The sequence below is a fragment of the Bos grunniens genome, chromosome X, assembly GCF_055505025.1.
Source record: "Bos grunniens cultivar Pamir isolate PY7600 chromosome X, Bosgru_T2T1.0, whole genome shotgun sequence".
Classification (NCBI taxonomy): Eukaryota; Metazoa; Chordata; class Mammalia; order Artiodactyla; family Bovidae; genus Bos; species Bos grunniens.
Window position 1 is genome coordinate 124,937,774 of NC_141194.1, and position 135,157 is coordinate 125,072,930.

The window sequence follows — 135,157 nt, forward strand, 5'->3', positions numbered from 1 at the left end:
GTGGACTTAGGTTTTCCATGTGTTTTGTTAACTAAAGAATAAGAGATCTCCAGGCTAACAAATCATGATAGATACTCTAAATGCATCTACTTATGCTTTATTGACTATGCCAAATCTTTGAATATGTTCGGTTCAGTTCAGTTCGGTTGCTCAGTCATGTCTGACTCTTTGCCATCCCATGGACTGCAGCATGCCAGGCCTCCCAGTCCATCATCAACTCCTGGAATTTACTCAAACTCATGTCCATTGAGTCGGTGACGCCGTCCAACCATCTCATCCTCTGTCGTCCCCTTCTCCAACTGCCTTCAATCTTTCCCAGCATCAGGGTCTTTTCAAGTGACTCAGTTCTTCACATCAGGTGGCCAAAGTATTGGAGTTTCAGCTTCAACATCAGTCCTTCCAATGAATATTCGGAACTGATTTCCTTTAGGATAGACTTATTGGACCTCCTTGCAGTCCAAGGGACTCTCAAGAGTCTTCTCCAACACCACACTTCAAAAGCATCAATTCTTCAGCACTCAGCTTTCTTTATGGTCCAACTCTCACATCCATACAGGACTATCGGAAAAACCATAGCCTTATCTAGAGGGACCTTTGTTGGCAAAGTAATGTCTCTGCTATTTAATATACTATCTAGGTTGGCCATAACTTTTCCCCAAGGAGTAAGGATCTTTTAATTCCATGGTTGCAGTCACCATCTGCAGTGATTTTGGAGCCCAAAAAAATAAAGTCAGCCACTGTTTCCACTGTTTCCCCATATATTTCCCATGAAGTGATGGGCCCAGATGCCATGATCTTTGTTTTCTGAATGTTGAGTTTTAAGCCAACGTTTTCACTCTCCTCTTTCACTTTCATCAAGAGGCTCTTTAGTTCTTCCCTTTCTGCCATAAGGGTGGTGTCATCTGCATATCTGAGGTGATTGATATTTCTCCCAGCAATCTTGATTCCAGCTTGTGCTTCCTCCAGCCAAGCGTTTCTCATGATGTACTCTGCATGTAAGTTAAATAAGCAGGGTGACAATATACAGCCTTGATGTACTCCTTTTCCTATTTGGAACCAGTCTGTTGTTCCATGTCCAGTTCTAACTGTTGCTTCCTGACATGCATACAGATTTCTCAAGAGGCAGGTCAGGTGGTCTGGTATTCCCATCTCTTTCAGAATTTTCCACAGTTTATTGTGATCCACCCAGTCAAAGGTTTTGGCATAGTCAATAAAGCAGAAATAGATATTTTTCTGGAACTCTCTTGCTTTTTCAATTATCCAACAGGTGTTGGCAATTTGATCTCTGGTTCCTCTGCCTTTTCTAAATCCAGCTTGAATATCTGGAAGTTCACAGTTCACGTATTGTTGAAGTTTGGCTTGGAGAATTTGGAGCGTTACTTTACTAGCGTGTGAGATGAATGCAATTGTGCAGTAGTTTGAGCATTCTTTGGCATTGCCTTTCTTTTGGATTGGAATGAAAACTGACCTCTTCCAGCCCTGTGGCCACTGCTGAAGTTTCCAAATTTGCTGGCATATTGAGTGCAGCACTTTCACAGCATCATCTTTGAAATAGCTCAACTGAAATTCCATCACCTCCACTAGCTTTGTTCATAGTGATGCTTCCTAAGGCCTGCTTGACTTTTCACTCCAGGATGTCTGGCTCTAGGTGAGTGATCACACCATCGTGATTATCTGGGTCGTGAAGATTATTTTTATATAGGTCCTCTGTGTATTCTTGCCACCTCTTCTTAGTATCTTCTGCTTCTGTTAGGTCCATACCATTTCTGTCCTTTATCGAGCCCATCTTCGCATGAAATGTTCCCTTGGTATCTTTAATTTCCTTGAAGAGATCTCTAGTCATTCCCATTGTATTGTTTTCCTCTGTTTCTTTGCATTGATCGCTGAGGAAGGTTTTCTTATATCTCCTGGCTAGTCTTTGGAACTCTGCATGCAGATGGGTATATCTTTCCTTTTATCCTTTGCTTTTTGCTTCTCTTCTTTTCACAGCTGTTCATAAGGCCTCCTCAGACAGCCATTTTGCTTTATTGCATTTCTTTTTCTTCAGGATGGTCTTGATCCTTGTCTCCTGTACAGTGTCATGAACCTCTGTCCATAGTTCATCAGGCACTCTGTCTATCAGATCTAGTCCCTTAAATCTATTTCTCACTTTCACTTTATAATCGTTAGGGATTCGATTTAGGTCATACCTGAATGGTGTAGTGGTTTTCCCTACTTTCTTCAATTTAAGTCTGAATTTGGCAATAAAGAGTTCCTGAAGTGAGCCACAGTCAGCTCCCAGCCTCGTTTTTGCTGACTGTATAGAGCTCCTCCATCTTTGGCTACAAAGAATATAATCAATCTGATTTCGGTGTTGACCATCTGGTGATGTCCATATGTAGAGTCTTCTCTTGTGTTGTTGGAAGAGGGTGTTTGCTATGACCAGTGCATTCTCTTGGCAAAACTCTATTAGCCTTTGCCCTGCTTCATTCTATACTCCAAGGCCAAATTTGCCTGTTACTCCAGGTATTTCTTGACTTTTTAATTTTACATTCCAGTCCTCTATAATGAAAAGGACATCTTTTTTGGGTGTTAGTTCTAGAAGGTTTTGTAGGTCTTCACAGAACCATTCAACTTCAGCTTCTTCAGCATTACTGGTCAGGGCATAGACTTGGATTACCATGGTATTGAATGGTTTGCCTTGGAAACGAACAGAGATCATTCTGTCGTTCTTGAGACTGCATCCAAGTACTGCATTTCAGACTTTTTTGTTGCCTATGATGGCTACTCTATTTCTTCTAAGGGATTCTTACCCACAGTAGTAGATATAATGGTCACCTGAGTTAAATTCACCCATTCCAGGCCATCTTAGTTCACTGATTCCTAGAATGTCGACATTCACTCTTGCCATCTCCTGTTTGACCACTTCCAATTTACCTTGATTCATGGACCTAACATTCCAGGTTCCTATGCAATATTGCTCTTTACAGCATCGGACCTTGCTTCCATCACCAGTCACATCCACAACTGGGCATTGTTTTTGCTTTGGCTCTGTCTCTTCATTCTTTCTGGAGTTATTTCTCCACTGATCTCCAGTAGCATATTGGGCACCTACCAACCTGGGGAGTTCCTCTTTGAGTGTCCTATCTTTTTGCCTTTTCATACTGTTCATGGGGTTCTCAAGACAAGAATACTGAAGTGGTTTGCTATTCCCTTCTCCAGTGGACCACATATTGTCAGAAATCTCTACCATGACCTGTCTGTGTGGATCACAAGAAACTGTGGAAAATTCTTAAAGAGATGGGAATACCAGACCACCTGATCCGCTCTTGAGAAATCTATATGCAGGTCAAGAAGCAACAGTTAGAACTGGTCATGGAACAACAGATCGCTTGCAAATCGGGAAAGGAGTAGGTCAAGGCTGTATATCGTCATCCTGCTTATTTAACTTATATGCAGATTACATCATGAGAAACGCTGGACTGGATGAAGCACAAGCTGAAATGAAGATTTCCAGGAGAAATTTCAATAACCTCAGATATGCCGATGACACCACCCTTATGGCAGAAAGGGAAGAACTAAAGAGCCTCTTGATGAAAGTGAAAGAGGAGAGTAAAAAAGTTGGCTTAAAGTTCAACATTCAGAAAACTAAGATCATGCCATCTGGTCCCATCACTTCATGGGAAATATATGGGGAACAGTGGAAACAGTGGCAGACTTTATTTTTTGGGGCTCCAAAATCACTGCAGATGGTGATTGCAGTCATGAAATAAAAAGACACTTACTCCTTGGAAGAAAAGTTATGACCAAACTAGATAGTATATTAAATAGCAGAGACATTACTTTGCCAACAAAGGTCCCTCTAGTCAAGGCTATGGTTTTTCCGATAGTCATGTATGGATGTGAGAGTTGGACCATAAAGAAAGCTGAGTGCTGAACAATTGATGCTTTTGAAGTGTGGTGTTGGAGAAGACTCTTGAGAGTCCCTTGGACTGCAAAGAGGTCCAACCAGTCAATCCTAAAGGAAATCAGTCCCAAATATTCATTGGAAGGACTGATATTGAAGCTGAATCTCCAATACTTTGGCCACCTGATGCAAAGAACTGAGTCACTTGAAAAGACCCTGATGCTGGGAAAGATTGAAGGCAGTTGGAGAAGGGGATGACAGAGGATGAGATGGTTGGATGGCATCACCGACTCAATGGACATGAGTTTGAGTAAATTCCAGGAGTTGGTGATGGACTGGGAGGCCTGGTGTGCTGCAGTCCATGGGGTCACAAAGAAATGAAAACAACTGAGCAACTGAACTGAACTTTACCCTGTAATTCACCCACAAAGCATAACCATGTCTAGTTAATTGTTTGTAGTTCAAGTTGCAAGGCACTTAGCCTGTACAAGATGATTAAGTCCCTTTTTGTTTGTTTTTAGTATACAATAGGTCAATCTTATCATCCAAGATTTTCAAAATCAACTTCTTGGTTGTAGATTTGTTGCATAGTCACTCAGTTGTGTCTGACACTTTGCAACCCCGTGGACTGTAGCCCACCAGGCTCTTCTGTCCATTGGATTCTCCTGGCAAGAATACTGGAGTGGGTTGCCATTTACACATTGAACAAATAAATTACTGATCTTCTAAAGTTAGCTTTCATGGTTTCACACCAATTCAGTTAATGTTAGCAAAATCTTAAAAAAATCTCCATGGAACTGGGAATCTAAGGGTGCTGAAGAGATCTACTCCACCTCTAAAGTGGCAGCGAGAGGGATTAGAAGACAGTTGCTCAAGAGAGGCTGCAAATTTGACTCTAATGTCCTCAGCCATCGGTTAAACAGGAAAGGGGCTCTCACATTTTGGTCTGCCTCAGAATCGCCATTACTGCTACTGCTGCTACTGCTAAGTTGCTTCAGTTGTGTCCGACTCTGTGCGACCCCATAGACGGCCTCCTACCAGGCCCCCCGGTCCCTGGGATTCTCCAGGCAAGAACACTGGAGTGGGTTGCCATTTCCTTCTCCAATGCATGAAAGTGAAAAGTGAAAGTGAAGTTGCTCAGTCGTGTCCGACTCTTAGCGACCCCATGGACTGCAGCCTACCAGGCTCCTCCGTCCATGGGATTTTCCAGGCAAGAGTACTGGAGTGGGGTACCATTGCCTTCTCGCCATTAAGGCATGTCAAAACACAAATTGCTGGGTCTCATGTCCAGAATTTCTAATTTGATTGATCTGGGGTGGAGCCTGAGCATCTGTGTTTCTAACAGGTTCCTTGGTGATAACTGATTCTGCTGGTAGGAGACCACACTCTGAGAATTACTTAATACGATAGAAATTAAAATAATCCAGTTGTCCAGCTGAGACCAAAAAGAGATTTCTGTGGGTCTTCATTAAAGAAAGAGGAATTCTGGACTTCCCTGGTGGTTCGGTGTATAAGAAGCTGCCTGACAATACAGGGGACACGGGTTCAAATCACTGGTCCGGGAAGATCCCACATGCCCCGAGGCAACCAAGCCCGTGTGCCACAACTACTGGGCCCACTCGCTGCAACTACTGAAGCCCGTGGGCCTAGAACCTGTGCTCTGCAACAAGCGAAGCCCCGCTCGGCACCACTAGAGAAAGCCTGCACAAAGCAGCTAAGACCTAGCATGGCCAAAAATACAGAAAAATCCATGTGCCACAATGAAAAGGTCCTGCTTCACGCACGGAAGATCCCATGTGCCACAACTAAGACCTGACATAGCCAAATAATTTTTTTTAATGGATAACAAACAAGGACCTACTGTAGAGTACAAGGAAGTGTGCTCAATATTATATAACAACCTAAATGGGAAAAGAATTTGAAAAAGGATACGTATATATGTATAACTGAATCACTTTGCTGTGCACCTGAAAACTAACATTAACACTACATTGTTAATCAACTATATTCCAATATAAAATAAAAAGTTAAAGAAAGGTAAAAAAAAATAAATTTTATAAAAATAAAAAGGAATTCTGTGATGTGACGGATACTTCAAAAATCCTCCCTATGGGAGGGAACATATGTATACCTATGGCTGATTCTTGTTGATGTTTGACAGAAAACAACAAAATTCTGGAAAGCAATTATCCTTCAATTAAAAAATAAATAAATGAAAAAAAAGTCAAAGTGAAGTCGCTCAGTCATGTCTGACTCTTTGTGACCCCATGAACTGCAGCATGCCAGGCCTCCCTGTCCATTACCAACTCCCGGAGTTCATTCAAACTCACGCCCATCGAGTCGGTGATGCCATCCAGCCATCTCATCCTCTGTCGTCCCCTTCTCCTCCTGCCCTCAATCTCTCCCAGCATCAGAGTCTTTTGCAGTGAATCAACTCTTTGCATGAGGTGGCCAAAGTACTGGAGTTTCAGCTTTAGCATCAGTCCTTCCAAAGAACACCCAGGACTGATCTCCTTCAGAATGGACTGGTTGGATCTCCTTGAAGTCCAAGGGACTCTCAAGAGTCTTCTCCAACACCACAGTTCAAAAGCATCGATTCTTTGGCGCTCAGCTTTCTTCACAGTCCAACTCTCACATCCATACATGACCACTGGAAAAACCATAGCCTTGACTAGACGGACCTTTGTTGGCAACGTAATGTCTCTGCTTTTCAATATGCTATCTAGGTCGCTCATAACTTTCCTTCCAAAGAGTAAGTTTCTTTTAATTTCCTGGCTGCAGTCACCATCTGCAGTGATTTTGGAGCCCCCAAAAATAAAGTCTGACACTGTTTCCACTGTTTCCCCGTCTATTTCCCATGAAGTGATGGAACCAGATGCCATGATCTTCGTTTTCCGAATGTTGAGCTTTAAGCCAACTTTTTCACTCTCCTCTTTCACTTTCATCAAGAGGCTTTTTAGTTCCTCTTCAGTTTCTGCCCTAAGGATGGTGTCATCTGCATATCTGAGGATACTGATATTTCTCCCGGCTATCTTGAGTCCAGCTTGTGCTTCTTCCAACCCAGCGTTTCTCATGATGTACTCTGCGTATAAGTTAAATAAGCAGGATGACAATATACAGCCTTGACGTACTCCTTTTCCTATTTGGAACCAGTCTGTTGTTCCATGTCCAGTTCTAACTGTTGCTTCCTGACCTGCATATAAGTTTCTCAAGAGGCAGGTCAGGTGGTCTGGTATTCCCATCTCTTTCAGAATTTTCCACAGTTTATTGTGATCCACACTGTCAAAGGCTTTGGCATAGTCAATAAAGCAGAAATAGATGTGTCTCAGCCCCAGGTAAACCACATCTAGTGAACCATTGGGTACCTGTGCTTAAATTTCTCAGGATTCTAGGGGTGATCTTCCTATGGGAGAAAGATGAAATGATTTAGCTTTTGGCCTATGACTCAAGCTCAAATTCTATCTACATATTTGACAAGTGAAAAATGAATAACTAGAATTCTCAATCTGTAAGTCCCAACAAGAGGTTCTCCTCTCCACTTTTTTAAAGCTCTTTGGCTGGGAAACAGGATGGATTTCTTTGTTATTAATTAACTGGGTTAGATCAACTTAAAGAGGACAAATTTGACTTGTGGGTGTATTTGGATCTACGTAATAGGGATTCCTGTCATCACAGAGTTCTCTGATGTCCTTCATAATTTCTTGCTCCAAAACATAATCACTCTAATTTCATATTTCAAGGGGAGACTACTATTCAGAGTGGCCTCTTCAGAGACAAGGTTAAAAAAAATGCAAATTATGCAACAGTAGGCTCTACAAAGAGCAGAAATTCCACCCGAATCTTTAAGTGGAATTTTTTGTTAAAGCAAATTCTTGTCATGGTTAAACATAATGGCTCCTGAAAACTGAACAACCATGTAGGCTATTCTGATTTTGATACCTTTCTTTGCCCTGATCACAATACTTGTCCACTGAGTCAGTTCAGTCGCTCAGTCATGTCTGACTCTTTGTGACCCCATGGACTGCAGCAAGCCAGGCTTCCCTGTCCATCATCAACTCCTGGAGCTTGCTCACATTCATGTCCATCAAATTGGTGATGCCATCTAACCATCTCATCCACTGTCATCTCCTTCTCCTCCTGCCTTCAATCTTTCCCAGCATCATGGTCTTTTAAAATGAATTCTTCACATCAGGTGGCCAAAGTATTGGAACTTCAACCTCAGCATCAGTCCTTCCAATGAAAATTCAGGACTAATTTCCTTTAGGATGGACTGATTTGATCTCCTTGCAGTCCAAGGGACTCTCAAGAGTCTTCAACACCACACTTCAAAAGCATCAATTCTTCAGTGCTCAGCTTTCTTTATAGTCCAACTCTCACATCCATACCTGATTATGGGAAAAACCATAGCCTTGACTCTATAGACCTTTGTCGGCAGAGTAATGTTTCTGCTTTTTAATATGCTGTCTAGGTTGGTCATAGCTTTTCTTCCAAGGAGCAAGCGTCTTTTAATTTTCTGGCTGCAGTCACCATCTGCAGTGATTTTAGAGCCCAAGAAAATAAAGTCTGTCATGGTTTCCATTGTTTCCCCATCTATTTGCCATGAGGTGATGGGACCAGATGCCATGATCTTCGTTTTCTGAATGTAGAGTTTTATGCCAGCTTTTTCCACTCTGCTTTTTCACTTTCATCAAGAGGCTCTTTAGTTCCTCTTTGATATCTGTCATAAGGGTGGTGTCATCTGCATATCTGAGGTTATTGTTATTTCTCCTGGCAATCTTGATTCCAGACTTGCCTGAGAGTGTCTAGGAGTCTCCGGTGGAGACGTGATTCCACAGTGGCCTGCTGTGGGATCAGGGGCACTGAATACAACAGTGTGGGCATAAGTCCTTTTGAAGGAGGTTGCCATTACTGCCATTAACCCTACCATTTGGAGCCCAAAATCACTGCACATGGTGACTGCAGCCATGACATTAAAAGATGCTTACTCTTTGGGAGAAAAGTTATGACCAACCTAGACAGCATATTAAAAAGCAGAAACATTACTTTGCCAACAAAGGTCTGTCTTATCAAGGCTATGGTTTTTCCAGTAGTCATGTATGGATGTGAGTTGGACTATAAAGAAAACTGATGCATCAACCGAAGAATTGATGCTTTTGAGCTATGGTGTTGGAGAAGACTCTTGAGAGTCCCTCAGACTGCAAGGAGATCCAACCAGTCCATCCTAAAGGAAATCAGTCCTGAATATTCATTGGAAGGACTGATGCTGAAGCTGAAGCTCCAATACTTTGGCCACCTGATGCGAAGAACTGACTCATTTGAAAAGACCCTGATGCTGGGAATGACTGAAGGCAGGAGGAGACAGGGATGGCAGAGGATGAGATGGTTGGATGGCGTCAGTGACTCAATGGACATGAGTTTGAGTAAACTCCGGGAGTTGGTGATGGATAGGGAGGCCTGGCGTGCTGCAGTCCATGGGGTCGTAAATAGTCAGACATGACTGAGAGACTGAACTGAACTGAACCCCTACTATAGTTTGGCCTCAGGCCAAACAACAGGAGGGAACAAAGCCCCGCCCATCAACAGAAAATTGGATTAAAGATTTACTGAGCATGGCCCCACCTATGAGAACAAGACCCAGATTCCTCCACAATCAATCTCTCCCATCAGGAAACTTCCACAAGCCTCTTATCCATCAGAGGGCAGACAGAATGAAAACCACAATCACAGAAAGCTAATCAAACTGATCACATGGGCCACAGCCTTGTCTAACTCAATGAAACTATGAGTCATGCCATGTAGGGCCACCCAAGATGGATGGGTATGGTGGAGATTTCTGACAAAAAGTGGTCCACTGGAGAAGGGAATGACAGACCACTTCAGTATTCTTGCCTTGAGAACCCCATGGACAGTCTGAAAAGGCAAAAGGATATGACACTTGTCCTCCCACACATGCCTCATATTCTTTGCTGTGGTCAGTGTGAAATTCTCCAATTGTAATAGATGGAGGCAGTTTTGCATCATACAAAATGTTTAGGCTTCATATATATATATATATATACACACACACACACACACAGATATATATACACACACACACACACACAGATATATATATATATCAATCATATGTGTGTGCTAAGTCACTTCAGTCATGTCTGACTCTTTGTGACCCTATAGACTGTAGCCTGCCAGGCTCCTCTGTCCATGGGATTCTCCAGGCAAGAATACTGGAGTGGATTGCCATGACCTCCTCCAGGGGATCTTCCTGACCCAGGGATTGGACTCCCATTTCTTAAATCTCCTAAATTGACAGGTGGGTTCTTTACCACTGGCGCCACCTTGGGAAGCCCTATATATATACATATATACACACACACACACATATATACATATACACACACATATATATGTATATACATATACATATATATGCACATATGCATATACATACATACACACACACACACACACACATAATTTTATTCACACTGCACAGCACGTGGAATCTTAATTCCCTGATCAGGGATCGAATCCGTGCCCCTTGCATTGGAAGCACAATCTTAACCACTAGACTGCCAGGGAAGTCCTAGGCTTACTAAATATTGAGGTACAAATTATGAAGTAATGAATTTATTTCTTAGTGCATTTCTGCCTCTCAGTAACCTTCTCCTTTTTCCTAGAATTCTCTCACATACCCTTAATCACGTGTCAAGTCAATAAAGGCCAGACTTTTACCATATGGCCCCACAATTCCACTCCTAGGTATATCTACCCAAGTAAATGAAAACATATGTCCACACAAAGACTTGAATGCAAATGTACATGGAAGCATTTTTCATAAAATCAAACTGGAAGCATCAGTTTCCAGTCCATCAGTTGGAATCAACTAAATGTCCATCAGTTAGCAATCAGGTAAACATAATGTGACTTATCCATATCATGGAATACTAATCAGAAAATTTAAAAGAACAATATTATTTTAAAATCCAATGTACTGATTATCAATTTTACTTTTTTATGAGACAGAAATTACCATTTTGTAGCTATTTAGTTAGCAACACGAAACCTTTCATGATCTATTATCTGTAGTGGGAATTGTCCCACATAAAAATCGTGACTCTTACAAATTGGAAATTGTATATTAAATGCATTTGACCATTCCCTCCTTGACCTTTACTGTAGGATTGGAATAACTTGGGAGAGTTAGTTTTCTTACAAATTAGCACCTAACTTTCACGAGTTCAGAGTGGCTACTGATCCCAAATAAGAATAAACTATTAACATATGTGACAACAGAGATGAATCTCAAACATACTCAATAAAAGACACTAGATATCCTGTGTGTGTGTGTGTGTTAAGTCACTTCAGTCGTGTCCTACTCTTTGTGACCGCATGGACTGGAGCCCACCAGGCTCCTCTGTCCGTGGGATTCTCCAGGCAAGAATACCGGAGTGGGTTGCCAGTCTTCCTGACCCAGGGATTGAACCCGTGTCTCTTAGGTCTCCTGCATAATCAGGCAGATTCTTTACCACTACTGCCACTGGGGAAGAACAGATATTCTGTATGAATCTTTAATATGAAATTTTTAGAGAAGGCAAAGTTATGATGAGAAAAGGCACATCAGTGTTTGCCTGGGTCTGGAGGCTGGGGCAAGGATGATTGCTAAGGAGTCCAACGAAAAAATTGAGGCTAATGGAAGTGTTTGTAATGATGTGGTGTGATGATGTTTGTGTAATGGCATACCGTTATTAGGGCTTCTCAGGTGGCGCTAAGTGGTAAAGAACCTGCTTGTCAATGCAGGTTAGACTTAAGAGATGTGGGTTTGATCCCTGGGTAGGGAAGATCCCCTGGAGAAGGGAATGGCAGCCCACTGCAGTATTCTTGCCTGGAGAATCCCATGGACAGAGGAGCCTGGCGGGCAGCAGTCCATAGGTTTACACAGAGTCAGACACAACTGAAGCAACTTAGCACGCACACACACATCTTTATTAAAACTCAAATTGTACACTTGAAATAAGTGAGTTCATGGTATGTAAATTGTACCTCAAGAAAGCTGAAAAATGAGAAAAAAATAGGAAGTCCCAGGCTGGGTGCTGTTGGGGGATAGAAATGAGTATGCCATTTCCTGCCCGGGGGATGGTGATGCAAAGGATTCGAGGTTGCTCTGGTTAGTACTGCTGTGGCTACACCCAGTACCAGACTCTGCTCTGCAGACTTCTGCCAGGACTAGGGCTCCTGTTTGAGGAGACACAGAAATGAGTGGAACAAACCGCTTGTCCTCAAAGAACATGATGAGAGAGAGGAGGTAAGGACACCACCAGGACACCTGAATTTCTCGGGCATGTATAGACACTTGTCATACAGGATGTTTAGCTTCTTGCAAAGTCTTGCACCTCAAGTATTTCCTGCAGCCCCTAAGGATGGGGGTCTTAGCTATAGTTTGGGATTTAGGTTGCCCTAGAGTCGGTGGCAATTTTTTAACCCTTCAAGGTCTTTTCTAGTGTCTTCCCTGTGCTCACGAACAAGTATGATTAATATATTGCCATCAGTCCTGTGGCTGCTCCTTTGGGTGCCCCACCCTCTGCCCTACCGAGCACAGCAGTCCGTCTCCAAGGAGCACAACTGATCTGTGAGTTGCTGCCAGAATCACAGGGTAGGATAAGCATGCATGCTAAAAATAAGGTCTTCTTAAATCTTCTCATTACAAGAAAAAAATGTATGCATAGTGATAGACATTAACTCAAGTTATTGTGGTGATCATTTTACAATATATCCAAATACCAAACCATTATGTTATATACTTGAAGCTAACATAATGTTGTAGATCAATGATACCTCAATAAAAAATGTCTCTCATCTTCCAATATCCAGATTACAATGGCACTGACACCCCCTCCCCTCCATGCACACTCATGTTTTTCTAGAAAGGATTCTAATAGTTTCTTAAATCTACCCAAGAATCTCTAGGGTTGTCTCCCTATATACATGAATCAGTCCTCTCTTTATTTGTTTGATCTGGTCCCCTAAATTTTTGGCAATCTACTCTTGACTCTTGAAATGGACTTCACGACTATTCACATCAAGGTGGTCCCACTTGCTGCTCTCGGTTGACTGATTAAATTCTCCCTCATTTACATATGAAGAGGTTGCTGAATCCAGGGAGCTGGTTCTAGAGTCCTTGAAAGTGAAAAAGGTAGCTTGAAGCTGAGCCCCCAACACCTGGCTCGAGCTCCATACATAAGGGGTATGAACTGAGAGTTGGAACTGAATACACAGGTGAGAATCCTATGGTCCCAGGAATGGAGGTAGGAGGATGTCACGGTCTGAGAATGTGACAGGATCTGCACTGCCCCTCTCACAGGCCAGAGGAAGTGCTTTAAGGTCCGGTACAAGAGTATAGGGACTTTCCTGGGCAGGGCTTACCCCGAGAACATCCGTCTCCTGGGACCAGGTCCATGTCATTTTTAGTACTGAGCAGTAAAGTGCAGAGAACTTGCATAACAGAATGTCCCATGTCATAAGACAAAGCAAATATCAATTCTAGAAACATAAACATAAAAAGGAGCTACTAGTTGTGAGTAATAATGATAATTTGAAGCTCTGGAGATGCACATAAATAATAATAAAAGGTAGACCCTGAACTCCTGACAAGCAAGACAGACCACCATGGCTTTGTAAATACAGGACGGTGCTTCAGTTCACATTTTCTTTCTTTTGTTGCTTCTGAGATGTTCTTCCTCTTTTCCACACTATCCACTTTCTTTCCAGCAGAGCACTGTGCAAAATAGCTCCCTGCCTCACTTGGCAAGAGGAAAAGCAAGGGGATCAGACCCTGCCATCCTGGGGGAAGGGAGAGCATGTGACCCTGGTACCAGCAGGGGCAGCGAGGACTTTGGGAGCTCCTGGCACATCTGGCCTTTCCTCTCCAGAGCCCACCTCAGCCAGGAGCTGAATTTCCCATGCAGTTTGTTAGACAGACCAAAGTTCTCATTCTTCCTCCCTGTTTGGAATTCAGACACACCTGACAGATCCTCAGAGGCACTGGGCAGGCCCGCTTTTTCAAGTGGTGTGAGGTGGGGAGAAGGTTCTGTGTTCCAGGCTGCCTATTCAGGTGAGGGTTTGGACTTAGATACCAAATCTCTGGGTCTCATAGCCCTTAGCTAAGTAGGGGTTCATGGTGGATATGAGGTTGGGGAGTAAACATCCCCAGATTAACCTGAGGCTGGTTAAGCGAAGCAAGACAACAAAAATGCTGCCGAAGCAAGACTCCGCACAACACCTCCATGTTTCCTGTCTTTAAGAGTATGTAACAAGCCTGTCTTAGTAATATTTACACCAGGGTAATGAAATGAACTGTTTTATACTTCTCTCTCTCACACACACACACCACATGTTTGAGTGCACATCAATAAGCAAAATTACTTACATACTCTCAAAGCTGATCTCTTGGAAGACTTACAAAAGATTTTCTGGTAACAATAGTCCCAAGTATGGAAGGGGGAAAAGTTGAAGAGCCTGAAACAAGATTTGCCCACACAGCCACTCTAGGGTCCTTTAGAGTCCAGACTCCACTTCTCACAGGCTGGCGTATGGAGCTGTCTGCCTCACCTCATTGCTTGTGTGTGTGCAGGCACTCAGTCGTGTCTGACTCTGTGACCCCATGGACTATAGCCCGCGAGGCTCCTCTGTCCATGGGATTTCCCAGGTGAGAATATTGAAGTGGGTTGCCATTTCCTCCTTCAGGGGACCTTCCGCACCCAGGGATCAAACTCAAGTCTCTTGTGTCTCCTGCATTGGTAGGTGGATTCTTTACCACTACACCACCTAAGAAATGAGCTGAGGGCTCTCATTTCTTAGCTCCCTTGTAAATAAAACAAGTGTGTTAGAGCCTTTACAGGCCTGGAGTAAGGGATTTAGCTAATGCTTTCCTCTTTCGGCTGAATTTACTATGGACAAGAGGACACTATCTTATTTCTAAAACTAATAAACCAAGACTAATCCTTGAATCTTTGGCAGTGACTCAACAGAGTATAAAGATGAAGGATTTGTGAACACAGCTTTCAGGAGGTTAAAAGCAGAAGTCAGAAAACAAGGATTCAAACTTTTCCAAAACTGACTGATCTTTACCCAAGGATTAGTACCCTCTCGACACACCCTCTCCTCCATTCTCCTTTCTGCCCTGTTGAATCTAGACTGTGGGCTCTGCCGCCCTCTCCTCTCTGTCAGTTAGACTGAGATGGGGCAGCTGGATTTGTGCCTTTACAGAGCCTGGAGCCAGGAAACACCTTCAGCTTTTCCATTTTCCCAGCGTCGGATCTCTTTCCAATAGAAGCAGGTGGGCACTGATCATTAGGGGGATAGGTCAACAGTCAGCTTCCCCTTACTTGTTGGGTGGAAGACAGCCCCAGGGGAGAATTAAAGGGAGCTCTGGTCCAGAGAAAGAAAGTTAACAGTGGAGGAAATGTTGGTACCCTATAAGGTCTTGGAGCTTCACTCACAAGCCTCTGAAGCCATGTGCCTGTGGTCTCTGAAGACCCCTGTCCTCTGAGATTGAACGGAACTGGAAAGAGCTTCAGCTTTTCAGCTTTTCCATAGTCTGATCTATTTCCAACAGAAGCACTTGTGTACTGATGAAGGGCCACGGATCAAGAGACATCCTCCCCTTACTAGATGGTTGGGAGGAAGCCTGGAGGGAGATGTGGCTGGATGGCCCAGACTAGGAGATTTGGTGTTAGGCCAAAAAAAAAAAAATATATATATATATATATATATATATAGTGGCAACAGCAGGGCCAAATTTGCTGCCCTGTCCACGTTAGTGCCCCTTCCTAAGAGTTAACCCTATGAGAGGGAGGCTCAGTGTGAAGATGCAGCCTGGGAACTCTGATGTTGCTCCTCTAGAGTGTGGCAGAATCGGTGAGAACACATTTTGGCCTTGAACCAGCGAGTGTGGGAGATCCCTTTTCTAGACCACAGCAGCTGTGTTCCTGCCTGTACAGAGGCAGGTGCCTGGAATTATTCATAGCATTTCTATCATGTTTCAGCTTCAGCTATGTGGAAGGGAGCAGTATGGTGGTGATTTGTGGCAGAAAATTTTGCATCAGTAGTGATCCTTGCCTCATGTGCTGGGCTGGCAGACAGCTCAGGCTGGTTGGCCAGAGGCTGGCCATGTTTAGGGACTTGTGGAAGTATTTTGTGGGAAGGTGGGAACAGAAAGGGAAATACTGGTGCCCTGGTCCCACCTGCGCGACCTCTCTGGGCCTTTTCTTGGGCTTCCCTGATGGCTCAGATGGTAAAGAATCTGCCTGCAATGCGGGGGACCTGAGTTTGACCCCTGGGTCAGGAAGATCCCCTCTAGAAAGGGAATGGCAACTCACTCCAGTATTCTTGCCTGGAGAATTCCATGGACAGAGGAGCATGGCAGGCTACCATCCATGGGGTTGCAAAGAGTCAGACACGACTAAGCAACTAACCCTTTTATGTTCATATAATTATTTGGAGTTGCTATTCAGAAATATGATGGAGATGGGAAGAAAGCTAAAACTTTCCTTCCCTGGATATCCTTCAAGCCACCTCAAATACCTCATGAGGATAAAGCAAAATAATGTGTGTAAAGTGCTTAATACAGTACCTGGAACATAGTAAGTGGAACTTTAATAAAATATAAGTATACAATTTGATCTACAAAGACTGGACTTATACAACCATAACCAGCAGTTTGGGTTAGATTTACACTGATTCTTAGTTCTCCCTCTACCACAGCATCATCTCAAGAGCTGTTAAGAGATACCTGTGCCTAGACCTCAGGCCCAGAGGCTCTGAATCAGTTGGTCTGGTCTGGATCCCTAAAATCTGTACTGTTTTAAATTTTGGCTGCACCGCACTGCATCTTAGTTCCCTGACCAGGGACTGAACCTGTGCTCCCTGCATTGGCAGCACAGACTCTTAACCACTAGACTGCCAGAGAAATCCCTAAAACCTGTATTATAAAAATCTCGCAAGCTGATTCCTAATGTGTGGCAAGGGCTGAGACCAATATTAGGGCCTGGAGATGTTACTAAGTCTAGAACTTAAGGTCAAATTATCATTACCCGGCAAGAAGGGAGGCCTGAAGACCCTTGGAATGAGTTAGGGCCTTTAAAAGTAGGGTTGAGGGGAATGGTAAATGACCACATTGATCAAACTACAAGATGGGTGGCTGTTCTCTTTTCTTTTTGCTTTTAAAGATAGAGCATTATGACAATTGAACTATAACTACAATGTTCTTACTCATGCTTTTCTTAAAGGAAACGCCACATCATAAAACACTTTGGGACTCACTGGTTAATTGAGTGAATAATTCAATATTCAGGAAACTAGAAGCAGCATGTGAAAGTGAAAGTCGCTCAGTCGTATCCGACTCTTTGCGAGTCCATGAGATTCTCCAGGCCAGAATACTGGAGTGGGTCACCTTTCCTTTCTTCAGGGGATCTTCCCAACCCAAGGACTGAACCCAGGTCTCCTGCATTGCAGGCAGATTCTTTACCAGTTGAGTCAATAGGGGAGCCCAAGAATACTGGAGTGAGTAACCTATCCTTTCTCCAGCTGATCTTCCTGGCTCAGGAACTGAACCAGGCTCTCCTGCATTGCAGGCCGATTCTTTACCAGCTGAGGTACCAGGGAAGCAGAATAAACAGAAGCAGCATAAACATCGTTTCATAAAATTTCAACTTTGAGCTCAAGATGTTGCTTGGCAAAAACATTTGAGAATATATGTATCTTGTTTATTTCTGGGTTCATAGCATCTATTCCAGTGACTTTATGCAAAGTAGTGAAAGTGTTAGTCACTCAGTCGTGTCCAACTCTTTGACCCCATGGCCTGTAGCCCGCCAGGCTCCTCTGTCCGTGGAATTTCCCAGGCAAGGATACTAGAATGGGTTGCCATTTCCTTCTCCAAAGTAGCAACAAACATCTGGAAGGAAATTAACAATACAGCCATTTTTTAATCACTCCAAAGGAAACGTAACACTTAGGTATAAATCTAACAAAATGTGTATAGGATATCTGTGCTGAAAATTTTAAAATGAAGATGCAAGAAATCAAGGATTTAAATAAATGGAGAGACACACCTTGTTCATGGATTGGAAGACTCAACATAGTAAAGATGTCAGTTCTTCCCAAATTGATCTGTAGATTTAAACGCAATTCCTGTCAAAATCCCAGCAAGATGTTTTATACCTATAGACAAGATTATTCCAAAATATATATGGAAAGGCAAAGGAACTAGAATAGCTCAATCAGTTCTGAAAAAGGATAAAGTGGAATGGATTACCCTACCTAATGTTAAGACTTAACTACTCCTACAGTAATCAAGGCAGTATATCAGTAGTTCCTCCTTGAATATGTGCCACTAGATCTATGCAACCTTGAATCTTGACTATCAAAAACATAGTTGGGTCACAGTGTGTGAAAAATAGACTCATAGATCAATGGAATCGAATAAGGATCCTAGACTAGATGAATGCAAATAGGTTCAATTGATTTTTTATGAAGACCCAAAAGTGATCCAATAGAGAAAGAAAAGCATTTCCAATAAAGGATGCTAGAATAATTAGACATCCATATATAAAACCAAAATGACCCTCAACCTAAACCTTACACCATTTACAAAAATTAACTTCAAATGATAACAGATTTAAATAAAAACAAAATTAATTTTAAAAATTCAGAAGAAATCATAGGACAAAATCTTTGATATCTAGGGCTAGAGAAAGAGTTCTTAGGACATGATGCTAAAACCTTGATTCATAAAATTTTTTGAAATTAATAAATTAGACATTATAAAAATTAAAACTTTTCCCTAGCAAGATCCATTAAGAGAGTGAAAAGATCAGGTAGAGACTGGGAGAAATTATTTATAAGATGGATTCACTTCCTGAGGCTGCCATAACAAATCATCATAAATTTGGTGGTTTAAAACAGCAGAAAAGTGTTCCCTCACAGTTCTGCAGGCCAGAACTCAAATATCAGAGAAAGGTGTCAGCCTTTCTCTGAAGGCTGTAAGCAAAGAATTCTTCCTTGCCTCTTCCTAATTTCTCATGGCTGCTGGCAAATCCTTGTCATTCCTTGGCTGCAGATGCATTGCTCTAATTCCAGCTTCCTTTGCCACGTGGTGTTCTCCTTAAATGTCTGTGCCCAAATTTTCCTCTTTTTATGAGGACATCAGCCATTGGATTAGGGTCTGTCCTCCTCCAGTATGACTTCATTTTACCTTGATTATATCTGCAAAGATCCTATTTCCAAATAAGCTCACTGTCATAGGTACTGGAGTTTGGGGGGAACACAATTAAACCCACAACTTAAATCATATATTCAACAAAAGCTCTGCATTCATTATGTAAAAAGAACTCTGAAAACTCAAGAGTAAACACACAAATCCATCCAATCATAAAATAGGTAAAAAAAATCAGCAGATATTTCACCACAGAGAAGATGTGTGGCAAATAAGCATAGGAACAAATGTTAAATATCATTAGCTACTGGGGAAATGCAAATTAGAACCACCAAGAGTTGTTACTACACACTTATTAGAACAGTTAAAAATTAGTGATAATACTTGGTGAGGATGTGGAAAAACTATATCACTCATGTACCACTGGTGGGAATATAAAATGGTACAGACACTCTGGAAAAAAGTTTGGCAATTTCTTATCATTTTAAATGTATACTTACCATATGACCCAGCAATCACACTCTTGGGGATAAAGAAATGGAAACTTATGTCCACACAAAAAGTGTTCACTATTGTTCATAGCAGTTTTACTTGCAATAGCCAAACACTGGAAATAATTCAAATACTCTTCAGTGAGTGATGGTTGCACAAACTCTGGTATATGGTGGAATACAGTAAAAAAAAAAAAAAAAGAAATAAAGAAATGAGCTATTGACGCATGCAACAATTTGAATGGATCTCGATGGCATCATGCTTAGTGAAAAAAATTATTCTCAAAAGGTTATATACCGTATGACTCCATTTATACAATACTTTAAAATGACAAAACTTCAGAGATGCAGAACAGATTAGTGGTTGCCATTGGAGAGGGATGGGGGTTAGATGCAAATGCAAAGACACAGCACCAGGGAGTTACTTTGTGGTAATGGAAACAGTTCTGTGTCTTGATTGTGGTAGTGGTTATATAAACCTATACTTGGGATAAAATTACATAGAGCTATATACACATAAGTGAATGCAGTTTTAAAAATTGTGGAAAATGAATAAAGTCTTTAGTTAACAATATTATACCAATGTCAATTTTCTGATTTTGATATTGTATTACAGTTATATAAGAATGTTGCTGTTGGGGGAAGCTGAGGGCAGTGTGTGCAGATCTTTCTACTATTTTTGCAACTTCCTGTGTGTCTATGATTTCGAAGCTCTGTTAATCGTCTGAATGCCAGGTGTGTGGATTCCATTAAATTATTTTCATCATCTTTGCAGGATCATCAGAGTTATTATAAGCTCTGTGTAGTAATAATAACAATTTATCAAGCACTTAGTATGTGTGAGCTACTGTGCTAAGCATTTTACATTCATTATCTGATTTGATTCATGCTCTAGCCAGAAGAAATAGGTAGCATCATGTCACCTACCTTTTATAGATCAGGAAACTTAAAATTGGAGTTCTGTAATTTGCCCCACATCACAGGGTTTTAAGTGGCAGAACAAAGGCTTGAATATGGATCCATCTGACTCCAAAAGTGTGTGATGAAAAACACAATGCCATAATGACTCCAAAATGAGGCATATGTCAGTTGCCTTAGTGTCTGGAACACAACCGATATCCTGTGACCTGCGGGCTTTGACTATCATCATCTTCACCATCACAGATGACCCCCAACTTACAATGGTTCAACTTTAGGAAGGTGTAAAAGCGATATGCATTCAGTAGAAATCTTACTTCAAATTTGGAGTTCAATCTTTTCCCAGATTAGGGATATGTGGCAGGAGACTCTCTGATGCTGAGCAGGGGCAGCCACCACAACTCCTCTTCAGCCACATGATCAAGAGGGTAAACAACCAATATACTTACAGCCACTCTGTACCCAACCATTCTGTTTTTCACTTTCAGGATAGTATTCAATACATTTGAAAAAAATCATTTAATTATTTTTTAGGGGGCACCACTTCGAGTAGCTTATGGGATCTTAGTTCCCCAACCGGAAATTGAACCCGCACCCTCGGCTGTGGAAGTGTAGAGTTCCAACCGCTGGATACCAGGGAATTCCCAGAATTCAGTGAATTACAGGAACTACTCCAATTTTATTATCAAAGAGGCTTTGTGTTAGATGATTTTGCCCATCTGCAGGCTAACATAAATGTTCTGAGCATGTTTAAGGTAGTAGGCTATGGCGTTCTGTAGGTTAGGTGCATTAAATGCATTTGGACTTACTGATTTTTTTAAACTGATAATGTGCTTATTGGGATGCAACGCCATTGTAAATGGAGGAAAATACGTATTTACTAATTGTGGTCTTAACTTTAATATTGAGAAACATCTGGTCCTTATGCTTAGGGCAATGCGAATAGGGCCATAAGAAAGAAGTCAGATTCTCATCTGTAAAAATCATCAAAATAACGACCTCACACGGTTATTGTGAATTTTGTGTAAAATTAAAGGTGATAATATACATGAAGAGTGCTTTGTAAACAGCAAAGCTCCTCTGATGCTAGCTGCATTCTATTTTATTCTATTACTTTACCTAGAGATTGGCAGCTAAAAAGCTTTTTGCCTCTCAGCCATGCCACAATCCACAAGCTCATCACCCTGCTCTCTCGCTGTGTGTTTCTATGGCATCAATCACCATAGTTTCTAGACTCTCTTACAGAAATATTAGGTGAAAGGCAGTTTAACGGAAGGAATCGGTGAATTCGATTCAGAGAACTCCATCCTCTCCAGCTTGAAGCAGAGTTTAGCTGAGCAGCAGGTCACATATCCACTGTTTCTCCATTCATTGCTTCCAGATTCCTTTTGCAAAGCTTAAAGGGATGAACTTAGAGTTTTAAAAATTATTATTTTATTGAATTATAATTGGTGTACAACATTATCTAGGTTAGAGGTGTACACTATAGTGACTCACAATTTTTAACTGTTATACTCCATTTATAGTTAATATAAAATATTGGCTATATTCCTTGTGTTGTAAAATCTATCCTTGTAGCTTATATTATACCTTAAACTAATGCAAGCATGCATGCTAAGTCACTTCAGTCATGTCTGACTCTTTGTGTTCCTACGGACCATAGCCCACCAGGCTCCTCTGTCCATGGGATTCTCCAGGCAAGAATACTGCAGTGGGTTGCCATGCCCTCCTCCAGGGGATCTTCCCAACCCAGGGATTGAACACAGGTGTCTTTATGTCTTCTGCATTGGCAGGCGGGTTCTTTACCACTAGCACCATCTGGGAAACCTAATGGTTTATACCAAATAGTTATTTTTGAGGGTTTCAATAACTGATAGGTTTCCCCAAAATCATCTTTCCTCCTAGTATAGAATTTCACAGTTGTCCCTCTACATCAGGGGGTGTTTCACTATGACCAGTGAGTCGAATATGGCCTCCCATTCGTTTTTGTATGGTCCTTGAGCTAAGTGTTTTTGTCTTTACTTTTTTTAGGACTTCCCTGGTGGCTCAGACTGTAAAGCGTCAGCCTACAATGCGGGAGACCCGGGTTCAATCCCTGGGTCAGGAAGATCCTCTGGAGAAGGAAATGGCAACCCACTCCAGTACTCTTGCCTAGAGAATCCCACAGATGGAGGAGCCTGGTAGGCTATAGCCCATGGTGTCACAAGGAGTCGGACACGACTGAGCGACTTCACTCACTCACTTTACTTTTTTTATAGCTTGAATAAAAAGTAAAACATAATAGAATATTTCATAACATAAAAATTACATGAAATTCACACTTCAGTATCCATAAATAGACTTTCATTGGAACGTAGATACTCTCATGGTTCAGACAGAATTGAATAGTTGTAAACTGAAAATATTTCCTAGCTGGCCCTTCACAAATGAAGCTTACTGACCCCTGCTCTACATGATAAGAGTATCAATCATCTTTTCTTCGAAACAGAAGCAGACTCACAGACATAGGCAACAGACTTGTGGTTGCCAAGGGGCGGGTGGTGATGGAGGAGGCATAGATCGGGAGTTTGGGATTAGCAGATGCAAGCTATCACATGTACGACAGATAAACAACAAGGTCCTACTGTAGAGCACAGGGAACTATATTCAATATCCTGCGACGAATCATAATGGAGAGGAATATGAAAAAGAATGTATAACTAAATCACTTTGCTACACAGCAGAAATTAACACAGCATTGTGAAACAACTATACTTCAATAAAATAAATTCTAAAAAGAAGAACATTGATGATTCGTATTTCCAACCAAATCTATCTCCCACACTGTATCACAAGCCTTTTATAGGGAAAGACCCATTTTTTTTTTCTCTTTGTATCCCACAAGTTGCCTGGCGCCAGTGTTTTACTCATAATAGACGATTGATGAGTGTTTTTTTAAACAACAGAACTGGATCAGATTTCCATAGCATCTGGGTTTCTGAAGTGTCACCAGGCAGAATTCTTTATACTCAAGCCATTCCATTTCAGTGCCTGAGGTCAGTTGTAGAGATGCTACAGGTAAAATAATATTACAATCAATAGCAGGAAGAGTCGAGAATTATCGTTCTGTTTCAGTGTCTGTTGTTTTTTACTCTTGGAGAGGAGTTTATCAATATAGACGTTCTCAGAAAACCCCAAAACCATAAAAAAGATGGATACATTAGACTACACAATAATAAAGAATGTATGTATGGCAAAACCACGTAAACGAAGTTAAGAGATAAATGAACTGAGGAGAAGAATTAATATCAGATAAAGAACAAAGTTCCCCAAATGAATAGCTTTCACAAATCAATAGGAAAAAAGACCAACAAGCCTTAGAAAAATAGAGGAAGATGAGCACAGAGTTCACAGAAGAGCAAATAAAAATAGCTATTGACATATGAAAAGATGCTCAAAGGGGTCCTAAGAGCAACCCTGGGTCATGGCTAGTTCTTGCCCTTGGGAGGCAGTGGAACCTGTGAGAAGTCCAGCACGAATCCACCCTCGCCCATCATCATCGCTCAGGGCACTGGCATTTCATTCAGCAGTCCTTACCACGCACCTGCTACAAACCAGACTGTGCACAGTACTTAAGTGCTTATCTTTTTTTTTTCTAAATTGAAGTAGCATTCATACCCAGCACCTATCAAAATTAAGAATATTTTCATTGCCCTGGAAAAATATCTTATACTTCTTTCCAGTCTATCTCTGCCCCAGACCTTTATTTTGATTTCTATCATCATGGATTAGTTTCACCTCTTGGAGAACTTCATATAAATGGAATCATATAGAAAAAAAGAAGATGCTCAGCTTCAGTAATAATAAGAGAAATGCAAATGTAAACACCATGATATAATTTTTGCTGCCTGTAACACTGACAAAGCTTAATGACACAGTTCATTCTTGAAAGTGTGGGGAAGTAAGCGCTCTCATGCATTGCTGATAGAAGCATACATTTTCTCTGTATAAAAATACTCATGCCTTAAAAAACAGAAAATAAAATGTATATACCTTTTGACCAAACCGTTTCACTTCTAGGAATTTATTCTGCAGATATACTCATACATGTGTTAAATGATTTACACACAAGGTTAGTCATTACAGCATGTTAAAAATAAAAGCACCATATTAGAAACAAGCAAAATACAAATCAATAGGTGACTGGGTAAGTAAATGATATTACACCTATAAATAGAATACTCTGCAGTCATAAAAAGAATAAGAAAGGACTTTACATAAATGAAAATGATAAAATTGTCAATGTATGTATACCCTGTTGTAAATTTTGAATTTATAGCATGTAATGCATTACTTATACAAAGGAAAATTTAATTTTTTAAAATGTATCCATTTCTCGTTTCTTGACGGTGGATATTCGGGGTTTTGTTTCATTGTTATTCCTTAGACATATGCTAGACATTTCTATCTGTTCAGTAGTTAATAAAATTTATCAAAAATGAATGTTTATTTTGAAGGGTAAGGATTTGTCAATTTAGGGAAGACTTTTTAGGCCATTGGTCATGAATGGGAAAATTTGAGTCTGGGACTTTGTAATGAAAATCAAGGTTTGTGGAAATAAAAACACATTTTCATTTAGTCACAGGCACTGATGGTGATGACTATAGGCAAAACTTCTCACTTATAGTGAATCATTAATTTTGACAATAGAAGTGTAAATAGGAACATAAATAGAATTTCCGATTATTCTCCAATGCCAAATACGTCAGATAGGATTTAGTCATGACATATTTATAATGAGGGGTATTTCTTCCTTATTTTCTGTGCCCTGTTCTGTGCAGTCTAGTATTGATCATGAGACAATGAAGGACTCTGTCTTTCTTCAGGTCTGTTTTGGTTTGTTATCCTTCCAGACAAATGTCAAACAAATTGGGATTTTTTTAAATGGTTACTTCATAAACTAATCAAATGAGAAAAATTCTTTCTTCTCTGAGTGTATTGTTTCTAGGGATGAGATTTGATTGAAAGTTCATCCATATGCATATAAAATTACGTGTTATAATAGCAATTAATTTTGCTTATACTAACTACTGGGTATGAACGTCCTCAAAGTCCCATGTAAATCTTTAGTACCCAAATAACATACTATATGATTTTAAAACTCCGGAAGTAGTCAAGTCAATGCTTTCCAATGACACTAACAATATCACTCTCTAGTTCAAGTGTTACTGCTTATTGGCTGTTCTGTCTCCCCCACTGGCTTGGGAGCACTGTAAAGGCTGGAATCATCTATCTTTTCATCTTTTTAGCTTCCTTCTGTAGATTCTCATAATCATTGTCATAGAATAGATGTTCAATAGGTTGTCAAATGAATGAATAAGTCCCCTCTCCCTATTGTTATTGGCCACATTTAAAAAAGCTAGAGTAGAGACTTTGTTGTGCAAGTTTTGGAGTCGAAGTAACAGGAAGAGGATGAACAGGAGTCCCCAGTCATGCTTTACTATCCCTCTGAGCCCCTGACCAACCATGCTCTAAGTCATATAGTGACAACTACTGGCTCTCAAAAAGAATCAAGCATAAGAACCCCAAAGAATAGAAACCCCAACTTTGAATCACTGTACTCGTGTTGTTGTTGTTTACTCACTAAATCATGTCTGACTGTGACCCCAAGGACTGCAGCACGCTAGGCTTCCCCATCCTCCACTATCTCCCAGAGTTTGCTCAAGTTCACTCGTGGCCCCCATACTAATTTGTACCTTGTTAATTTTATTTTGATCTTTGCTAGTTGGTTCACTTACCAACATGGATAAAACAGGTCCAGACAACATCCAATAGAAAAGCTTAGAATTCAAATGAATTTGCTCATGGTTTAAACCTCTGTTCATTTGTTTAATGAAAATTAAATGCTTAAATTTTATATGAGTACATGCTTGTAACAGATTCATCACTTTTATCCATTTCGGTCTCTAAATCTCTTGCTACTCTAGAAACCAGGAGCTGGCTAACTACGGCCCAAGACCAGTCACTTGTTTTTGCAAATAATGTTTTATGAGAACACAGAGACACCTGTTTATTTGTCTCTGGCTGCTTTCGCAGCAAAGTTGAGTAGTTATGGCAGAGACTGTGTGGCATTCAAGCCCAAAATATTTACTATTTGGTCCTTTACAGAAAACTTCTCTGACTCCTGCTATTTCTGCATGATCATATGACAAAAGATCTAAAGGAGGGTACATTGCTTCAACATATACCTAATATTTAACCAAACTTGAATATGTGCCAGACACTAGGAATTAAAAGATGATGAAGACCCTGAATAATGTTTGTACAAGACACACTTTCAGCACCAAGAAAAGTACATATTCTCATTCCAGATGACAAGGTAAACAATGTCGCATTTGCAATCTAAATGTTACAGTGAAAAGCCACCAGACAGGATGAAGCTCTGAGGCAGGATAATCTGCTTTGCCTTTCACAGAAGCAATTATATACTTTCTAGAAACCTGGAGAAATTCATTCCAGCAGAGAAATACCTAACTGAACCAACCAATGTGTTAGGAAACTCCTTGGATTGAAAGTAGAAAGACTTCTAGCTCTACTGGGGAGCTAGGGGAAGCCTTACAAATAGCTGTGAAAAGAAGAGAAGTGAAAAGAAAAGGAGAAAAGGAAAGATATAAGCATCTGAAGGCAGAGATCCAAAGAATAGCAAGGAGAAATAGGAAAGCCTTCCTCAGAGATCAATGCAAAGAAATAGAGGAAAACAACAGAATGGGAAAGACTAGAGATCGCTTCAAGAAAATGAGAGATACCAAGGGAACATTTCATGCAAAGATGGGCTCGATGAAGGACAGAAATGGTATGGACCTAATAGAAGGAACCAGAAGATATTAAGAAGAGGTGTCAAGAATACACAGAAGAACTGTACAAAAAAGATCTTCAAGACTAAGATAATCACAATGATGTGATCACTGACCTAGAGCCAGACATCCTGGAATGTGAAGTCAAGTGGGCTTTAGAAAGCATCACTACGAACAGAGCTAGTGGAGGTGATGGAATTCCAGCTGAGCTATTTCAAATCCTGAAAGATGATGCTGTGAAAGTGCTGCACTCAGTATGCCAGCAAATTTGGAAAACTCAGCAGTGGTCATAGGACTGGAAAAGGTCAGTTTTCATTCCAATCCCAAAGATAGGCAATGCCAAAGAATGCTCAAACTATGTCACAATTGCACTCATCTCACATGCTAGTAAAGTAATGGTCAAAATTCTCCAAGCCAGGCTTCAGCCATACATGAACCGTGAATTTCCAGATGTTCAAGCTGATTTTAGAAAAGGCAGAGGAACCAGAGATCAAATTGCCAACATCCGCTGGATCATCGAAAAAACAAGAGAGTTCCAGAAAAATATCTATTTCTGCTTTATTGACTGTGCCAAAGCCTTTGACTGTGTGGATCACAATAAACTGTGGAAAATTCTGAAAGAGATGGGAATACCAGACCACCTGATCTGCCTTTTGAGAAACCCATATGCAGGTCAGGAAGCAACAGTTAGAACTGGACATGGAACAACAGACTGGTTCCAAATAGGAAAAGGAGTATGTCAAGGCTGTATATTGTCACCCTGCTCATTTAACTTATATGCAGAGTACATCATGAGAAACGGTGGGCTGGAGGAAGCACAAGCTGGAATCAAGATTGCTGGGAGAAATATCAATAACCTCAGATATGCAGATGACACCATCCTTATAGCAGAAAGTGAAGAGGAACTAAAAAGCCTCTTGATGAAGGTGAAAGAGGAGAGTGAAAAAGCTGGCTTAAAGCTCAACATTCAGAAAATGAAGATCATGGCATCTGGCCCCATCACTTCATGGGAAATAGATGGGGAAACAGTGGAAACAGTGTCAGACTTTATTTTGGGGGGCTCCAAAATCACTGCAGATGGTGATTGCAGCCATGAAATTAAAAGATGCTTACTCCTTGGAAGGAAAGTTATGACCAACCTAGACAGCATATTGAAAAGCAGAGACATTACTTTGCCAACAAAGGTCCGTCTAGTCAAGGCTATGGTTTTTCCCGTGGTCATGTATGGATGTGAGAGTTGGACTGTGAAGAAAGCTGAGCGCCAATGAATTGATGCTTTTGAACTGTGGTGTTGGAGAAGACTCTTGAGAGTCCTTGGACTGCAAGGAGATCCAACCAGTCCATCCTAAAGGAAATCAGTCCTGGGTGTTCTTTGGAAGGACTGATGCTAAAGCTGAAACTCCAATACTTTGGCCACCTCATGCGAAGAGTTGACTCATTGGAAAAGACTCTGATGCTAGGAGGGATTGGGGGCAGGAGGAGAAGGGGACAACTGAGAATGAGATGGCTGGATGGCATCACCAACTCGATGGGCGTGAGTTTGAGTGGACTCCAGGAGATGGTGATGGACAGGGAGGCCTGGAGTGCTGCAATTCCTGGGGTCACAAAGAGTCAGACACGACTGAGGAACTGAACTGAATTGAACTGAACTGAAACCCGCACTACAGGCTGTTCACCCTGCTAACCTAGAAAAAAAGAAAAGAAAGTGAAGAAAAACAACAATGGATAAATACAAACTATTACATGAAAATGCCTGAAGATATCAATAATGTTTCTCCAAACTTTCTCCCACCCCAAATAGAATTGAAAAACCCAGGAAAATAACTATATTTCAGGTGAAAATAAGGCCATCTTTACTTCCTCTCAATCACCCGTATTTTCCTTTTTTCTTTTCCACGCACCACTCACTGGTGCCACGCTGGTGTGATATTTGTCCTTATGTAAATTTAGAATGTTGAAGTTTCAAACCTCAGTTTCCTAAAATATCAAATGATTTGCAATCTTATTCTGTCTCTCAGGGTGATCTTTGGTGCAAGAACTCCCCAGCCCCCATCCCCCATCCCAGCATCTAGCTAGGCTGCGTAGGAAACTAGTCATCAGCTCACAGCCCCATGCTGTTAGATGAATTCCTATCTGATCACATTGCTCCCTGGCCCTACTTTTGAGTATAGGGAAATTTGGCCTGGGAGAGGGGAATTAACCAGAACAAAGGTGGTTGGATTTGGATTCCCAGGGCTGGAGGCTAAGACAGGGAATTCCCCGAAGCTTCCAAGAGTAGGAAGAGGCAGAAGCACCAGTGCAACTCGTGAGAACTGAGACTCAAGCTAGGGAAACTAGCAGAGTCACTATACTCACTATACTGCCATCAGCAGCAGTGGGGTGGAAAATGGGACACAGGGATGAGAGCAGAATGAAAAGAAGGTTGGGAGCAGGTTGAGAAGGCCCAGGAGTGCTGAGTGGTCATTCTGAGTGCTCCCACTTCCTTTCCAGGCTCCTCTGTCACCATCCTCCCCGCACCTAACAATATGAATCCCAGAAAGTTCTTCCATACCTCTGAGATTTCTCAGAGGTTGTTCCCTCAGCCTGGAATACCTTTCTTGTACACCTTGGCTCACAGAAATCAATTCATCTTTCAAGGATCTACTTAAAAGTCACCTCCTCCATGAAGCCTTCCTCATCCTCCTCAAGTTAAAATTAGTCGCTGCGTCCTCTATGCTCTCAAGTTTACTTGTACCCTTCATAGCACATAAATCCTGTGTTATATTGTAGTTATTTGTGAACATGTCTGCATTGCTCACTAATGTGTAGGCTCTATGAGAGCAGTTTTATTTCTTTCTTATACCTAGTTTCTTGAGGACAGGGAATTTTTAATCTTTGTCCTGTTTATCTTTGTGTCCTCAGGGCCTGGAAAAGGAGCTGGCACGAGTGTTTATCGAATGAATGAATGACTGATGAATGAGGAGTTAATGAATGAATACCAAAGACAAACCACAGCATATAAAATACTAAAACAGCTGGCAAGGCAAAAAAAAAGACGCCCTATTTTATCTATACGCCATCTTTTTCCCAAAAGGACTTGACATGGCTTGAAAGTCACATATATTTACATTAGGACAAATATAAAGTTAGAACATTGCTGAAGAGAACAGAAAGTGAGCAACTTTTGTGGTAGCAACTAGTCTCTTGGTTTAAAGCAGTAAGAAATAAAAATCCATCTTCAAAAATCCCATTTTCTGCTTTTTCACTCTTGACAGAAGCACACAACTTTCAGCAAAACAGTAACCCTCTTAGAAGAGCTCAAAGACATGGGATACTAACACACACGTCCTTTCTCATTAAATTTTTGTTATTCTTTTCTCAGCACTAACCGGTGAAGTACATAGGTGAGAAAACAAATGTCAAGGAGAGACAAAGAAGAAAAGTGTCAAAAAAAAAAAAAAACAAAACCCAAAAACCAAAACAAAACAAACAAACAAACAAAACACACAAAGATTTAAGGTAAAAGATGAAGTAAACTTTGCCCACTGGGATAAGCTGTTAAGTGAGTCAGCTGTCCTTAAATCTAACAGCCACCAACTTCTAAAGAAGATTTAAGGAGGCTTACTGTAAGAGAGAGAGAAAGACACAGAGAGACAGAGACAGAGAGAGAACATATTCCCAAGTAAGCTCAAGGAAAGATAAGGGGACGTCTCTGGTGGTCCAGTGGTTAAGACTCCATGCTACCAATGCACACAAGTTTGATCCCTGGTCAGGGAAGTAAGATCCCACATGACGCATGGTGTGGCTAAAAATAAATAAATTAAGGAAAGATAGGAAGGAAAATCAGCAACTCCATCAGGAAAGGAGGAACAGGAACGGACAGGGACCTAAAGGTAGAAAGTTACCTTTAGTTACTGTAGAATTAAAGGTACAGTAACTGGCCTTCTGGGCAGTCAAGGAAATAATACACAAGGGGCTACAAATCTCTCTTTGTCTAAAGAAAACATGGCCCCAAGAGTAAGTCATCAACTCTGTTTCTCCAGGAGTGAGAATGGCTCTGTTTGAAACCCTCCCACTCTCTTAGCCATTCCCTTTGTGAATGGTGACCCACAGTGGCAGGTTTGGCTATGACCTTGAGAAGGAGGGAAGGGAAGTTGAGGGGTCTACAAGGTTCTGAACACGTGGAATTGTTGGCTCTGTGCTCTGTGCTCTGTGCTCCTCCCACTGAGCCATCCAGTCATGGACTTTGACAAGTGATAGATAAGAAACCTTCCTCCAAAGAATCATGTTTTTAAAACAAATATTAACACTGAAAATATGATCATTTAGGTTATTTACCTTGAGCTCCTTTTTGAAAAGAAAACCATTGAAAATTACAGTGATGGTTTATTTAACTTCTCAATTTGGAAAACCTTCTCAGAAAATAGGGCAGTAATAACTAACATTTTCTATTTGTTAATTAACTTTTCCCATTGCCAACAGTTTAAACCTAGTCCCCTCCTCCCCAGAAAGACAAGTTACAGCTAACGTTTAAACATTCATCTCCCCCTTCTAATTGCTGTGTAGGAGTAATTCTGTGATTCTGGAAGGAAACTTCAGTGAATAAATGAACGACTCTCTCGTTGCTATTTGGAAGTTATAAAAATTACAAGACATCATTCCATTATATTCTCTCATTTCCTTGTCATTGGAAAAGGTTCCAACCTTTCATCATATTAAAAAGCAATTATCAAAATGTTTTATTCCATAATAAGTTTGACTACTAGGAGAGAAAGTATTCAGAAATCAAAATAAGGGGTTCTTTTTAGCATATAAACAAGTGAGTCAACCTTCCATATCTGAAAAAAAAATGATCACTGAAAGATTACGTTTAAAAGCAACTTTTTGGAATTTGGTGTCTTTATTTTGGTGTTTCTGTATTGACTAATTCTTGTGAAACCATTGTGATTGCATGAAAGATGTTATCTTCCTGCTGACTCTGCAAGTTGATGGACTTCAGTTACAGCGCCTTCCTAAGCTGGCCCACAGTGCATGAGCCAAGGTCGCTGGGCTTTTTAGGGAGAATCTGAAGAGTGCGCTCTTCTGGAGTCAGCTGGTCGACCAGTAGTAGGCTCTGACTCCAACACAGGGCAAGGCACTGTGCTTCTGAGCTGTGAATTACAAAGGGATTTAAAGATATGCCACCTAACCCCTTCATAATAATCCTTAACATTTGCACAGAACCTTACAATTTACAAAGGGCTTTCCTCTTGGTTATCACTTTTTATGCTCACAATAACTGATAGAACCCAGCACACTAGGTCTTACCAATCCTCGTTTGATAGATGATGAAACCCAGGCTCAGAAGATTTATGTGCCTTGTCTGAGGTGAGTAAAAAAGGATCCGGGGCTAGAGATGAAGTCCTGTGAGGAAGAGTACAGTGCTCTTTAACATCTTGTCACTTCTCACTTATCAACAAATGCAGGGCACCCACGAAAGGAGTAGAGCAAAATCAAATTGTATACAGAATCAGCAACCTGAATGATCAGTTAGAAAGGAGCAAAAGATACAGGGGTGAGGTGAGGTGGGCTGCGGTGTCACTCATGGCCGAGGCTGCTAGACCATAGGGCAGCTTTGTGTGAATTCGAAAAAAAAAAGTTTCTTTCTGATGGATGCAGTCTTGGAAGCACACGGAGCTTACAGAGCCTTTGTGGGAAGTAAAAAAAGGGAGAAAGTGGTGGAGAGTACCCCTTCCTGTCCACAAATGTGGCTAGTGCCAGGATGCAGGGTCTAATGAGCACGGTTTAGCTTTCAACCCTCATTATCCTCCTCCGCTGGATGCCTTATGCTGGGCGTTTCTACACAGCCATGTGGGGTGGTCCCATTTTAAGTAACTAGCAAGTCTAAGAATAGGGAAAGCTGTCTAGAGTCTTTGCTACTCAAAATCTGGTCCTTGGACCAGCAGCATGGGTTTCACCTGAGCTTGTTAGACATGCAAAGTCTCAGGCCCCTCTTCCAGACTTCCTGACTGAGAGTCTGCATTATCATAAGATGTCTAACTGATTTGGGTGGACATTTGAGTTTGAGAAACACCAGGCTACAAACAGGGGCCGGGCCAGGAACAGGATCCCTTGGAGCTGGAGACAGGACAATCAATGCTTATTCGTTGGACTGTAAAGCAGGTTTGTCTAGCTGCAGAAGAGGGCACTCAGAGTAAAGAAGATGGCACTCTGCTTGGAACTCAGTGTGGAGAAAACTTGAACTCTTCTTGTGCTACTTCCTTTGGCTTTATTTGAACCATCTCTGATACATTAAGCCCTACTCATCTAAAGCTCAGAATCCCTGTTCTCAAGGAGGTCACGGACTCGAGATAAAAGAAAATATCCAATCCATTGCAACAGGCACTGCCAGTGAAGATGTAAACAAAGTGCTGGGGGAAGTGCAGTGGAGCAGCAACCCGTCTGCCTGTGATATTTGAGTGTTGAGTTGAAACACGAAAAATTACTCACAGAGAGGAGAAAGTTGTCTCTGCAGGCAGATATGTCTCTCTCCCGCACTGAATCATGGACCTTCTGTGGGAGTCTGGTTTAGTTTATATCTTCCTCCCTTTCCCTTATTTCAGGGCCTCGCACAGTGGCCAGGGCATAACTGTTAATGAATGCTTGTTCAATGACTGATGAACCAACAGGCAGACTGGGTAAATAAAGGAATGGCTTTGGAAAGAGGAATCATGTAGACTAACACGGGAGGTGGGGAGACCTGATAATTGCCCAGGAATAATGTGGTTAAGATCTGCACAGGGGCTATGGCTAGAGAAACAAGGGAAAGATCTAAGAAATGCTGTACTATGCTAGTATTTCTTGTCTGAAAGAGAAATGTGACAATGAGACAGAGATATTCTTAAAATACACTTTTGTCAAATCCGAATGCCCCTTGACAATGAGCTGAGCAAACTGCAATCAAACCCATTCTCTCCAAATGGATTGAGTGGAGGGCATGGGGAAAGGCCGCTACTAGGAATTCGGCTGGCATTTTCCAGCTCACCGTGGGGTTCCATTTTGCTTTGGGTGAGAAAACGGGCATTTTCCTTTTACAGATCTTCACCGCAGAGAATAAGGCAGTAGTCCCCTGAATGAAATCTGGTCATTAGTCTATCTTTCATAATCTGCGTAATACTGCCAGAGTAGTGCAGAGGGAGGGGGTCTCAGGCCAGCAAACCAGGGACCCAAAGGGGCTCATCTGGGTCCTGTTAATACAACAAAGCACATCGCAGCCCAGCAGCCCCAGAGCTTCCTGGCACTGAATATTCAGTAATGCGGCATAATTGGCTTGGAGCCTGCATATACTGTAGGTTGAACACAGATGGTATTTTCTACAATATAAGAAATACACTTGAGAAATAGAAGTAATTTAGGCTCTCCTCTTTAATGTAAGACATGATTGGATTTTCAGGGATGGCTATGTAGTTCCATGCGGTTGAAGCCAGTAGAGTTGGTGGGGCTGGGAGGGGGAGGAGAGACTTCATGTAAAAGATGCAGAGACACCAAATCAAGTTCATGGTTCACCTGGAGAAAAAGAGGGAAGTAAGGACTCCAGAGGCATTTCAGAACTAGGGAACAAATTGAATGTGGATGGCCAGACATTGGCAAGACACAAGAAAGACTCTTAGATTTCTCATTTGGGGAGATGGGGGTGAAGATGAGTTGGGGCATGAGCATGTTGACTTGGTGTTTAGGAGTCATTTAGGTGTTTGTTTCAGTGCAAATTGGAAATATAGGGCTGGAGTTCAATAGAGAGGTTTAGGCTAGAGATACAGACATGAAATCTATAAGTATATTGTTGCTAACAAAAGCCGTAGGGAGAATTCACAACATAAGATGAGAAGACTGAGGAGAGAATGCCTGTGGGAAAAGAGCCAGGACAGAATGGGGCCAAGGAAGCTGAGGCAAGACATAATTTCAGCATGGAGGGGTCGTCAATACTTTGGAACACTACAAAATGTTGAAAAGGATATGGGCTGAGAGGAAGTAGTTAGATCAATTAATTAGCAGGTCCTTGACGCTGGAGATAGATCTCTCAGGAGGTGATGGAAATGTGTTTCTTAGAAAGGAACACCTTTTCATGGAAACAGAAAGGAATTAACAAGTAAACAAGCACAATAGAATAGAATGTAATGTTTTGGAGAACATCTTCACCATTAATAGAAATATTAGTGCCTGGAAAATTAGCCAAGAGGAAAGATGTAATCAGGCTTGGCTGTGTAGAAGAATAACTAATTTGAATCACTCATGCTAATAGCTCACCACTTATGCCTAATTAGCATGTGGCATGCTAACTATTGTGTATACTAATACATACTTGTCAGCTTAACTTTTTTTTTGGTCGCACCATGAGCACGCACGTGGGATCTTAATTCCTCGACCAGGGATCAAATCCGTGCCCCCTGCAGTGGAAGTGCAGAATCTTAACCACTGGACCACCAGGGAAGTCCTTCAATTTCATTTTAAGTTTTATTTCACAGCTAAATTTTCTTCGGGTCTGCTCAGGCTTCACAACTTGTAGCTTATGTAATATTGTTTGTTCACTATCTTAAAAAGGTTTTAGAAGGAGTATTAGCTTGGACAGGAGAAAATTCTCAGATGTCAGTTTACTTCTGTGACGTTTAACTTGGCAATTAGGGGCTGAGAGAGGAAAAATATAATGTATATACAGGGAAAATGGAGGCCAACTTTATGGCCTTGTCACACTCAAGAAATACGCTCGCTAATGGAGATGCTTGTTCCATTTTGAGAGAAGATTGTGTTTTTGAAAGAAGCTTTTTTCCTAGGCCTCTGGTAGTTACATATAATTACCACATCCTAGGGAACACAAATGTGATGAAAACTCAGCCAATGTGTTCTTTGGAGGTCATCTTGTGAGATGTGGTTTGATGTGCATTACAACAAAACTTATTCTAAGATTTTTGTTTGTTTCCCCACACAAAGACTCATCTGTTGGTTTAGGACACTACAGTCTGTATTATTTAAAAAGGTATTGGAATATACTTTTAATTCTATTTTAATGTTATAAGGTTTAATGGATAAACAATATAATAATAATAACTACCTTTTATTGAGTGCTGATTCTGTGATAGACATGTTACACGTTGTATCACAGTACTCAAAAATTTGTATTGAATCGTCTTTAATTTTGTCCTTAATGTTAAGAAATGTGTGTGTGCTAAATCACTTCAGTCATGTCCGACTTTGTGACCCCCATGGACTTCAGCTCTCCGGGCTTCTCTGTCCATGGGATTCTCCAGGCAAGAATACTGGAGTGCATTGCTATGTCCTCCTCCAGGGGACCTTACAGACCCAGGGATCAAACCAGCGTCTCCTGTGGTTCCTGCATTGCAGGCAGATTCTTTACCACTGAGCCACTGGGGAAGCCCTGCCAAGAGATAGACAATATTATCAATCCCTTTTACAGAGGAGGGGGCTAAGGGATCATCTGCCATCTACTACCCATTTCTTTCTTCCCAGTCACAGCAAACACCATTGAGTTATCTCTGCTCCCTGTCTCCAATTTTTCCTTAGAGCTACTCCAGCCAGGCTCTTGTCTCCACCATTTATAACACCTGCTCCAGTGAAGTCACCAATAAGCTTCACATTCCCAATCCATAGGTCAATTCTCAGTCACAATCGTCCTTGACCCGCCAGCAGCACTGAAGACAGTGAATCACTCCCTCCTCGATACGCTTCCTTCCTTAGCTTTCAGGACACCTCACTGTCTTGCTTTTCCTCCAGCTTCATTAATCCTTAGTCTCTGCTGACTATGTCCTATCTCTGATGCAGTGGGGCCTCTGGACTCAGTCCTTAAAGCTCTTCCCTATTTCCACCCCCTTTTCGGGTAGTCTCATCTAGTCTCATGGCCACGACTCCCAGACTTCTCCCTCGAGCTTCAGATTTGTTTCCTACTCAATATCACCTCCACCAGGATTTCTAATAGACATCTCCATGTGTCCAAAACACTGTTTCTGATTTTTCCCCACAATAAACAAGTAAGAAAGAAGGAAACCTGCTCCAAACTCTACCTTTCACTGATGGAGGCAGTAACTATACCTTTCAGCAGATGGAGACAAGATTTCCATCCTTCTGGTTGTTCAAGCCAAAAACCTTGGAGTCATTTTGACATCTTATTTTTCTCAATCACCATACCCTATCAGTCATGAAATCATGATGGATCCACCTTCAGAATATATCCAGAATTCAACCATTCCTCACCCCCTCCACTGTCATCTCCCTTTTCCTTGATCTTGCCAGGAATACCTCTGTCTGCCACAGGAAGCCCTATGGTTAATTTCCTTACCTCTTTGCCCAAATGTCACCTTCTCAATAAGACTTACCCTGACCACTCTATTTAATACTACAACCTGCACCCTCCCCCCAGCAACCCAATGCCCAAGTACCCTTCCCAGCTTTTTATTTAGTCCATGACGCTTTCCACCTTCTAACATATCACATAACTTAGTTATTTATTATGTTAATTGTTTGTTGTCTGTCCCCCGCTATTAGAATGTCAGTTCTGGAAGGCATGGATTTTCATCTGTTTTATTTGCTACTGTACCCTCAAGCACTGAGTACAGAACCTTGCCTATAGCAGGCCCCATGGTTTTTTGTTGGATTGCATTAAACAGCTTAAGTATCTTGCCAAGGGTTGGTGACATAGTGACATTTAAACCCCAGCCTCTCTGATACTATAATGACTCCATTCTACTACTTTCCATTATAGCCTGTGGCAGTGGGTCTCAGCAGGTGTGCCCTGTATCCCTCTGGTGAGGCAAGAAAGTGAAATACTTTTACCATGCCCAAACATGGAAAATGATATGATGATGGCTGTCACAAAGAATATTGTACTGAGTAGACCATGCAATATGGAATAGATTGGAGTTCAACCTGCAAGGGAGGAAGAGGCAAAGGGCAACATCAAACAGCATCAAATGAATGTCACAGAACAACATCACCCCAGTGTCCAGAAAGACAGCAAATTCATGTGCCTCATGGGCATAGAGGTGAGGGTGGTCAGGATAGTGAATTGTTCTACTAAAACCGTGACACAGGATTGGTGTGTGTTGATAAACATGAGAATAAATGAAGCCACACTATTCCAGGCCCTGTAAGGCATTGTTTTAGTGCAGTAGAGACTATATTATTATTATTTTAAATATTTATTTGGCTGTGCCGGGTCTTGTTTGCAACATGCAGAATCTTTCATCTTCATTGCAGGTGGGATCTTTAGTTGGGGTATGTGAATTCATAGTTGTGGCATGTGGGGTCTAGTTCCCTGACCAGGGGTTGAACCTGAGCCCCCTGCATTGGGAGCACAGAGTCTTAGCCACTGGACCACCAGGGAAGACCCAGAGTCACTTTATTATTATTGACTAGTTTATTAAACTTTCAAAAGCCCTTCAAGCTTGCTGCTAAAAATTCTAGTATTCAAAAGGGTGTCATATCTCAATAAAAGTGTTTTTTACAAAGCGTGCCATAGATTTTTTAAAAGATTGTTGAGATCTTTTGCAATCAGGTTAAGTTTCACTGGCTTTAACCACTCTCCCCCTGTGTAAGCAAAGCAGGGCAGTATACCTTTTTGTTGCTTTTATTTTGAAATTTTAAATATAATCAGAGGGGGAACATCCCTGGTGGCCGTCCAATGGTTAAGACTTTGCCTTCCAATGCAGGGGGTGCAGGTTCAATCCCTAGTCAGGGAGCTAAGATCTCACATGCCTAGAGACCAAAAAACCAAAACATTAAAAAAAAGAAACAGTATTGTAACAAATTCAATAAAGATTTAAAATATGGTTCACATCAAAAAATCTTTAAAAATTTTTTTTTAATTAAAAAAAAAATAAGCGGAGTGATTTCCCTGGTGGCCCAGCGGTTAAGGTCTTCCCTGGTGGCTCAGGCGGTAGAGAGTATGCCTGCAATGCAGGAGACCCAGGTTCAATCCCTGGGTCGGGAAGATCCCCTGGAGAAGGAAATGGCAGCCCACTCCAGTATTCTTGCCTGGAGAATTCCACTGACAGAGGAGCCTGGTGGGCTACAGTCCATGGGGTCACAAAGAGTTGGACATGACTGAGTGGCTAACACTTCCACTTTCCCGTGGTTAGGACTCCATGCTTCCATTGCAGGGGGCAGGGGTTCAATTCCTGGTCAGGGAACTAAGATCCCACATGCTGTGTGATTCAGAAAAAAACGCTGAAGCCATATGATGGAGATGAATTTATTTAAGATGCAGACAACAACAACAAATCAAGTTCTCTGATATGCAGAGTTCAGGGAAGGGAGTACAGGGCTTGGGAGACTTGAGTCTAGTCGAAGCTTTACAACTGAGAGTGCAACTTTGGCCAACTCATTTCTCTTCTCAGAGCCTCAATTTCTTCCTCCATAAATAAGTGATGATGATGAGGTGAGGGGCAATCCTAAATGACCTGCATGCTCTCCCCCAGCTTTGATCCTGTGTATATCCATTATTCTGTATTGGAGATAAAGGTGTTGCTTGAAACAGAGTCTTCAAGAGATTAGAAAGTGTTTCGATTTATTTCTTTGTCTCTGTATTTAGTTAGTGCCTTAGGTGCAGAAGATTGAGCTAATCAAACACAGCTCATGACACATTTATCAACACTCTTGACTTGTTGAATTTATTTGTCTGGCTTATCCCCACATTTTGGATCTTCCCATGTGGCTCAGCTGGTAAAGAATCTGCCTGCAATGCGGGAGACCTGGGTTCGATCCCTGGGTTGGGAAGATCCCCTGGAGAGGGGCATGGCAATCCATTCCAGTATTCTTACCTGGAGAATTCGCATGGACAGAGGACCACATGTAGCCCCCCATGGACTGGCAGGCTACAGTCCGTGGGTCACAAACAGTCAGACATGACTGAGCAACTAAGCATAGCACATATCCACATCTCATTCACACACTCCTTCCTCCCTCATTGGCCACCACTCTCTTCTGATTAATTTACTATTTTTGTTGGTATGTATTCTTATAAAATGTGTATTATCATTTTCAATGAATGTCTTTTTCATTTCTGTAAATGGTATTACAGTACATATTATTCTTTCTTGTTTTTTTTTAACCCATCAGTATTTTCAAAATCTATACATGCTGCTCTATTTACATCTAATCCCTTGCTTCTAATCACTGAAAATGACTCCCAAACATTGTGTCCACCACATTTTGCTGCTCCACTCTCTGGGTGATGAATGCCAGATTGCCTCCAACTCCCTGTCACCATAAATAATGCTGCAATAAGAGGCATTCCAATTTAGAGAAGAATTGTAGATGAAGGTGAGAATAAGAAAGGCAGCTGCTTCTGAACTGTGACTAGAATGCTGCTGCTGCTCCTGCTAAGTTGCTTCAGTCGTGTCCAACTCTGTGCGACCCCATAGACGGCAGCCCACCAGGCTCCCCTGTCCCTGGGATTCTCCAGGCAAGAACACTGGAGTGGGTTGCCATTTCCTTCTCTGATGCATGAAAGTGAAAAGTGAAAGTGAAGTTGCTCAGTCATGTCTGACTCCTAGAGACCCCATGGACTTCAGCCCACCAGGCTCCTCCGTCCATGGGATTTTCCAGGCAAGAGTACTGGAGTGGGTTGCCATTGCCTTCTCTGGACTAGAATGCTAGTTAGGTCTTTTCTTCAACAGGCTATAAAACCTCAGTGCAAATACTCAATGCAAATACTTCGTCCAGGGCAGTAATCAGGATCTGAGTTCTTGTGGTGCCAAGTCATTATGTTAGCAGGTTTCTTTCACTGAACAGCTGTTTGAATCAATTAACCCAGTTGGTCAGAGATTTTGACATTGGGTAGACCCTTCACCTCTACCCTCACTCCCAGGAGATGAACCCACACCATTCCGCATCCCCCAGTGATGCAAGACCATGGTCTTTGACTTCAAGTGGATCTTGAAGGAGGTCAACAAATTCTTCTGTTGCCTTACTCAGCACTTCCTCCCGTTCTCTATAGCAGCTATTTCAAACCTTCTTGATTTTATCACTTCTCCCCTTACTTTCAGCAGGTTACATCACCTTGTACCTCGGAAATAAAATAGAAGCCACTGGATGAGAATTCCCTTCGATTCCTATTACCAAACCTATAATTTGCCTGCATCTACTCCCATCCTTTCTTCTTATTATAATAGAGTGCTCCATCTCTGTCTAGGAGGAATCCTTCCATCTGGGTTGTGGATCCCATGCTCTCCTTCCATGCTCTTTGGGTTAAATTGTATTCTCTCAATATTTTAATATCTCCCTGTCAATATTTCAATCTCTATACTTCTACTAGCCACTTCTCATCACCACACAAATGGGTTCAAGTCTTTCTGATTTTAATACTATATTTTAAAAAATCTCTTATGATCTGGATTCCTTTTATTTCTTTTTCTTCTCTGATTGCTATAGCTAGGACTTCCAGAACTATGTTGAATAATAGGGGGAAAGTGGACATCCTTGTCTTGCTCCTGATCTTAGGGAAATGCTTTCCGTTTTTCACCATTGAGAATAATGTTTGCTATAGGCTTATCATATATGGCCTTTACTATGTTGAAAGAAGAATGGAGCTGGAGGGATCAACCTGCCTGATTTCAGATTATACTACAAAGCTACAGTCATCAAGACAGTATGGTACTAGCACAAAAACAGAAATATAGACCAATAGGACAAGATAAAAAGCCCAGAAATAAACCCATGCACCTCTGGGTACCTTATTTTTCACAAAGGAGGCAGGAATATACAATGGGGCAAAGAGAACTCTTCAATAAATGGCACTGGGGAAACTGGACAGCTACATGTAAAAGAATGAAATTAGAACACTTCCTAACCCCATACACAAAGATAAACTCAAAACGGATTAAAGACCTAAACATAAGACTCAGTCAGTCAGTTCAATAGCTCAGTCATGTCCAACTATTTGTGACCCCGTGGACTGCGGCACACCAGGCTTCCCTGTCCATCACCAACACCTGGAGCTTACACAAACTCATGTCCATTGAGTCAGTGATGCCATCCAACCATCTTGTCCTCTGTCATCCCCTTCTCCTCCTGCCCTCGATCTTTCCCAGCATCAGGGTTTTTTCAAATGAGTCAGCTCTTTGCATCAGGTGGCCAAAGTATTGGGGTTTCAGCTTCAACATCAGTCCTTCCAATGAACATTCAGGACTGATTTCCTTGAGGATGGACTGGTTGGATCTCCTTGCAGTTCAAGGGATTCTCAAGAGTCTTCTCCAACACCACAGTTCAAAAGCATCCATTCTTCAGCACTCAGCTTTCTTTATGGTCCAAATCTGACATCCATACATGACTACTGGAAAAACCATAGCTTTGACTCACAGACCTTTGTTAGCAAAGTAATGTCTCTGCTTTTTAATATGCTGTCTAGGTTGGTCATAACTTTTCTTTCAAGAAGCAACCATCTTTTAATTTCATGGCTGCAGTCAACATCTGCAGTGATTTTGCAGGCCCCCCCAAAAAGTCTGTTACTCTTTCCATTGTTTTCCCATCTATTTGCCATGAAGTGATGGGACCAGATGCCATGATCTTAGTTTTCTCAGATCATGTTGGGTTTTAAGCCAACTTTTTCACTTTCCTCTTTCACTTTCATCAAGAGGCTCTTTAGTTCTTCTTCGCTTTCTGCCATAAGGGTGGTGTCATCTGCATATCTGAGGTTATTGATATTTCTCCCCGCAATCTTGATTCCAGCTTGTGCTTCATCCAGCCCAGCATTGCTCATGATGTACTTTGCATAAGAGTTAAATAAGCAGGGTGACAATATACAGCCTTGACATAATCCTTTCCCAATTTGGAACCAGTCTGTTGTTCCATGTCCACTTCTAACTGTTGTTTCTTGACCTTCATACAGATTTCTCAAGAGGCAGGTCCAGTGGTCTGGTATTCTCATCTGTTGAAGAATTTTCCACAGTTTGTTTTGATCCACATAATCAAAAGCAGAAGTAGATGTTTTTCTGCAATTCTCTTGCTTTTTTGATGATCCAGTGGATGTTGGCAGTTTGATCTCTGGTTCCTCTGCCTTTTCTAAATCCAGCTTGAACATCTGGAAACTCACAGTTCACATACTATTGAAGCCTGGCTTGGAGAATTTTGAGCATTATTTTGCTAGCTTGTGAGATGAGTGCATTGTGTGGTCGTTTAAGCATTCTTTGGCATTGACTTTCTTTGGTACTGGAATGAAAACTGACCTTTTCCAGTCCTGTGGCCACTGCTGAGTTTTTCAAATTTGCTGGCATATTGAGTGCAGCACTTTCACAGCATCATCTTTCAGGATTTGAAATAGCTCAACTGGAATTCCATCACCTCCACTAGCTTTGTTCATACTGATGTTTCCTAAAGCCTACTTGACTTTGCATTCCAGGATGTCTGGCTCTAGGTGAGTGATCACAGCATTGTGATTATCTGGGTCATGAAGATTATTTTTATATAGTTCTTCTGAGTATTCTTGCCACCTCTTCTTAATATCTTCTGCTTCTGTTAGGTCCATACCATTTCTGTCCTTTATCAAGCCCATCTTTGCATGAAATGTACCCTTGGTATCGAATTTTCTTGAAGAGAGATCTAGTCTTTCCCATTCTATTGTTTTCCTCTATTTCTTTGTATTGATAGCTGAGGAAGGCTTTCTTATCTCTCCTTGTTATTCTTTGGAACTCTACATTCAAATGGGTATATCTTTCCTTTTCTCTTTGCCTTTCACTTCTCTTCTTTCCACAGCTGTTTGTAAGGCCTCCTCAGACAACCATTTTGCCTTTTTACATTTCTTTTTCTTGGGGATGGTCTTCATCCCTACCTCCTGTACAATGTCATGAACCTCCGTCCATAGTTCATGAGGCACTCTGTCTATCATGTCTAGTCCCTTGAATCTATTTGCCACTTCCACTGTATAGTCATAAGGGATTTGATTTAGGTCATACCTGAATGGTGTAGTGGTTTTCCCTACTTTTCAACTTAAGTCTGAATTTGGCAATTAGGAGTTCATGATCTGAGCCACAGTTAGCTCTTGGTCTTGTTTTTGCTGACTGTATAGAGCATCTCCATCTTTGGCTGCAAAGAATATAATTAATCTGATTTTGCTGTTGACCATCTGGTGATGTCCATGTGTAGGGTCTTCTCTTGTGTTGTTGGAAGAGGGTGTTTGCTATGACCAGTGCATTCTCTTGGCAAAACTCTATTAGCCTTTGCCCAGCTTCATTCTGTACTCCAAGGCCATATTTGCCTGTTACTTCAGGTGTTTCTTGACTTCTTACTTTGGCATTCCTGTCCCCTATAATGAAAAGGACATCTTTTTGGGGTGTTAATTCTAGAAGGTCTTGTAGGTCTTCATAGAACCATTCAACTTCAGTTTCTTCAGCATTACTGGTCAGGGCATAGACTTGGATTACTGTGATATTGAGTGGTTTGCTTTGGAAATGAACAGAGATCATTCTGTCATTTTTGAGACTACATCCAAGTACTGCACTTCAGACCCTTTTGTTGGCTATGAGGGCTACTCTATTCTTCTTAGGGATTCTTGGCCACAGTAGTAGATGTAATGGTCATCTGAGTTAAATTCACCCATTCCAGTCCATTTTAGTTCACTGATTCCTAAAATGTCAACATTCACTCTTGCCATCTCCTGTTTGACCACTTCCAATTTTCCTTGATTCATGAACCTGACATTCCAGGTTCCTATGCAATTTTGCTCTTTACAGCATTGGACCTTGCTTCTATGACCAGTCACATCCACAACTGGGTGTTGTTTTTGCTTTGGCTCCATCCCTTCATTCTTTCTGGAGTTATTTCTCCAGTGATCTCCAGTAGCGTGTTGGGCATCTACTGACCTGGGGAGTTCCTCTTTGCGTGTCCTATATTTTTGCGTTTTCATACTGTTCATGGGGTTCTCAAGGCAAGAATACTGAAGTGGTTTGCCATTCCCTCCTCCAGTGGACCATATTTTGTCAGAACTCTCCACCATGATCCGTCCATCGTGGGTGGCCCTACACAACATGGCTTGTAGTTTCATTGAGTTAGACAAGGCTGTGGTCCATGTGATCAGATTGGTTAGTTTTCCGTGATTGTTGTTTTCAGTCTGTCTGCCCTCTGGTGGAGAAGGATAAGAGGCTTATGGAAGCTTCCTGATGGGAGAGACTGACTGAGGGGGAAACTGGATCATGTTCTGATGGGCAAGAAATATAAGACTAGATACTATAAAACTCTTAGAGGAAAACATAGGCAGAACACTCGATGACATAAATCAAAGCTACATCCTCTGTGACCCACCTCCTACAGTAATGTAAATAAAGTGGGACCTGTAAATAAAGGAAACAAGTGGGACCTGGTTAAACTTAAAAATTTTTGCACAGCAAAGAAAACTTGAAGCAAGGTGAAAAGACACCCCTCAGAATGGGAGAAAAGAATAACAAATGAAACGACTGACAAAGGATTAATTTCCAAAATATAAAAGCAGCTCATGAAACTCAATGCCAGAAAAACAAACAACCCAGTCAAGATCAAGCAAGCTTTTACCCTTCTGCTCCACGGGAGGTTTCTGTCCTCCCTGAGTTCGCCTTAGGCATGTATCTTTTTGAATTATAGTTTTCTCCTGGTATATGCCTAGTAAAGGAATTGTTGGGTCATATGGAAGAGCTGCATTTTTGAGCAATCAGTGTAAGTTTAGAACCCGTCCACTGGCCTCATCCTTTTGAACTATGGCTTGATCTTTCACCAAAATGGCTGCTGGCAATTTACCACTAATTGTGGACTCAAGCAACTGAAAAAGTACATCAGAGCTCCTTCCCATGAGACCATTCTCTAAGAACTAGTGAAATGTTTACAAGAAAAATAATAACTAGTCAGGAGGTCGAGTATAGGCAATCATTTTAATAGTTTGACTCCCTTGAAAAAATTCTATATTGAATAAGTTTCCTTAAGTGTCAAAGAGCTACATTTGTGCCCCTACACACTCATCCTCCACGGTCTCACCAAAGTTTCCTTGTCCCTAAATTCAGAAGAGACATTTCTCCCTTGTCATATTTCCATTCTCCCCAGCATATTGTCTCTAGGTTATTTGCTGTGAACCTCTCCCTTCTTGGCTTGCATGACACCTCATAGCTCTGGTTTCCTTCCTACCTCTCTAGCCATTCCTTCAGGATGTCTTTTACAGGCTGATCCACTTCTGTCTGACCCTTGGTATTTCTCATGTCTGGGCTTCCTTGTTTCCATTATTCTATCTTCTATATTCTATCCTTCAGTAATCCCACTGATTCCTAGAGTGACTTTGATTACCATCCATATGCCCCAAATCTCTATTTCCATACTTAACTGCTCCTCTCTGCTCCAGACCTACATATCTAATTTCTTTTTAAACATCTCCACCTGAATCCACAGGCATCTCAAAATCAGATGTCCAACACTGAATTTATTCTCTTTCTCAACAATCTCCATTTGATCACCTCCACTGTTACTATCTCAGTGAGTGAATCAGCTAAGCCAGGGAAACTCAAAAGCACTATAAAAATTCTTATCATTACTAAAATTTTAAATTACAAAACGTATAGATGCTTTAATTACATAAAAATGAAAACAATCCCTAAGTAGGACTTTTCGTGGTCTAGTGGTTAGGAGTCCACCTTGCAATGCAGGGAATGCAGGTTCCATCCCTGGTCAGGGAGCTAAGATTCCCACATGCTTCAGAGCAACTAAGTCCATGCACTCTGGAGCCCTCACAACACAACAGAAGGCCCTGCATGTCACAATGATGACCCAGTCTGCTGTGACTAAAACCCAGTGCAGCCAAATAAGGAAATAAATAGGAAATATTTTTAAAAATCCACAATTATATACAATAAAAAGTGAAAGTCCCCACCAATCACTCTTCCCACAGGTAAACCACTATGGACAAGAGGGTATATCCAGGGCTTACCAGATGGACCAGTGGAAAAGAATCCATCTGCCTATGCAGGAGACGGGGGTTCGATCCTTGGGTTGGGAAGATCCCCTGGAGGAGGGCATGGCAACCTACTCCAGTATTCTTGCCTGGAGAATTCCATGGAGAGAGGAGCCTGGTGGGCTACAGTCTATGGGGCCATAAAAGAGTTGGACACGACTTATCGACTAAACAAGTATATCCTTACAGACTTTTTGAGCTACATGTATATGGAAATGCATACACACAAAGTTTTATTTTTACACATATTTTATCAAACTATATGTACTGTTTTGCAATTTGCTTTTTAGCATAAAATATATTAGATATCTTTACATTATTAATCATAATGATGCAACATTCTTTTTATTAGCTGCATATTATCTCACATTATATATAGCCCACATTAATTTAACCATTATAATATTGTTGGGCTTTAGTTTATATCCAGTTTTCACTGTTCCAGGGTTGCAGTAAAGACCTTTGCCCTTAAATCTTTGTATTTCTGTGCTAGGATAAAATGCTGGAAATGGGATTTCTTGGGATAATTACATGTACATTTATATTTGGATGGACACTGCTAAGATATCCTCCAAAAGCTTTTTCCCTTCTACTTTTCAACTGAGAGCATGCATACAGTAAAGTGGATAAAATGCTGTATTTTAAGTGTGCAGCTGGATGAATCTTTATATATGTAAATTCCTGTGTAACCAACATCTCTATCAAGATATATACCAGTTTCAGCAGCCCAGAAGTTTTCCTCTTGCACCTACCCAGTATATCCCCTCCCTCAGAGATAACCTTTATTCTGACTTCTATAATCATCAATTATTCTTGCCTGTTCATATACATGAAATCATACTGTATATAAAGTTTTATGTCTGGCTTATTTGACTCAATATACTTTTTACATTTACCCATGTTGTTCTGTGTACCCATAGGTCATTCTTTTTTCACCGTCACGTAGTGTGACTATGTTTGGGTTTCCCACAATTTGTTTACTCCTGGTGCTGATAAGCATCTGTGTGCTTTTCCATGTTTTTGTTGTTATGAATACCAAGCGGATATGAGCATTTGTTTTCAAGTCTTTTTGTGGTCATTTGTTTGCATTTTTCTAAAGCACATACCTAGGAGTAGAATTGCTGGGTCACAGGGTTGTTTAATTTTTTATTAGAAACTACAAAAACGTTTTCTAAAAAGGCTGTATCTGTTTGTCCTCCCACCAGTCATATAAATTGAGAGCTCCACTAAGTGTATGAGAGGATCAAACACAGTATTCTTACTGGGTATTTGGTTTTCTTTCTCCACAGTCAATTCTAAGAATTGTGTCTCTCTCATTCAGCACCTCAAACTTAATGGACTCTCAATAAATATTGTAAAGTAATTAGCCTCCAATTAAAATAAATGAATTAATTAAAAAGTAAATATTTGAGGAATTAGATTTGTAATTAAGTGACCTCTATATATTATGCCTGAGGATCTCTACCACACAGCTGGAAGAGTGAACACATGTTCAGTGCAGTTCAGTCGCTCAGTCGTGTCCGACTCTTTGGACCCCATGAATCGCAGCACGCCAGGCCTCCCTGTCCATCACCAACTCCCGAAGCCTATTCAGACTCATGTGCATCGAGTCAGTGAGGCCATCCAGCCATCTCATCCTCTGTCATCCCCTTCTCCTCCTGCCCCCAATCCCTCCCAGCATCAGAGTCTTTTCCAATGAGTCAGCTCTTTGCATGAGGTGGCCAAAGTACTGGAGTTTCAGCTTCAGCATCATTCCCTCCAAAGAAATCCCAGGGCTGATCTCCTTCAGAATGGACTGGTTGGATCTCCTTGAAGTCCAAGGGACTCTCAAGAGTCTTCTCCAACACCACAGTTCAAAGGCATCAATTCTTCGGCACTCATCCTTCTTCACAGTCCAACTCTCACATCCATACATGACCACTGGAAAAACCATAGCCTTGACTAGATGAACCTTTGTTGGCAAAGTAATGTCTCTGCTTTTCAATATGCTATCTAGGTTGGTCATAACTTTCCTTCCAAGGAGTAAGCATCTTTTAATTTCATGGCTGCAATCACCATGTGCAGTGATTTTGGAGCCCAGAAAAATAAAGTCTGACACTGTTTCCCCATCTATTTCCCATGAAATGATGGGACCAGATGCCATGATCTTCATTTTCTGAATGTTGAGCTTTAAGCCAACTTTTTCACTCTCCTCTTTCACCTTCATCAAGAGGCTTTTGAGTTCCTCTTCACTTTCTGCCATAAGGGTGGTGTCATCTGCATATCTGAGGTTATTGATATTTCTCCCAACAATCTTGATTCCACCTTGTGCTTCTTCCAGCCCAGCATATCTCATGATGTACTCTGCATAGAAGTTAAATAAGCAGGGTGACAATATACAGCCTTGACGTACTCCTTTTCCTATTTGGAACCAGTCTGTTGTTCCATGTCCAGTTCTAACTGTTGCTTCCTGACTTGCATACAGATTTCTCAAGAGGCAGGTCAGGTGGTCTGGTATTCCCATCTCTATCAGAATTTTCCACAGTTTACTGTGATCCACACAGTCAAAGGCTTTGGCATAGTCAATAAAGCAGAAATAGATGTTTTTTTGGGTGATCTTGCTTTTTTGATGATCCAGCGGCTGTTGGATCATTCAGGTATGACCTAAATCAAATTCCTTATGATTGTACAGTGGAAGTAAGAAATAGATTTAAGGGACTAGATCTGATAGATAGAGTGCCTGGTGAACTATAGATGGAGGTTCGTGACGTTGTACAGGAGACAGGGGTCAAGACCATCCCCATGGAAAAGAAATGCAAAAAAGCAAAATGGCTGTCTGGAGAGGCCTTACAAATAGCTGTGAAAAGAAGAGAAGCAAAAAGCAAAGGAGAAAAGGAAAGATATAAGCATCTGAATGCAGAGTTCCAAAGAATAGCAAGAAGAGATAAGAAAGCCTTCCTCAGCAATCGAGGCAAAGAAATAGAGGAAAACAACAGAATGGGAAAGACTAGAGATCCTCAAGAAAATTAGAGATACCAAGGGAACATTCCATGCAAAGATGGGCTTGATAAAAGACAGAAATGGTATCGACCTAACAGAAAGAAGCAGAAGATATTAAGAAGAGGTGTCAAGAATACACAGAAGAACTGTACAAAAAAGATTTTCACGACCAAGATAATCACGATGGTGTGATCACTCACCTAGAGCCAGACATCCTGGAATGTGAAGTCAAGTGGGCCTTAGAAACCATCACTATGAACAAAGCTAGTGGAGGTGATGGAATTCCAGTTGAGCTATTTCAAATCCTGAAAGATGATGCTGTGAAAGTGCTGCACTCAATATGCCAGCAAAGTTGGAAAACTCAGCAGTGGCCACAGGACTGGAAGAGGTCAGTTTTCATTCCAATCCCAAAGAAAAGCAATGCCAAAGAATGCTCAAACTACCGCACAATTGCACTCATCTCACATGCTAGTAAAGTAATGCTCAAAATTCTCCAAGCCAGGCTTCAGCAATACGTGAACCTTGAACTTCCAGATGTTCAAGCTGGATGTAGAAAAGGCAGAGGAAACAGAGATCAAATTGCCAACATCCGCTGGATCATCGAAAAAGCAAGAGAGAACTCATGTTAATGAGGACAATTTGTTTCTGGTGTGGATGTTTTATTACCCCCCAGTACAGTCCGAGTTTGTTATGGGTAGCACTGTGACTTATACATTGCTGCATCCGAGAATCCCATGGACGGAGAAGCCCGGTAGGCTACAGTCCACGGGGTCACAGAGTCAGACACGACTGAGCGACTTCACTTTCATATGATGTTTTAGCATGGGACTGGGTCCAGAGGAAGCACCTATAGTGACCAGCATGCAGTGCTTGGTCAGATAAACAGCTTAAAAGAATGTCAGACCTCCCTGAAACCTTTATTTTCTCACATTTCTGGACTCAGTCAAAAGGAGGCAGAGCAGAGAGGGATTCTTTTCTAGTCGTCACTAGCTGTGTGGCCCCTAGCCCTAATACTAGGAAAAACAGTCCCCCATCCTCAAGTGCAGCCTCCAATTTTTTTTTTACATGTGCAAGACTATGTATTGCAACATTTTTTTTAATTTGAAAAAGTTTGGAAATTGTCATTAAGAAACCTGCTTAAAAAGTTATGGTGTAGCCATACAATGGAATACCACGCAGTCTTAAAAGAAATAGCTCTTTATATACTGATATATTACTAAATGTAAAACAATAGCAATATCAAAAAAAGTCAAGGTGCAGAGGAGTAGGTATATTACCTGACCATTATGAGGGCTAAGACAAGAAGGGGAGAAGACCTAGAGGAATATTTCCTGGGTGGAAGGCAGCTAGAAGCCAGTCCAGCTCACTGACAGCGTTCACAACTTGATTTCTTAGGTCCACCAACTGGGGACGTCTGATCCACTATTAAGTATACCCCTCTGTCTCTACTCCTGAAAGGGCCAGTGTCTGAGGATTTGATGGAGCCTCTACACTAGGTTCTTATTCTTCCCCTATAATTGCTCTAAAGTTTTCTATTCTTCTGGGAATTGGTGGGCTGAGGGTTGTTTTTTTAATCTTTCTCACATGAACTAGGCCTTCATCAAAATTCACTGCAACTCAGATTCATTTCCATTTCTAGTCCCATTGCTGTCCAAAACCAACTAAGCATGATGGATGAGCTGGCTAACATTTTGAAGGTGAAAACTATCTATCTATCTATCTAACCATCTATCTAGCACGTCCCCTGATCTGAGTGCCTTTCCCCTGTTAATGTAGCACATCCTTCAGGCTCGCCTCCCCCTCCATCTAAGTGATAGGAGGTGTGAGCAAAAGCCATCAACCCTGTTTCTATGATGAATACTAGGTTCACAGAAGTAAATGTTGAAAACTTGGGAATTTGCCAGTCCCAACTTTTTATTTAATTTGCATAATCATTTGCATAGGACTGCATATGTTTAGGAAACATCTGTAGTTTTCTTATGCATTTAGATGACATGAATTTTTTCAATATTTGAAGTTACCACTTATTATTGATTTCTTTTGCATCTTTTTTCAATATTCACACCAAAGCCCTGCAACACAGGGCCCTGAATGTCATAAGCCTCCCTTGTTTCTATGAATCTATGTCTGTGAGTCTGTTTCTGTTTTATAAATAAGTTCATTTACATCATATTTTAAAAATTAGATTCCATGTATGAGTGATATCATATGATATTTGTCTTTGACTTATTTCACTCAGTATCAGAATCTCTAGGTTCATCCATGTTGCTGCAAGTGGTGTTATTTTGTTCCTTTTTATGGCTGAGTAATATTCCCTTGTATATATGTACCACATCTTCTTTATCCATTCCTCTGTTGATGGACATTTAGGTTGCTTCCATGTCTTGGCTATTGTAAACAGTGCTGCTGTGAACACGGAGGTGCATGTACTTTTCAGATTATGGTTTTCTCTGGGTATATGTCCAGAAGTGGGATTGCTGGGTTATATGGTAGCTCTATATTTAGTTTTATGAGAAACCTCCATCCTGTTTTCTGTTAGTGGTTGCACCAATTTACATTCCCAGCAACAGTGTACAGGATTCCCTTTTTGCTACATTCTCCACAACACTTATTATTTGTTTCTTTCCTTTTTGATGTTCAATTTAAACCAATATTTAATGAAGAGCACTTACCTGTGGTATTGAGAAACAGAGTTCTGCCTTAGCCAAACTGCACCCCCAAACCTAGAATACCCCACTCTCAGCCTGACTCAATAGCACAGCATTTCCTGCAGGGGATGCACTTCTCTTTCACCACATCCTTGCTTTAATCATTCACTCTTCCAATGTGTGTATCATGTCTCCCCAGGTAAAGAGTAAGCTGCAGGAGGTAGTGGCCTAAGTACTACATGTCTGAATCTTTCTCTTCTCGTCAGAGCTCAACGAATGCTTGGAGGTTGACTGTTGATTGAAAACAGCCTAAAGGTTCTAGAGTCTCTGTCCCATAATTACTCAAGTCCTTTTTCAAGCAAGTGTCTGCCATTTTGTGGGTCTAGGAAGAGTAAACCGAAGGATACCTGAAGGATATTTAGTCAGTGTTTTCCCCACAGTCTTACAGTGTCCTCTAATTTGCCATAAACTCATGTTTTACTAATTAGCAGGAGTAGTCATGAAAGGAATCATGAACTTTTCTATAAAATGGTGTTTCTATTCTTGACAGCATGTCAGATCATTAGAGACAAGCTGCACATTCATCACCCAGCAGGAGCAGAACAATCAGAATCCTATTACTCCCTGAAAATAAATACAATCATGGGCATTTTCCACAGTCCCAAATGGTCCCCTCAAATCAAAGCACTTCCAGAATGCATTTTGTTGTTGCTGTTTAGTCCCTAAGTCATGTCCAACTCTTTTGCAACCCCATGGACTGTAGCCTGCCAAGCTCCTCTGTCCATGGGATTTCCCAGGCAAGAATGCTGGAGTGGGTTGCCATTTCTTTCTCCAGGGGATCTTCCCAACTCAGAAATTGAACTCATCTCTCCTGCATTGCAGGTGGATTCTTTACTGCTGAGCCACTGGAGAAGCCCATAAATATGCATAGGTTTGCTAATTATACCCAAGTCTTGTCCCTAAACCTATTTTTGAATGAAAGAGACTTAATGTTGCCAAATCAAAGACATTTTCCAACATTCAAGATACATTGTTCATCATTTATGTCAGTCCTTTATCTCTCACTCACTCACCTTCCCTTACCAAAAAAAAAAAAAGTACACATAAAGCCCTATGGGGAACAATGGAGGTGAGATTTCATGAGGACAACATTTCCTAGACAACAGGGTTGACTCTGAGTCAGATATCCAGGGGCCTAAGTGCCTACCTACAGTTTTGTGTTATGTGAGATGGTAGAGGGACGACACAGGGGTCTAAGAGCTTTATACCAGTGACTGGCACCAATGTTCCAGTCTGTTTAGTAGTCAGTGTTAAATCTTGCTTAGAGGGGCTAATACAATAACTTTAATGAGGGTAGACCTGGTGGGTTGGACCATGCGGGAGGGAGAGCTGAGTAGGTTCAGCTCAGTTCAATTGCTCAGTCATGTCCGACTCTATGTGACCCCATGAATTGCAACACGCCAGGCCTCCCTACCCATCACCATCTCCCGGAGTTCACTCAAACTCACCTCCATCGAGTTGGTGATGCCATCCAGCCATCTCATCCTCAGTCATCCTCTTCTCCTCCTGCCCCTAATCCCTCCCAACATCAGGGTCTTTTCCAATGAGTCAACTCTTCCTATGAGGTGGCCAAAGTACTGGAGTTTTAGCTTTAGCATCAGTTCTTCCAAAGAACACCCAGGGCTGATCTCCTTTAGAATGGACTGGTTGGATCTCCTTGAAGTCCAAGGGACTCTCAAGAGTCTTCTCCAACACCACAGTTCAAAAGCATCAATTCTTCGGTGCTCAGCTTTCTTCACAGTCCAACTCTCACATCCATACATGACCACGGGAAAAACCATAGCCTTGACTAGACGGACCTTTGTTGGCAACGTAATGTCTCTGCTTTTCAATATGCTATCTATGTTGGTCATAACTTTTCTTCCAAGAAGTAAACGTCTTTTAATTTCATGGCTGCAATCACCATGTGCAGTGATTTTGGAGCCCCCAAAAATAAAGTCTGACCCTGTTTCCACTGTTTCCCCATCTATTTCCCATGAAGTGATGGGCCCAGATGCCATGATCTTCATTTTCTGAATGTTGAGCTTTAAGCCAACTTTTTCACTCTCCTCTTTCACCTTCATCAAGAGGCTTTTTAGTTCCTCTTCACTTTCTGCCCTAAGGGTGGTGTCATCTGCATATCTGAGGTTATTGATATTTCTCCCGGCAATCTTGATTCCAGCTTGTGCTTCCTCCAGCCAAGCGTTTCTCATGATGTACTCTGCATAAAAATTAAATAAGCAGGGTGACAATATACAGCCTTGATGTACTCCTTTTCCTATTTGGAACCAGTCTGTTGTTCCATGTCCAGTTCTAACTGTTGCTTCCTGACCTGCATACAGGTTTCTCAAGAGGCAGATCAGGTGGTCTGGTATTCCCATCTCTTTCAGAATTTTCCACAGTTTGTTGTGATCCACACAGTCAAAGGCTTTGGCGTAGTCAATAAAGCAGAAATAGATGTTTTTCTGGAACTCTCTTCCTTTTTCCATGATCCAGCGGATGTTGGCAATTTGATCTTTGGTTCCTCTGCCTTTTCTACATCCAGCTTGAACATCTGGAAGTTAACGGTTCACATATTGCTGAAGCCTGGCTTGGAGAATTTTGAGCATTACTTTACTAGCATGTGAGATGAGTGCAATTGTGCGGTAGTTTGAGCATTCTTTGGCATTGCCTTTCTTTGGGATTGGAATGAAAACTGACCTCTTCCAGTCCTGTGGCCACTGCTGAGTTTTCCAAATTTGTTGACATATTGAGTGCAGCACTTTCACAGCATCATCTTTCAGGATTTGAAATAGCTCAACTGGAATTCCATCACCTCCACTAGCTTTGTTCGTAGTGATGCTTCCTAAGGTCCACTTGACTTCATATTCCAGGATGTCTGGCTCTAGGTGAGTGATCACACCATCGTGATTATCTGGGTCATGAAGATCTTTTTTGTACAGTTCTTCTGTGTATTCTGGCCACCTCTTCTTAATATCTTCTGCTTCTTTCTGTTAGGTCCATACCATTTCTGTCCTTCATCGAGCCCATCTTTGCATGAAATGTTCCCTTGGTATCTCTCATTTTCTTGAAGAGATCTCTAATCTTTCCCATTCTGTTGTTTTCCTCTATTTCTTTGCCTTGATCGCTGAGGAAGGCTTTCTTATCTCTTCTTGTTATTCTTTGGAACTCTGCATTCAGATGCTTATATCTTTCCTTTTCTCCTTTGCTTTTTGCTTCTCTTCTTTTCACAGCTATTTGTAAGGCCTCTCCAGACAGCCATTTTGCTTTTTTGCATTTCTTTTCCATGGGGATGGTCTTGATCCCTGTCTCCTGTACAATGTCATGAACCTCTGTCCATAGTTAATCAGGCACTCTATCTATCAGATCTAGTCCCTTAAATCTATTTCTTACTTCCACTGTACAATCATAAGGGATTTGATTTAGGTCATACCTGAGTGGTCTAGTGGTTTTCCCTAAGAGTTACCAATATGAAGAGAAAGTGGTTAAGTTGTATCATGTTTCTCTGTGCTAGAAAATGTATAGCCCTCATCTCATTTAAGCCTCACTTCAACTCTAAGACGAATGTAATATTACTACCCCAAGCCTCACATCTAGGAATCTCTGTCACATCTCTGCCAAGAGCTGCGATATGAACTCAGCTCTGTTCTCTCCATGGCCCACTGCACCATATACATTCATGAGAGTAACAGGGAACTCGGTTTGTGACATTGAAACCCAAGAATTTATCTCTTTGTTCCTCCTTGGAAGAGTCCAGTTACCTTTATTTATTTTCATTTATTTATTTCTTGAAGAAATAGTACACTCTCTCAGCACAAGATTCAAAAGACAGAAAGAAGTATAGGGTGAAAAGAAAATCTCCCTTCCTCCTTGATTCCCAGATACCCAGTTCCCCTTCCTGAAGACTACCACTCATACTTGTTGCTTGTGTATCCTTCCAGAATGTTCATCTCTTTACTTGTTTATACCTAAGGACAAATGTAAGCAACCTGCCTTGGCTGGGAAGCCTTGGTGACAGCATTTGGGATGAGATCAAGAAGGCCACCCATTGTGCTTAGCCACAGAGAGCAAGATAGGCAAAATTCATCCTCAGGGTCACTCCATTTCAGTGAGTCTTCTCGCCTCTATTCCCCTACTGTCCTGCTTACCCTGACCTATCCTTCCCTCCCAAGGGAGAACAACTGGCTTCAGACAGTTCCTGTTCTGTTCCCTTGTTCAGAACCCAGCCTGCTGTGCCTCAGGAGCTGTCTTGGTTGAGTTCATCCCCCCTAAGGAACTGATGGGTGTCTGGATTGATGAGCCACCATTTTCACAAAACATGTTGACATTTTAACAAGGGGCTCCAATCAAAAGAGTAACTTGAATAATGGGGATTTCAGATGCTTTGTCATGACAAGCCAACAGGATAGCATTTTTTTTTTCCTCAAAAGGTATGACCTTGTGACTTTTCTTCTCTCCTTCCTGCATGCATGTCAGACCAACTGGGTACCTGGAAACTTGGGCCACCTAAAATTGCTTGACTCTCAGTGCAGTGAGGACTCTGACCATGATCTTTTTTTCCTTTCAGGATGTGGACATACGAGTTTTTGAAACAAAATCTCTAACCCTGTAGACAGTTCTCCCCTAATATAGGCTCATGTCTTCTCTATCAAAAGAGAGGAAACAACTATTACAATGAATAGGAGAATTATTCTAGCTTTAATATTCACTAAATGCTATCTCATTCTGCCCCTTCCAAAATAATATTTAGAATATGAAGTTGGAGCAGATGGTTTTACAAATTCAACATTTTCCACAATCTGGGGGTGGGGGAAAGTGGGATTTCTGCCGGGATTTATTTATGAAATCTTTGTTTGTGAATGGAATTCATTTTGATTTCCTCAGGTAATATTCTTCTCACACTATTAGACACAGCTTCACAACTCAAGGAAGAGAAACAGTTGGGATCTTCATCAAAGTAGTCTGCATTGGGAAAAAAAAGAGCATTTTCAGCTGTGGCATTACAGGCTTTGCACATAGTAGCATCAAAAGATATGTTTATCAATTGAAGGAATGAATAGAAGAATTAGACAGGAAGTAAAAGTTGTGGTGCTTTCCTCAGATAGTTTAATCTAAATCTGGGGTGAATTAATTCATCCTAACAGCATTGTTAGGCAATTACAAGTGCATCCGTTCAACCTGCATTATGACTTACGAGCTGTGTTATTCACAGTAACCTTAACCAAGGGGAGGCTAGTCATGGGCAAAGACTGGAGGCCTTCAGGAAGAGACAACACAAAATAATAGCACACCTATCTGTATCTCCTATGAAATTGATATTCTTGCTCTGAATGTTCAGCTGTTTCTCAAGTTTGAGAGTGCCTAGTGGTACAGAGCAGAGAAGGCAATGGCACCCCACTCCAGTCCTCTTGCCTGGAAAATCCCATGGACGGAGGAGCCTGGTAGGCTGCAGTCCATGGGGTCGCTAAGAGTCAGACACGACTGAGCGACTTCACTTTCACTTTTCACTTTCATGCATTGGAGAAGGAAATGGCAACCCACTCCAGTGTTCTTGCCTGGAGAATCCCAGGGACGAGGGAGTCTGGTGGGCTGCCGTCTATGGGGCCGCACAGAGTCGGACACGACTGAAGCGATTTAGCAGCAGCAGCAGCAGTGGTACAGACGGCGCAAGTTTTCACTCAGTGCTAATGGAACCAAGTTTTTGGCCACCATACGTCTGATGGCAGCATCCAGATTGCAGTTTTAGAACCTGTGGCCCAAGAGGCTGGACATCCTGCCCCATTGGCTGAGTTACTGTCACAAATAACGAGCATCTCGGTGCTGGCTGCAGGCACCTGGGCTCTCCAGGTCTATAGCTTGGTCTAACAACATTACAATCCAGGATGTGGTATTTACTACTGCTCTTTCAAAGAAAAACATGTCCATTTGTGTTGTATATTTGCTAATGAAACAATATCCCTCAGAGGCAGCAGGGGAGCCAGCAGTAACTCACCTTCTTAGAAAAATATTCCCCAATCAGTCACAGCTATTGCTATCCAAGGAACTCCCACAATTTGGCCCCCCTTATGCCATGCTTCATCAGTGCCTCCACATGAGCACCAACATATCTTCAGGTTAGCTGGCCAGAGTTTGATGGATGCTTGTGGCCAAGGAAAGATTTTCTTCATATGCACCACCAGGCAGAAATGGAGACAGAGACTCCAACACTAGTCAATGAGCCTAAACTGGAAAATGATGTTGCTTCACATGGTCCTGAAGCTGATAGACACTTTGGAGATGGTCCATCTTGGCCCCCACTCCACCCTCCACCATGTTGAAGGTAAGGAAATGTCACTCTGAGTAGGGAAGTGATGTGCCCAAGGTCACAGAGTTAGTGGCTTAAGCCAAAGCCTTCTGACTCCAAATTTGGTGCTTTTATTTTTTTTAACCTATCATACTGCTTCCAGATTGGCTGCAGCTCTTGGAAATAGAACTGCTGAAGGAGCCAATAGAATTAAAACTACAATGGATGAGGATGTTCCACCACCAGCACTGAGATGGTGGGAGAATGACTACAGCCAGGCCACCAGAGGCATTCTGTGTGTTGACTGGACTCTACTTTGGTCTTTAAGAAAGGAAAACAACCTGCAGTACGATACAGCTGGAAGCACAGAACACGAAGGCATTACATCACCACCTCGAAGTTCTTAAGTTCTTGCTCTAGTTTGCCTGTCTCTTTACCTTAGGCTTTCAGACCAATCCTTTCACTACACTTTCCCTCCTAACACCCAGCTCCAACTCAACATCAGTCACTGTACCTAGAAACTTGGCTTCCTATGGAAGAAGGTGAGCATCCAAGAGTGACGTGCAGCGCAGCCTGTATTCTCAAGGGTGTGCGATGAGCGACTAGCCTGGAAGCCAGAAGACCTGAGTTCTGGCCCCAGTTCTGCTGCTGGTGGGCTGAGTGGCTGTCCATAAAGCATTCTCCTTTTCCTGCTTAAGGTCCCTCATCTGTAAAGTAGGGGCTTGCCCTGAACAGCATATAAGGTACCCTTGGATTTTAACAATGTGTGATGATCATTTGTAATTACCCATGAATGATTTTTTTTACCTCCAGTCTTTTCTCTCCTCCGTTAACCTAACCACCCACTGCATTGCACACACTCAGTTCGGTATGTGCATCTATGCACAGTTTCTCGGCCCAGAGTGAGCCTGGGTGTACACATGGACCTGTGCATGTCATCTTGAGGAAGAATCATTTCCCAAGACGGCATCTGTGGCCTCATACTAACTCAGTGTCTCTGGAATATGAGTGTAGGTAGCATAGCCTTTTCTCTCACCATTTGGGGAGCTTGTTTCTCAGGAGTGCCTTGGGCAGAGCCTAAAGATTTCAAAACGGAACTAGCTGCAGTTGACAGATGATGTCAACAAGTTGTGCACAAAGATTTTCCTCGGTCTTTCCTGACATTGAGCCCACCAGGTGCTGCCATCTGAAACGGCACCCCAAACAGTTAAAAATGGAAAACTCATCAAATTGTAGACTTCAAATGGGTAGATTATACCTCAAGAATCCTCTTAAAAATATAAAGCTCAACGTACAGACTGTTCACTCTGGGTACCTCAAAGAGTGAAAAGTAAGTCTGAACCATAATGTGCAGTACAGGCAGAGCCAATTCACTTATCAAGCATGCCTCCTTCCCCTAGAGCCCAGTACAGGGACCAGCAGGTTACTGACATGCCCAGCAAAAAGGAACAGGATCTCTGTGCTGCTTATAGAATCTTTCAGTTCAAGCTCCACCTTCCCTAAAGGCAATAAACTGAGCTTTGCATGGAGACTGAGAGAAGCTACCTAAATGGGATGGAAGAGCCTTTGGATGTATAAAAAACTGGTTTGCCTGGACTGGAGCTCTTTTCAGTGGCAACACCAGAGTCCACTACATCCCTCACTGTGCGGGAAGGACCTTCGGTGCATCTGGGCAGCCCACCAGCCATCTGAGGGAGGCTGACAAGTTCTCTCCTCCTCTACCATCACTCCTTGTTTCCCACATCTGGCTGTGGGCCAGAAAGCCCCTGGGACCCAGTGCCTGGAACACAGTAGGCACTCAATCAATGTTCTTTTAATTGAATTGAGACTCAAGTGACAGCAAGGACAAGCAGTCCAAGGAATTTAGGCCCAAAGTGAAGCCTTACTAAGTTAAAATATGGCCCAAATCACATCCTTCACCTGACTTCATTCATCTCCACACAAAAGTACAAATCATTTTCCTGGCAAGGAAACAGCCTCCGTTGGATGCTAACGCTGTATGAACTCAAGTCAGGAGGCCAGTTAACCTCATCAGTCTGGAAAAGCTGCAAAAGTCAAAACTACCCCAAACGGCATCTTACCGGAAGTGTTATCCAGTCGCAACCACCCATAACAGAAAAGCAGCCACTGCTGCCGCACATGCTCCTTCACTGCACAGTGGAACACAAAAACGAGGAACCCTAAGTCAGGAGAAGAAGGTCAGTCTCTTTCAGCTTCTTTCACTCACAGTCACCAGTGCCTAGACTCAAGCCTACTCTTGTCACCATCAATACTCCTCCCAAGGAAACCCAAGGCTATTACTAGTTTTCTGAGGTCACCTTTCTAGCTCCCTCCCAACGGCAGTGATAATAAGAAAGTGTATCAGGATTTCACATCAACCATAGTTTTCCTCCTGGGCTACTGTCCGTCCTAGAGCTTGAGAGGTCAGATGTGCAGTGAGAAGCAGCCTCTGAGATGGCTTTCAATGTAGCCCAGACCTTGGCATTCACATCCTTATGTAGTCTCCTCCCATATTGTACCAACAGAATAAAATATGGCAGAAGTGATGGCACGTCATTTGCAAGATTAGATTATAAAAGACATTGTACAATCTCTCTCTCTCTGGCTCCTTGTCTTTCTCTCCCTACCCACCCTGCCCCCACCCTCAGAGCTGATTAGAAGCTACAATGGTAATCATATTACAATATATAATGGGTAAAACGGAGTATAAGCTTTAAAACACTTGTGAATCACTATATTGTACACCCATAACTTAAATAATACTGTACAGCAACATTACTTCAATTTTAAAAAAAGAAAGAAGGGACTTCCCTGGTGGTCCAGCGGTTAAGACTCTGTGCTTCCAATGCAGGGGCCCTGGGTTCAATCCCTGGTTGGGGAACTAAGTCCCCACATGCCACATGGCCAAAAATTAAGTAAATAAATAAATATATGTGACTTAAAATTTTTTAAATAAATAAAAATAAAACCATAAAGGCTTCCCTGGTGGGCCAGTGGTTTAGAATCCACATTGCAATGCTGGGGACACTGGTTCAGCCCCTGATCTGGAAACATTCCACATGCCAAGGAGCAACTAAGCTTGTCATGTGCCACAGCTAAATGAAGCCCGTGCACCTAAAGCCCATGCTCTGCAACAAGAGTTGTTGTTTAGTTGCTAAGTCATGTCCTACTCATTCATGATCCCATGGACTGTATCCCGCCAGGCTCCTCTGTCCATGGGATTCTCCAGGCAAGAGTACTGGAGGGGGGGTGCCATTCTTTTCTCCAGGGCATCTTTCTGACCCGGCGATCAAACCTGATCAATCCCTGTTCTCCTGTATTGCACGCAGATTCTTTACCACTGAGCCACCAGGGAAGCAACAAGAGAAGTCACCTCAGTGAGAAGCCTGCACACCACAACTAACGAGAGTAGCTCCCGCTCACCACAACTACAGAAAACTTGCACAGCAATGAAGACCCAGTGCAGCCATAAATAAATAAAAAGAAAAAAGAAAGAAAGAAAAAAGGGACATTAAATGCTCTGCTTCATGGAGTGGGGGGCTTTCTGTCTCTAGGAAGCTGCAGGTGGAGGCTTACTGTTACTTGATGGGAAGATGTGGCTTCCCAAGCCCCAGCCCTGAGACTCTCTGATTTCATGTGGGAGGCAGCAATCTGGAGGCTAAACAGAATGACAAATCTCACTACCTCCCCTGAGGGGTTTATCTCCATTTGTAACCGAACCACTGTGGTGAGGAAGCCAGCAGCACTCACTCTTTGGCTAAGCAGTGACCACCTGGAAGGTAGTCCAGCAACTTGATGAGAGCACACCCCAATCTCGGTCTCAGAGCAGGTAAAACTCCTTCAACTTCAGCAGGAATAAGGGGGCCACAGTGACAAACAGCCCCTCTTACTGCTCTGATTTCCTGCACGGAGTTTAGCTAGTTCTCAGACTTAAAGGTTATTCTGTGAATTGCAATGAGCTGCGTGCCAGCTCTCCCTCTCTGCCTGACAGCCTCCCTTTTTCTTTCCAATAACAGATTGATCTGCTTACTCACTAGCACATAGCCATGAGGGAAGATGGCAGGTTTTTGCCACCTGTATTTTTATTTGTGCATCCCTCCTTCAGAAATAGCTCATCAAGAGCATCATTTTTTTCACACCTGACCACAGGGCAACCCCCTTCAGCCAAACTTGCAAACTTGCCATCTGTCTTTTAAATGGCTAATTTGTTCATTTGTTTCATTGCATTCTTGTTTTGAATATTTGGGACGTGTACGTGTGTGTGTATGTCTATGGAACTTGAGTTTTAAACTCCGAGATCCGAAAACCCCCTCTCTGCAAGATGGCACATTCTATCTTGTAGGCGGGACTAGGAACTAGGAAGGCTTGGTGATTGACATAAAGCTTATCTGACAGACAGAGACAGCCTGGCTCTGTCCATGCTGGATCTGTGGGGCTTTGGTTTTCGTCCTCAGGAGATATCTCATTGGATTCTGCATCTACCCATCCAGGCTTCCCATTTAGAGAGGACTCTCTCCTTCCAGCGTGAGAATGGAGCATGTGCTGTTTTACAAACACCCCTCCCCTGCTTGTAGCTCTAAACTTCTTTGCTTTTGATTCTTTCGTCAGCTTTTGCTTTAATCCCTGTTTCCATAAGGTTGAGTGTGTTTCTCCTCAGAGCTCGTGTGCCTGAGAGAAGCCTGGAGTTAACTGCTTAAGAAGAAATCCACACAGGCGTTTGGTTCTGAATCCACCTCCGTACACAGTCTAGAGCAAGGCACTTCCGTTTTCAAAGCATCATGCTGCTGAGACCGGGGTATCTCAGTGGAGGCCAGGTAAAGTCAGGAAGTAAAATGTAGAACCATCGCCAGGGCCTCGATCAGTGATCTGGGATACGACCAAGTGCTGGCAGCCTCAAAGGAAGCCGTGTGACAGTGATGTGCAGTGCTTCTAAAATCTCTGTCCCCACTGCCAGAAGGAATAAAGACGGCATGCGGACAAAAACAACACACTTTGTGTCTCTTTACATTCCAATCAGAATTGGCTATATAAGGGACATCCCTGGGAGTCCAGTGGTTAAGACTCCACACTTCAATGCAGGGTGCATGGGTTCAATTCCTGGTCAGATAACTAAGATTCTGCATGCCACTCGGTGTGGCCAGAAAGTAAAAGTTTTTTGTTTTTTTTTTTTTTTAAATTGGCTGGTTGGTGGAATCCAGTGGAACAGAAAGTTTCTTTATTTTTTCTTAAAGATTTTTTTGATGTAGACCATTTTTAAAGTCTTTATTGAATTTGTTGCAGTATTGCTTCAACATTGCTTCAGTTTGGCTATGAGGTATGTGGGATCTTAGCTCCTTGATCAAGGATGGAAGTAGCACACCCTGCATTAAAGGTGAAGTCTTAACCACTGGGCCAAAAAGTTTCAGTTGATACACCTCATTGCTCTAAAATGAGACTGTTTCTTGAACCACAGGACTTGCAGACTTATTCTGAATTGTTCCCCCACCCCCTGCAGCACCTTGTAAATGACTGGCCTGAAGTAACTGCAGAGCAATTCACATTTCCCAAGTTTCCTCAGGGGTTAACAACCACAATGATAAAGGATTCTGAGGTTTTTAAAACGCCAAATTTGAAACAAATTTTTAACATTTTTCCCCCAGCAGCATTTCTCAGAGCTTGTAGATGCCAAGGTACATTGTGCCATTTCAAGAGTGAGGGAGGTACTTTTCTGCATTCCCCAAAGTTCTTTGACCATAATACTCTTTCTTGCTGAGCACCCTATGGGATCACCAGCTCCCTTTACTCTAATAAAAGGGTTAAGAGCAATAAAGTGAAAGTGAAGTTGCTCACTCATGTCCGACTCTTTGAGACCCCATGGACTGTAGCCTATCAGGCTCCTCTGTCCATGGGATTTTCCAGGCAAGAGTGCTGGAGTGGATTGCCATTTCCTTCTCCAGGGGATCTTCCCGACCCAGGTATTGAACCCGGGTCTCCCACATTGCTGGCAGAAGCTTTACTCTCTGAGCCACCAGGGAAGCCCCTAAGAGCAATAAAGGAGATCCTAACTCAATGGACTTCCCAGGTTGATTCCCAGCCTGCCCCAGAAGCCCAAATGAACTGAGCCAATCTTGAGGATAATGGTGTGGGGTGGAGTTTGAGACACCCAGGATTATTCTGTATGCCTCTTCTTGCCAAAAATTTTAACTAGGCAACATCAGATTAAAACAAACAGCAGCAATTACTCAGAGATATGTAAACCAGAGCCCTAGCTTTTACTTTTCATGGCATCCTTGGTCTTCCATTTAATAACTTCAGTAATCATTTGCTCCTTTTGCCAGAAAGTAGACAGTGAAGGGCTATAAAGTCATTAATTTAGGATCAGCTAATTCAACCAGCTGTGGTAACTTTTTCAAGATTGGTTTGTAGTAAAACCAAGATCAGAACCTTGGCTTCTTGCCAGGACCCACTGCTCTTTGCTTTCCACCTTCAATCCTCTATGGCTCTAGAACTTCCTAACCAGGTTCCTTCCCACAATATGAGGATATCTGATGCAGCCAGAGTCTATAGGGTCAACAGTTCAATGTTTCCACTGCCCAGTAATTTCTATGTTCAACAGGATTTGAATGTGTACACTTAGGAGCATGATCTATCGATGCAATGAATACTGTAGGAAGTGCTGCCAATCAGTGTTCCACAAAGACGTGGCCAGCTAGCTGGAGCTGAGTTAGCTATCTGGGTTGCTCTCTACATCCCTGAGTAAGAGAGAGTGGGCTCATTTAATGAAGCCCTAACATCTAGCCAATGCTTCTAATGGCTTCCTGTCAGTCACTGACAGCAGAGGCCTCTTGGATTATTTTTTCCTCCTTTGAAAAAATACTGAAGGCTACAGGTAAGATTTTCTAAAGCAGTAAGAGCTTTGATGGAGGTCTAGCTTGAGCCACAGAAGGTACAGAGAAACAACAGTTACCTTGCAAAGTGTTAAAAATGGCAAAAAGATATAAGAAAAGGGTCCTCACAGGTCCCCAGGCAAAAAAGGCCAACCCCCAGGTGAGACCACGTAAGAAGGTCAGGCCTGTTGTGCCTTTGAGGTCTTGTAGAATCACCTTCCGTCAAGTCTTTTGGTTTTGGGATTTCATGGAGTTCAGTTGAGCAAGAACAGTGCAGAACATAGAGAGATTCATGAGAAATATGAGGTAAAAATAAGCCACCACTGAGATGGAGAAGATAGGATCATCTTTAATCCAACAACTGGAAGAGACCAAGGAGAGAAGCCCATTGTGAGGTAGAGAAACATAAAGTCCTACTTATTTTATTGGAGTACAGTTGATTTTCAATGTTGCATTAGTTTCTGCTGTACATCCAAGTGAATCAGGTATATATACACGTATATTCACTCTTTTTTAGATTCTTTTCCCATATAGGCCATTACAGCATATTGAGTAGAGTTCCCCTGTGCTCTACAGTAGGTTCTTATTAGTTATTTATTTTATACATAGTAGTGTGTATATGTCAATACACACAATTTATCCCTCCCCCTCTTTCCCTCCTGGTAACCATAAGTTTGTTTTCTACATCTGTGACTCTGTTTGTTTTTAAACTGCTATTTTTTTTATGAGACTCTGAAGATCACTGAGTCAGTTTCATTTCATGTGAGAACACCTAGGCCTGGGGTGTAAAGCAACCCGACAGACTTCACTCATGCTCACTGGGGGTAGAGCTGAGACCAGAACTCCAATCTCCTGAGCCTCAGTCCAGGGTTCTTCCCAGCCTCAATTTAGAAATCCTAGAAGACAGTTCTGCCTTACGCATGCAGAAACTTCTCAGTCCAGTTCCCTAGGAGGCTATTTTCTTCCTCAACAGCAGAAAATGAAATTATATCTTTCCCCCCAATGTGGCTTACACCTGAGTTTTTATTTGCAGGATAGATTCTGCTTTGTGTGATAAATATCACAGTGAAAGGACATAGGTAATGACTGGCTTTTCAGAATGTTATATCAAACAGTAATGAGCTCATCAGAAGTAATGAAAATGCAACAAAAACAGGACAGCTCTAACTGTATTGCTTTCAAATATGATGTTTATTTTTGACCTCCCACCACAGCTAGAGGTTTAAACTTCAAAAGGCAACTCTGGCCACTGGATTGATTAATGGCTCTACAGTTTCTATTAAAGAAGAAATATGTAGTAATTTATATGAACAGATACTTCATCTCATAATATGCCAGTTACTACAGACATTATCTCTGATTTTTGAACATAGACAAGCTTTACTAGTATATCTGTGTGTCAACTTAGCTGAGACTTCTTTTCCAGAACCAGGAAAATCCCCTGTGGTCATATTGTTCATGTTGGTATGAATACTTTCATATACAAGTGCCTTTTGTGTGTTTGTGTGAGTGGGATGGGATTCGGGGTGAGGGATGCATTTAACTCTCCCAGTAGAATCTAATACTTAGGGTTCCCCAGGCTTGTGGTTGCCGATGGGGATGGGGATGGGAAAGGGATGGATTGGGAATAGCAAAATACAAACTGTTACATATATGTGTAACTGAATCACTTTTCTGTATACCAGAAACTAACACAACACTATAAATCAACTAGACTTGGATAAAATAGATTTTTTAAATAGATTTAGATTTAATAAATATTGTTACTGCATTCCTGTATGTGCTTATTTGCCGATCTGAAGTGCAATGAATTGGGCATTTATTGCAAAATGTCTGTAGCTTATAATAATAAAGATGTTCAATCTTGTGGTAAAAAAAAAAAAACAACCCAGAACTTAAGGTTCCCCAAATATCACCTTCAACCTTAAAAAAGGCTGTAAAGTGAAGTGAAGTGGTCAGTCATGTCCGACTCTTTGTGACCCCATGGACTGTAGCCTGCCAGGTTTCTCTGTTCATGGGATTTTCCAGGCAAGAGTACTGGAGTGGGGTGCCATTGCCTTCTCCAGATCTTCCTGACCCAGGGATTGAACCCAGGTCTCCAACATTGTAGGCAGACGCTTTACCATCTGAGCCACCAGGGAAGGCTATAGAAAACTCTTTAAAAAAGGTAGCACTATATGTTTGCATAGAGAATCATCTTCATGACATGTTAAGTACAAAGCAGTGTATATCTACTATTTGGGTGACAAAGTGTGCAGGAGAATATCTACACAAATTTGATTGTTGGTAATAAGAGTTGCATAGAGGGATGAAAACTGGGGAGCTGGGCTTTGGGAGTGGACTTTACTTTTCATCCTCTACCCTTTTGTACATTTGAATTTTATACCATTGTGCATGTACTATTTCTTCAAAATACAATTATTTTTTAAAAAGCTCTTAGAGTACTCTGCCTTTTCCTCACCAATTCACATATGAAAGGGTTCTTTTCAGGGAGAGTGGAGTGGATTTTGTTCTGGTTTTGCTTTTGCTTTTGCTTTTGATCTTTGAAGAAGAATCACCATTAAACATCGGGGACCCTTTAAGTCACAAAACAAGCAAGGAGCGAGGATGGAGGAGATGAGAAGAAAGGGAAGAGAGAAAGAAAGGATAACAAGGAATTATAATTAGGAGGCATCTGCTGGCAGTGGTAATACAATATTGACCCTCTGGAAACTGTCATCTCAATATGAAAGACGGAGAGGTCTGGGGGGCAAGACCTCGTGCATTTGATTGCAATCCAGCGGGAGAGGAAATCTATAGTGAAAAAGAACTTGAGAGGCTACGATAAAGAGAGTGAAGATAATGAAGAATGGATAAGTAAAAAGCGATTCGAAGTATAAAGTGAGGTTGTACAGCCTGAAGGACTGCATGGTAACTATCTATAGCCCTGTGAAAGAAGGTTCTGGAAAGGTGGAGTGATTTGAATGGCTATTCTCTGGTACCTGTGGGTGAGAGAACCAAAGAGCTGGGCTTTATATCAAAAATAGAAAAGAGAAAGTACAACAACAGGACAATAAGGCCAAGCCAATTTACAAAGGAAAGTGCTGGAGTCTTCTTTAGGAGACCTTTGTGGCTGAAATACAGAAAAGGTTTGCAACCCACTTCAGTATTTCTTTATAGTGGCTCCTCCAACTTCTAAGTTCTGTGAGCTTTCTAATCAGGACAGCTGCCGATGTCTATTATGTCGATTTCTTTTACTGTTTCCTTGAATTGTATCTAAATCATTATCATACTCCCATTTCATAAATTTGAGAGCTCTTTACCAGCTAAAAAATTTTTTAAATAGATAAACTAATTAATTAATAATCGCTGCCAGATGCATATTACCATGGAACAGGCCACATGCTGAGCACTTTATATACATGGCATCATTTTAATCTGCACCCAGCACTGAGCATAAACATTATTATGCCCATTTTCCAGAGGAGGAAATGCAAAGAAGAGGTAAAGTAAGTTGACCAAGGTCGTATGGAGTCCAGATGCCTCAGACACCTAACCATTATATCAGTGCGCCCATTACTTTGTTAGAGTAAAAAGGCTGAGGCTAATTTCCTCCCTGAAGCCAGTGTTTCAAGACCAAGGCCCAGGCCAGGAACATCTCACCATACCTTGATGGTTGAGACCACCACCATTGGAGAAGCAGAGATGCTGGTACTTACAATGGAGTTGTTGAGCTCAGAGTCCCATACAGATCCTTTTTCACACTGAGTATGATTGCCACCATGATGGCTGGGATTCCCAGAGTGGGGAAGCAAGCCAAAGGCATCCCATTAGGAAGCAAGGGAGAGTTCCTGATCAATGATTGTGAGTGCTGGTACACTAAGGCACTGTTTAAATGAGCCACAGATGTGCGGGCATCAAAATACCATTGTTTGCAAAATGTTTGTAAATTCTTCCAAGTTAAACATTTCTAGGAGTTCTCCAATCTGCTAAGCTTAACAGCATGCCAATGGCTCCAATACAACACCCACTGGTTATTAAAAATAGCACAAGTGCCAACAATCAACTTGGCAGTGAAAGTGTCTCGTTCATGGGAATGCAAGTTCACATCAAGCATTTCTGCTCAGATGATCAGCTGCCAATTTGTCTCCCTTACAATACTGCCCATTAGTTCTGGTCCCTTTTTGTCTAGGTCACCTTGAAGGAAGGGCATAGGCAATCAGCTGCAGCCTTCAGTGCTTTTCTGACAGGGGAGCTGCTTGCACACTCGTTACTAGTTTGACATTTTGACTAGATCGACCAGTTAACAACCAGTCAATTTAGCCTGACTATAATAAAGCAATCAGTTCAGTCAAAGTGGTCAAACGTGATGTGAGTATAGACATGGGGTTTAAAAAATCCAATTACATTTACATTTGCAAAACTTAAATGATTTCTCTCTTTCTCACAATGTATTTCTCCTAAAGAAGGAGCATTATACTGGCACACATTTTAGGGGTCTTGTAAGCTACTTTCCAAAGCTGTTTCAAAGCCCAGAGTGTCAAGCATCTTGAGAAATCCTCCACTTCCATCACTGTCCTGTGATGAACAGGACAGTCCCTTCTGGTCTGTCTGTGGCTCACCTAGCACAGGGCTCAGCGTTCTGTCGATGGAAAAAATATCACCCTGAAAAAAATCCCACCCTGAAGGGAGGGATGGAAGGAGGCCTTTCATTTAAGAAGAAACTTGTGGGGCAGTCTCCAATCTGTGATTATACTTTGCTAATTGAGACCAAAAAAAAAGGTGTCTACTGGTTATTATAGGGCTTCCCCTGGGGCCCAGTTGGTAATGTGGGAGACCCGGGTTCGATCCCTGGGTTGGGAAGATCCCCTGAAGAAGGAAAAGGCTACCCACTCCAGTATTCTGGCCTGGAGAATTCCATGGACTGCATAGTCCATGAGGCCGCAAAGAGTTGGACACGACTGAGCGACTTTCACTTCACTTCACTGGTTATTAAAAAATGTGGACAACTAAATCTACTGCCTTGGACAGGGATTTAAATAAAGGAATAAAACCTTTGAAACAGGCTGCTTTCGCATTAGGAAGATAGAACTTCAAACATAAACAGAGGCTAATATTTGTTTTCCTTACAGTTGACAGCATTTGTCTAATATTTAAATGCTCTGAGACTCCCTGGCCAACACTGCAGGGATCCAGAGGCCAAACAGACAAAGGCCTGAACCATGGCTGATCTGAATTTTGGTGGAATGCCATGTGACCCAAGACGAATTCGAGAAGACAAGGCAGTCCTGTGAGGAGGCACTCTGAGGCCGTCTGCTACTTGCCACCTCACACTCTCTGGAAGGCTGTTATGATGCAGTTTCTCATCACCTCCCCCGGTGTGGGGCTTTGCACCCTGCCCCCTCAGAACAGAGTTGCACAATAAAAGTACCGAGCCTTAGCCTTGCCTGTCTCCCCTTCATCCCAGCAAGTGTGTGTGGGATGTGCAGATCAAACAGATGGGAAGCCAGCCCTAGGGAATACCAACATGGAAGGAACAGGCGAAGGAAGAAGGGTCAGGAGACGAAGCCGAGAACGAGTGACGCTCAGGGATTGGGTGCTATTTCCAGCCCCTGCACACTTAGCTACATGTGTGTTATCCACCTTCTGGATTATTCATGAAACCTCTTCCATGACAGTTTTCAGTCTTTCAGTTGACTCGAGGTGAGGGTTGCCAGGCATAAAGGGGAGTATTGACTATTTTTGTCTTTGTACATCTGACGGTTCCAATGTATACTAGAACCATGTTTTAGATTGTGCTTTGTTTAAAACTAGCCTGTCTCCATTCGCCACATTAACATGGGTAATAGCACTAACTGTGTATCCAAAGAAAGCACATACTACATTAATGAACTCACTAAAAAAATGAGTAGCTAATTGGGAAGCTATTGTCTTCACAAGGCAGCAGAAGGTAAAATCTATCTTTTCAGGTATCCTATGCATCCCACTTCACACACAGCTCCTATTTTGTTGCTGCTCAGTCATGTCCAACTCTTTGCGACCCCATGGACTGCAGCACGCCAGGCTTCCCTGTCCTTCACCATCTCCCAGAGTGTGCTCAAACTCATGTCCATTGAGTCAGTGATGTCATTCAACCACCACATCCTCTGTCGTCCCCTGCTCCTCCTGCCTTCAATCTTTCCCAGCATCAGGGTCTTTTTCAAGGAGTCAGTTATTCACATCAGGTGGCCAAAGTATTGGAGTTTCAGCTTCAGCATCAGTCCTTCCAATGAATATTCAGGACTGATTCCTTTAGGATGGATTGGTTGGATCATCTTGCAGTCAATGGGACTCTCAAGAGTCTTCTCCAACACCACAGTTCAAAAGCATCAATTCTTCAGTGTTCAGCTTTCTTTATGACCCAACTCTCACATCCATACATGACTACTGGAAAAATCATTGCTTTTGACTCTACAGACCTTTGTCGGCAAAGTAATGACTCTGCTTTTCAATATGCTGATGAGGTTGGTCATAACTTTTCTTCCAAGGAGCAAGCAACTTTTAATTTTTTGGCTGCAGTCACCATCTGCAGTGATTTTGGAGCACAAGAAAATAAAGTCTGTCACTGTTTCCATTGTTTCCCCATCTATTTGTCATGAAGTGATGGGATCAGATACCATGATCTTAATTTTCTGAATGTTGAGTTTTAAGCCAGCTTTTCACTCTCCTCTTTCATCTTCATCAAGAGGTTCTTTAATCCTGTTTGCTTTCTGCCATAAGGGTGGTGTCATCTGCATATCTAAGGTTGTGGCTATTCTCCCCAGCAATCTTTTATTTTTAAATCATCAAGCCACTGTAGTTTATTTATTGTACTGCTTTTAAACAGTCTATCCCACTATATTCAGTCATGCTTCTGCTATAGAAGCATACAATTTGCAAATCTATGGAAGCAAATAAGAGGCAATAGTAAACAAAGAAAATCTCACTTGCTGAAAAAGAATGGAGTCTCTAGATTAAAGTGATCAGCAATGAAAAGATAAAAATGAGAAAATCATAACATTAGATATATTCTTGCCGAATTACTGAAGTCCAAATGTTACCAAAAAAGCAAAGAACCTCATAAATTCCCAGCAGAACAGATAAAACAGGAGGAAAAGTTTAAAAAAATTAACCACCCAGGAAAATAATAATATTCATGTTAATAGCAGAGAAGGCAATGGCACTCCACTCCAGTACTCTCGCCTGGAAAAATCCCATGGAAGGAGGAGCCTGGTAGGCTACAATCCATGGGGTCGCTAAGAGTCAGACACGACTGAGCGACTTCACTTTCACTTTTCACTTTCACGCATTGGAGAAGGAAATGGCAACCCACTCCAGTGTTCTTGCCTGGAGACTCCCAGGGACAGGGGAGCCTGGTGGGCTGCTGTCTATGGGGTCGCACAGAGTTGGGCACGACTGAAGCAACTTAGCAGCAGCAGCAGCATGTTAATAGATGCGGTCCTCCCATAAACTTTGTAAAAAAGAAATAAGCAAAAATAACCTTATTATAATATGACAAATATTATTTACTGTAATAAAAAAAAGTATCACTTTAAATAACAAAACTTAAAATCACTTCAATTAATATCAGGAAGCTTATAGTGATAACCATCAAAAGTATTATTTAAGATTGTAGTTTTGAGCAATAAGAAAAGAAAATTATTAGACAACATTTTTATACTAACATGATTTTAAGCCTAGGTAATCTAAGATATTCCCATCAACTACTAGAATTAATAAAAAAATTTATGAAATTCACATACATAAGAAAGAGTTACCAAAAATAAACAGTTCTCTCTTGTAGAAAAAAGAATCTAGAAACTAAAATATATACATCTGTGTTTTCCTCCTTTTCCAATACAATGTTGAAAAACTCTAATGTATTAAATCTACTTACTAAACAATTCAATGCTACAATTGGTATCTTTGGAACTAATTATGTCTCTTTACAAAAATCTTAGTACAAAAAAGATCTTCACAACCCAGATAATCACGATGGTGTAATCACTCACCTAGAGCCAGACTTCCTGGAATGTGAAGTCAAGTGGGCCTTAAAAAGCATCACTACGAACAAAGCTAGTGGAGGTGATGGAATTCCAGTTGAGCTATTTCAAATCCTGAAAGATGATGTTGTGGAAGTGCTGCACTCAATATGCCAGCAAATTTGGAAAACTCAGCAGTGGCCACAGGACTGGAAAAGGTCAGTTTTCATTCCAATCCCAAAGAAAGGCAATGCCAAAGAATGCTCAAACTACTGCACAATTGCACTCATCTCACACACTAGTAAAGTGATGCTTAAAATTCTTCAAGCCAGGCTTCAGCAATACATGAAATGTGAACTTCCAGATGTTCAAGCTGGTTTTAGAAAAGGCAGAGGAACCAGAGATCAAATTGCCAACATCTTCTAGATCACTGAAAGAGCAAGAGAATTCCAGAAAAACATCTATTTCTGCTTTATTGACTATGCCAAAGCCTTTGTGTGGATCGCAATAAACTGTGGAAAATTCTAAAAGAGATGGGAATACCAGACCACTTGACCTGCCTCTTGAGAAACCTATATGCAGGTCAGGAAGCAACAGTTAGAACTGGACATGGAACAACAGACTGGTTCCAAATAGGAAAAGGAATACGTCAAGGCTGTATATTGTCACCCTGCTTATTTAACTTATATGCAGAGTACATCATGAAAAACGCTGGGCTGGAAGAAGCACAGGCTGGAATCAAGATTGCTGGGAGAAATATCAATAACCTCAGATATGCAGATGATACCACCCTTATGGCAGAAAGTGAAGAAGAAGTAAAGAGCCTCTTGATGAAAACGAAAGAGGAGAGTGAAAAAGTTGGCTTAGTGATACTGGATGCGCGGGGCTGGTGCACTGGGATGACCCAGAGGGATGGTACAGGGAGGGAGGAGAGAGGGGAGTTCAGGATGGGGAACACGTGTATACCTACAGTGGATTCATGTTGATGTATGGCAAAACCAGTACAATATTGTAAAGTAATTAGCCTCCAATTAAAATAAATAAATTTATATTAAAAAAATAAAAATAATAAAAATAAACTCCAAAAAAAAAAGTTGGCTTAAAGCTCAACATTCAGAAAACTAAGATCATGGTATCTGATCCCATCACCTCATGGCAAATAGATGGGGAAACAGTGGAAACAGTGGCTGATTTTATTTTTCTGGGCTCCAAAATCACTGCAGATGGTGATTGCAGCCATGAAATTAAAAGACACTTACTCCTGGGAAGAAAAGTTATGACCAACCTAGATAGCATATTGAAAAGCAGAGACATTACGTTGCCAACAAAGGTCCGGCTAGTCAAGGCTATGGTTTTTCCAGTGGTCATGTATGGATGTCTGAGTTGGACTACAAGGAAAGCTGAGAGCTGAAGAATTGATGCTTTTGAACTGTGGTGTTGGAGAAGACTCTTGAGAGTCCCTTGGACTGCAAGGAGATCCAACCAGTCCATCCTAAAGGAGATCAGTCCTGGGTGTTCATTGGAAGGACTGATGTTGAAGCTGAAACTCCAGTACTTTGGCCACCTGGTGTGGAGAGCTAAGTCATTTGAAAAGACCCTGATACTGGGAAAGATTGAGGGCAGGAGGAGAAGGGGATGACAGAGGATGAGATGGTTGGATGGCATCACCAACTCAGTGGACATGGGTTTGGGTGGATTCCGGGAGTTGGTGATGGACAAGGAGGCCTGGCGTGCTGTGGTTCATGGGATTACAAAGAGTTGTACACGACTGAGCGACTGAACTGAACTGAACTGAAGTAAAAGATATTAATCTGTAAAGCAATTATCCTTCAATTAAAAAATAAATAAACTTTTGAAAAAGATAATAAAACACCATAGATCTCTGGATGCCAATATAAGCTCTGCATTTCTAAGGAAGTATAATTTCCACCGGCAGTCTTGATTCCAACTTGTGGTTCACCCAGCCCAGCATTTTGCATGATGTACTCTGCATATAAGTTAAATAAGCAGGGTGACAATACACAGTCTTGACGTGCTCCTTTCCCGATTTGGAACCAGTCTGTTTTTCCATGTCCAGTTCTAACTGTTGCTTCTTGACCTGTATACAGATTTCTCAGGAAGTGGGTAAGGTGGTCCGATATTCCCATCTCTTGAAGACTTTTCCACAGTTTGTTGTGATCCACATAGTCAAAGGCTTTGGCATAGTCAACAAAGCAGAGTAGATGTTATTTCTGGAATTCTCTTGCTTTTTCTATGATCCAACAGATGTTGGCAATTTGATCTCTGGTTCCTCTGCCTTTTCTAAATCTAGCTTGAACATCTGGAAGTTCTTGGTTCACATATTGTTGAAGCCTGGCTTGGAGAATTTTGAGCATTATTTTGCTAGCATGTGAGATGAGTACAATTGTGAGGTAGTTTGAGCATTCTTTGGCATTGCCTTTCTTTGGGAATGGAATGAAAACTGACCTTTTCCAGTCCTGTGGCCACTATTGAGTTTTCTAAATTTCCTGGCATATTGAGTGCAGCATATTTCACAGCATCATCTTTTAGGATTTGGAATAGCTCAACTGGAATTCCATCACCTCCACTAGCTTTGTTCGTAGTGATGCATCCTAAGGCCCAGTTGACTTTACATTCCAGATTGTCTGGCTCAAGGTGAGTGATCACACCATCGTGGTAATCTGAGTCATTAAGATCTTTTCTGTATAGTTCTTCTGTGTGTTCTTGCCACCTCTTCTTAATATCTTCTGCTTCTGTTAGGTCCATACCATTACTGTCCTGTATTGAGTGCATCTTTGCATGAAATGTACCCTTGGTATCTCTAATTTCCTTGAAGAGAGATGTAGTCTTCCTCATTCTCTTGTTTTCCTCTACTTCTTTGCATTGTTCACTTAGGAAGGCTTTCTTATCCCTCCTTGCTATTCTTTGGAACTCTGCATTCAGAGGGGTATATCTTGCCTTTTCTCTTTTGCCTTTCTCTTCTCTTCTTTTCTCAGCTCTTTGTGGGCCTCCTCAGACAGTCGTTTTGCCTTTTTGCACTAGCCATTTTGCCCTTTTGCCTTTTTCCATCTCCTATGGATCCAACACATTTTCTAAATGCTAAGTCTTGTTTGAATAGGCAAGGGGTGGGGAATAGCTGAGCTGTTCATGTCAGTTAGAATTACAGGAAAGCAACCAATGAGAACTATTCACGCTAAGTTCCTTCCTGGCTTCTCTAGGGTGGCAGAACGGTGACAGTTATAAGACGTGGTGTGAAACGGAGTATGTCTGAACCAGCACCCTCTCACGTCTTTCAGGTGTTTTCCCTGGCCCTTTAACAATCTGACTACATCCTAGAGGTCAACGTCCAAACTATGGAGATAGACTCCCTGGTTCAAACCCCAGTTCTGCCGCTTACTAGCTGTGCAAATTCTGGCAAATTACATAATCTCTTTGTGCCTCAGCATCCTCATCTGTTAAGTGGGAATAATGATGAAACCTTTCCCATAGAGATATTGTGAAGATTAAAGGTTGTTGCTGTTGTTTAGTTGCTCAGTCATGTCTGAATCTTTGCAACCCCATGCTCCACTGTCCATGGGATTTTCCAGGCAAGAATACTGGAGAGTGTTACCATTTCCTTCTCCAGGAGATCTTCCCCAACCAGGGGTCAAACCCACATCTCCTGCATTGGCAGGTGGATTCTTTGTCTCTGAGCCACCAAGGAAGCCCTGAAGATTCAAGCTGAGATTAAATGAGATGCTTTGAACCATGTTGGGCACATGGAACACCAGCTCAGTGTTGGCTATTGTATCCATGTGTGTTTGTTGGGATTGTAACTTGAGAAAGAGAAGGATAAAAGCTGACAGGTTCACTACTATAGATCTAGCATTTAGCACAGCACAGCAGCAGCTGCTCAGTAAATATATGTGAACCAGTGTCTCGCCATAGAGGTCCAAAGCTTGATTTACAGAGCAATACAGACAGAAAAAGAAATGCCCACCCCCAAACCAGTGAGGCAATGCTTAATTCCTTACTTATGATAATAGCAGAAGTTTGGTCCCTAATACTTGTATAATAGAATTAGACAGACATAGGCTTGAAACAGAGACATCAAGGACAATGGCAGATATACTTACCCCAACCAACCAGACAAAATTTAAGGATATAATTGGAAATGTATATGTTGAAGACTTTGACTAGAGCAAAATACATGTGGACTGCCTCCAGGCCCATTCAAGTCAAAGACACGAGCAGAAATAATGAAGTGCCACAGCAGCTGTGATACAAAGGCCCGCTTTCTGAAATGATGATGATCAGGAATTGACTAGAAATACCGGGTTTAGCATCAGTAATGCTGTGTACAAGTTGATCAGGATTTTAGAAGGATGATCTTTTAGAAGTTTGCTAAAGGAAAAGGCGCAATGTGAGGCAGGGTCTCTGCTTTTGATCAAGCATGGCCATGCTTTCTATGTATAATAATTAAAAGAATGAAAGAACTGCCTATTAAAATTTAATTATTCATATTATCTTATATGTACTAAATTTTTGAGTCCCCCACCATCTTTCCAGGTAGAATCAAAATATTCCAAATAAGGTGACCTTTAGTAATAGAAATAATAACAGCTTCTCTCAGCTAAGCAGTCCCCTTCTTTGAAGAAAAGGAAGGAAAGACTTCCTTGTATACTACAATTCCACCATCACTCCTTCTACTGACTCAAGACTAAATCTACACATGACCAAGTAGCAAGATGACTATAGGAACCATTTCACATAGTTACTTGGGTATTTCAAAAATCCAGACACTTGACTTCATGAAATTTTTCAAGAATTTTCAATTTTCACTTGAAAAGAATTTTCAAGTCTTTTGCCTATTTTTAATGTATTGTCTTTCTTTTGCTTTTTGCTTTGTAGTTTTTAATATATTCTGCGTATAAGTCCTTTGTCAGATATATATATAGTGAATATCTTCTCTTAATCTGTGGCTTGCATTTTCACTATTTTCATGGTATCTTTTGATTTAAAAAAGCTCTTAATTTTAATGGAGTCCAACTGATTAACTTTTTCTTTACTACTTAGTGTTTTTGTACCCTGTTGGAGAAATCTTTTCCTATCTCAAACCTATTGTTGTTTAAAAAATTCAATTACAATCTTTTTTTCAGAGGAGCCTTGATTTTTTTTTAACCTGGCCACTTCATAATCTAAAGGATGTGACCTCTGCCTATTGTGATGAATAAGAACATTTCTGTTACATTAACATGAAATTAACAAGGATACAATGCCAAGAGCATCCATCAAACCAAATTAAACTTAGAGTAAAACTCTACCAACTTACTGAAAAGCTAGGTATGTCACTATTGCAGGTCCCAGGAAAATGGAGGAGATTCCACATCCGATGTACGTTATAATCACTAATATCTGTTCATTCACTGCATCCACTGCAGACCTGGATAAATCCTAGGGAATGCAATGTGTTGTATTTTATACATTTGGCTAGGCAAGTTTATGGTAAAAAGTTTCCAGTGCCCACTAACAGTAGCTTCCCAGGATGTACAGCATCTCTGTTAAAGCTCTTATAAAACCAGAGTATGTAGATGGATATACAGTAAGACTGTATGTTGTTCATTGATTATGCCTAGTGCAACTTACTGTGCATGGGGCATGGAGAGCCATCAACAGCACTGGAAGAACATTTAGTCCTTGGTTTTATTGTCATTAACATGTTCCACACTTCAAATATAACCAAACTAATAGATGTGAATTTGAGATACACTGTGAATTATTATCTGAACTGAGCGTTCCAAAACATTGCACAGAACATCAAAAAAATGTTCCTTTCCCTTAGACCTTCAATAATTTTCATAAAATTAAAAGACAAAGTGGACCTTAGAGATCACATAAACCTGTAATTTCTTAACCTGAGAACTATAAAAGACTTGAAATGGTGTGCAAATTACTTGAATATATTTGAATATATTTGAAATTCAAATTATTTGAATATATTCTGGGAAGACGGTCCATACTTTCCATCAGATGGCAATGGAGCTTCGTGACTCCTAAAAGGTTAACAAATGCTGGTCTACTCTGGTAGTTCTCTACTGGACACAGTTTTACCCCTCCCCTGGGTCATGTGGCAATGTCCGGAGACATTTTTGGTTGTCTCACCTGAAGAAGGTGCTACTGGCATCTAGTGGGTAGAGACCAGGAATGCTGCTAAACAACCTTGAATGCACAAAACAGCACGCACGACAAAGAAATATACGGCCCAAAATAGCAATAGCGCTAAGGTTAAAACATCCTCATCCACTCCAATCTTTCACATTCCAGAAGACAAATTTAAGATCCAAACAAGTGAAACAACCTGACCAAGATCACATAGACAGCTAGTAACAGAGCTAGATTGTGAACCATGGGCTTTTGACTCATGCTGTAATGTTCTAACCAATTTGCAGGTGGGTAAACAAAATTCTTACAGTTCAATAAGTATCAATGGGTTTACCTCTTATTTGTTGAGTAGACATGGTTAAAAAAAAAAGAAAGAAAGAAAAAGAAAACTATAAAACAGACTCTTAGCCCTCAGGGAGTTTACCATTAGTAGAAGAAACAACTCATACACAACATATTCATATACCAGTATATAATATATACAGTACAGTAACTTAGGAGAACTAAGAAAGCATTCAAGGGTGGGTAAAGAAGAAGGAAATGCATTTGAGCCATTTTGAAGGAAAACTCATCAAGTCCTGATGTTAGGGAAGACCAAAGGAAATGAAGGAGAGAAGGATTAACAATTACTCCCAAGGCTCTAAGCCTGGATATGCAAGTTGATCAGAAAACTCTTGCTTGGTTAACTATCGCAAGTATTAAAAATAAATATTTCTTTCTTACACTGCAATTTGGCAATAACTATTAAAATTTAATATTCTAATTGGAAGCAATTCTACTTCTATCAATTTATTCTATAGAAATACACCAGTATTCAGATCAGTTCAGTTGCTCAGTCATGTCCGACTCTTTGCGACCCCGTGAATTGCAGCATGCCAGGCCTCCCTGTCCATCACCAACTCCTGGAGTTCATTCAAACTCATGTCCATCGAGTCGGTGATGCTATCCAACCATCTCATCCTCTGTCATCCCCTTCTCTTCCTGCCCCCAATGCCTCCCAGCATCAGAGTCTTTTCCAATGAGTCAACTCTTCGCATGAGGTGGCCAAAGTATTGGAGTTTCAGCTTTAGCATCAGTCCTTCCAAAGAACTCCCAGGACTGATCTCCTTTAGAATGGACTGGTTGGATCTCCTTGCAGTCCAAGGGACTCTCAAGAGTCTTCTCCAACACCACAGTTCAAAAGCATCAATTCTTCAGCACTCAGCTTTCTTCACAGTCCGACTCAGACATCCACACATGACCACTGGAAAAACCATAGCCTTGACTAGATGGACCTTTATTGGCAAAGTAATGTCTCTGCTTTTGAATATGCTTGCTAGGTTGGTCATAACTTTCCTTCCAAGGAGTAAGCGTCTTTTAATTTCATGGCTGCAATCGCCATCTGCAGTGATTTTGGAGCCCAGAAAAATAAAGTCTGACACTGTTTCCACTGTTTCCCCATCTATTTCCCATGAAGTGATGGGGCCAGGTGCCATAATCTTAATTTTCTGAATGTTGAGCTTTAAGTCAACTTTTTCACTCTCCTCTTTCACTTTCATCAAGAGGCTTTTTAGTTCCTCTTCACTTTCTGCCATAAGGGCGGTGTCATCTAATGAATAAAAATGTGTACTATAGCATTATTCATAATGGAGAAAAACAGTAACAACTCAAATGCTTACTGTAGCAGATTGGTTAAATTCCACTGTGTTAAATTCACACAGTGGAATACCATAAAAATATTTTTTAAAAATTTAAGTAGATAGACATATATTTGCCTGAAAGGTGTCCAATATATATTGTTAAGTGAAAAGCAAGTGGTAAAACCAGTATGTATAATTTGATCCCATTTTTAAAAAACCAAAAGATATATTAATATATGTATATAGGAAAAGAATCTGAAAGAACATATATAAAGGTGTTAATGTGATTTCTTTGGAGGGGGGTTATAGGGACCTTTTCTGTAAAGTTTGAATTTTGAGAAATTGGCATTAATTTTACAAGAAAAAAAATAAACATTCATTTCAACTTGCTCTACTTTGAATGAACAAGGTGGGCGGCTTTCTTCCACTTGCATGCCACTTTTCCATAACTTAATTCATACATATATTCCTAGTCTGTAATCTAATAAAAGTTGTCAAAACTCTATTAAAGAGTGATTAAGAGGCAACCAGGCTTCCCTGGTGGCTCTGACAGTAAGGAATCTGCCTGCAATGCAGGAGACCTGGCTTTGATCCCTGGTTTGGGAAGATCCCCTGGAGAAGAGAATGGCTACCCACTCTGGTATCGTTGCCTGGAGAATTCCATGGACAGAGGAGCTTGGTGGGCTACAGTCCATAGGGTTTCAAAGAATCCAACATGACTGAGCGACTAACACTTCACACACTGAGACAACTCACCATTAAGACTCCAAAATGGGTAAGGTGATCACATTGACAGTTTGTGTAACTTACATTTGTTTCCTTCACGTTACAGTCTGATGAGTTCCATCCATCTTGCCTATCTGCAAGTGACAGAAGGGAATTTCAAAGCAATTTTTCTTTTCTCAGAAATGTTTAACTTTTCATTATATGTACCTTTCCAACGTGTGCTATGATTAGTATTGTTTGTTAAGACAGCAGGATAGCAGTATAATTGAGCCTGAAATTAAATTAATCCTAATAGGCAGAACTGACTTGTGGAGGACTTCATCAATGGCATAACTTCTTTGGTCCTCACTTTTCCTGTTCTTCTACAGATTAGGACAGACTTTAACGATGAACAACAGTCCTGCCACTATGTTGGAGTGACAGTAAGGACTGTTTTTTTTTAAGTAGCACAAAGAGGAAACAGATCTAGAACTTTTTAAAGTGCTTGAGCTATGGAATACAGATGACGTGTGGGGTTCCTCAGTGGGACTGGAATAAACATTTGAAACAACCAGCTCAATCTAGAATTCAAATGGTCTCAAGTGTTTTGCATTCAAGTCAAATTATGGTCTAGAACTCCTTCAGATCAGTCATTCAGTCGTGTCCGACTCTTTGCAACCCCATGAATCACAGCATGCCAGGCCTCCCTGTCCATCACCAACTCCTGGAGTTCACCCAGACTCGGAACTCCTTAGGGCCAATTAAAGCCCCTGGTCTGCTTGATACCTGCCTAGTTTCTCACTCCTGAGCACACTCAGGCTTCTAGAACTAAGCCACATACCTTGAGAACTTGTAGATCTTGGGTACTAGATGACATTTAGAGTTAAACCTCTAGAGTAGTACTAGAGCAGAGGGGTTCTCCTAGGGCAGCCAGCTAAGTGTGGTTAAAATTTGTCCATCCAGGATAACACTAAGAGATTCCAGAAGTTCTAGATACATGGACAGGGGGTGGGGGCAAAATATGACCTGGAACAAGCCCATTAATGGATATTAATGAACACACAGATCAGCTTATTGAGGCTGTGGGGGACAAAGCTTATCATTTTACAGAAATCTTACCGTGAACGACTTGAAGGGGACCAGGAAAGGACAGTGATATCTCTGTTGTAAGAAAGTAGTATTATCTTCCCCCACCCCAGAATTTCAAGGATACTAAAAAAGGAAACATCCCAGACAGAGTTTCTACAGGTGGAAGGACTGCTCCCAGAGACACTCCTGGCATTCCAGGAGCAATTGCTTCTGTGCAGGAATTTTCTGAGATTGGGCTACATCCTTACAGATTCCAATGGCAATGGCAAGCTTAAGAGGAACCCATTCAGCAATCCCTTTCCATCACCCCTTCTCTCTCTTTTTTAAAATTTTTATCAGAGTATAGTTGATTCACAATCCGTTAGTTTCAGATGTGCAGCAAAGTGAATCAGACATACATATACACATATCCACTCTTTTTTAGATTCTTTCCCCATATAGGCCATTACAGAGTATTGAGTAGAATTCCCTGCGCTATACAGTAGGTCCTTATTAGTTAACTATTTTATATATAGTAGTGTGTATATCAGAGAAGGCGATGGCACCCCACTCCAGTACTCTTGTCTGGAAAATCCCATGGACGGAGGAGCCTGATGGGCTGCAGTCCATGGGGTCGCGAAGAGTCAGACACGACTGGGCGACTTCACTTTCACTTTTCACTTTCCTGCGTTGGAGAAGGAAATGGCAACCCACTCCAGTGTTCTTGCCTGGAGAATCCCAGGGACGGGGGAGCCTGGTGGGCTGCCGTCTATGGGGCCGCACAGAGTCGGACACGACTGAAGCGACTTAGCAGCAGCAGCAGTGTGTATATGCCAATCCCAAACTCCCAATGTATCCAGCTTACCCCCTGGTAACCATAAGTTTGTTTTCTACATCTGGGACTCTATTTCTGTTTTGTAGGTAAGTTCATTTATAGCCTTTTTTTTTAGATTTCACATATGAGTGATACCATGTGATATTTCTTTCTCTGTCTGACTTCACACATTTAGAGCTTCTCTAAGTCCATCTATGTCGCTGCAAATGGCATTATTTCCATGACTCCTTCTCTTACGGTCTCCAAAGAGTCATACTCAATCAAGTAGGGAGGGTCCTTAGAGACCAACCAGAATGTCTTATCCCCTCCATGAAAAGATAAAAAGACTGAAGCACCTAGAGAGTAAACGGACCACTCAAGGTCACACAGTCAATATAGAAGAGAAGAGGGAAAACAAAGGAGACAGTAGGCTTGGCAGATCTCATGGGAAAGCTCAGATAAAGAGCCAGATCTTCACTCCTCAGCTTTCTTCAAACAGCTCAAGGCTGCTCTGTACTGCTGTCTTCTAACTTTCTTTCTTCCAGTTTGCTGAGTTATGTGCTTTCTTTCTAATCTCCCAAATAAGTCTTTTTTCAAAAAGAAAGTTTTAAAAATGAAACCCCCATGCCCTAATTAGATATGAAGCATATTCATATCTTGGTCATTCGGAGTTCCCTGTAGGGTCTGTTAAGACAGTGGCTTCAGTACAGCTTGCTCCCACGTAACGCCCAAATAGCAACAGGGTCAGGGACAAAGTCTCATTGAGAGTGAAAGCCAAAGCTTGCTATGAAAATTACTGTTATTCCCAAAGTCCCAAAAGGCACAGCGAACTTGATCATAATTCTAGAAAAAAGAAAAATCAGAGGCAAATAGCTTTCCTTGCGACTGTCACCAAATAATGACAACTACACACAAGTCTTTTCTTCTTGATGTTTTCTTAAAGAGTAGACACACACACACACCATTTGTAAGCTGGTTTTAAAATAAACTCCAAGTATCTTGGGGTTTACAAGTGAGTAACAAAACAATATGTTACTGCTTCATAGTGATCTGGTATATATCCTTTAATATCTTCGGTAAATGGAGAATTTGCCAAGTCTTCCTGGTACAAGGCCCAGGAGAAGGATTGGAGTGGCTCTGATGTGCAGTAGGTGCTACTTGTGAAATTCTGGAATTTGGGGCTCATAGCTGAGATCAAGCCTTATGGATACAATATTCAGATGCCTCAGGCTTCCTTGGTGACTCAGGGGTAAAGAATATGCCTGCCAGTGTGACACGGGTTTGATCCCTGATCCAGAAAGATTCCACATGCAGTGGAGCAACTAAGCCAATGAGCCACAACTACTGAGCCTACGCTCTAGAGTCCAAGAGCCAAAACCAAGCCACTGCAATGAGAAGCCCAAGCACCGACTAGACAGTGGCCCCCACTCATCACAGCTAAAGAAAAGCCCACACCACAACAAAGACCCAGCAGAGCCAAAAATAAAATAAATAAATTTAAAAATAAAAAAAAAGATTAATCCACCTCCTCATCAGGTCTAGTGAGCATTCCTGAAGCCTCACCAGCTCCTGCAATCTCCAAGGAGCTGGATGGCAATTAGAAATTGGTTACTGGGGATGCCTGGAGAGCTGTGGCGCCAGCCAGAATTAAGAGATCTTAACCGTTAGATATATTTCATTTGGTATCTTTTAAAAAGAACTCCTTCTCCCACTCTTCCTTTTTTCCTTCTAGAGTTAAGACCTGTGAAAAATATGCTGTACCATATGGTCTTTTAGATTGGCAATGAAGGAAGCTATTAAGACTCCACACTGGACATAGATTAACATCAAAGAACGGAGTAGTAGTTCATTCTTATATCATGGCTAAATTTGAGCATTTAGTAATATATACCTTATGTTATGCCATATGACTATGGTTTTAATTCTTTGGTGATAATTAATACATATTTTAATGCTCTTCATGGAAATTCAAAGGATAAAAATGTTTCACTATGTTGAATTAACTTGTTTGACTTTCTCAAAAATAAATGGAATTAAATATCATTTAGAGTGATGGGAAAACCAAAAGATCCACTTGCCCCCAGTCACTCTCCTGCCAATCTGCCACAGCACTGGAAACCTGCTGCTACTTATCCCTTTGGACTAAGGCGTTATTTCTAAAGTCCCCAATTACAATACACCTCTGCTACCTGGAAGGGAACAATCTTCATTATATCTTGGAATCACATCTGTTAAGTAGCCAATTATTTTTAACAGTAGAATCAGGGAGGGGTTCTGAGGCCTTATATTTTGAGATGAAAATGGATATGTTACCCGGTTTCTTTGAACATGCTGCAGAGTAATAACCACTGGGTCTGCCAAGTTTTGAATGGATATATCAGAAATGCTGGCACTCACGACATATGTGGTTAATGCTTTTGTGATGTTTTTGGTCTGCAGATGAAACATACAAGGAAGAGTTCAGCTCCTGCCTTTCTAATTTCTGGCATGTTAATCATCAGTCTAGAATTCTGAAGTACTGCACGCATTAGGTACAGACATGTGGAAAATAAAATCACAAGCTAAGAGGGAAGTTTCAGAGATAATTTAGTTCATCTCCTGTCTTCACATCAGGTCTAAATTATACACAGCTGGACCAATTTCCAGCCATATACCCAAATATCTATCCTATAAGCACTGGTTTTGCACCTGGAACAAAGTTCAGCTATTGCCTTCTAGTGCCTTCCAGACTCTGACATGACGCTGCTGCTGCTGCTGCTGCTGCTGCTAAGTTGCTTCAGTCATGTCTGACTCTGTGTGACCCCATAGATGGCAGCCCACCAGGCTCCCCCGTCCCTGGGATTCTCCAGGCAAGAACACTGGAGTGGGTTGACCTGACGCAGTTTATCCCAACTCTAACCCTCACCCATCCTTACTTTCTTTGAGAGAGCCTCTCATTGGTGCTTTTGAACTGTGGTGTTGGAGAAGACTCTTGAGAGTCCCTTGGACTGCAAGGAGATCCAACCAGTCCATTCTAAAGGAGATCAGTCCTGGGTGTCCTTTGGAAGGACTGATGCTAAAGCTGAAACTCCAATACTTTGGCCACCTCATGTGAAGAGTTGACTCATCGGAAAAGACTCTGATGCTGGGAGAGATTGAGGGCAGGAGGAGAAGGGGACGACAGAGGATGAGATGGCTGGATGGCATCACCGACTCGATGGGCGTGAGTTTGAATGAACTCCGGGAGTTGGTGATGGACAGGGAGGCCTGGCATGCTGCAATTCATGGGGTCGCAAAGAGTCGAACGTGACTGAGCGACTGAACTGAACTGAACTCCTTATAAGGAAAATCAACTCATCATGGGTTAGTTACAACCTCTTCCTGTTGCATCCTCATTGGCAATGGAAGCTGGTTGATTATCATCCAGCTTGGAACAGTGTCCTCCCAGGACACCGTGACCTCTTAAACATAGGCACTGTGTGTCCTGGTGTCCCCTGCATGGCCTAGCACACAACAGGGGTTTTATCTTGTACCTACAGTGAGCCAGTTACTTTGTTAAGGGTGTTTCACATGCATTGTCTTCAGTTCTCACTGGAACAATGTAGGCATTTTTCAGGTATACTGGGGCTTGGGAAGGCTCAAAAGCTTGGACAAAGTCACACAGTTGGTGAATGATAGAGCAGGGATGCGTCATAAACATTGGTCTAAAGGAAATGCAGCCAGTGAGATGCAGAGCTTGCTAATGCAGAGCCATTGAGATGGGCCTTGGCCTGTGTGCCACAGGCCAAGGTTCTAGGCGGCCAGGCAGCTGGGAAGGAGCTGCTTCTGGGGCTCACCTGAAGAGATGAGAGGTGAGGCGGGTACAGGACAGGATAGAGAGGAAGCAGAGCCTCTGAGGACTCATCAAGAAAACCTAGAAGTGGGGTGCCCTGATGATGTCTCATGAAGAACCTGCTGGGCCACTTTTAGAAGATGCCAAGCCCTCAAATTTCTTCAAATTTTCCAAAATCACTGCAGATGGTGACTGCAGCCATGAAATTAAAGACGCTTGCTCCTTGGAAGAAAAAGCCATGACAAACCTCAACAGTGTATAAAGGTCCATGTAGTCAAAGCTATGGTTTTTCCTGTAGTCATGTATGGATGTGAGAGTTGGACCATAAAGAAGGCTGAACACTGAAGAACTGATGCTTTTGAACTGTGGTGCTGGAGAAGACTCTTGAGAGTCCCTTGGACTGCAAGGAGATCCAACCAGTCAATCCCAAAGGAAATCAACCCTGAATATTCATTGAAGGACTGATGCTGAAACTGAAGCTCCAATACTTTGGCCACCTGATGTGAAGACCTGATTCATTAGAAAAGACCCTGATCCTGGGAAAGATTGAGGGCAGGAGGAGAAGGGGATGACAGAGGATGAGATAGTTGGATGGCATCACTGACTTAATGGACATGAGTTTGAGCAAGCTTCGGGGGATGGTGAAGGACAGGGAAGCTTGGTGTGCTGCAATCCATGGGATTGCAGAGTCAGACACGACTGAGAAACTGAACAACAAATCATTTCTGAGCCCTTAAGCCACTGAAAAATGAGGAATTATGAACACAGCCTGGGGCTCCCTAAGGAAGCTACTCACTTTCTGTTCGTGACCAGCTCTGTTCAACCAAAGCCAGCCTGGTGGGTCAGTGCTTCCCCTCCCAGAGGAATCCCCCTGGGCAATTCTTATGTAGAGGAGGGTTTGCAGCAAGATCCAGAGGAAAGGGTCCTGGCCGATGGTCAAAAAAAAAAAAAAAAAAGTCCTAGCCCAGGCCCTCTTGTTTCTTGAAAGTCCCTTCCCCTTTCTGGGACACTGGCAACATGAAGGAAGGTGGACCAAATACCTAACATCCCTCCCAACTTAGTCTAAGAGATGTGGTTTTCTGTAGTGAGAAGGCCAAAGGGGGAAACGCATAGTGACTTGGGACTGAATTAACCTACTTTCTGGCTTTCTTTCCTTGACCTACAAAGTGGCAGCCATTCAGGGAAAGGAACTAAACCCTTGCTGACTCTTCTGCCCTCTAGTTCTAGGCTCTGATTGGACCGATTTCCACTTCTGAAGCTTTACAGAAGCGGTTTCCTCTGCCTGAAACAGCCCTCCTCCTTCTCCTCACCCTTTTAAATCTTCTAGCTGGTACTCGACCTCCATCTCAGCTGACACCTCTCCTACAGAGGCCTTTCCTGAGCTCCCAGGCAGCTGGGGTGCTGGGGCTCTGTGCTTCCGCAGTCCCTAGGCCATATTGAACTTGCCTTGGGCTCTGGCCCTCTCCACAAGAGCCACCGCTAGTGGAAGGGTGGAAGAGGAGACACATGTTTCCAAGAGTGGTGTTTTATTAACAATATGGGGCTTCCCTGGTGGCTCAGACAGTAAACATTCTGCCTGCAGTGCGGGAGACCCAGGTGTGATCCCTGGGCTGGGAAGATCCCCTGGAGAAGGAAATGGCAACCCACTCCAGTATTCTTGCCTGGAGGATTCCATGGACAGAGGAGACTGGTGGGCTACAATCCATGGGGTCTCAAAAAGTTGGACACAACTGAATGACTAACACTTTTACTTAAGGTAATATGTTGCAATGACAGTTAAGGTTTTGACCAAAAGATGTTAGAAGAAATAGTGTGAAAGCAGAGCTGTGAGACTTGGAACTTGGACGGGGGAGGGTTTGTAGTTAAACTGTGGCATTTCTTGTATGTGCTTACTCCCCCAAAATGAGTGGCTCAGGTCCCAGCCTCAGGTCACCCCTTTGCATGTGAGAACCCTCCCCCATACAGCACCACACAATACACATAGTAGGAATTTAATAAATATTTGCTAGTTGAATAAATAACTGGGTGAATAAATGAATACATTGTGTCACCTCCAGCAGGTCCCTTCTCCTCTCTGAGTCTCAATATCCTCATTGGTAAAATGAGGAGATGGGACACAATGAATTATAAGGACCCTTCCGGTTCTGAAATTGATGGTAGGTTACTTCTAATCCTTCTTCATCTGCCACTGTGACGTCTGAAGGCTAATATTGGCAAAGATCTTTAATCTTTTTCAGTAGAAGGTGTTAGTGAATAAAAATGACTTATTAGGTGTGAAATTTATGCTAAACAGGTTTATCTTTTATTTTACAAAACAAGCACACCTCTCTGAAGAAAAGAGAGAAGCTAAGACCAAAATAATGGCATCTAAGGTGACAGAAATTACAAGCTTGCCAAAAGGGTCTGAGTGCTATGAATCACATTCTTAATTTTTATTATAATTATTTGTTCATTAACTGGCTTGTCCTGGGTCCAGCTATTTTTCTCCATTAAAAATGCCTAATAAATATATAGCTGGTGAAAGCATGTTGAGTACCTAGCCCTATGATAGGTGCTATGAAAATAAAACACGTCTGAGCCATGACACATGCCACAACCTCCTTGGGAATACCAATCTAGAAACTAGGCCGAAGTGTAACACAAGAATACAAGCACAGGGTAAGGAAGAGAACAGAGGTTCATGAACTTTAGGCAAACTTCCTGGGTAGAATTTGAGCTAAGCCCATAGGAACAAATAGAATTTATACATAGAGGTGAGCAATTACAGAATTCCAGGAGAACAGCATCCTGGAGATATAGCTGGAGATAATGTTATAATGAACTGATATGCAGTATGTTTAAGCTGGCTCAATACAACCGCCTCCAAATAACTGTGGAAATTTAACCATTAGAAATTCATTTGTTTGGATAGTCTTTTTTAAAAATATGCACACCCAGGCACTAATGCATGAACCTCATAAATACTTGAACTTTGGAGTCAGATATCCTGGATTTGATTCCTAGCTATGCCACTTCCTAGCTGTGTGACTTTGGGCAAAATTACTTAACCTCTGTGTCTTAGTCTATTAGGGCTCCTATAACAAAGTCCAGATTACATGGCTTATAAACAACAGAAATTTATTTTTCACAGTTCTAGAGGCTGCAAGTCCAAGACCAAGGTGCCTACATGATTGGATTCTAGTGAAGGCTTGCTTTCTGGTTGACACCTTCTTGCTGTATTCTCACATGGTGGAATGGGTGAGAGAACTCTCTGAGGCTTCTTCCATAAGAGCACCAATCCCATTCATGAGGGCCCCATCCTCATGACATAATCACCACCCAAAGGACTCACCGGGTGATACATCACCTTGGGGGTTAAGATTTCAACACAAGAATTTTGAGAGGATACAAATGTTCATATCAGAGCACTCTTTGAGTCTTGGAGTATAAATACTAACAATTAAGAGTGATCATCAGCAACATCATGCCATCTCTGATTGCTCTCTTTCCAGCGGCTAGATGGGACAGAGCAGGCTGAAGAAATGGGCTTTTCATTAGGCAGAGCCCCAAGATAATCAAATAGTAAAATCAATGCAAACACTTACATGGTGTTAATGTGTACAAGGCACTATTCTAAGCATTTTATATGTATTAAGTCCTTTAATCCTTCAACAGCCCAGTGAGGTACTACTATCCTCCTGTTTACATAGGAAGAAACAAAGGCACTGGGCGTTGAAGAATTTGCCCACGAGTTCACGTGGGTGGACAGTGGCACAGCCAGCTTTAAATTCTGCATCCGGCCCCAGGGTCCCTGCTGTTAACCACATCCTACTTCCTCTCTGTTTAATAACAGGTGAGGACAGAAGCCCTTAGAGAAAGTTCTGTGGAGGCGGTGGGGAAGAGCAATGATGTCTGCACGCAAGTGTCCTACTGGACACCACTCAGCTTCAAATAAATTGGCCTGAGAAATGTGCATGTTGGCTTTGAAGATACAGGGGAGATATGGGAGGGGAGCACAGATAAGCCGAAATGGCATTTCATCAGGAGAACTCGCTGTTCTTTTCTGGTTTTGAAACATCTTGAGGCCTCCGTTTGGTCACCAGATAATCCTTAAGGTCCCTTCCCAAGCTGAGAAGCTGTGAAAATGAAAAACTGAGGAACATCATTAAAGTAGACGTTGATTCATGCTGAGAGCCAGGGGTTGTGCTGGAAGATTTGCAGAATAAATCAGAGAGCATATTTGAGAATAAACAGCACATCATGAAAATAACAAGAGTTCATAATTACAGTGAGTCACCATATGTCAGTTCATGACAGTTACCAGAGGCAAGAACTTACCTTAAAGAGTGAAGTTCGGCCAAAAAAATTTAAACAAGATGGTGTGTAAGCTGCTAAGAGGAATTCTCTCCCTCAGTGACTTAGGTAAATATATGGAGGCCAAAACTCTCCCCAGAGGGACCTTGTCTAGGGAAATCTGTCAAGAAAAAACAGGAAATAAAAAACAGAGTCATCATCCATCAGCTTGAAGTCCTCCCCACTTTCTGCCCCAACCCCAGCCTTAGCCCTGGAGGATCACACAGAGGGCTGAAGGGTAAGAACTAGCTCCACCAGCTCTGCAAATCTTTTATTGAGTGGACCAAAAAGCTCCTTAAGGTTTTTGAACAATGTTATTGAAAAACTTTTGTTGTGGCTGAACGAACATTTTGGCCAACTCAATACATGCACACACTCAGATTACAGGCCAAGATGTGACCCGGGGGAAACACAGACCCACAAACACGCACATGCATACACACCACTTTTCCTTTCTTGACCTATCCTTATTTCTATCCCTTCGATCTGCTTCCACCTGGGTATTCGTAGAGGTGGAAGAGGGATGATAAATAAGGTGATTTGCCATAATTCTCAGGAATAAAGGCCCGTCTTCAAAAGCAGGCTACCTTCTCCCATACAGTTCTGAGAGAGGAAGAAAAAAAAAAAAAACAGAAAAAAAAAACCCCAACACAGTGACATTAGGCATTGTCTTACAGTTTATTGAGCAACACTTTTCTTAAAAAGTGGGGCAGGGAAGTGAGGCATTAGGCCTTAGGAATTAGAGGCTCACTATTAGAAGAGTTTGCTGATTTGATTGGTGCGTGTGAGTATATTAAGTCACTTGTCCGAGCATATCGTCTGACTCTTTGCAACCCCAAGGACTATAGCCCGCTAGGCTCCTCTTTCCATGGGATTCTCCAGGCAAGAAGACTGGAGTGGGTTGCCATTCCCTTCTCCAGGGGATCTTCCCAACCCAGGGATTGAACCCAAGGTCTCTTATGTCTCCTGCATAGGCAGATAGGTTCCTTATTACTAGCGCCCCCTGGTAATAGTATTTGCTAAGTACAGGTATATTTTTGAGAGTGAAACAGGGCTTTATCAATAATTACACTGGAACCACAGTTGCAAACCTGGGCTCTCCCAGGAAAAACAAGGGTATATGAGACACTTACATGCATCCTGTCATTGAACCCCCTCTATTGACTCTGAAAGATATGTAGTATTATATCAGGAAATGAAGGCTCAGAAAGGTTAAGTGACTTGTCTAGGGTCACACAGCTGGGATGTAGCTGAACAAACATAAATGTAATCTGCACCCACATTTTCCCCATTATCCATTTTGCTTTTCAAGGAACTATTATCTTGCTGGGTATATCATGGGGAGATGAAAGTTTGTAATATTTCTGAAAATGAATTGTGAGCCCAAAAGCCATATGGCTCTTCTCCTGGCACAAATGAATTTTGCTACAGCAATCAAGTACTATGAAGAGGTGATGATTTAGCTTCAACATGCGAGCGATTTTGGTACCAAGAAGTTCATTGGGGTTGCTTGGCTTTTTTCTTGACCAGGGTCTTTAATAGAAAACCCTATATGTAAACAAAATGCAGTGGGAAGACATTTACTTCCAGTATGGTTGAGTAGCTCCAGATGGACTCAGCCTTCCTACATATAACAACTATACAGAATACAATGACTTGAAGACACTGGAAAATGAACAAAACCAGGCAGGTTCTGGAGAAGAGTAGACACTTGGGAAAAAGTGGCATCACAAGATGAATTAGCTGTTTTTACAGCTGTTAGCCAGATGGCAGCCTAAAACAAACACTGTGAAGGACACTCAAAATTCTGATAGAAAACCTTCAGTCTTTGTGGCATGAAGAACCAGAAAACAAAGGTCAAAGTAACTACAGCCATCTCCCCTTGGGAGGTCAAGAAGAGATCTTGGAAAGGAGAGAGCTAGTGATGGGGAGCCAAAATTCTGAGTGTAAACTGAGCCTGACCTCGGAACCACATACATATAGGACAGACTTCAACTAAGGATAAAGGAGTTTAACCGACATTTGAGCTGCCATCCAAGAGATGGAATCTAGTTTGACTCCAACCATGTTAATTGTCTGGTATAACAAAAACAAATACTTTTCAGAGAAATACAGAAAAATCCAGAGTTTCCAAAATATACCATTCACAAAAGCCAGGACATAATTCAAAGTTACCCTATATGTTAAGAGAAAATGAAAATGACCCATTTTCAAGTAAAGACAATCAATGGAAATCAATCTTGAAATTACTCAGATGTTAGAATTAGCAGACAAAGATTTTAAAGTAGTTAGTATAATTATGCTCAAGTGTTTAAACATAATTTTTGCAATTATGCTAAAAGAGTAAATAACAGAGAAACAGAAGCAAAAAAGAACAAAATGGATATTTTAGAACTAAAAATACAATATTGAAATTTTTAAAAATTGCACTCAGTGGACTCAGTAGTAACATGAAGATGACAGAAGTCAGTGAACTTGAAGAGAAATAAATAGAAATTATACTGCTGCTGCTGCTGCTAAGTCGCTTCAGTCGTGTCCGACTCTGTGCGACCCCATAGACGGCAGCCCACCAGGCTCCCCCGTCCCTGGGATTCTCCAGGCAAGAACACTGGAGTGGGTTGCCATTTCCTTCTCCAATGCATGAAAGTGAAAAGTGAAAGTGAAGTCGCTCAGTCGCATCCGACTCTTCGCGACCCCATGGACTGCAGCCCACCAGGCTCCTCTGTCCATGGGGTTTTCCAGGCAAGAGTACTAGAGTGGGATGCCATTGCCTTCATACTATCAGAAGACTAAATAGTAAAATGATTACAAACATGAATACAGTCTCAGGGACCTGTGGGGCAGCATCAAAAAATCTTACATCCATGAAATCAGAATCCCTAAAGGGGAGGAGAGAGAGAATGGTGAAAAACCAATATTTAGAAAAATAATGGAGGAAATCTCCCCAAATTTGGTGAAAGACATAAATTTACAGATTCAAGAAACTCAGCAAACTTCAAATGGGAAAAATATAAAGAAAAACATGCCTAGGCACATAATAGTCAAACTGCAAAAAAAAAAAAAAAAAAAAGAGAGAGAGAAAATATTGAAAGCAAAGAGAGAAAAATGACATATTACACATCACAAATAGAGAAACAAAATTCAAATGATTACTGATTTCTGATCAGAGAACATAGAGGCCAGAATAGAATGGAACAACATCTAAAATGCTGTCAATTCAGAATTCCATAGTAAGCAAAAATACCCTTCAAGAATAAAGGCCAAAAAACCCAAAACATTTTCAGATAAATGAGAGCCAGGAAAATTCATTATCATTAGACCATGTACTACAGGAAGTGCTAAGTGAATTTCTTCAGATTGAAGGGAAATGTCACCAGACCTTCAGGAAGAAATGAAGAATATTGAAAATGATAAACATCTCGATAAGCATAGGGCTTCCCTGGTGACTCAGATGATAAAGAGTTTGCCTGCAGTGCAGGAGACCCGAGTTCGAGCACTGAGTCAGGAAGATCTGCTGGAGAAGGGAATGGCAACCCACTCCAATATTCTTGCCTGCAGAATCCCGTGAACAGAGGAGACTGGTGGTTCCGTGGGGTCACAGAGTCAGACACAACTGAGCAACTAAAACTTTCACACTTTCCCTGGTGACTCAGACAGTAAAGAATCTGCCTGCAATGCAGGTTCAATCCTTGAGTCAGGAAGATCTCTAGGAGAAGGGAATGGCTACCCACTCCAGTATTCTTGCCTGGAGAATCCCATGGACAGAGGAGCCTGGTGGGCTATAGTCCATAGGGTCACAAAGAGTCGGACACAACTGAAGTGACTGAGCTTGCAAACATAAAAGGCTACATTTACTCTCAACTTCATAAGACCCTTTAAAGCAATGATTATAACACTGTCTAGTGGTGTTTCTGATCTTGTTACTAGTAACACATATGACAACTGTAACATAAAAGACAGAGGGTATAGGGACTTCCTTGGCAGTCCAGTGGTTAAAACTCTGTGTGTCTGCTGCAGAGGGTGCAGGTTTGATCCCTGGTCAGGGAACTAAGAGCCTGCATGCCATGCAGCCAAAAAGAAAAAAAACAAAAACAAAAAGAGAGAGTGAGAGAGAAAATTTCTTGAACTGAATAAAAATGAAAATACAACATATGAACCTAAAAGCATTTTTAAAAAGACAGAAGGTATATATAGACATGTATGGTTAAAGTTTCTACATTTTCCATGAAATGGTACAATAGTACCTCTAAGTAGACTGCAAAAAATATAAGGATGTATACTGTAATCTCTAGAGCAACCATTAAGAAAATAATGCAAACAGACATAACTAAAGAGGCAGAAAAAATTAAAATTCAATTATAAAAAATATTAAATCAAAAGGAACAAAAACCAGAAGGGCAGATAGAAAATAAAATCAAATGGTAGTCCTAAATACAACCATATCAAAAATTATGTTAAATGTTAAAGAAGTACACACTCTATTAAAAGGCAGATACTTTCAGATGGATAAAAAATGAAACACAAACTGTGTGCTATCTATAAGTGCACAAATACAAAGTAAGTGGTTGAAAATATATATTATATATGTACACATACAGTAAGTATAAGAAAGCTAGAATGACTATATTAAAACCACTTAAATAGATTACAAGACAAAGTATTATTTGAAATAAGAAAAGCTATTTCATAATGATAAACAGGTTAGGATTAGAGGTATAATCAGGAAGACATGACAACATAAATGTATATTCACTTCATAAACAAAGTAAAATTTGATGCAACTAAAGGGATAAATACACAATTTCACAATCCAAGTTAGAGATCTTAGCACCCCTTTAAACTAGCGAACAACTAAGAAAAAATCAGTAAAGATGTAAATGATCTGAACACTATCAACCACCTTGAGATCTAATTGATATTTACAGTACAGCATATCCAACAACTGTAGAATGCACATTTTTTCAAGTGCACACGAAGTACCAAGGTTTTCAAGTGTATGAAACACCAAAATAGATCATACACTGGGATATAAATCAAATGTCCATAAATTTAAATGGATTGAAGTTATACTGAATATATTCTGTAACCAAAATGAAATAAACATGAAATCAACAGCAGTAATATATCTTAGATATATCCCAAATATTTGGGACTTAAGGAATACACTCGTGGGACTTCCCTGGTGGTCTAGTGGTTAAGACTTTGCCTTCCAATGCAGGGGGTGTAGGTTTGATCCTTGGTGGAGGAGCTAAGATCCCACATACCTCATGGCCAAAAAACCAAAACATAAAGCGGAAGCAATATTGTAACAAATTCAATGAAAGCTTTTAAAAAATGGTCCACATCCAAAAAATCTTTAAAAAATAAACAAAAGAATACACTCCTGAATAATTCATGGATCAAAAAAGAAAGTAGGAAATATTTTGAACTGCTGATGACGAAAATACAATGTATCAAAAATTGCAGACTACAACTTAAAAGCAGTACACAGAAAGATATTTATAGCTTTTTATGACTACATTATTAATAGAAAAGAAGAAAGGTCTGAAGTCAGTGGTCTATGGATCTACCTTAAGAAGCTAAATAAGGAAGAACAAGGTAAACCCACAATAAATACAAGGAAGGAAATATTACTAATAAAGATAGCGAGAGCGAGTGAAGTCACTTCGGTTATGTTTGACTCTTTGCAACCACATGGACTACAACCCACCAGGCTCCTCTGTCCATGGGATTTTCCAAGCGAGAATACTGGAGTGGGTTGCCTTGCCCTCCTCCAGGGGATCTTCCCGACCTAGGGATGAAACTTGCATCTCCTGTGGCTCCTGCATTGCAGGCAGATTCTTTACCACAAGAAATTAACAAAGCCAAAAATTGGTTCTTGGAAAGGATCGACAAACTTGAAAATATCCCTAGTTATACTGATCAAGAAAAAAAGAACTAGAAAAGAAAATTATCAATATCAAAAATGAAAGAGATTATCACTATAGATCAGAGACTGACAAACTGGTCAGCAGGGCCAATCGCACCAAGGGCCTATTTGGTCTAAATATGGCTTTTATAGTTCATATTTTAAACGGTGTGAAAAAGAAAGAAGGAAGGAAGAAGGGAAGAAAGGAACCAAGCAAAGGAAAGAAAAAATGTGCAGCAGAGGGAGACCATTTATGGCTTACAAATCCTAAAGTATTTACTATCTTCCTTCTACAGAAAAGTTTTGTTGACCACTCATAAATGTTAAAGATGTTAAGAAATAATAGGAATGTTATGCACAACTTCTGCCAATAAACTTGAAAAACTAACTGAAATAAATTCTTAGAAAAATATAACTAACCAAAATAGACATGAGATGAATCAGAACATTAGAATGGCTCTACATCCATTCAACAAATTGGATTTGGTATCACAATACTTCCCATAAAGAAATTTCAGACCCAGAGAGTTTCCTAGTGAGCCCTATCAAGCATTTAATGAAGAAATAACACCAGTGTCATCCAAACTCTTTCTGAAAGAGTTTTATAAAGTTGGCAACACACCAACCCAAAGTCTAATAAAGAAACTAGGGGGAAAAAAACTTTCAGGAGTTTCCCCAGTGGCTCAGTGATAAAGAATCTGCCTACCAATGCAAAAGATGTGGGTTTGATCCCTGATCTGGGAAGATTGCACATGCCTTGGAGCAACTAAACCTGTGCGCCACAACACTGAGCCTGTGCTGCGGAGCCCGTGCTCTGCAATGAGAAGCCACCACAATGAGAAGCCTGCGCCCGCAACTGGAGAAAAGTCGGTGTAGACCCTAAGACCCAGTCCAGCCATAAACAAATAAATAATTTCAAACCTACATCCTTCATGAACATAAGTGCTAAAATACTTAACAAAATATTATCAAGTCGAAAATACCACTGTATAAAAATGATAATACATCATAACCACTAGGGTTTCTTCCAAAAATGCAAAGATTGGTTTAACATCTTAAAATCAATGTAATTTACCATATTAGATAATGGACAAAAGCCAAATGATGATTTCAAGAGACACAGAAAAAGCATTTAACAAAATTCAACAACCACTCACAGTAAAAATTTTCAGCAAACTAGGAACAGAAGAAAACTTCCTTAATCAAATAAAGGGTATCTAAAAAACAAAACAAAAACATGGCTAATATCATAGCAATAGTAAAATAGTGAATACTTTTCTCCTGATATCAAGACAAGACATTCACTTTCACCACTTAGTCAACATTTTATTGCAAGTACTAATATCAAAATAAGTCCAAAAGAAGGAAAAAAAGGAATAAAGATTAATGAGAAACATGGCTAATGTCACTATTTTCAGATGGCATTACATAGAAAGGTTCAAATAATCTCTAAAACAACTACTACAGCTAATAAGTGAGTTTAGCAAGTTTATAGGATACAAAATTTATATATATGATAGATGGATGGATAGATAGTGAGAGATTGGTGATAGATATAGCTTATCAATTTTATTTTTTTTTCAATTTTATTTTTAAATACTTGCAGCAGATAATTGTAAATTTTAATTTTAAATGAAATTTAAAAATAATTTCACTTGTTCAGTTCAGTCCAGTCACTTAGTTGTGTCTGACTCTTTGTGACCCCATGAATCGCAGCACGCCAGGCCTCCCTGTCCATCACCAATCCCGGAGTTCACTCAGACTCACATCCATTGAGTCAGTGATGCCATCCAGCCATCTCATCCTCTGTCGTCCCCTTCTCCTCTTGCCTCCAATCCCTCCCAGCGTCAGAGTTTTTTCCAATGAGTCAACTCTTCGCATGAGGTAGCCAAAGTACTGGAGTTTGAGCTTCAGTATCATTCCTTTCAAAGAAATCCCAGGGCTGATCTCCTTCAGAATGGACTGGTTGGATCTCCTTGAAGTCCAAGGGACTCTCAAGAGTCTTCTCCAACACCACAGTTCAAAAGCATCAATTCTTCGGTGCTCAGCTTTCCTCACAGTCCAACTCTCACATCCATATATGACCACTGGAAAAACCATATCCTTGACTAGACGGACCTTTGTTGGCAAAGTAATGTCTCTGCTTTTGAATATGCTATCTAGGTTGGTCATAACTTTTCTTCCAAGGAGTAAGCGTCTTTTAATATCATGGCTGCAGTCACCATCTGCAGTGATTTTGGAGCCTCCCAAAATAAAGTCTGACACTGTTTCCCCATCTATTTCCCATGAAGTGATGGGACCAGATGCCATGAACTTCGTTTTCTGAATTTCACTTGTACTAAGTCAGAAAAAGAAAGACAAATACCATATGATATCACTTATATGTGGAATCTAAAATATGACACAAATGAACCCATCTATCAAACAAAGAATCATGGACATAGAAAGTAGACTGGTTGTTGTCAAGGGGGATGGGGTTGGGTGAGGGTTTGATTTGATGTAAATTGGTATATACAGAATGGATAAACAACAAGGTCCTACTGTGTAGCACAGATAATTGCATTAAAAATCTTGTGATAACCATAATGGAAAAGAAATGAAAAATAATGTACATATATATAAAGAGATATAACTGAATTGTTTTGCTGTATAGTAGTAATTAACACATTGTAATTGGATGTGAGAGTTGGACTATAAAGAAAGCTGAATGCCGAAGAATTGATGCTTTTGAACTGTGGTGTTGGAGAAGATTCTTGAGAGTCACTTGGACTGCAAGGAGATCCAACCAGTCCATCCTAAAGGGATCAATCCTGAGTGTTCATTGCAAAGACTGATGTTGAAGCTGAAACTCCAATACTTTGGCCACCTGATGCAAGGAGCTGACTCATTTGAAAAGACTCTAATGCTGGGAAAGATTGAAGGCAGGAGGAGAAGGGGACGACAAAGGATGAGATGGTTGGATGGCATCACCAACTCAATGGACATGAGTTTGGGTAAACTCCAGGAGTTGGTGATGGACAGGGAGGCCTGGTGTGCTGCGGTTCATAGGGTCACAAAGAGTTGGACACGACTGAGTGAATGAAATGAGCTGAATTCAACTATACTTCAATAAAAAATTTTTTAATTCCATTTGCAACAGTACCAGAAAAAATACTTAGGATGAATTTAACAAAAGACAGGCAATACCTCTCCATTTAGCACTCATGGCTGATTCATGTCAATGTATGGCCAAAACCACCACAATATTGTAAAGTGGTTAGCCTCCAATTAAAATAAAAAATTAAGTTAAAAAAAGAAAAAAAAAAACATTGCTGAGAGAAATTAAAATAGACCTGAATAAATGTTCCTGGATAAATATTACAAAATCCAATATTACTAAGAAATCAATTCTCCCAAAATTGTGCAATCCCAATTATAACCTTGGCAAGGTTTTTTTCTACAAATTGACAAGCACATTTGAAAATTCACATGGGCATACAAAAGGCCTGGAATAACCACAGCAATCTTGAAAAAAAAAAAAAAGTTGAAGGACTCCCACTACCTGATTCAAGACTACAGAAATAAAGATAGTGTGATACATATATATATATATATATTTTTTCTTTTTTACAAAAAATCAATAGAATTGAACAGAAAGCTCAAAAATAGACCTACACAAGGAATTCCATGGAAGTCCAGTGGTTAGGACTCTGTGCTCTCACTACCAGGAACCCATGTTGGGGAACTAAGATCCCACAAGCCACGCAGTGGGGTCAAAAAAGAATTTTTTTAAAAAAAACAGACCTACACGTACATGAGTATTTGATATTTTGTCAAAGGTGCCAAAGTAATCTATGGAGAAAGGAAAATCTTCAGTAAATAATGCTGGAATAACTAGATTTCTAAATGGAACAAAATTAATTCCAAACCACACACCATACCACACCTCATACCATGCAAAAATTAAGTTCAATTAATTAGGACTATCATCCTAAATGTAAAAACTGAAACCATAGATCTTTTAAAGGAAAGAGAATCGTCATGATCTGTTGATAGGCAAAGATTTCTTAAACAAGTTATATATTGTTATTCATGAAAGAAAATAAAAACTGATGAATTATACCTCACCAAAATTACAACTTAAGCTCATCAAAAGACACCACTTATCTAATAGATAAACCACAGAGAAAATATTTTCAAAACATGTATCTGACTCATATCCAGAAGTTGTAAAAAAAAAAAAACTTTCAACTCAATAAGAAGAAGACAAACAATCCAACTGAAAAATGGGCAAAAATTTTAATAGATATTTTACCAAAGATATAGAAAAGGCCAATACAAAAATGAAAAATTGCTCCATATCCTTAACCACTTTAAAAAGGAGTATGGTTGGTTTTTACAAATTTAAACATATAACTTATGAACCAGCAATTCCATTCATAGGTATTTACTCAGTTCAGTTCAGTTCAGTCGCTCAGTCGTGTCCGACTCTTTGTGTCTCCCCGGACTGCAGCACGCGAGGCTTCCCTGTCCATCACCAACTCCGGAGTTTACTCAAACTCATGCCCATTGAGTCGGTGATGCCATCCAACCATCTCATCCTCTGTTGTCCCCTTCTCCTCCCGCCTTCAATCTTTCCCAGCATCAGGGTCTTTTCAAATGAGTCAGCTCTTCGCATCAGGTGGCCAAAGTATTGGAGTTTCAGCTTCAACATCAGTCCTTCCAATGAACACCCAGGACCGATCTCCTTACTCAAGATAAATGAAAATATATATCCACACAAGGACTTTTACCTAAATCTTCAATGCAGCACTAAACATAATAGCCCCAAACTAGAAACAATACAAACAATCTGTGATATATCCATACAATGGAATATTACTCAGCAATAAAATGAATAAACTACAAAAACAGAAGAATGAATCTCAAAAAAATCCTACTGTAGTACATAGAAGAAGACTTATACAAGACAGTACATATCATATAATTCATTTATAGAAAGTTCTAGAATAGGCAAAACTATGGTTAAAAAAAAAAATCAGAACAGTGATAGGCAACAGAGGTAGCAGTCACAGGGATTGACGGGAATGGCCACAGGAGGACTTTCAGGAGTGATAGCAGTGTTTTATATCTTGACAGGGGTTTGAGTTACACAGATACACACATTTGTCGAAAATCAGAGAAAGTATACTTCAAATTTATGCTTTCCCCATATGCAAACTTCATAATTTTTTAAACTATAAATTTAAAAAGACTGCTCTCCCGAACTTTTCTGAGCCAGGGTTGGTGGACAAATGAGGTTGTGTGGAGTAGAGAAAAGGGTTCAGACTTTAAAGCCAGCCAGACATAAATTTGACTTCTAGCTCAGCCATTAGGCTGTGTGTCTTTGGGCAAATTACTTAATTTCTCTGTTTCCTTATGTGTGCAGATGAAATAGTAGCACAATGCCCAACATATAGTATGTGCTCCATAAATGGTTTGTGTTAGTTGCTCAGTCATGTCCGACTCTTTGTGACCCCATGGACTACATCTGCCAGGCTTCTCTGTCTACTGGCTTTCTCAGGCAAGAATACTGGAGTGGGTTGCCATTTCCTTCTTCAGGGGATCTTCTGGATCCAGGGATTGATCCCAGGTCTCCTCCATTGCAGGGCGGATTCTGTATCCACTGAGCCACCATAAGTGGTACTTATTGATAAACTGACATCTGAGATGATTTGGGATCACAGGGCCGAAAGAGGTATTATTGCATACCTCATGAACGCTGTTCCAGCCAAGCTATTGGCCTACTAAAGGTTATACGTGAATCTTCCCTGGGATATTTGTATTTTCATAAGGCTCCATGAAGGTTAAAAAAGTACCCCATCTCCTTCCAAGGAGTAGATGAATGAAGATTTGGAGCAGTGTTTGGCTGATTTGCTCTCAGTACCCTGAGCTCCACTCACCTCAGGCTCTATGCCTTCTTCATAGGAGCGAATGCTGAGGGCCATGCCTTCAAATGTGTGGTCCACCCATAGGACAGCCAAAGTCAGCCTGGCCACCGTCAGATTTGCTGCGCTCCCAGGAAACTCCATCTTGTGACCAGCATGTTCAATTATCCTCAGAATTCTGCAAGGAATGACAGGTAGAGAAGAGTATTCCTAGTTTTTGAATGTAAAACCCATCCTCCTTACAAAATTTCCTCTACATAAAATTTTCTTTGAGTTTTAATCACTATCTTTATATTGCTTAGAAATTAGTAGATAAGAGTATAGGCTTTGAAGTCAGAGCAGCTGAAATTTAAAGCTTAGTTGCTCTAATTTCTAACTGTGTGGGAAAATCAAATGACCTCATCAACCTTCAGTCTCCTCACTTGCAAAGTTAATAATATGAGCACTCATCTCAAAAGAATGTATTAAAGATTAGATGAAATTGATATATGTAAAGCCAGATCCTGCAGGGTCTCATAGGCCAAGAAATTTGGATTTTAGTCTATATGTAACAGAAATCTACTGAGTGGTTTTAAAAGCAAGACAATAACATGATCTGATATATGCATAAAAGATTATTCTGTAGAAGAGAGACCACAGAGAGGCAAGAGCAAAGGTTGGGAGATCAGTTAAGAGGTTATTGTAGAAGATCAGTTGAGAGAAACGGAGCTAGGCCTAGAGTAGTACTGGTAGCAATGGAGAGAAGTAGATGGTTTCTAGGAAAAATATGCCAGCAAATTTGGAAACCTCAGAAATGGCCACAAGACTGGATAAGTTCAGCTTTCATTCCAATCTCAAAGAAGGGCAATGCCAAAGAACATTCAAACTACCACACAATTGTGCTCATTTCACATGCTAGCAAGGTAATGCTCAGAATCCTTCAGGTTAGGCTTCAACAGTACAAGAATCCAAGAACTTTTAGATTTACGAGCTGGATTTAGTAAAGGCAGAGGAACCAGAGATCAAATTGCCAACATCCATTGGATCTTAGAAAAAGCAAGGGAATTCCAGAAAAACATCTACTTCTGCTTCATTGACTAGGCTAAAGCCTTTGACTGTGTGGATCACAATAAACTGTGGAAAATTCTGAAAGAGATGGGAATACCAGACCACCTTACCTGCCTCCTGAAAAACCTGTATGTGGGTCAAGAAGCAACAGTTAGAACCAGACATGGAACAAGGGACTGGTTTCAAATTGGGAAAGGAGTACGTCAAGGCTGTATTTTGTTAGCCTGCTTATCTACCTATATGCAGAATACATCATTGGAAATGCCGGGCTGGATGAAACGCAAGCTGGAATCAAGATTGCCGGGAGAAATATCAATAACCTCAAATATACAGATGACACCACCCTTATGGCAGAAAGTGAAGAAGAACTAAAAAGCCTCTTGATGAAGGTGAAAGAGGAGAGTGAAAAAGTTGGCTTAAAACTCAACATTCAGAAAACGAAGATCATGGCATCTGGTTCCATCACTTTATGGGAAATAGATGGGGAAACAGTGTCAGACTTTATTTTTTTGGGCTCCAAAATCACTGCAGATGGTGACTGTAGTCATGAAATTAAAAGATGCTTGCTCCTTGGAAGGAAAGCTATGACAAACCTTGACAGCATATTAAAAAGCAGACACATCAGTTTGCCAACAAAAGTCCATATAGTCAAAGCTATGGTTTTTCCAGTAACTGTGAACGGATGTGAGATGGTGCTATGTCGCTTCAGTCATATCTCACTCTTTGTGACCCTATGGACTGTAGCCCACCAGGCTCCTCTGTCCATGGGGATTCTCCAGGCAAGAATACTGGGGTGGGTTGACATGCGCTCCTCCAGGGGATCTTCCCAACCTAGGGATCAAACCCGTGTCTCTGATGTCTCCTGCATTGGCAGGTGGGTTCTTTACCACTAGTGGCACCTGGGAAGCCTGGGATGTGAGAGCTGAACCATAAAGAAGGCTGAGCACCGAAGAATTGATGCTTTCAATCTGTGGTGCTGGAGAACTCTCTTTAGAGTCCCTTCCTCAGCAAGGAGATCCAACCATTCAATCCTAAAGGAAATCAACCCTGAATATTCATTGGAAGGACTGATGCTGAAGCTGAAGCTCCAATACTTTGGCTACCTGATATGAACAGCCAACTCACTGGAAAAGACCCTGATGCTGGGAAAGATTGAGGGCAGGAGGAGAAGGGGGTGACAGAGAATGAGATAGTTGGATGGCGTCACTGACTCAATGGACGTGAGTTTGAGCAAACTCTGGGAGATAGTGCAGGACAGGGAAGCCTGGTGTGCTGTAGCCCATGGGGTCACAAAGAGTGGGACACAACAGAGGGAAGTAATTAGTGTCCTCAAGTTTTTTGCTTGAGCCTTGGGTGGATGCATTATGTAGAAATGGGGAACATTGGGGGAACACCAGGAAGCAGATTGAACGTTTGACTTGGGGTAACTATTTATTTGGAAAGTTGCTGTCATTAAGGTTCAGTTAGAATTTGAATGCATTCTTTCGAAATTGGGATTCCAAGAGGATGACCCCCAGCATGTTGTGCTCACAAAGCAGTCAACGCATAACTACCTGACCTTTAGAACTGGCAATGCCTGTATGCAAAGGAATTAACAGTATATATTGTAAATATTTTGAAATAACTTATTTTACCAAAGTACTAGTATTTACTCATTGCTTACTCCATGCAGATCAGATGCTGAATGGTTTTGCTTTCCCAAAGCAGCACTGATTATTTGTAATATAGTCTGGGTTAGGTTCATACTTATCTCATCACACTGAAATATCAGATACTTTCGAAACAATAATCTTTGTTTCTTCTTCATCCAGAAGAGGGGATTCATTGATTAAATTTAAAATGTGTTCTGCAACATCATTCACATTTTCTGGGGAAAGAAAAGTGAAATATAAAAGCTGCTGCATTACCTAGTTTTGGGCCATGCTGGTCTGTGTCTTTCCATTTAAAAAGTAAAGGCAGTAAAATGGAAACATATACCAAGTTAGCAAAATTTGTGAAGGAAACACTGGACTTCAATTTCTACAATTGATGGAGTCCCAGAAAGTAGCACATAAGTCAAATTTTTATTCACTAAATCCTTTTTTAAATACTTCCCTAGGGAAACCTTTCTTGTCACTAAAGATTATCTTGCAATTAGATTCTAATTAAGTTAAGACTTTTGAGTATTGGATTGAGTTAAGTAGATCCCATCTGTACTCAAATATCATACTCACTCTATGCTTTCATAATCAAGGATGGTGATTATGTTGTTCTGTCAAGAACCAGCAACGTGCAGAACAAAAGCAAATATGGACCACATAACAATAAAGAGCGCTTCAGGTTTTTCTAGAGAGTAAGCACAATAGATATTAATTCACCCACTTTTTTCTTCACTTTTTATTATGGAAATTTTAAAATATGCACAAAAGTAGAAAGAATAGTATAATGAATCTCAGTGTACCTCATGAATCACCTAGCTTCAACAAGTGTCAATGAAAAGCTAATCTTATTTTATCTACAATTCCGCCTACCTTCTCCCAACCCCAGATTATTTTAAAGCAACCCCCAGACATCATATCATTTCATCCATGAACACTTCAGAATGCATCTCTAAAACAAAGGACTATAATTATCCTCCAATTAAAAATAAAAAATAATAAAATAAAAAACTTTGTCAGAACCACAATACCAGTATCATATCTTTTAAAAGTTTATAATAATACTCAATATTATCAAATATCCAGTCAGTGTTCAAAAGTCCTCATGTCTCGTAAGTGCTTTTTAAAAGTAGTTTTTTGTTGGGATCATCACCCACTGTTAAACAGCTTTATTAGACAAATACAAAACTAGGCTTAAGTTTGATATAACCTATATGAAGCAGTATTCTTGTCTGGAGAATCCCATGGGCAGAGGAACCTGACAGGCTATAGTCCATGGGCTCACAAGAATCGGACACGACTTAGCAACTAAAGAGAGAGAGAGAGAGATGAAGCTGGGCTCCCTTGTGGTGCCCTCCCAGCTTAGAACACTCACGTTCAAATCCAGTAACCAAAATATAATGGAAAATAATTGAAAAATGATGTGAAAGCCAACAATAAATGATTTTTGAGAAATTTCTTTTAAAAAGAAAAATACAGTCTGTTGGGAAAAATTCCAGAGAGAGATTACATTCATAACACACTTAACCCAAGTTACATTTCAAATGACCAACTCTTTCTCTCACTGTTTCTCTCTCTCTTTGCATCCTCCACAGTTGGCAGCATCTCTCCAAACCTCTCTCTCCTACCCCAAGTGCCCCACAACTTTATCCCCAACATAGCTTACAAAGGCCATTTTTTTCTTTCTCCCATTTTCCTCATTTCTTGCTTTAATCTCTGTCTGTCTGTCTCTCTCTTTAGTCTATTCTTATCAACATAAATTAAATAATCTTAACTGAGATCCTCTCAATTGTCTCTCTTTAACCATTACCCCAATCCGTCCAGCAATGGCAGAAAAATAGAGCATTCTCAGTCACAGATGTTTCTACTGCTCTTATTAAATTGTCCAGGCTTTGCTGTAAATGGGAGCTGCCTCCCTGGGTCATTATTCTTTGCGTTTCAGTGATGGGACTTCACTTCATGCACTCCCTGCTGTGGCCAAATGAAAGTAAACAATAGGCCAATGGGAGACTATTATATATTGTAGAAAGTAACTACAGACTTTTCACTGGGGGTTGTATGGTTTTTAAGCAAAATTCAAAACTAATTACATGCATTGTGTAAAAATTCTAAGTTCCCAAGCAAAAGCAATAAAAGGAATCCTCCTTTATTAGCTGTAGAATAACCTCCATTGCTTGAAGTAGTTAAAATTAATCTGCCAGTAATTACAATAATGAAAACAGTAACATCGGTTATTCACTGAGCAACTTCTATAAGCCAGTGTTCTAGTTATCTACTGCTGCAGAACAAACAACCCCAAAACTTAATGACTTAAGACAACAGTTTATTGTTCTCTCTCATTGTTCTCTGTGTTGATAAACCTCAGGTGAGCACTTCTCATTTGGAGTCTCTCATGTAGGTGCAGTCAGATGACAGGTGGGACTGGAGTCATCTGAAGGTTAGACTGGACTGGAAGTCTAAGATGGCTCCCTCACATGCCTGGCAGTTGAGGCTACCATGGACTGGTCAGTTGAGGTTGTTGCCTCTTGAGTCAGTTGAGGCTCTTCCCTACACATGACCTCTCCCGCTGGCTTAGGCTCAGTGGTACGCTGATCTGGTTTATGGTGTACTGGAGCCAGCTTGTGTCAACTATTGAGAACCAACTGTTACATTTTCAGGAATTTTGTGAGCCATTATTAAAAGTTAAATTACATAAACTTCCAATTAAATAAAGCATATTACAAATAATAGTGATAATCAGAACTCATTACTTCCTAATTATTTTACTGCATTTTAATAATCTATGCTCTTGTGATTGTTCACATCTACTGTGTTCATGCATCTCTTACCAACTTTATGTTCAGTGCTATATGTTGTAGTTTGTGTTCAGCCTTGGGAGGAGTATTACAGCAAAGAAATCAGCAAATGCTACAAATTTATTACTTTTTCCCCATAGAGCTTGCCATTAAACATTTTCCAGCACACTGCTGTTTGGGCTTTGGAGTCTGGGTTCTAAGAGGATGAGAACGTACCAATAGAAAGGAAGGAGAAAATTCCAGTCTTCTTAAAAGTTAGTTCCATAAATGGTGCAATAGTCACTACTGCCCAATTCTATTGGATTAAGCAGTCACAAGCTAGCTCTGATTCTACTCTCAGTTGACAAGGAGGGAATGAATCGATGGTGGCTACTTTGGAGACAAGATACCATAGCAGGGCCGTATACATTCATTTCTTTTCATCTTATCATCACCTTAAACCTATGTGGTGGGTACTAATATTATGTCTTTTATATAGATTAAGAAATTAAGACTCAGAGATCCTAACCCAAATTTTAATCCAGGCCTGTTTGATTCCAAAGCTAGTGTTCTTCAATATCATTTCCTACTACAGCATTTGTGCCTTTGTCCCTTTTCTCCATGGTGTTGGGGGTTGGAGCAGCTGTATTTTGCAGGCCTTCTCCCTGACATTCTGAGAATTAAATAATTCTCTATCAATCACATACTCTTCTACCCTGATGGTGGAATGAACACAGACAGGAGACAGTTTTGTGAAAAGTTCTAGCCAACTTCAGAGAGTGATGCAGCCTCAACATCCTAGAGGTAACAAAAATTCAGCACAATGACGAACCTACAGAACTTTGAAATAAGGGTGGCTTTTCTACCTGTGATATTAAGGAGTTTTGTGAATTGAGAATTTAAGTGGGGAACTTATGAGTTTTCTCCAATCAAGATATCTCACACTTGTCAGCAAGATTGAAAGCTAAAGAAAAATTGTTTCAACGTGAATGCATTTTTCTTTCCTTAAGTGTACTCATTTGTCATTAAGCTTCTACCTTACAAGGTGAAGGATTCCTCCAAAGCTAATACATTTGATAGTTTATTTTTCAGTTATATACATTAGAGTCACCCTCTCACTCTTCTGTTTCTCTGCAGATTTTTTTAAATAAAGTGACTTCTGACAGTTAATTTTCTAAAAATCTCAATCCAACGCCATGCTTTTGTTGTTGTTATGGTTGTTTGTTAACTTTTTCTTCCACAGAGAAAATTCTATTAGCATGTCTAAGAAAAATGTGTCACTCAAAAGGAGAGAGGCCAGCAGGAAACACAGAACTTTCTATCTTGTCACCCACTCACTTCAAGCTGCAACACTCTCTCTTGCCCGGACTCATGATTTCAGATCCAGAAACCATCAGAGATGTGCTTGCTTTTCTAATTCCTCTAGGTATTCCTTGGCAAGGATCTCAAACTTAAATCTTCTGCAAAAAGACAAGACTCAGAAGTTCACTGCCTCGGGGCTCTTCCCTGGCCCTTTTGCAGGGTACTGGAATGCCTACATCTCAATTTCTAACTCTTCATGATGGGAGGAAACCACTGTATGCAGTAGAGCAATGCTCGACAGGATGTGCATAAACCAAAACTCTGTGTGGAAAACTTTATGCATAATTTAAAAAACACTGAAAAGCAGAGGCAGGACTTTCAGGATAGTGTAGTAAGGAGAGGCTTAGGGAAACGTTCAACAAGAGAGATCTCTAATGCTGGTCAAAGTTAGCTAAGATAATCATTCAAAGTCTCCGGAGACTGATGGGAGAGCTTACAGCAGACTGACAAGCATTTATTGAAGAAAATCTACAGAAATTTGTCAAGTGCAGTGGCAGGCCATGGCATCTGAGCTAGGAATTGCACCCATCCTCCACAGATCTGCCTTGCGAACGAATTGTTCCACTGGGCTAGGCAGCTGAGTGGCACTTAGCATCTCCCCCAGGTCCCTGAGATGGAAGAACTATTCTGAGTGGATTTGATGGCAAGTGAACATGTGCAGTTCCCACCTTTCCAACTCTGAGCTGTTGAAGATCCATACTAGGCAGTGGCAGCAGCTGAGTGTCAGCAATAAGTCCCTCTTGTGCCCAAGCTCGCACACACAGCTCCTGTTGCATAGGGAAGACCCTAGTGAAGTACCTGGTGAAGGGCATATTCACCACCATCACCACCCCCAAGCTCTTGCCCCATAGGACAGATATTTTGCCCAGAGGAGGATAGAAGAAAGCCTCAAAGATTGGTAATACTCTTCTCCTAACAAGGGCACAGACTTTAAGTGGATCAAACTGTGGAGCAATTTATACCCTGCTAAGTCGCTTCAGTCGTGTCCGACTCTGTGCGATCCCATAGACGGCAGCCCACCAGGCTCCCCCTTACCTGGGATTCTCCAGGCAAGAACACTGGAGTGGGTTGCCATTTCCTTCTCCAATGCGTGAAAGTGAAAAGGGAAAGTGAAGTCGACCCCGTGGACTGCAGCCTACCAGGCTCCTCCACCCATTGGATTTTCCAGGCAAGAGTACTGGAGTGGGGTGCCATTGCCTTCTCCATTTATACCCTAGGGTTTTGTAAAAAATGACAGAGCAATCAACTATCAACTAGGATGTTAACAACTGGCTGTGATACCAACAGAGGCAGGCCAGCCAGAAGCTTAGTGGGGAAATCAGAGAAACAGAGATAACTCAGCTAGAGCCACAGTCATTCCTAGTGCTCAAGGAAAATGTGTACATCTCCAAGGCTTCATCTTAAGGAGCAGCATCAAAGGATGTACACTGCAGGGGAAACAGACTTCACCAAACTCGTCTAACCAATGGCATTTTTTACAGAGATAGAGTAAACAATTCTAAAATTCATATGGAACCACAAAAAAGATCTGAACAGCCAAACTGACCTTGAGAAAGTAGATCAAAGGCATTGCACTCCTTGATGTAAAAATATATTAAAAAGCTACAGTAATCAAAACAGTATGAAGTTCATATGAAGACAGGCATATAAATCAATGGAATAGAATAGAAAGCCCAGAAATAAATCCATATATCAACTGACGTTCAACAAGGATGCCAAGAATATACAGTGATGTTCAACAACAATGCCAAGAATATACAATGGGCAAAGAGGGTCTCTCCAACAAATGGAAAACTGGATATCCACATACAAAAGAGTGAAATTGGACCTTTATCTTATACCACACACAAAAATCAACTCTAAGTGGATTTGAGACTTAAAACTTTAAAACTCCTAGAAGAAAACATAAGATAAAATCTTCATGATACTGATCTTGGCAATGATTTCATGGATGTGACACCAAAGGCAAAGATGACAAAACCAAAAGTAAGCAAGTTGGACTACATCAAACTAAAAGCTTCCCACAGCAAAGGAAATAATCAATAAAGTGAAAAGACAACCTACAGAAGGGAGAGAATATTTGCAAACCATGTATTTGATAAGGGGTTAATTTCCAAAATATACAAATAACTCCACCCACTCAGTAGAAGAAATCCCACAGAACTGAATTTAAAAATAGGGTAAGAACTTGAGCAGACACTTCTCAAAAGAAGAAATACAAAAGGCCAATGGTATGTGAAAAGGTGCTCAACATCACTTGCCGGGGTCCAGCCCCGCTGGATCCAGGGAATTCGAAGCGGGGACGGCGGCGGCGAGGATCAGGAAACAACTGCTTAATTAAACGTTAATTAAGGATATAAAGAGTAATAGAATAAGGATAGCTCAGTGAGGAAATTCAGTGGAGAAAAGAGGCTGAATAATTCAGCCAGAAGGTAAGAGAAAGAACGACATGGGGAGACCAAGTTTCGGTGAACAAGGCCCGCACTTTATTTTCCAAAGTAGTTTTTATACCTTAAGTTATGCATAGAGGATAATGGGGGAAGGGGTAGAGTCTTGCAGCAAGCCAGGCTTTCTTACTGCAAACTTATCATATGCAAAAGCTTAGGTGATTTGCATCATCTTCTGGCCCTGAGGCCTGTTAACATTTTAAGACCTTTTCTTCAGAAAACTTATTTTTCTCTAAAGGTGATTGGTCAGGAGCCACCCTCCAAAAGCATTAGATAAAGTTGCATTCCTACAAAGCAAAGGTGTGGTGGGCTATAACAAGAAAAAGAATTAACTCAAGGGTCGCAGGTTACAAACATTAAAGCTACTATTTACACCAATTATATTAATCAATACACTGCCAGGGACACAGCAGGTAAGGGATATGGAGACTTAGCAGCAAACATTGGCCCAACAAGTGAAAATCCCTTCACCAATACAATTTCTAATCAATCTTTTAACTGCTCAAAGGAATCTGTATTTAGACAGTTTAGAACATCTCATGCCTCTCAGTTTGGAGGCTCTGAGCAATCACATGTGGCCGGAAAAACCTATTCAGGCAGGCTAGAGGACTTCCAAGGGAGTTTTTAGGTTGAAACACTGTCACACCCAGGAATTATTAACTGGAGCTGTAAGCTAACTCTTTTTTCAGAGAGAGGTAGTGGGGGACAGCCCCCCATAAAGTCAGAGGTGTAGGTGAAAGCACAAAGCAGAAAGTAGGCAGACTCTGGTTTTGGGGGTAGATTGCTCGAGAATTTCCAGGGAGACTCCTGAGGCTTGATCCCGCCTTTGCGTATGCCAAGCCTCCTTCCTCATGACCTTTGCCAGGGGCGGAGCTCGCTCCCCGCAATCACTAGTCATCAAGGAAATGCAGATCAAAACCACAATGAGATGGTAATTATTAGAAATAAATAGATAACAAGTGTTGGCAAGGGTGTGGAGAAAAGGGTACCCTTATACACTGTAATGCTGGGCTGGAAGAAGCACAAGCTGGAATCAAGATTGCCAGGAGAAATACCAATAACCTCAGATATGCAGATGACACCACCCTTATGGCAGAAAGCGAAGAGAAACTAAAAAGCCTCTTGATGAAAGTGAAAGAGGAGTGTTACAAAGTTGGCTTAAAGCTCAACATTCAGAAAACTAAGATCATGGCATCTGGTCCCATCACTTCATGGGAAATAGATGGGGAAACAGTGGAAACAGTGTCAGACTTTATTTTTTTGGGCTCCAAAATCACTGCAGATGGTGACTGCAGCCATGAAATTAAAAGATGCTTACTCCTGGGAAGAAAAGTTATGACCAACCTAGATAGCATATTCAAAAGCAGAGACATTACTTTGCCAACAAAGGTCCGTCTAGTCAAGGCTATGGTTTTTCCAGTGGTCATGTATGGATGTGAGAGTTGGACTGTGAAGAAAGCTGAGTGCTGAAGAATTGATGCTTTTGAACTATGGTGTTGGAGAAGAGTCTTGAGAGTCCCTTGGACTTCAAGGAGATCCAACCAGTCCATTCTGAAGGAGATCAGCCCTGGGATTTCTTTGGAAGGAATGATGCTAAAGCTGAAACTCCAGTACTTTGGCCACCTCATGTGAAGAGTTGACTCATTGGAAAAGACTCTGATGCTGGGAGGGATTGGAGGCAAGAGGAGAAGGGGACAACAGAGGATGAGATGGCTGGATGGCATCACTGACTCGATGGACGTGAGTCTGAGTGAACTCCGGGAGATGGTGATGGACAGGGAAGCCTGGCGTGCTGCAATTCATGGGGTCGCAGAGAGTCAGACACAATGGAGCGACTGAACTGACTGACTGACTGATACACTGTTTAGGTAAATGCAAACTGCTGCACCACTGTGGAAAATAATAAAAAGTTAGACATAGAACTACAATATGATCCAGCAATACCACTTGTGAGTATATATCCAAAGGATATAAAATTATTATCTCAAAGAGATATCTGAACTTCCTTGTTCACTGCAGCATTATTCATAATAACAAATATATGAGAATAACCTAGGAGTCTGTAGAGAGGTAACTGAATAAATAAAATTTTATTATATGTATATATGTATACATACATATTAAATGGAATGTTATGCGGCCTTCAGTCCAGCTCAGTTCAGTCACTCAGTTCTGTCCTACTCTTTGCAACTCCATGAATCGCAGCACGCCAGGCCTCCCTGTCCATCACCAACTCCCGGAGTTCACTCAGACTCACGTCCATCGAGTCGGTGATGCCATCCAGCCATCTCATCCTCTGTCGTCCCCTTCTCCTCTTGCCTCCAATCCCTCCCAGCATCAGAGTCTTTTCCAATGAGTCAACTCTTCGCATGAGGTGGCCAAAGTACTGGAGTTTCAGCTTTAGCATCATTCCTTCCAAAGAAATCCCAGGGCTGATCTCCTCCAGAATGGACTGGTTGGATCTCCTTGCAGTCCAAGGGACTCTCAAGAGTCTTCTCCAACACCACAGTTCAAAAGCATCAATTCTTCGGCGCTCAGCTTTCTTCACAGTCCAACTCTCACATCCATACATGACCACTGGAAAAACCATAGCCTTGACTAGACGGACCTTTGTTGGCAAAGTACTGTCTCTGCTTTCCAATATGCTTTCTAGGTTGGTCATAACTTTCCTTCCAAGGAGTAAGTGTCTTTTAATTTCATGGCTGCAATCACCATCTGCAGTGATTTTGGAGCCCCCAAAAATAAAGTTTGACACTGTTTCCACTGTTTCCCCATCTATTTCCCATGAAGTGATGGGAAGATGCCATGATCTTCCTTTTCTGAATGTTGAGCTTTAAGCCAACTTTTTCACTCTCCTCTTTCACTTTCATCAAGAGGCTTTTTAGTTCCTCTTCACTTTCTGCCATAAGGGTGGTGTCATCTGCATATCTGAGGATACTGATATTTCTCCCGGCAATCTTGATTCCAGCTTGTGCTTCTCCAGCCCAGTGTTTCTCAGGATGTACTCTGCATATAAGTTAAATAAGCAGGGTGACAATATACAGCCTTGACGTACTCCTTTTCCTATTTGGAACCAGTCTGTTGTACCATGTCCAGTTCTAACTGTTGCTTCCTGACCTGCATACAGATTTCTCAAGAGGCAGATCAGGTGGTCTGGTATCCCCATCTCTTTCAGAATTTTCCACAGTTTATCGTGATCCACACAGTCAAAGGCTTTGGCATAGTCAGTAAAGCAGAAATAAATGTTTTTCTGGAACTCTCTTGCTTTTTCCATGATTCAGCGGATGTTGGCAATTTGATCTCTGGTTCCTCTGCCTTTTCTAAAACCAGCTTGAACATCTGGAAGTTCACGGTTCACATATTGCTGAAGGAAATCCTGTCATCTGCAGCAACATGGATGAAACAGAAGAGTATAATGCTAAGTGAAATAAGCAAGACTCAAAAAGATCAGTATGCATGATCTCACTTATATGTGGAATCTAAAATAGTCAAACTCACAGAAGCACAGAATAAAATGGTGATTACCAGGGTTTAGAGAAGAGGGAAGTGAGTAGTTACTAATCAACAGGCATAAACATTCAGTTAAGCAAGATGACTAAGTTCTAGATATATACTATAAAACATTGTGTCAGCCGTCAATAGTAATGCATTGTACATTTTAAAATTGTCAGGAAAGTAGGTCTCACGTAAAGTGTTCTTACAACAATAAAATTAAATTAAAAGAAGAAAGAAAGTAGATTGGGCTAGGGGAAAGAGGGAATGGAGAGTGATTGCTAACATGTATGGTGTTTCATTTAGGAGTGATTAGAATGTTCTAGAATTAGTGGTGATGGTTGCACAATCTAGTGAATACACTAAAAAGCACTGAACTGTACACATTCCATGGCTGAATTTTATGTCAATATCTCCATAAAATTTTAATTACATTGAGATTAACTTATCAAATCACAAATATCCAAAAATCTGATAACATGCTGTGTTGATTTGAAGATGTTCAGAAACAGGCACTTTCACACCTTGTAAGTGGGAGTATAAGTTGGTGCAACTATTACAGAGAGCATTTTGATATCATGAAAAGTACGATTGATTTGAAAAGATACATGCACCCCAATGTTCATAGCAGTATTTACAATAACCCATACATGGAAGCAATGTAAATATCCATTGACAGACGAATGGATAAAGAAGATGTGGTGTATATATGTGGGATATTACTCAGCCATAAAACAGAACGAAATAATGCCATCAGCAGCAGCATGGGTGGATCTACAAGTTATCATACTAAGCTAAGCAGTTCAGACACAGACAAATATCATATGATATCACTCATATGTGGAATCTAAAATACGAGAGAAATGAACTTATTTACAAAGCAGAAATAGACTCAGAGACAAAACAAATTTATGGTTACCAAAGGGGAAGCAGGGAGGGATAAGTTAGGAGTTTGGGATTAACACACTACTATATACAAAATAGATAAACAACAAGTTCCCACCGTATAGCACAAGGAACTATACTCAATATTTTGTAATAACATACAATGGAAAAGAATCTGAAAATTTATATATACGCACACATATAACTGAATCACTTTCCTGTACATTTGAAACTAACACATTGTAAATTAACTGTACATGCATGGATGCGAAGTTGCTTCAGACATGTCCGACTCTGTGACCCCATGGACTGCAGCCTGCCAGGCTCCTCTGTCCATGGGATTCTCCAGGCAAGAATACTGGAGTGGAATGCCATGCCCTCCTACAGGGGATCTTCCCAACCCAGGGATCGAACCCATGTCTCCAACAGCTCCTGCATAGCAGGCAGCTTCTTAACCACTGAGCCACCAGGTAAGCCCAAATTAACTATACTTCAATTTTAAAGCTTCCCTGATAGCTCAGTTGGTAAAGAATCCGCCTGTAATGCAAGAGACCCCAGTTCAGTCCCTGGGTCAGGAAGATCCACTGAAGAAGGGACAGGCTACCCACTCCAGTATTCAAAAATGCCAGAAGAAATAAAGCAAGCAAGAAAAAAGAAATGCTAATGTAAAGTACAGTGTTATCAATTCAAACAATTTTGGCATAGCAAATAAAAATAATTTATCTTAAAAAAGGTATGATTGACCCAGCAATTCTACTTTTGGGAATTTATGCTTTGAGCATACCATACTTACACAAAATGACACGCGCACAATATCCATTACAGCAGTTTTTTAGAAAACAAGGTGTAATTATCAAGTTAAATGTCCATCCATATGGACATCCATAGGTAACAGTTTAAAGAAATCAATTGGGGCATATCTGTGTTAATACAATGCAGTGAAAAAAAATAAGGAAGCTCTTCATACATTAATATGATAATTTCTGCAATATAATATTAAGAGAAAGAAGCAGGGTACAGAACAGCATGTATATCACTTTCCACTATGTGTTCAAAAAGGGAAGAAGAATATACAGACACGTGCACATTTCCTTATAGATGCATAGGTATCTCCATGGATACTAACTAAGTGGCTGGGGTCAGCTGTGGGAGGAAGAGGTTTTACAGCATATCCTTTTTAATTTTTTCAATATTGAACTATATGAACTATTATCTACTAAAACTCTTAAAAATTAAAATAAAACAAAAATAATAACTAACCAAACGTCATAAAATAGAAAATATTATGAAACAAAAATCACTGACAGTTCTGACTTCTCACGCTCCACTCCCACTTTCACCACCAATAACTACCTCATTTCTGAAATTGGATTGTTGTCAGGTAGATTTTCCTATGGGAGGTTTGCCTGTATTCTCTCTGACCTCAGGTCAAGTAGACAAACTAACTGAGGATCCATTATTTCTCTAATGTGTGCAGAATAGTCTTACCATCACTTATTGTAATATTAGCAAGATCCACAATCTTATTAGGAAGCGCTTGAAGCAATTTGCATTGTTTAAACTTTGGTTTTTCCCAGTGAGATTTGCCAGTGTCGATACTGATTGAGCTGAAAAAGAGAGGAGAGACGAACAGAATCTTCATCGTTGGAGGATGAGGTCAAAATAGTTTGAAAGCGAATGGTGAAGGAACTGGTACGTCTTTGGCATGCCTCCCCTAAGCCTACTGCCAGATTCCTAGCTGAGATGGCAAAGGTAGGAACCCAGTGTTTGTACAGTGAAGAAAACTTTGCTCTTGGGGAGCAAGTGAATCTAGGGTTCCCATAAAGGAAGCATAGGCAAGAGAGCCCCAAATGGGGCAGGGCAACGTCCACTAGACCAAGAGTCAAGGCAGAGATTTTTGCCGCTCTGGACGTGACTCCTACCCTCACTTTTGCCTCTTACCCTCATTTTAAGAGAAAATTCCTGTTACAATTGTGGTCTTTATTTCAGCATATTCAATCACTCAAGACAGTATAGCCCCCACTGTGGATCATTGGCCCGCATCATCCACCCTCCACTATGCCCGATCCAGTTCAAGCCAGTTCATTGCAAATCAGCTAACCCATTTATCAGGAGTCTTCTGTGTTCTAGGACTGGTAGTAGGTACTACAGACAAACAAGACAGCTCCTTGAGGAGCTTGCAACTTGGTGCTTTGAGATTGTAAATGTAACTACATTTATTAGGCAAAATATGAAATGGAAAAACTGTAGAAATGAAACTGAATCTATTGAAACACCAAGCAAGGAGAACTTATTTGTAACTTTTGAGCTGAGCTGGGCACTAAAAGAACAGAGATGGAGAAAGTGCCCCTTCCCCACAACCAAAGAGAGCAAATAGCACAAGCAGAGAAAGAGATGCAAGTCCAGAAGGGCAACGGTCCATCTGCGGGGGAAGGAAGGGGCCTGAGGGTGTTAAGTGCTTTATTTAGGGTTTTGCATTTAATCCTTAAAGCAATATAGAACTGGAGTGGGAAATCGGCATGTTGGCAGCCATACTTCAGGAAAATTATGCTGGTAGCAGTGTGAAGTAGAGCTGGGGGTGGGGAGGTAGTGGGCAGTTAGAAGGCCAGGAGAATGCTCTAATTGTAGGCACCCAGGGAGTGGCAGTGGGGTCAGAAAGGAAAGGGCAGATGTGAGCTCTGTTTGTGACCATAAAAGCTGCATGACTCACTAAGTGACTAGGCATAGGGAAGAAGAGGTAGGACTCAGTCACCTTCCAAAAGACAGGTTTTACATTTTTGTCAAAACCTGCTGTCTCTCCCGTCTGCACACTTAAGTTAATGGCATAAACCGGTAGCAAAGAGCAAGAAAAGAGGGGCTGATGAAAAAAGGAAAATGTTAAAGTAAAGAATAGTAGAGTGATTTAGTAAATTATTATGGGCCATCAATGAGGTAGCTTTTGAGGCAGGTTTTTGAAAAGGTCATTAAGACAATAAATGTAAAGCATGGAAAATGTTTGATAAACCACTGAGTGAAAGGTTAAATAACATTACTGCTATAAGAAGGGTGAATACCAATACATAAAATTTAAAATGCATTAAAGGCTATGTGGGAAAAAAAATACGACCACCTAAAAGCAGCTGTGTTCAGGTGGTAGGATCATGGGTGGTGGTTTTTTTTTTTTTTCTCTTCTGTCTTCTTGAAATTTTTTTCTGAGTTGTTATTATGTGGCATGTGTATGCTTAAGCAGACCCAAAAAAGTGAAAGAAAGGAAGATGGGCACTAGTGAGGGAAGGAGGAGGTGTGCTCAAAGGACTTGGAAACACGCTCCCAATTAAGCAGATCTTTGTGTACCCAACTAGCAATTAGAACTTAGCCGGTGCATACCAGAGTCTAGTAGCACTTCCACCTTCATTTTTTATGCATCTAGTTTGGGCTGTCTCAGTAGGGTTGGTTAAGAGCCACTTATATGTCCCTTTGTATTTAGAGGCTGTTTCTTCGGCTTTGCACTTTCTAGGCTCTACAGAGAAAATGAATGCGCATTTGAAAGGGCAAAAGGCACTTAAAAGTTTCATGAACATCCATTACCACCCATCATTATTACCCTGCACATAAACATCAGCAAATAAAAGGGGAAACTTTTCTACCAGGCGATTTAAAGCAGGTTGAAAATAACACTAAATTGAATCTTTTTTTAAAAATAAGGCTCCCAGTCAGATCTCACATTTGGTCCTTTGCTTTAAAACTACCACTTGACAGGACAGTTTTTCTGCTTTGGTTTCATTAAAACGGTACATACGCAATGAAAAACGTCAAGCCACACAAAGAGATGTAGAGTAAAAATCGAAAGTCCCCACCTGCCGACTGCCTTCCTCTTGAGTGCAGTTGTTAATAGTTTGGGGTGCAGTGACCAGACACTAAAGGCTGACTTCTCTTTCTTAATGGACTTTGGGCTGGACTTGGTTTTAATAAATTCAATGTATTCATCATAAGTAGTATAGATCAGGATGCTCTGTTCTGATATCGATGTTAAAAGCAAAGTTTTGCTGCCAAGTGTTGTCACATAAAGGGAGATGTGTCCTGAGCTGTTTTTGTTAGAAAGTCCCAGTTTTTACTGACCACCCACTTGGTTTGTTTGATTTCAGAAATCAGGGTGGCCAGAGAAGCAGGTCAGCAAGCCTTGCCCAGCCATCCCAGTCTCCTCTCTAAGGACATAAAACACCTTCCTCTCCTTCTCTAAGTATTTAAGCAAGAGAAAAAGTGCTCCCACTCCACTGATGAACTGGCTGCTGCTAATATCCAGAGCAGGTCGATGGTCTCTGGTAAATCCTCTGGTACTCTGGATTTTTTTTACAAGCTCTTCCAGGTAAAAAGGCTGTCAGGGCACAATGAATACCAAGGATGTGGAAAGGAACTTAAAGACAGTTTCTCTCCCCCTCTGAAGGCAGGGTTTCTTGCTATGCATGCATTTGGAACTTTATTAAAAAAGGGAATTAATTCATATGAAAACACTCACCCAAATTACCTAGTTTTCTCACTGAGCATGTCCAGACTTTACTGATAATATCAATTGATCTTGTGTGAAGTTTCCATGCATGAAGTTGCCATGTATTTTACTTTTGATCCTGCTAATCAATTTGGTGGGTGCTAAAAAAGAGGTGGCCCTTATGATGCCCTGACAAAGACAGCTAAAAAGCAGAGCAAAAGAGAAAGATGTTGCAGTTACGGCCACAGAGTGCAACTTGGCCTGCGGTGCTGAAACTCTGTGCAGATGACTTAATTAGTACTCCATAAATATCAAGCATTTTACAGCTATTAAGTGGAAATCTTCAGAAATGATGGAGTATAGCACATTGAAGTCATCTGATAAATTTTCTCATATCCAAAACAAACAACTCAAAACCCATTTTTAAAAGAACAGTCAGCAACATTTGCATTATGTTGAAATTGACTAGCTATGCAATTTCTAGGGGTTTGTGATAATTAATAGAGAAGATGGAGCATTCAGAGAAAACCTTTTACTCTTCTGGTCTCTAATTTATCCATCATTACCTCAATAATAAGGCAAATAGGCACATGCTCAATTAGTCTAGAAAACTGTGCTCTGCAGAAGGCCTGTTTCTATAATAAAATAATAATGATGATAATAATAGTAGCCAACATTTGTAGAGCTCTTGTCTGCATGTTTTAATTCATGTTATCACAAGAACCTTATGAGGTAGTGCTATTATTACCCCCATTCTGCAGATGAAGAAACTGAGCCTTAACCAAGGTCACAAAGACCTAATATCTTATTTTGGAATGTTCTGTCCATTAAAGATATGATGTGAAAGAACAGGGCTGTTCTTAACTTCAAGCTCTATAGCGAGGTCCTCAGACATTCTCAGTACTCTATCTTCCATTACAAAGCACATTTCAGACTCACAAGTTTACCTCTGCTTTTTCTCCATTTCCAGATCCATCTTTTGGAGGAATACTCTCTTATATTTCCTATCAGCTCTTAAAAGTCAGATGTGCCTGTGTTTACTCAGAATTTCTCTCTATGTCCAATCGAAGCCACGCCTGCCCCATCCCCACCGCTGATCCGTATTTAGGGAAGTCCTTGTTCATACTACCCGTTCCACTGGTAGCCAGTCTCTTCTCGGCTTTCATCTTCTCAGTTTGAAGAGGACTTTTCTTTTTAAACCTCTCCTCTTTCTGCAAGAGTAGAGCAGACCCTCTACCGTTCACACCCTGAATATTTTAATGACCTTCCCATGAAACTTCTGTAGTTATATGTCCTTTTTTTTCTTTCTTTCTTTTTTTATTGGAGTATAATTGCTTTATAATGTTGTGTTAGTTTCTGCTGTACAACAAGGTGAATCAGCTCTATGTATACATACACTCCTTCCCTCTTGAATCTCCCTCCCACCCACCCCCATCCCACCCACCCCCATCCCACCCCTCTGGGTCTATATGTCCTTCTTGGATTGCATCAAGCAGAACAACAATAATAGCCAGCGTTCCAGGAGGACCTGGACCACGAGCCTGAACAGGACCGAGGCTGCTTTCCAGGTTGTTTTGCAATTTCCCTGCTCAGTATTTCGTGAAGTTTTTTGATGACAACACTATATTGCCCTATCCCCAAATTATGACCACTTTGGACCCCATTTTCTCTTCACTACAAAGAGGCAGCAGGCAGGCTGCTAGGCTGTGCCATGACCAACTAAAGCAACTTATTTCTTGAAGGCAAGAGCCCAATTACAGCATCTGCAAAATAACCAGCAGGTACTTTGATCTCCCTCTGACAGCTCTGACCAACAGGCTACACATACAGAATTAAATGGAAAGAAAATTAAAAGTAAATGTACCAGCTCTGAATAAACTCAGCTCCTACCTGTATGGTACGTGGGAAATTGTAGCCAGTCCTTGCCCTTCTCTGTTTCAAATAACGCAAAAAAAAAAAAAAAAAAAGTACATAGTCACTGAAAACTTTAAACAAATGTCACAATCGACTACAGGCCTATTGTTAACAACTACAATCATAATTATACTTTATATCTATGTAACCCATTGCCATCTACAAAGCACCTGCCAAACATCAATGCATTATTCCTGACACCAACACTGTAGGGTGGATAATGCACAGATGTGTACCCCATTTTCTAGTCTCAGAGAAATTAAATGATGTGCCCAGTATCCCACAGCTGACGGGTCACAGAACTGGCAGCAGAATCAAAGCCTTCAGACTCTGGATCGAAACATGGTGATGACAAATAAAACACTACCAGGATTTCATGCTCTACGTCCTGTACTAAGCACTCTATGTGGGTTATTCCATTCCTTCTTTCCAACATCCTGGTGAGGAATGGTCATATTATTATCTCCATTTTACAGATGAGGAAACTGAGGCACAGGGAGTTTAATTAAGTTGCCCAAGTTCTCATAATCAGGAAGTGGAAAAGCAGGGAGTCTAACTCAGGCAGCCTGACTCTGGGGGCCACATTACCACCCAAAGGCTTTTACACCTATTATTTGAGAGGAATTTTATTTTATTTTATTTTATTTTATTTTATTTTGGCCCCGCCTCCAGCCTAGGCTTCCGCCTCGCCGGGACCGCGCTGCCCGGGGGCGCCATGCTTAGTCCCGGCGCGCCCACCCACTCCGGAATTTTAGTTATGTCACATTATGTATACTGTTTTCAATTTTTACATTCTGACTCAGGTATTTACATCATTTTAAGTGATGGCAGATAATTTGGAATGCACTGTAGGCTTGACTATATTTTGTGTAGTCAAAATATTTATCTCAGATTTAAATAACTTAAAACCTTGGTGCATACTAATTCTTTCAGAATCTAACATTGTAAACCTTTAAGGCACTGGAACAAATAATGGGAGATAGTTTTGTCACATTGACTTGAATTCCACACAAGAGTGGATTTATTACGTGAACGCCCATTTTGCAAATAATTGTGTCACTCTTGGAAAAAACAGGTTTCTTTGCCAGATGCCTACAACCAAGAACTTTCATTTATTATTTGCAATCCTCAAATCATTCCATACTCTCATAGACCCCAAAATGTGCCTCAAAAACTTACCACATAGACAGTTCAGAAATGCAGAGATTGGTTTTCTTAGTGGATTCTTGTGCAGATCCCAAAGAAAGTAATGTAATTTGCCCTTCAATTATTACAGCTGAACCTTGCCTGATAATATGCACTTGAATGGAAGAGCTATTTACCTATATATAATCAGGTATAGGGTGGGTTACAAGTGGATTTGTTTTGAAAAAATACTTACAAATTGGTCCATGGTTAGTTCTTCCCCAGGAATGTCTCTGTACCAAAATCGCCAGAAAATTATAGGAAAATAAACCACAGTATCAAATACATGAGAGAACAAGTTCAGGAGAAAGACAACTGTGGGTAGAATGGTAGAATCCCCCTGCTTGAAATTCAGATAATACTAGGGCTTTAAGGAGACACTTTAAAATTAGAGCTGGGTCTAAAATGCCTGTTCAACCCTCCTGAAAAAAAAAAAAAAAAGAGCTGGGTCATTATTTGCATACCAAAATGGTGGTAAGCCTTTGACTCAGCGATCCCACTTCTAGGAATCTATTCCATAATAGTATCAGCAGGGGTGTATAAAAAATATATATACAAAGGTGAAGAAAATCAAATGTCCAATTGGATAAATACACCACAGCACATCCATACAAAAGAATTCTATGCAGTCATTAAAACAAATGAGCTACGTCTGTAAGTATTAGCTGGAAAGGATATACATGATATATTCTAAGGCAAGAAAAGAAAGTTGTAAAACAGAATGTGGTCCCATTCTCTTAGTAAACTCATGACAACAAATCTAGAGAAATATGTAAATATATAAAATAAGCCATTAACCAGAGTTCTTAAAGTAGGTGGGGAAAGGCAGCTTTCTGGAGATTTTTGCTGTCCATGTCATATATTTCTGTAAAGCTCTAAGTTTTTACATTGACCACATATTACCTCTGTAATAAAGAAAAATCATAGACATAGTTCTTTGAAAGAATGGTGTATACTTTAGACATTTCCAATTTTCTTTTAATAACCTATCATGGATTTACTTCCATTACTTTCTGTGAGCTTTCTTGAACCCATTTATGTTTGAACACGCAAAAGAAACAAAAATCCCAGTGTATGGAAGACAGGCAGTCACACTCAGTGTTTTTTAAAAAATCAGCTAACCATGGTGTACCAGAACCATGCTTAGTTTTCAAAGGGATTCTTTGGGATTTTCCTTTAACAGAGGACTAGTATATGTGCAGGACAAGAGCAAAGAAAATCCTCCTCAGATGACCAGTTAACTTTGTTACGGCCTTCCGGGTAGTACTCAGCACCTGCCAATTTCACTGCAATCACCTCTCCAAATCCCCAGGCAATTCTGGAACTAGCTAGCATTCCTCACTTGAAACATTGCAAGTGCCCTTAGAATTTCTAATTCTTGAAAGTGCATTATCCAAAAATAAAAGGCCTTATCAATCCTCATACAATGGCCATCCTTAACCTTTCATCCCTTTAAGACATGATTTTTTTCCCTAAGTCACAGAAACATAGCATTTTAAAGCTAAGAGGGGTTTTAGGGGTAACTGAGTCCAATTCCACTACTTCCCCTATTTACTTTTTTCTGTTTTGTTCTCTCATTGACTTTATACCTTACAGTAACAATACAAACCTCTTTATCAATCTGAAGAGAATCTATAGTCAGAAGGGAAGATGCAACTCAAAATGCAGCAGTCTCAAACAAAAACCAAGGATATACCTTCCAGATAGGAACAGACCCACAGCAGATGACATTCACATACCTGCTTTTAATTTGAACAGCCAGATTAGCAAGAACAAATGCACTGTCTTGAAATATAGAATTCAACTGTAAAAGATAAAACATTTGTTTTAGTACTCCTGCTCCTCTTTCTTAACCCAGCCAAGTTACCTGAGATGATGTGATCGTTAAGCTGCATTTATTATTTCAGTTGGTTTAACATTTCCATCTGCTCCACTCAGCTTTTCGATTTACATTTTACCTATTGGTATGGGATGAACTGCATCCCTGCAAGATTCGTGTTGAAGCTCTAACCCACAAATGTAACTGTATTTGGAGATAAGAACTTTGAGAAGGTAGAGAAAGTGCAGAGTGTTAGTTGTTCAGTCATGTCTGACTCTTTGTGACCCCATGGACTGTAGCCCACCAGGTTCCTCTGTCCATAGAATTCTCCAGGCAACAACACTGGAGTGGGTTGCCATTCCCTTCTCCAGGGGATCTTCCGGACCCAAGGATTGAACCTGGGTCTCCTACATTGCAGGTGGATTCTTTACCATCTGAGCCACCAGGGAAGCCTTTAAGAAGGTACTTAAGGCTAAATGAGGTCATAGGGTGGAGCCCTGATCTGACAGGACTAGTGTCCTTATTGAGAAGAGGAAGAAACACTAGAGATCTCTCTGTGTACACACACACAAAAGGCCATGTGTGAGGACACAGTGAGAAGCCAAGGACAGAGGCCTCACCAGAAACCGACCTTGCCAGCACCTTGATCTTAGACTTCCAACCTCCAGAACTGCAAGAAAATAAATATCTGTAAAATAATATATACATAATTTAATCATTTTGCTGTGTGTGTGAAATTGGCACAGTATCATAAATCAACTATACCTCAATTAAAAAGAAAAAGAAAAAAAGTCTGTCATTTAAACCACCTAGTACATCATGTTTTGTTATAGCAGGCCTGGTGGATGAATACACCAACCCATTTTCAAGCACTTATAATCATGTTGTATATACTTGAAAATAAATGCTGATGGGGAGAGAGGGGAAACAGACATCATCAGTTACTGTTGGTGAGGGTGCAAGTTGGTACCACTTATCTGGGAGGCCACTTAATGATAGTGATCAAAATGTAAAATATTCATGTCCTTTGACCTAGCAATTCCAGTTCTAGGAATTTATCCTACAGAAATATTCAAGTACACCCCCTTCAAATTTATTGCAAGAGCATTACTGTCAGCATTGTTTCCAAATAGAGAAAAAAAATAGAAACAAACTAAATGTCCTCCAAAGGATGCCTGGATTAAAGCTACCACATTACAACCTCCTAAGGAAATTGTTTTAAAGTGTATGCTGCTGCTGCTGCTGCTAAGTCGCTTCAGTCGTGTCCAACTCTGTGCAACCCCATAGACGGCAGCCTGCCAGGCTCAGCCATCCCTGGGATTCTCCAGGCAAGAACACTGGAGTGGGTTGCCATTTCCTTCTCCAATGCATGAAAGTGAAAAGTGAAAGTGAAGTCACTCAGTCGTGTCCGACTCTTAGCGACCCCATGGACTGCAGCCCATCAGGCTCCTCCGTCCATGGGATGTTCCAGGCAAGCGTACTGGAGTGGGGTGCCATTTCGGTAGGTCTATGTTTACTAGCATGAATGAGCCTAAAGACACATGGTTAAGTGAAAAGAAAGCAAGTTGCAGAATAGCATAATTAGCATGATTCCAGCTACTTTTGCAAAAGAACATGTATGAATCACTGTTAGTATATATAGAAAAAATCTGAAAGAAAATGCTTCAAACTGTTAAGAGGTGTTAATACAGTAAGTGATATTAGGGAGGACATTTATTTTCTGGATTTCAGATTTTAATGTCTGAATTTTTTACAGAGAGTAGGTATTACTGCTTATTATCAGAAAAATGTAAGGATAAATAAAACATTTCTTGTGTAAAAGAGAGAAGAAATGAAAGTACAGAAAACAAAAATATTTAAGTACAATGGCATACACTGTTATCACAGCTCTCCTAGGTTCCCCAAGTAGGGAAACATGGCAAAGGTGCAGAATTCATATCAGTGGAGAGACATGGACAGTTCTAAACCAATTAATAACACCTCATAAAAAGCTTTCCAGCATTGACACTATAAAAGACAAACCACATACATCTTCATGGTGTTGCTTAGAGAGTGGATAAATTTGCAGCAAAAAGAAAAATCAAAACCAATGTGCTGTAACGTATTATGCATAGAAAAAAGTGAAGCCTAGTTTTATATATATCGGGTTGGCTAAAAAGTTCAAGTTTTTCTGTAAGATGTTACATATTTATATACATATATTTATTCACTTTTTTTAGATGTAGCATAAATAGTCAATAGATTATTTACCCATTTTTTTGCAAATTCTTTTCCAACACTGGTAATAGGGATCCTTGGCTCTTCATCAAAGACAGAGAGGCTCATTTCAATATTATAGAAGGAAACTGTAAAAATAAGGAGATCAATTTCATTCCTTTAGTTCAAGAAATTTAACTTCTGCAAGTCTGGTCAAAACTGCTCTTCACTTTAAAGAAACCAAACAATGAAACCTCATTCTTAAACTCTGCTTAATTTAACTCCAAGGTCAAGAACCAGTACTTTTGGATCCATAAACCAAAGCAAACCAGGATGTACCCTGGCAATTTTGCTATAATTTTTTGGGCTGTTCCTTGATTTCTGCACAATTGACAGATATTCTACAACTCCTCCCAAATCCTAGTTTTCATTGGCCAACAGATTTCTAGTCCTTTTAGTGGCCAAGCTGAACATTATCTCACAGGTTCATTTGTACTGAGCAAATGTTTATTTCTTCCTATGCCCTTCTTTATGCTTCAGGCTTTTCTCTTTATTCCCTTGTTTCTCTTGTCTGTACTATCAAATTTCAATTTAAAAAATTTTCTATTTTAGAATATTAAAGTTGAGAAAATGGATTTCCCTGGTGGTCCAGTGGTTAAAGCTCCACGTTTCCATTACAGGGGGCATGAGTTTGATTCCTGGTTGGGGAAATTCTGTATGCCGTTGGTGTGGCCAAAAAAATATCTATGTGTATGTCTATATCTATATATAAAAGTTGAAGGAACATCCAATATTTGAATTATTTGGAAGCCAAATACTCCCTGGTCACAGATAAGCATTAGAAGCCAGCTGGAGGTGGGAACTGGAGAAGACTAAAACCTGCATTAACGGAATTCAAAAAGAGCAAGCTAGAGTATCTTCTGGTGTTTTCTGGTATGTGGTCAACATGTTGGACCTAAGGCCATATAATCCTCTTATAGGGAAGGGGGTAAGGTTCCTGACCCATGTCCACACTGGCAGAGTCAGAGCATTAGGAACAAAATGGATGGAAAGGAGGCTTAAAAATGTCATACATTTGCATTATATGTCAATAAAGGAAAGGTAAGAAAGATGGCTAGAGAATTGTGTTTGGAATAAGGTACCCACTGTAGATACTGTCTGAAGGAGATAAGAAACACCTGTACCCTTCTTTTGCCCTTTCTGCCTTCAGAGAATTGGCTCTCTTTGAGAACACATATCCCATTGTGCATACATTCTATTATGCGACATACATTGCAGAACGTATCTATGGACTTAACGGCAATAGGTGAAGTCAAAGTTTTGGTAGATAAAAAGGAAAGTGTGGAGTCCAGCCAGGTTATCTCAAAATAGGAAGAAGGTGATGAGGACACATTTGCTGTAAAAGGATGTGTTACTCCAGTGGAGATGAGCGGAAATAGGGCTCCAGTAGCAGCGGATGTAGTGGCAGCTATATTTAGAAGGGAATCCTGTGTGGGCTTAGGAAGAACTAACATAGCGGGTGCTGATGCAGCTGGGATTCTGCTCCATGCAGATGTTGTTGTAGGGCTAGGTAGAAACATGGCACCAACAGATGGGGTATGGTCAACTGGAGGTGATTTACTCATTCTGCTAAAGGATGGAGCTTGAGGCACAGTCCTGGAGTTGGCAGTCACAGTGATTCTGGAAAATGCTTCAGAAGATTTGGAAATGTAGGGACTGTCATCTGTGATTTTTATAGACACAGGGAAAAGACTTGGGAAGCCCGTAGTGATACCGCCCATGGTAGGTGTAGTGGTGGTTTCAGCGAGTACAGCACTTACACCAGCAAAAGATCCTATTGTAAAGTGAGTGTGTGGGTGTGTTGGTGTTATGTCAGAAGTCAGAAATGTCAGGATTTTAAAATCTCTTCTAAGCCATGCACTGTGAGGCCACCCAAGATGGGCAGGTCATGGTGGAGAGGCCTGACAGATGTGGTCCACTGGAGAAGGGCACGGCAAACCACTTCAGTATTCTTGCCTTGAGAACCCCATGAACAGTATGAAAAGGCAAAATGATAGGATACTGAAAGGGGAACTCCCCAGGTCAGTAGGTGCCCAACATGCTACTGGAGATCAGTGGAGAAATAACTCCAGAAAGAATGAAGGGATGGAGCCAAAGCAAAAACAATACCCAGCTGTGGATGTGACTGGTGATAGAAGCAAGGTCCGATGCTATGAAGAGCAATATTGCATAGGAACCTGGAATGTTAGGTCCATGAATCAAGGAAAATTGGAAGTGGGCAAACAGGAGATGGCAAGAGTGAACGTCGACCTTCTAGGAATCAGCGAACTAAAATGGACTGGAATGGGTGAATTTAACTCAGATGACCATTATATCTACTACTGCAGGCAGGAATCCCTTAGAAGACATGGAGTAGCCATCATGGTCAACAAAAGAGTCCGAAATGCAGTACTTGGATGCAATCTCAAAAACGACAGAATGATCTCTGTTCGTTTCCAAGGCAAACATTCAATATCACAGTAATCCAAGTCTATGTCCCAACCAGCAATGCTGAAGAAGCTGAAGTTGAACGGTTCTATGAAGACCTACAAGACCTTTTAGAACTAACACCCAAAAAAGATGTCCTTTTCATTATAGGGGACTGGAATGCAAAAGTAGGAAGTCAAGGAACACCTGGAGTAACAGGCTAATTTGGCCTTGGAATATGGAATGAAGCAGGGCAAAGGCTAACAGAGTTTTGCCAAGAGAACACACTGGTCATAGCAAACACCCTCTTCCAACAACACAAGAGAAGACTCTACACATGGACATCAACAGATGGTCAACACCGAAATCAGATTGATTATATTCTTTGCAGCCAAAGATGGAGAAGCTCTATACAGTCGGAAAAAACAAGACTGGGAGCTGACTGTGGCTCAGATCATAAACTCCTTATTGCCAAATTCAGACTTAAACTGAAGAAAGTAGGGAAAACCACTAGACCATTCAGGTATGACCTAAATCAAATCCCTTATGATTATACAGTGGAAGTGAGAAATAGATTTAAGGGACTAGATCTGATAGAGTACCTGATGAACTATGGACAGAGGTTTGTGACATTGTACAGGAGACAGGGATCAAGACCACCCCCATGGAAAAGAAATGCAAAAAAGCAAAATGGCTGTCTGAGGAGGCCTTACAAAATAGCTGTGAAAAGAAGAGAAGCGAAAAGCACAGCAGAAAAGGAAAAATATAAGCATCTGAATGCAGAGTTCCAAAGAATAGCAAAGAGAGATAAGAAAGCCTTCCTCAGTGATCAGGGCAAAGAAAAGAACAGAATGGGAGAGACTAGAGATCTCTTCAAGAAAAGTAGAGATACCAAGGGAACATTTCATGCAAAGATGGGCTCGATAAAGGATAGAAATGGTATGGACCTAACAGAAGCGGAAGATATTAAGAAGAGGTGGCGAGAATACACAGAAGAACTGTACAAAAAAGATCTTCATGACCAAGATAATCACGATGGTATGATCACTCACCTAGAGCCAGACAGCCTGGAATGTGAAGTCAAGTGGGCCGTAGAAAGCATCACTACGAACAAAGCTAGTGGAGGTGATGGAATTCCAGTTGAACTATTTCAAATCCTGAAAGATGAAGCTGTGGAAGTGCTGCACTCAATATGCCAGCAACTTTGGAGAACTCAGCAGTGGCCACAGGACTGGAAAAGGTCAGTTTTCTTTCCAATCCCAAAGAAAGATAATGCCAAAGAATGCTCAAAGTACTGCACAATTGCACGCATCTCACACGCTAGTAAAGTAATGCTCAAAATTCTCCAAGCCAGGCTTCAGCAATACGTGAACCGTGAACTTCCTGATGTTCAAGCTGATTTTAGAAAAGGCAGAGGAACCAGAGATCAAATTGCCAACATCTGCTGGATCATGGAAAAAGCAAGAGAGTTCCAGCAAAACATCTATTTCTGCTTTATTGACTATGCCAAAGCCTTTGACTGTGTGAATCACAACAAACTGCGGAAAATTCTTCAAGAGATGGGAATACCAGACCACCTCTTGAGAAACCTATATGCAGGTCAGGAAGCAACAGTTAGAACTGGACATGGAACAACAGACTGGTTCCAAATAGGAAAAAGAGTACATCAAGGCTGTATATTGTCACCCTGCTTATTTAACTTATATGCAGAGTACATCTTGAGAAATGCTGGGCTGGAAGAAGCACAAGCTGGAATCAAGATTGCCAGGAGAAATATCAATAAACTCAGATATGCAGATGATACCACCCTTATGGCAGAAAGTGAAAAGGAAATAATAGCCTCTTGATGAAATTAAAACAGGAGAGTGAAAAAGCTGGCTTAAAGCTCAACATTCAGAAAAGGAAGATCATGGCATCTGGTCCCATCACTTTATGGGGAATAGATGGGGAAACAGTGGAAACAGTGGCAGACTTTATTTTTTGGGGCTCCAATATCACTGCAGATGGTGACTGCAGCCATGAAATTAAAAGATGCTTACTCCTTGGAAGAAAAATTATGACCAACCTAGACAGCATATTGAAAAGCAGAGACATTATTTTGCCAACAAAGGTCCGTCTAGTCAAGGCTATGGTTTTTCCAGTGGTCATGTATGGATGTGAGAGTTGGACTGTGAAGAAAGCTGAGCGCCGAAGAATTGATTCTTTTGAACTGTGGTGTTGGAGAAGACTCTTGAGAGTCCCTTGGAGTGCAAGGAGATCCAACCAGTCCATTCTAAAGGAGATCAGTCCTGGGTGTTTTTTGGAAGGAATGATGCTAAAGCTGAAACTCCAGTACTTTGGCACCTCATGCGAAAAGCTGATTCAGTGTAAAAGACTCTGATGCTGGGAGGGATTGGGGGCAGGAGGAGAAGGGGACGACAGAGGATGAGATGGCTGGATGGCATTACCAACTCAATGGATGTGAGTTTGAGTGATCTCTGGGAGTTGGTGATGGACAGGGAGGCCTGGCGTGCTGCGATTCATGGGGTCGCAGAGAGTCGGACATGACTGAGCAACTGAACTGAAGTGAACTGAATATCTCTTCTGGAGAGGAAGATATAATGTGAAGAGTATTGGATCTAGTTGCCAGGGCTGAACCTCAAGGAAGACTAGTTAAGATCCAAGTCAACATGGGTGAAGCAGCAGCCTTTGAAATGATAGATTATGAAGTGGCATCTGAAATATTTGATGGGAGTGTGGTCCCAGGAGTTACAGATGTAGTTGTCTTCTCAAATGTGTGCTTAATGTCAGCCAAAGTAACAGGTATAGATTTTGAAGATATTGATAATGAAGGGGCTCTCAGACATCCTCAAGGTAGGAAGAGTTCCTGTTGCGGAAATTGATGACATTGCCATTACATCTCCAGGTACAAGACCAGTCTGAAAGACTGGGAATGTTGACAAAGACTCTAGACTAACGTAAGGACTCTCTGTTTGCTTCTTGTGGGATGTAGGTACATGAGTAGTGGTAGAAGCTGAAAATTGAGAATCTTCAGCTGTGGGTGTGTTTCAGGAAGTCAAAAGCAGAGACTGGGCATTACTAGACGTGGTTTTTGTTTGTAGAAC

The 135,157-nt window shown here is 41.1% G+C and overlaps 1 pseudogene; it reads right to left on the reverse strand.

The window, feature by feature from the left end:
- Window positions 1–57,766: 57,766 nt before the first annotated feature.
- LOC147341303 (adhesion G protein-coupled receptor G4-like) lies at window positions 57,767–121,568 on the reverse strand (annotated as a pseudogene).
- Between the last annotated feature and the right edge of the window lie 13,589 nt (window positions 121,569–135,157).